This window comes from Eschrichtius robustus, chromosome 10 (assembly GCF_028021215.1).
Source record: "Eschrichtius robustus isolate mEscRob2 chromosome 10, mEscRob2.pri, whole genome shotgun sequence".
In the NCBI taxonomy this organism is placed as follows: domain Eukaryota; kingdom Metazoa; phylum Chordata; class Mammalia; order Artiodactyla; family Eschrichtiidae; genus Eschrichtius; species Eschrichtius robustus.
Window position 1 is genome coordinate 94,906,252 of NC_090833.1, and position 144,179 is coordinate 95,050,430.

Sequence of the window (144,179 nt, forward strand, 5' to 3'; positions counted from 1 at the left end):
AACCCCACCTCTGCCTAAGTTCCACACCCAGCTAAACTCTTTCCCCATAGCCAAGGCTTTTTTTTTTTTTCTTCTTCTTCTTTTTTCTCCTTTTAGATTGAGGTTCTGCTTTACTTGTTGGTTCACTGTTGTAGATTCTTTTATATTTTTATTTTTCCTAATAAAACTTCTATTTTTCTAATTTTATTTTATTCTTTATACTTTGTTATTGTTCTCTCCTTTTGGCTTGTTCCCACCCCCTCCCCCGTCCCTCCCCCCCCCACACACCCCCCGCCTTTTCCTTTTCTTTCTTTTTTCTGTTGTGGTTTTATTTTACCTTGTTGTACTTGTATCAATTATACTTTTATTTTTCTGAATATATTTTTTATCTTTCTAATATTATTTTGTTTTTTATTCTTTGATATTGCACTTCTCCATTTTTTCTTTCTTACTTTCTTTTATTTTTTATTATTATCACTTTTTAACCATGCCACAAAGCTTGTGGGATCTTGCTTCCCAGCCCGGAGGTCAGCCCCGAGCTCCTGTGGTGGGAGCTCCGAGTCCAAACTGCTGGACTAACAGAGAACCTCAGACCCAGGGGAATATCAATCGGAGTGAGAAGTCCCAGAGATCCTCATCTCAGCACCAAGACCTGGTTCTATCCAACTGTCTGCAAACTCCAGTGCTGGATGTCTCAGGCCAAACACCCAGTAAGACAGGAATATAGCACCACCCATCAAAAATTTAAAAATGAAATGATAAAAAAATATGTTACAAGTGAAGTATCAAGGTAAAAACCTACAAGACCAAATAAATGAAGACGAAGTAGGCAACCTACCTGAAAAAGAATTCAGAGTAATGAGAGTAAAGAAGATCCCAAATCTCCAAAACAGAATGGAGAAAATACAAGAAACATTGAACAAGGATCTAGAAGAACTAAAGAGCAAACAAACAGTGATGAACAACACAATTGCTGAAATTAAAAATACTCTAGAGAGGACAGACAGCAGAAGCAAGGAGAACTACAATCCTTCAGCCTGTGGAACAAAAACCACATTCACAGAAAGATAGACAAGATGAAAAGGCAGAGTGCAATGTACCAGGTGAAGGAACAAGATAAAACCCCAGAAAAACAACTAAATGAAGTGGAGATAGGCAACCTTCCAGAAAAAGAATTTAGAATAATGATAGTGAAGATGATCCAGGACCTCGGAAAAACAATGGAGGCAAAGATTGAGAAGATGCAAGAAATGTTTAACAAAGACCTAGAAGAATTAAAGAACAAACAAACAGAGATGAACAATAAAAAAACTGAAATGAAAACTACACTAGAAGGAATCAATAGCAGAATAACTGAGGCAGAAGAACGGATAAGTGACCTGAAAGACAGAATGGTGGAATTCACTGCTGCAGAACAGAATAAAGAAAAAAGAATGAAAAGAAATGAAGACAGCCTAAGAGACCTCTGAGACAACATTAAACACAACAACATTCGCATTATAGGGGTCCCAGAAGGAGAAGAGAGAGAGAAAGGACCCGAGAAAATATTTTAAGACATTATAGTCGAAAACTTCCCTAACATGGGAAAGGAAATAGCCACCCAAGTCCAGGAAGTACAGGGAGTCCCATACAGGATAAACCCAAGGAGAAACACACTGAGACACATAGTAATCAAATAGGCAAAAATTAAAGACAAAGAAAAATTATTGAAAGCAGCAAGGGAAAAACGACAAATAACATACAAGGGAACTCCCATAAGGTTAACAGCTGATTTCTCAGCAGAAACTCTACAAGCCACAAGGGAGTGGCATGATATATTTAAAGGGATGAAAGGGAAGAACCTACAACCAAGATTACTCTACCAGGCAAGGATCTCATTCAGATTCGACAGAAAAATCAAAAGATTTATAGACAAGCAAAAGCTAAGAGAATTCAGCACCACAAAACCAGCTCTACAACAAATGCTAAAGGAAATTCTCTAAGTGGGAAGCATAAGAGAAGGAAAGGACCTACAAAAACAAACCCACAACAATTAAGAAAATGGTCATAGGAACATACATATCGATAATTACCTTAAACGTGAAAGAATTAAATGCTCCAGCCAAAAGACACAGGCTCGCTGAATGGATACAAAAACAAGACCTATATATATGCTGCCTACAAGAGACCCACTTCAGACCTGGGGACACATACAGACTGAAAGTGGGGGGATGGAAAAAGATATTCCATGCAAATGGAAATCAAAAGAAAGCTGGAGTAACAATACTCATATCAGATAAAATAGACTTTAAAATAAAGAATGTTACAAGAGACAAGGAAGGACACTACATAATGATCAAGGGATCAATCCAAGAAGAAGATATAACAATTATAAATATATATGCACCCAACATAGGAGCACCTCAATACATAAGGCAACTGCTAACAGCTGTAAAAGAGGACATCAACAGTAACACAGTAATACTGGGGGACTTTAACACCTCACTTACACCAATGGACAGATCATCCAGACAGAAAATTAATAAGGAAAACTACTAGAGCTAATCAATGAATTTGGTAAAGTTGCAGGATACAAAATTAATGCACAGAAATCTCTTGCATTCCTATACACTAATGATGAAATATCTGAAAGAGAAATTAAGGAATCACTTCCATTTACCATTGCAACAAAAAGAATAAAATACTTAGGAATAAACCTACCTAGGGAGACAAAAGACCTGTATGCAGAAAACTATAAGACACTGATGAAAGAAATTAAAGATGATACCAAGATGGAGAGATATACCATGTTCTTGGATTGGAAGAATCAATATTGTGAAAATTACTCTAATACCCAAAGCAATCTACAGATTCAATGCAATCCCTATCAAATTACCAATAGCATTTTTTACAGAACTAGAACAAAAAATCTTAAAATTTGTATGGAGACAAAGGAGACCCCGAATAGCCAAAGCAGTCTTGAAGGAAAATAACGGAGCTGGAGGAATCAGACTCCCTGACTTCAGACTATAATACAAAGCTACAGTCATCAAGACAATATGGTACTTGCACAAAAACAGAAACATAGATCAATGGAAAAAGATAGAAAGCCCAGAGGTAAACCCACGCACCTATGGTCAACTAATCTATGACAAAGGAGGCAAAGATATAGAGTGGAGAAAAGACAGTCTCTTCAATAAGTGATGCTGGGAGAACTGGAGAGCTACATGTAAAAGAATGAAATTAGAATACTCCCTAACACCATACACAAAAATAAATTCAAAATGGATTAGAGACCTAAATGTAAGACCGGACACTATAAAACTCTTAGAAGAAAACATAGGAAGAACACTCTTTGACATAAATCACAGCAAGATCTTTTTTGATCCACCTCCTAGAGTAATGGAAATAAAAACAAAAATAAACAAATGGGACCTAATGAAACTTAAAAGCTTTTGCACAGCAAAGGAGACCGTAAACAAGACGAAAAGACAACCCTCAGAATGGGAGAAAATGTTTGCAAACGAATCAACAGACAAAGGATTAATCTCCAAAATATATAAACAGCTTATGCAGCTCGATATTAAAAAAACAAACAACCCAATCCAAAAATGGGCAGAAGACCTAAATAGACATTTCTCCCAAGAAGACATACAGCTGGACAAGAAGCACATGAAAAGCTACTCAACATCACTAATTATTAGAGAAATGCAAATCAAGACTACAATGAGGTATCATCTCACACCAGTTAGAATGGGCATCATCAGAAAATCTACAAAGAACAAATGCTGGAGAAGGTGTGGAGAAAAGGGCACCCTCTTGCACTGTTGGTGGAAATGTAAACTGATACAGCCACTGTGGAAAACAGTATGGAAGTTCCTTAGAAAACTAAAAATAGAATTACCATATGATCCAGCAATCCCACTATTGGGCATATGCCCAGAGAAAACCACAATTCAAAAAGACACATGCACCCCAATGTTCATTGCAGCACTATTTACAATAGCCAGGTCATGGAGGCAACCTAAATGCCCATAAACAGACGAATGGATAAAGAAGATATGGTACATATATACAATGGAATATTAGTCAGCCATAAAAAGGAACAAAATTGGGTCATTTGCTGAGATGTGGATGGATCTAGAGACTGTCATACAGAGTGAAGTAAGTCAGAAAGAGAAAAACAAATATCATATATTAATGCATATAAGTGGAACCTAGAAAAATGGTACAGAAGAACCGGTTTTCAGGGCAGAAATTGAGGCACAGATATAGAGGACAAACGTATGGACAGCAAGGGGGGAAAGCCACGGGGTGGTGGGGGTGGTGATGTGATGAACTGGACGATTGGGATTGACATGTATACAGTGATGTGTATAAAATTTGTGCCTAATAAGAACCTGCTGTATATATAAAAAATAAATACTCTAGAAGGAATCAATAGCTGAATAACTGAGGCAGAAGAACTGATAAGTGGCCTGAAAGATAAAATGGTGGAAATAACTGCCAGGGAGCAGAATAAAGAAAAAAGAATGAAAAGAATTGAGGACAGGCTCAGAAACTTCAGGGACAACATTAAATGCACCAACATTTGAATTATAGGGGTCCCAGAAGAAGAAGAGAAAAAGAAAGGGTCTGAGAAAATATTTGAAGAGATTATAGACAAAAACTTCCCTAACATGGGAAAGTAAACAGTCAATCAAGTCCAGGAAGCGCAGAGAGTCCCATACAGGATAAACCCAAAGAGAAACACACCAAGACACGTATTAATATAACTATCAAAAATTAAATACAAAGAAAAAATATTAAAAGCAGCAAGGGAAAAGCAAAAATAATGTACAGGGACTCCCCATAAGGTTAATAGCTGATTTTTCAGCATAAACTCTGCAAGCCAGAAGGGAGTGGCAGGACGTATTTAAAGTGATGAAAGGGAAAAACTTACAAGCAAGATTACTCTACCCAGCAAGGATCTCATTCAGATTCAATGGAGAAATTAAAAACTTTACAGATAAGCAAAAGTTAAAATAATTCAGCACCACCAAACCAGCTTTACAACAAATCCTACAGGAACTTCTTTAGGCAGGAAACACAAGAGAAGGAAAAGACCTACAATAACAAACCCAAAACAATTAAGAAAATGGTAATAGGAACATACATATTGATAATTACCTTAAATGTAAATAAATGGATTAAATGCTCCAACCAAAAGACATAGACTGGCTGAATGGATACAAAAACAAGACCCGTACATATACTGTCTAGAAGAGACCCACTTCAGACCTAGGGAAACATACAGACTGAAAGTGAGGGGATGGAAAAAGATATTCCATGCAGATGGAAATCAAAAGAAAGCTGGAGTAGCAATTCTCATATCAGACAAAATATACTTTAAAATAAAGACTATTACAAGAGACAAAGAAGGACACTACATATGATCAAGGGATCAATCCAAGAAGAAGATATAATAATTGTAAATATTTATATACCCAACAGAGGAACACCTCATTACATAAGGCAAATGCTAACAGCCATAAAAGGGGAAATCGACAGTAACACAATCATAGTAGGGGACTATATCAACGCCCCTCAACAATGGACAGATCATCCAAAATGAAAATAAATAAGGAAACACAAGCTTTAAATGACACAGTAAACAAGATGGACTTAATTGATATTTATAGGACATTCCATCCAAAAACAACAGAATACACTTTCTTCTCAAGTGCTCATGGAACATTCTCCAGGATAGACCATACCTTGGGTCGCAAATCAAGCCTTGGTAAATTTAAGAAAATTGAAATCGTATCAAGTATCTTTTCTGACCACAACGCTATAAGACTAGATGAAGAACCTAGGGGTAAGACGGGAATAAAGACATAGCCCTACTAGAGAATGGACTTGAGGATATGGGGAGGGGGAAGGGTAAGCTGTGACAAAGGGAGAGAGTGGCATGGACATATATACACTACCAAACGTAAAATAGATAGCTAGTGGGAAGCAGCCGCATAGCACAGGCAGATCAGCTCGGTGGTTTGTGACCACCTAGAGGGGTGGGATAGGGAGGGTGGGAGGGAGGGAGACGCAAGAGGGAAGAGATATGGGAACATATGTATATGTATAACTGATTTACTTTGTTATAAAGCAGAAACTAACACACCATTGTAAAGCAATTATACTCCAATAAAGATGTTAAAAAAAAAGAATAGATATCAATTACAGGAAAAAAACTGTAAAAAATACAAACACATGGAGGCTAAACAGTACGATACTAAATAACCAAGAGTTCTCTGAAGAAAACAAAGAGGAAATAAAAAAATACCTAGAAACAAATCACAATGAAAACATGAGGACTCAAAACCTATGGGATGCAGCAAAAGAGTTCTAAGAGGGAAGTTTATAGCAATACAATCTTACCTCAAGAAACAAGAAAAATCTCAAATAAATAGCCTAACATTACACCTAAACAAATTAGAGAAAGAAGAACAACAGAAAAACAAAAAAACAAACACTAAAAAAACCCAAACTTAGCAGAAGGAAAGAAATCATAAGGATCAGATCAGAAACAAATGAAAAAGAAGTGAAGGAAACAATAGCAAAGATCAATAAAACTAAAAGCTGGTTCTTTGAAAAGATAAACAAAATGGATAAACCATTAGCCAGACTCAGCAAGAAAAATAGGGAGAAGACTCAAATCAACAGAATTAGAAATGAAAAAGGAGAAGAAACAACTGACACTGCAGAAATACAAAGGATCATGAGAGACGACTACATGCAACTAAATGCCAGTAAAATGGACAACCTGGAAGAAATGGACAAATTCTTAGAAAAGCACAACCTTCTGAGACTGGACCAGGAAGAAATAGAAAATATAAACAGACCCGTCACAAGCAATGAAATTGAAACTGTGATTAAAAATCTTCCAACAAACAAAAGCCCAGGACCAGATGGCTTCCCAGGAGAATTCTATCAAACATTTAGAGAAGAGCTAACACCCATTCTTCTCCAACTCTTGCAAAATATAGCAGACGGAGGAACACCCCCAAACTCACTCTACGAGGCCACCATCACCCTGACACCAAAACCAGACAAAGATGTCAGAAAAAGAGAAAACTGCAGGCCAAGATCTCTGGTGAACATAGATGCAAAAATCCCCAACAGAATACTATCAAACAGAATCCAAAAGCACATTAAAAGGATCATCCACCCTGATCAAGTGGGGTTTATCCCAGGAATGCAAGGATTCTTCAATATAAGCAAATCAATCAATGTGACACACCATATTAACAAATTGAAAGATAAAAACCATATGACAATCTCAATAGATGCAGAAAAAGCTTTTGACAAAATTCAACACCCATTTATGATAAAACACTCCTCAGAAAGTAAGTATAGAGGGAACTTACCTCAACATAATAAAGGCCGTATATGGCAAACTTGCAGCCAATATCGTTCTCAATGGTGAAAAACTGAAAGCATTTCCTCTAGGATCAGGAAAAAGACAAGGTTGACCACTCTCACCACTATTATTCAATATAGTTTTGGAAGTTTTAGCCACAGCAATCAGAGAAGAAAAAGAATTAAAAGGAATCGAAATCAGAAAAGAAGAAGTGAAACTGTCACTGTTTGCAGATGACATGATACTATACATAGAGAATCCTAACGATGCTACCAGAAAACTACTAGAACCAATCAATGAATTAGGTAGAGTAGCAGTATACAAAATTAATGCACAGAAATCTTTTGCATTCCTATACACTAATGATGAAAAATCTAAAGAAAAATTAAGGAAACATTCCCCTTTACCATTGCAACAAAAAGAGTAAAATACCTAGGAATAAACTTACCTAAGGAGATAAAAGACCTGTATGCAGAAAACTATAAGACGCTGATGAAAGAAATTAAAGATGATACAAATAGATGGAGAGATATACCATGTTCTTGGATTGGAAGAATCAACATTGTAAAAATGACTATACTACCCAAAGCAAGCTACAGATTCAATGCAATCCCTATCAAACTACCAATGGCATTTCTCACAGAACTAGAACAAAAAATTTCACAATTTGTATGGAAACACAAAAGACCCCAAATAGCCAAAGCAATCTTGAGAAAGAAAAATGGAGGTGGAGGAATCAGGTTCCTGGACTTCAGACTATACTACAAAGCTACAGTAATCAAGACAGTATAGTACTGGCACAAAAACAGAAATATAGATGAATGGAACCGGATATAAAGCCCAGAGATTAATCCACACGCATCTGGTCACCTTATCTTTGATAAAGGAGGCAAGGGAATGGAGAAAAGACAGGCTCTTCAATAAGTGATGCTGGGAAAACTGGACAGCTACATGTAAAAGAATGAAATTAGAACATTCTCTAAAGCCATATACAAAAATAAACTCAGAATGGATTAAAGACCTAAATGTAAGACCAGACAGTATAAAACTCTTAGAGGAAAACATAGGCAGAACACTCTATGACATAAATCACAGCAAGATCCTTTTTGACCTACCTCTTAGAAAAATGGAAATAAAAACAAAAATAAACAAATGGGACCTAATGAAACTTAAAAGGTTTTGCACAGCAAAGGAAACCATAAACAAGACGAAAAGTCAACCATCAGAAAGGGAGAAAATATTTGCAAACAACGCAACAAAGGATTAATCTCCAAAATATACAAGCAGCTCATGCAGCTCAATATCAAAGAAACGAATTATCCAATCCAAAAATGGGCAGAAGACCTAAATAGACATTTCTCCAAAGAAGATATACAGATTACCAACAAACACCCGAAAAGATGCTCAACATCACTAATCGTTAGAGAAATGCAAATCAAAACCACAATGAGGTATCACCTCACACTGGTCAGAATGGCCATCATCAAAAAATCTACAAACAATGAATGCTGGAAAGGGTGTGGAGAAACGGAAACCCTCTTGCATTGTTGGTGGGAATGTAAATTGATACAGCCACTGTGGAGGACAGTATGGAGGTTCCTTTAAAAACTAAAAGTAGAACTACCATATGACCCAGCATTCCCACTACTGGGCATATACCCTGATAAAACCATAATTCTAAAGGACACATGTACCCCAATATTCATTGAAACACTATTTACAATAGCCAGGACATGGAAGCAATCTACTTGTCCATCGACAGATGAATGGATAAAGAAGATATGGCACATATATACAATGGAATATTACTCAGCCATAAAAATAAATGAAATTGAGGGGCTTCCCTGGTGGCACAGTGGTTAAGAATTCGCCTGCCAATGCAGGGGGCGTGGGTTCAAGCCCTGGTCTGGGAAGATCCGCTGAACAACTAAGCCTGTGCACCACAACTACTGAGCCTGCGCTCTAGAGCCTGTGCTCCACAACAAGAGAAGCCATCATCGCAACGAGAGAAGCCCACACACCACAACAAAGAGTAGCCCCCACTAGCCGCAACTAGAGAAAGCCCGCACGCAGCAATGAAGACCCAACACTGCCAAAAGTAAATGGATAGATAGATAGGTAGATAGATAGATGGATAGATAGATAGATAGATAGATAGATAGATAGATAGATAGATAGATAGATAGATAAAATCTATTAAAAAAATAGAAATGAAATTGAGTTATATGTAGTGAGGTGGATGGACCTAGAGTCTGTCATACAGAGTGAAGTAAGTCAGAAAGGGAAAAACAAATACTGTATGCTAACACATATACATGGAATCTAAAAAAGAAAAAAAAGGTTCTGATGAACCTAGGGGCAGGACAGGAATAAAAACACAGATGTTGAGAATGGACTTGAGGACATGGGGAGGGGGAAGGGTAAGCTGGGGCGAAGTGAGAGTAACACTGACATATATACACTACCAAATGTAAAACAGATAGCTAGTAGGAAGCAGCTGCATAGCACAGGGAGATCAGCTTGGTGCTTTGCGACCACCTAGAGGGATGAGATGAGGGTGGGAGGGAGATGCAAGAGGGAGGGGATATGGGGATATATGTATGCATATAGCTGATTCATTTTGTTATAAAGCAGAAACTAACACAACATTGTAAAGCAATTATACTCCAATAAAGATGTTTAAAAAAAATAAAGATAATGTAATACATTTTTGTCCATTAAGGTAATCTGTGGATATGACTAAACATGGATTCCCATCTTATACTAAGGGATAAAATGAAAAAACGCAATCAGATCCTTTGCATTGCTAAAAACAGCTCACATTAAATTGAGACAATTGCATTATAGCTTACTTCAAGCACAACTGCAAATGATTATAAGGAAACAAAATCACAACTTGAATAACTGCTATGCCAGAACATTCATTCTACCCAATAATGGAATATTTGAGCTAAACTAACAGGGCAAGTTCTTCAGTAAGAGCAGCAACTTACTGTTCAAGAATGATTGTCCATTTATCTCCCTTACAGTAGGTGGATTCAGAGACGGTCAAGGAGTGGCTAAGGTATATTATTGAGGAGAACATAATTGGAGATGGTGCCATGGAATAAACTGTTTTAATATTAACTAGAGAATGCATTTGATGAAAGTTTGGAAATATGGCTTAAAGATTTATGTTTATATCAGGATTTTCTTTTTAATGCTCTAATTCATAAAGCAATCTACTTAGTTAGGTCTAATCAATCATTAATTTTCAGAGATTCAAATCTGGGAAGCAAAAAAAAAAGAGCAAAAAAAAAAAGAGTAAGGATTAAAATACACAGAAATGCTTTTAAAACTACCATTTTAATGTAATCTAACTTGTAACCTTTTTATTCCTTAAGAAAAAACATTGTTTTGAAAGTGTCACCAGAAACATTATCACTTACCAAAAATAAGTTAGAAAGAGTTTGCTTGCAAGTGGCTCTAACTAGTGGTCCTTCAGGAACTTAAGAACAAAACTCTGGTTTTATTCCACACCCCCCACAAAGTTGTCTTTTCTCAACACTATTGTTCTTTATCATGAGGACAGTGAAACTTTTACTCTAGGGTGGCAGTGAAAGGGGAGAAATTATATGTTAGCTTATGAATTCTATTTGACTTTCACCATCAGAAAACCTTCTGCTTTAAAATTCACAACTTTATTCACTAAGAGAAAATGACTCAGACTCACAGGAATAAATTTAATTCTAATTCTCCAATCATTTTTTCTTCCTTCATCAGTATTTTGATGAAAGCCAGTATTATTTGGTGAGAGATGTAAAACTGCTTAAAATTAGGGTTTATATGTAGTAACTTATTCTTTCATTTTTTAAAAATCATGCACCTTTGATTTCAAGAGATCAAAAATGAAGTGCACCAACTCCAGTCTAGCTTCCTCATACACATCAGAGTATCCCTGGGGAGGATGGAGGACAAAAGTAAGATCTAATTATCCCTCTTTGAACAGGCAATGTAATGACATCTCTACATGGTGGATAATGTGAATTGGTAGTCACTATTTCCATTCCATATGCCTTTTGGCTGGAGATGTGACAACTATACTTCCCACATTCTCTTGAAGCTATGTTCTTGTGTAAATTAGGATTTTGAGATTTTGAGGTGGAAGTGAGACATAGGTTCTCTGCCTCCGCCTTCAGCTCTTTCTGCTAAGAAGCAAAGTCTTGGATATATTAAGGTTTTCCTGTCCAGTTCACCAGTATCCCTTCTCCATCCTAGGGGACTAGAGGTTATTACAGCAGCTGCAACAGCAGCACCTACTATTAATTCTGGCTTCCTATCTCTGGATCACAGCTACTGGCTGTGTCTTGAAATCATAATACTGGTAGAGGTCTTGAAAGTAGAAGTTTTCCTAGGCAGTCAGTTCTGTCTCGTTTCGGGCAAGAGGATGCAATGGTTTTAAGCTCTTAGAAATTTCGAAATCTAAAGAATTCATGTATAATGCCAGAGTAATCATTTTTCCACTGGGGAACCTTGTTATTATTGAGTTGAAACTCCAGGAAGGTTGTTAGGTGAACATGGAATGAGAGTAAAATTGGGTAGGGTTTTTGCACACATTACTGAAAAAAAATTTTGTGTGGAACACCCCACACAAGTTGCCATAGTAAAATGATTTCCACATAGTCCAGATTTTCCATAACAGTGCTGATTAAATATGAAGTATTTAATTTTTGGTTAGAAAGTATGATCACAATATACATATATTTATATATATATATATATAAAAGTATATCTTTTCAGTAACTAAAATACAGTATTTTTTTTTATTGGAGTATAACTGCTTTACATTGTTGTGTTGGTTTCTGCTGTACAATGAAGTGAATCAGTTATATGTATACTTATATTCCCCTCTCTCTTGGACCTCCCTCCCACCAGCCCCCCATCCCACGCATCTAGGTTGTCACAGAGCACCGAGCTGAGCTTCCTGCACTTTATAGCATGTTCCCGCTAGCTATCTATTTTACACATGGTAGTGTATATATGTCAATCCTTATCTCGCAATTCCTCCCACCCTCCCTTTCTCCCCCTGTGTGCACGTCCATTCTCTATGTCTATGTCTATATTCCTGCCCTGCAAATATGTTCATCTGTACCATTTTTCTAGGTTCCACATATATGCGTTAATATACGATATTTGTTTTTCTCTTTCTGGCTTACTTCACTCTGTATGACAGGCTCTAGGTCCAGCCACATCTCTACAAATGACCCAACTTTGTTCCTTTTTATGGCTGAGTAATATTCCATTGTATATATGTACCACAGCTTCTTTATTTATTCATCTGACGTTGGACATTTAGGTTGTTTCCATGTCCTGGCTGTTGTAAATAGTGCTGCAATGAACATTGGGGTACATGTGTCCTTTTGAATTATGGTTTTCTCAGGGTATATGCCCAGTAGTGGGATTGCTGGGTCATATGGTAGTTCTGTTTTTAGTTTTTTAAGGAACCTCCATACTGTTCTCCATAGTGGCTGTATCAATTTACATTCCCACCAACAATGCAAGGGGTTTCCTTTTTCTCCACACCCTCTCCAGCATTTATTGTTTGTAGATTTTTTGATGATGGCCATTCTGACCGGTGTGTGGTTATACCTCATTGTAGCTTTGATTTGCATTTCTCTAATAATTAGTGATGTTGAGCATCTTTTCATACGCCTCTTGCCCATCTGTATGTCTTCTTTGGTGAAATGTCTATTTAGGTCTTCTGCCCATTTTTTAATTGCGTTATTTGTTATTTTGATATTGAGCTCCATGAGCTGTTTGTATATTTTGGAGATTAATCTTTTGTCTGTTGATTCATTTGGAAATATAAAATACAGTATTTATATCCAGTTGTGAGATGTGAAAATGAAGTAATGAGACTCTAGGTTATTGGGTTTGCTAAAGAAAATATCATACATATAACCTCTATGATCAGTTGTGCTCTCCATCCAATCTTGGAATCTTTTCATGGATCCAAGAGCAACCTCCTCACCCCCTCTCTAGTGGGGATGTGTAAACACTCAACTCCCCATCCCACAACTTTCCCTCTCACTCTTGGTAGATGATCTGATTGGCTTTGCTTAAGTCAACTGCCCATCCATTGGCTGGGGAAGCAGAGGGTGTCTAAATTAAGAATGTAACTCCCCCCAAAGCAAGGAGGGAATGGATGCTAGTGGCCATAGGATACAAACTCCTTGGCATGCATACATGATCCATCATAATAAGGCACTGCCTAACTCTTCAGTATGCTCTCCTATCCCCTCTCTCTTCATACCCAGTAGTCACATATAACTCACACTCTTTGCCACCTGCATACTTTTGTACTACCATTCCCTACACTTAGCTGGTGGTCTCCAGTTCAATTTTCAAGACCCTGTTCAGTCATTAGCTCTTTATTTTGTATTTTTATTTTTTTAGGTATCCGTTCTTTAGAAATTCTTCTCTGACAACTCCCTTTTTCTCCCTCGCCTCCGCTCCAGGTTGGATGCCCTTCTCACGTGTTCCCATACCACCCATAGCATCATGATGTGTTCAAACTGTCTGTTCTCTTGTCTTTTTCCCGTTTGTCTGATGCACAGTGAGGCCAAACAATACCAAAACGTCACAGTTTGGAACAGAGAAAGGTTTATTGCAAGGCCATGCAAGGAAATGGGTGGCTCACGCCTTAAAAGCCCCAAACTCCCCGAAAGTTTTTAGCAAAGCCCTTTTACAGGAAAGGTGGGGGAGGGACATGATTAGTTGTTGCAAACTTCTTGGTGTCAGATCCTTTGTTCTTGAGGTCAGGTCATGGTCAGGTAACTACGTTTCTGTAAATCTCCACCAAACAAATGTTAGTCTCTCTTCTGACAAGAAAAGGGCAAGGTCCCTAGGCAAAACTTTCACCCTCCGAGGTCCAGGTCCTGGCTAGGAGGAGGGGGTGCCTGCAGGGGCCGGTTACCCTGCCCCAGAGCGTTTGTCCAGCGTCCAGTCTGGGTCCTCCCACCAGTGCCCAGGCCTGGCTGAAGAGGCAGCTCCCTCAGGGCCAGGTCCCCAGACCCTACCCAGCTGTCATCGCTGAGGGAGCCTGGCGCCCGGGACCCAACTGGCCCTTAGGTCGCTCAAATGGCGGGGGCCAGGTCCCGCAGACTGCGATCCAGACAGACTGCAGATGCAGAGGTTGCAGAAGGGGCCATAGAGGAGGGGATGGGGAAGAGGTTCACCGCTGCCTTAAGGCCTGGGTGCAGCCAGTGGGCGGCCTTGGAGAGGGCTCTAGAGTCCTGCAGGACACAGCCCCCAGCCTGTTCCCTGGGCCCCCCAGCTCACCCGAGGCCAAGTGAGCTGGAGGGCCCTGGGGAGAAGGCCAGTATCTGCCTCTTACCCCAGTCTCCGCCTGACTACCACCACTCGGCCGACCATTGGCTGAGCAGGACCTCTAGCTGCTGCTCTAACCTTCCCGAGTTAGTGGTCTTGCAGTAACCATTGCCTGGTAATGGGTTGCCCAATAACGGCGCCCAGCAACTGGCCGAGTGCTAATGGCTGCACGTTGCCCTGCTCTATTACAAGCTCACAACTCAAACAGTATTTGATTAGAACAAATGGCAATGTCATATCATTCAACCTAATAGACCAAATGCCTTTCCAGACAATCATCATTGAATGTTAAAGATATGTATATTTCAAGGGTCAAGTTTTAATATAGTTAATAATTGTTACTGTTTCATCTATGACTTTCTTAAATGAAACTGGCTTTTTTTTTTCTTTTTCTGCAAAGAGTAGTGGTGAAGAATACAATGACTACAGTTTAAAACAAAATAAAGTAAAATAAAATAAAAGACGTGATGTCTGGAGCTCCAACAACAATTTTGGCCCAAATTTGGGGATAGAAGCCAAGCAGTAAGTATAGAGCAGAGTTTGGATCCCTGGGGTACCTACTTAACACTTTCTGAGAGAGGGGAAAAAAGCCATATGTGTTTAAGATGTTGGAATTTGGGGATGCAGGTGAACCCATCAGTCCATCTGTTAACAGCTAGTGTGAGATTGACTGCTGGGCTTTGCTCTAATCCCAGTATTCCCATCCCTTGCAGTGTCCTTGGGAACATCCTGGGACTAGCTGGAGGCCAGGTGGCCAGTAAGAGTGGGGCTGGACCAGGATGATAATAGAGGGAGAAAAGGCGAGAAATAGACACCAGGTCCAGGGCGGAGAGGCTAGCCAAGCCCCATACTCTGTCAGCCCTCGTCCGTACTCCTTTTCCTTACCTTCTCCCACCGAACTCCGGTGTCCTCCGGGGAGAGCAGCGGGAGTCAGAGCCGGACTTCGGCTACCCGCAGCCGTGCAGAACCGAGCCCGAGTCCACCCACGTTATCAGGCCCCCTCTCGCGGCCCTGCAGCCAGCTAGAGCCACGCCGCCACCTCAGCCCGCCGCCGGCTTTGAAAGCGCCCGGAGCTTCCACTCGCGTCATGGGCTGTGTCGAGTTGCCATTCGCCAGCGCGCGTCACGTGCAGCAGCGCGCGGCGGCGATTGGTGCGGTACGAGGAGGCGGGGGCGGACCGGGGACCACAGAGCCAGAGTTGCCTCAGACCCGAACGCCCAGCGGTGGTGAGCGGTCTGCGAGGTGGGAGGCCTGGTAGAGCAAGGCCGTGAGGGGCGGTAGTGTTGCTTATCCTGCTGCGGTGGGCGGCGGGGCCTCTGGGACACCCCGGCGAAGCGCGGCCTGTTGGGTTCGGTTGAGGCTGGGGCCGGCGGGAGGGGAGCGAGTGGGGCGGGGCCGGCGGGGGAAGCTGCGAAGCTGACCCGCCCGCCGCTGCTAGGACTCTGGATGAGAAGCCGGGGAAGAGGTGCGCGACTTGCAGCTAACGTAGCTGCGCCTGCGACTCCAACACCGTCTTAAACGTCTGGATCAGCACGTGGTGAGTGCTGGAGGGCACCTCAGTGAGGGGGACTGGTCTGGGTCTCGGGGCTGCAGGGCCGGGGCGCGAGGGGCCGCCCTCAGCCCCCACCCAGGACCCGACCTGGATCTCGAGAAGCTGAATGTCGCCATTCTCCTGTAGAAGCTCCTGATTTTTAAATGTTAGTAACTAATTAAAAGTAAATAAGTAAACACGGGGGGAACCAAACAAGTTGACGGGCCGATTCCAGACCATCAGTTTGTGACCTATGTAGACCAGATTCTCTTCCTAATTTGTGGTGTGACCTTGACCAAGTCACGTCTCTCTGGGATGGGCATTCTCAACATGGGTAATAGTGCTCATATACCTGGGGGTCAGAAAGGTCTTAGAAAATACAATGGCTTGTGGCTTTGCAAAGGGCCACAGAATATAAGCAGATGTACATGTGGCGTTAAAATGTTAATAGGGGCTGGGGGATTAGAAGAGAAAATGCCTAGAAAGGCTCCTGGGGGAGAGAGTGGGGAAATGAGAAAAAGGTGAGAAACACTGCTTTAAGGGAAGAGGTAAACAGACGTTCCTGTGATAGTTGTATATATTAAAGGATTAAAACAAACTAGCATTTATAGACTGAGAGTTGGAAGAACCTGAGAGGTCATCTAACTATTAGAAAAGTTTTGTGACACCATACACGTACACACACATAATTTTACTTGGTCTCCAAAACAAACTGTCATTCCACTTTCTATAATGAGAAAATTGAGGGTCAAAGGGTTTGGGTGATGTGCTGCAGTCAGAGCTATTAAATGGAAGAACTGGGATTTAAACCCAAGTCTCTATGGCTCCAAACCCACCTACTCATCACGTTGCCTGTCAGCCTGTGGTCCAATTATGTCCCAACCAAGAATTCTACTTTGTGACTTTTTAAAAATGAAGATTCCCAGCACCCCCTACTCCAGAAATGTGAATTCAGTATCTGGGACCGGGACCGGGAATCTGCATTTTAACAGCTTTACTAGGTGATTCCATTTTGGTGATCCAGGGGCCATTTGGAGAACAACTACTCTAGTAGTTGTTCTGATTTCCGACCCAGTCCCCAGTCCCCATGTCCTCATGGGATTGTACCCTAGGGATTCAAAATTCTCCTTCCAGAGCAGAGATTCCATCTCCTCTTCCAGATAGGTGACCAGCCAAGCTTTAGGAGGAAGTCCTTTGTTGGGAGAAGCCAAAGTTTATGAGATAGCACCTTGCACAGCTCTGTTTGAGAAAGTGCTGACAATTTTGCTTTTCTTTCTTTCTCTCCCTTCCTCCCCCCCTTCTTTCCTTCCTTCCTTCCTTCCTTCCTTCCTTCCTTCCTTCCTTCCTTCTTTCCCTTCCTTTCTTTCTTCCTTCTTTCTTTCCTCCTCCCTCCCTTCCTTCCTTACCTCCCTCCCTCTCTCCCTTCCTTCCTTCCCTCCCACCCTCCCTCCCTTCCTTCTTTCCCTTCCTTCCTCCCTCCCTTCCTTCCTCCCTCCCTTGCTTCCTTCCTTTTTTTGTAGAGCTTCCTTCACTGCTATTCTGACCCTCCTGAAAAACCAGGCTCAGGCATTTCTTTTAAAGTTAATAAACTTTAAAACACCATGAAAAAAAGTTTAAAAGCCACAATTCACTCATAATGCTACCAGTCTAACAATGTTCATGTTCCGTTTTATTGTTCTACTGTTAATTAATGATCTCCCTCTTGTTAATCATTGAACAATCATAGATTGTGCAAGTTCACAAAATTTAGAAAATTCTTCCAAGAGATAGGCTTGAACTTCACAATTCCAATTGGAAATCAGAAAATTATGCTGAAGATAAACCTTAAATCACAGTTCTCTTGAAAGCATGTCTCATTCTTCTTCCAAATTCCTCAAAATCTGAAGGTTTTTCTTTAGTTCTAAAATAAATGGTATAGTGGGAATGAAAATGTATACACTGAAATATTTCTTCTCCAGTAACTTTATCTGTTCTTTGCCATATCACTTCAACCTCACCAAAATATATGTTTAATTACTTAATTTGCTTATATATTTCCTGTTCTAAAAAATGTAAGTTGAATAATCAAAACATTTCTTTGCAATTATTAACTATCATTTAATGCACTTTGTTGCTGAAAAGGTTTTAGTTTTCTGGCTCTTGTGGAGGCAATATGGGATAGAGAAAATAAAGTGGGTTTTGGTTTAAGGAAAACTTCATGTTCCAATCCCAATTCCAACACTTTAACCTTGGGCCATTGACTTCCTCTCTTTTTCTCACTTTGCTCATCTTTAAGATGGGGACAGTGCCACCAGGGTGTTATCTGAGACAGCATTTATAAAGCCACCAGAGTACTAAGCACAACTCTTTTTCTACTATTAGTTCTCTTTCTCCTTCACTCTTTTTAGAGCAAATTTGTGAGTTCCAATCCTGCTGTATAATATTTGAGGTCATTTTCATTTCCAAAAGAGATGCAGAGGTTTTTTCTGAGGATCTTCTACGTGTGAGGCGTAAACAAAATCCATAAAAATAATAGTGAACCACCTTTTAAATTTTTCTTTGGGAAATCTAAGGGCATAGACTATCTAGCTCTTTATCACATTTTGCTATGACTAAAATCATCCATTTGTTAATTCGGTAAACATTTATGAACACTTATTAGTGCCAGGCATCTAAATGTAGGGGATGTACCAGTGAAGAAGACAAACAATGTCCCTTATCTTACAAAAATTATATAAGAAAAGGACAATAAATGAATAAAACAAGGTAATTACAGATTGTGATAAATGCCAGGACAATAAGACTATAAAGTGTCTCAGTGTTAACATGATAAGGAACTGTGTTCCTCACTGAGTTTAATTTGTAACAGATATTGGTTAGAAAATTCTCTAAAAAGTCTCAGTTAAGATTGTGAAAGTAGATTGTGTGTCAGAAAATGGAGAACTTAAGGAAAATAAATGATCACAGTTAAAGATTACCGAGATCTGAAATACTGTACTTTTTACAATTGATGCAAGAGACGTGATTTACATTGGTTCCATAGAACTGTCAATGTTGATAGTTCTTCACCTTGACTTTAAAGAAGTTATAATGTTTTTCTTGGAAATTATTCCCTTTAATAGAAATTAACATGGGTACCTAGTTTGGTAGAAAATTGTGTCCAAAAAACATCTTCCTCTATGGTTTCTGTAAAATTTATTGATTCTTAAGCCCATGGGAATTTTAACACACACAGCGAGTATGGACTGACCATTATAAAACAGGTGTCTAAGAAACTTTAGATATAAGTCCAGTAATTTTAGATATAATTTAGAAGTTACATATCTTTATTTTTCTAGTTGATCAAACAGTGATCAATCTGATCACAGTAAATTGAGCAAATTGGATTTTTTAAAAAACTGTGAATTTTGCAAGTGGCTAGTTACAATGATGAAAATTTTAAACTCCCTATCTACATACACTTGCATGAAAAAAATAACTTAAAAATATTAATAGGGATTCTGCTTTAGCATTTTCTCAGTTTGTTATTGATCATGTTTTCTGGGCTATGTAGTTAAGTATTTGGACATGCTTTTTTTGTCTTGGTTTAAAACCTAACATTTGTTCTCTTGGGTAATAAAGCTTTATGATTTTAATCCATAACTTTTTGAGTAGCAGGTTCTACCACAAGACCATCACCCAGCCTCATTCTAGCTGCTATGAAAGAATACTTCCTCTCTTTGTTCTTTCTCTTGGGTGTGAATAAGTATCAGTCTTTGGATCATACTTTCCTGTCTGGATGCTGCTGTGTTTATAGCACAAGGAGTTGACCATTGCAGGTGGAGAATGGTTTGGAGAAAACCCACAAATAGTACTTGAGGGAAACAAAGGCATGCCTTTTTGATCTCTGAGTCATTTCTATTCACTACAGTTCAAGCAGCACCGTTTCTTCTGCACACTTGATCTAATAATTTGTGGCACTCTACCCTTCAAAAGGAAGGTTATCTGGCTATATAAATGAACTGAGGACTTTATTTCATCAAAAATTTTTGAATACTTGCTCTGTGCTAGACATTATAGTAGTTTAAATGGATCTGTTATTATGGATTCAGTGGCAAATTTCTGTATGTTTAAGAAGGGCCATGTGATCTTAGCTACTCATGGAAACATTTTCTCATTTAGAAACATGCCTTTGCAAAGTCAATCTTGATTATGTTACTTTTATAGCTTTATAAAGGCTAATTCAGCTCTAGGTGGAAAATGTTCTAGAGAATTTATATTTTCTCCATTTAAAAAAATCAGCTGTTCTAGGAATTAAATAGCCCAGTAGTTTAATTTAGTGTTGTGACTGTGGATTTTTTTTTTTACATTTTTATTGAGTATAATTGCTTTACAATGTTGTGTTTCTGCTGTACAACAGAGTGAATCAGGTATATGTATACATGTATCCCCATATACCCTCCCTCTTGAGCCTCCCTCCCACCCTCCCTATCTCACCCCTCAGGTGGTCACAAAGCATCAAGCTGATCTCCCTGTGCTATGCAGTAGCTTCCCACTAGCTATCTGTTTTACATTTGGTAATGTATATACGTCAATGCTTACTCTCTGTGACTGTGTTTTTATTTTATTCTATTCACAATACTGTTTCCCAAGAAGTTTTCATATAATATATATTGACTTTTAAAAATAATGTTTTCTAGGAAGAAAATAAAGGTATAAAGGTAATATATATTCGGTATCAAACTTAGAAAATATTAATAATCAGAAAATAAAATAAAATACACCCTGTTAATATTTTGATATATATTCTTCTGGTCTTTCTCTATGTACCTATTTTATTTATATATTTCTTTGATAAAAATGAGATCATACTCTGCATTCTATTCTACAGCTTGTATTTTTTAATCTAGTATTACATGGCAAATAAATATGCTTTTTTATTCACATGATTCCCATTCTTTGTAAGCAGATGTTTTATTGCTAGAATAGGGACTACTAGAATCTATTTGTTAAATTATTCTGCAGGATAAATCCAGAAACCCAATCTACCAACAAAATCCACTTCTCTGCTCCTTTCCGTCCTTAATTCTGTCCCCCTTACTCCCCACTGCCCATTCTCCCACCCCCAGGAGGGTTCTGTTGGGGGAGTCTCTGAAGGAAGGTTTATCTAGTCAGTTACATACTAACGCTTAAGATCTCATCTTTTCAAACCTTTTCAGCCAATCCTTCAGAATTTTTATTTTTTACTTTATTTGCTAGAGAACCTGTTTTGTGAATGGCTGGGCTTATTCCTATTCTAAGGTCGAAATCTTTTATCCACCCTTTTTATAAACCATAACAGATTTCAACTTCCCATCAAGAGTGGAGTTGGGAGGGTTTGGAGTAATGTGGGAAAATAAAAATCATATGCTGGAATTCTTGCTCAGAATTGTAGGGGAAGGGGAGATAACTGAATAAAAATATGTTTAGGGTTGAGTAATAGACATTTAAATTAAAAATTTTTGTGTTCCAAAGAAAATAGCCTAGTTTTTAAATTCCATTTTGCCTTTTGTGTATTACTTCAAACTTTCTAGCAGTTTTGTTATATTGTTTCTAATGTACAAATATATTTGACTATTAAATATCCCTGTTTTGAAATATACAATATTTTTGTCTTCATTCTCAATGTCTTTATACTCTATGAGAAATTATATATAAATGACTCAAGCCACAGATTAAGTTTATATTGGATATTACAAACAATGGTAGGACTGGGTTTTAAATTGTAGCATGAAAGTAAATACCCAAAAGTGTACATAATTGTAACCAGTGCAACTATAGAATCTTTTGAAGACAAGTTTATTTCTATAAAAGTAGAACATTTAAAAATTTAGAAAATACCAATAGGCCAAACAGAAAAAAACACTTAGCATCCCACCACTGTTAATATTCCATTAGTTTACTAATCTAATTTGCCTTTCTCTTTCCTAATCTATAGTGAATTCTATTCATAATGGTCATATCAAATGACAGCTCTCCTGTGAGTGCTTTAACTCTATTTGAATTGAATATGTATACATTATCTTTTTTGAACCTGTTTTGTGAATGGATGGGCTTATTCCTATTCTAAGGTCGAAATCTTTTATCCACCCTTTTTATAAACCATAACAGATTTCAACTTCCCTTGCGTATCTATAGATATCTGGCACATCTTGTGTCTTTAGGGAAAAGTGTGAGCATACTAACTTTTTAAGTTTGTTTTAATAATATGAGTGATAACAAAATAAATAATATAAGTAATAATGGAAAATACAGAAATGTGTAAAGGAAAAAAACAATCACACTCCCACTTTTGGTCAATTTCTTTCAAGTCCTTTTTCTCTGCCTATTTATTTTTACAAAGTATGTGTACAGTTTTTGTATTTGACTTCCTTAATAGAAGTGTTTTACCACTTTAAATCAATTTTTAATATTTTAATATGTCCCTGATATAATGTACTGCAGCTAATGCTAGCCCCTGTCTTTCCCAGCTCCTCCATCTGAATTCTCCTGCAGGCTAGGTTCTTCCCAGATGTTGATCATCCTGACATGGATGCTTTTTAATATTCACTGTCATCATTGCTGTCATTTCTTGAACACTTCTTATGTTTCTGTACTTTATATTGGTGGCTTATCTGAACAAGCTTACTTTATCATGTCCCGGTGAATGCTATTATTGGACTGCTATGTCTTCCTTTCTTCCCCATAGCTGAGTTCATTTTCTCAGCCCCTGTAATCTCCACATTTCCTCCATTCTATAAGTCTGTTTTGCACAGGTCCTACCATGCATCTAATTTAGCCTGCCTAGTTTTGTCAGTAAAAGGCTGTAAAGAATCAACTGACTCTAGTTCAGTGTTTTCTTTCCTTTGAGCAAAAGCTCATTGAAAACAAAGACGATAAGCAGGACCACAGGGGAGGTTTTCTTCTCTCTGTGACTATTTGTGTGTGGTTCCTGGTGCACATGGGAGAAGTATTCTCATTTAGATAATTTTCTTCTCTTCTATCTTATGCAAATGATTAGATATTTCAAAACAGGGAAAACACAGTTCTAATTATTTGTGGATTTTTAAAGTGTGAATGCCATTAATGGTCTAAATTGCTATAAAAAGATTGTAGAATAATTATGCTTTTAGCTTGTACCTTTCAAAGTCTTGTTGTCTAATTGATTATTACTTGGATCAGTGGTAGACCTCCTAGATAGATAGACAAATCAAACTTCAAAATTCCTCACATTGGTGAAGATGGAAATAAAATTGAACTATTTTTCTTTATATTAAATTTTGGACTTAAATTTTATACTTTTTTTAAACTAACTTTTCTAGGTGACTATGACAATATAGACTAGAAGTAATATCCTTTTGTCACATAAGCGGTGAAATTTATTGGTTTCAGCAGAGTGAATCTTGTCGTATGGGCATTTGGGGAAGAGATTTTAACATATCGGAATCATTCACTTAGTGCCAGACATTGAGACCAAGGGAGCCTGGTACAGTATCCACCCTTCATTCCTAAGCCTATCCCTCAGGTCATAGTGAACAACCCTGACTCCTTTTCCACACTTCATTACTCCCTGGGTATATGCTTTCATCCTTTCTACCAGGCAATTATGTTTTCAAAGGTCAGGGCCTATTTTATTTATCCTTATATTCCCCATGACTCTCATAGTTCTTGGCATCTAGTAGCAGCTCAAATATTTATTATCTTGAATTGGACTGTTGTTCATGTGAGTCCCTAACTATCCTGGCCTCTTCCCCTCTAAACATATTCCAGTTTATCTGTCTTTTTTCAGTTATGTTCCTTGTATGTTTCTGTCTTCCGACTTTGAAAAAAATATATTTGCACAAAGACACAATTTTACATGATTGAAAGTTGGAAAAATATCAAAGATGGCCTAATTTTATTATTATTGAGGATGTCAAAGTTTTCTCTTACCAGACGGTTATAACTGAAAACTGTATTATTTATTTTGTTGCTCAAATTGTTCCAGCATTTGCCATTGGGAGTTCTTTCAGTTGGCTGAAAGGACTTTGGCATAGTCCCAGCAGTTTGTGTTTTGAGCACTTTCCTACTTTCTGGCACTGTAGGATGCTCCAGGATCATCGTGTATATTCCTTGCTCCACCCCTAAAATCAGCCATTTCTTTTTGTTTGTTTTTGTTGTTGTTTATTTTTTCTTTTCCATTATGATTTATTACAAGATACTGAATATAGTTCCCTGTGCTGTACAGTAGGACCTTGCTGTTTATCCATTCTATATATAATAGTTTGCATCTGCTAGTCCCAAACTCCCAATCCATCCCTCCTGCACTCTCCTTCCCCTTGGCAACCACAAGTCTGTTGGCTATGTCTGTGAGTCTGTTTCTGTTTCATAAGTAAGTTCATTTGTGTCATATTTTAGATTGCACATGTAAGTGATATCATGGGGTATTTGTCTTTCTCTTTCTGACTTAACTTCACTTAATATGATAATCTCTGGGTCCATCCATGTTGCTGCAAATGGCATTATTTCATTCTTTTTTATATAAAATCAGCCATTTCAACAAGGATCCCCAGATCCTTTTATTGTAGAATGGTATTAGAAATGAGGAATTGGTCTAATCTGCTCATCATTGAAACTGGGGTGTCACTGTCTTTAGGCCCTGTCAGTGTTAGAAAGTAAATGTATGTATATTAACCTGTGTATGTATACACATCTGTGTTATTTCTACTATTACTCATCAGTTCCTAAGTTAAGCTAAACAGGAGTTCCCACTGATGTCTCAGACTCTAGTTCAGAACTACATGGTTCATTTTAGCCTCTTCCCCTTACTTATCTGTAAACTCCCATTCCAACAGTGAGAAATCTAGCTTCTACCATTCCCCATCTTTTTACTTATTTTATCAGTCGCAGTGTACAAGTACAGCAGTATCAGAATTGTTAACCAGTACCTCCTTGAGAAACAACATTACCAACTACAGTATAGTGTTTATATACAGTTCCTTTTGTTTTGTCCTACAGTCTCCAGTCATTTCCAAAGATACTTAGATCCGTTTCTCCCCATCCCCTCCAGTGGGGTTATGTCATACGTTTGTAATACAATTAAATTCTTTTGTCATAGTCTGCATTCCATGCTGATATTCCCCCCGTCCACCCTCTTAGTTGAGTTTTTTTAAATTTTCATTTTAAAATATTACATTAAAGTTGATTCCTTGTGCTATAAAGTTCCGTGGGTTTTGGCAAGTGGATAACATCATGTACCCATCACTGTAGTGCTAGACAAAATAGTTTAATGGCCCTAAAAAATTGTGCTTTACCTAGCCACTCCTCTGCCCTTTCCAGACCACTTACAAAAACTGATCTGTTTTCTATCTTTTCTAGAAAGTCATATAAATGAAGTCATACAAGATGTAGGCTTCTCAGACTGGATTCTTTCACTTGGCATAATGCATTTAGGATTTATCCATGATTTATCCATGTTGTTGTGTAGATTAATGGCTCTTTCTGTTTGATCACAGAATGGTGTTCGTAGCATGACTGTAACATCTTGGTTGTTTCCAGCTTTGGCAATTGGTAACTACAAATAGATCTTTTGCCCATTTTTTTTTTTTATTTCAGTAGAAACTAAAAAATAGAATATCAAGGTTTAATTTTTAATTTCAAAGCAAAGTTCAGACAATACAGAAGTGTATAAAGGAAATAAAATAGGATAAATGCTCCCTTTTTGCTCCAAACCTAAATCTTTTAAAATAACTGGTGTTAACAAATTGACACATATGCTGCAGGTTTTTCCCCTGTGCTTCTAGTAACACAAATGCATTTTTTCTATAATTTTGAAATTTTTTACATATAAACCTAACTAGACTAAAATTATTACTCTGCAACTTGCTTTTATTTTTTATCACTTATCACTGTATTATCACTGTATTATAGTCAGTGTTCCAGGTCAGTACATTTAAATCTAACTTGTTCCAGCTGGTTTTTATTCCATAAGAAATATATGCTATAATTTGCTCAACCATTTCTTACTCAGAAGTATTCAAATTAATACCAGTTTCTTGTCTACAAGAAAAATACTACAGTAACCACACTTTTATACACACTGATGGCCTTTTGGTTTTTTTCTTAAATAAAAATACACTATATGGATATCTATAATTTTATAATTTACCAATATATAAACAGAAAAAAAGCAGTAGGCTTCTTGGGACTGGTAATCATATTCTATCCTGAAACCTATCCTTCTTGTCAGTCTTGCTCTCACTCTCACTCCTGCCCTCTCTCCTCACCATTTCCCTCTCTCATTTTGCCCATTAAAAAAAATTGGGTTGTTTTCTTATTCAGCCTTAAAAGTTTCTTTGTATATGCTGGAAACATGTCCTTTGTCAGTATGCGATTTGCAGATATTTTCTCCCGGTATGTCTTTCCTCCCTTCCTTCCTCCCTCCCTTCCTTCCTTCCTTCCTTCCCTTTTTTCTTTTCTTCCTTCCTTCCTTCCTTTCTTCTTCTTTCTTTCTTTCTTATTTATTTATTATTTTTGGCTATGTTGGGTCTTTGTTTCTGCGCGCAGGCTTTCTCTAGTTGTGGCGAGTGTGGGCTACTCTTTGTTGTGGTGTGCGGGCTTCTTATTGTGGTGGCTTCTCGTTGCGGAGCATGGGCTCTAGGTGTGGCTCATGGACTCAGTAGTTGTGGCTCGTGGGCTCTAGAGCACAGGCTCAGTAGTTCTGGCACACGGGCTTAGTTGCTCCATGGCATGTGGGACCTTCCTGGACAAGGGCTTGAACCCGTGTCCCCTTCATTGGCAGGTGGATTCTTAACCACTGTGCCACCAGGGAAGCCCCCAGTATGTCTTTTCATTTTCCTAACAGTGTCTTTCACAAAGCAAAGGGTTTTGATTTTAATTAAGTCCAACTTAAAATTTTTTCTTTTATGAATTTTGCTTTTGGTATTGTACTTAAAAACTCATCGCCAAACCCAAAGTCATGCAGATGTTCCCCTACATTTTCTTCTAGAAATTTTATAGTTTCTGCATTTTACATTTAGGTCTGTGATCCGTTTCAAGTTAATTTTTGTGTAAGATGTGAGGTTCAGTTTGTTGCATATGGACTTCCAGTGTGTAGCATCATTTGTTGAAAAGACTGTTCTTTATCCATTGAATTGCTTTTGCACCTTTGTCAAAAAATTGAGAGTATTTTTGTAGGTCTGTTTCCATACTCTCTATTCTATTCCATTGATTGATGTGTCTATTCTTACCCTGTGTTTATTATTGTAACAGTGAGTCTTGAAATTGGGTAATGTAAATCCTTCAACTTTTGTTCTTCTTTCCCAGAATTGAATTAGTTATTCTAGTACCTTTACCTTTTTCATAAAATTTTAGAATATGCTTATGTATGTCTATAAAAAACCTGGCTGGAATTTCAGTAGGGATTTCATTAGGCCACAGAGAATTGACATCTTTACTGTGTTGAGTCTTCCAGGGCAAGAAGACAAAATATCTCCTCTATTTATTTAGATTTTCTTTCTTTCATCAGTGATTTCTAGTTTTCTATGCTCAAATCCTGTACATATTTTGTTAGATTTACACCTAAGGACCTCATTTTGGTGGATATTATTATAAATGTATTATTTTTAAAAATTCAAATTCTGAGTATTCGTTGCTGGTATATAGAAAAGCAGTTGACTTTTGTGTATTGACTATGTACCTTTTGACCTTGCTAAACTCATTCATTATGTACAGGAGTTATTTGGTAGATACTTTGGGGTTTTCTGCATAGATAGTTATGTTGTCTGTGATTAAAGCAGTTTTGCATATTTCTTCCTTTCTAGTCTGTATACCTTTCATTTCTTTATTTGAATACACTAGCTAGGACTTTTAGTATGAGGTTGAATTAGAAGTGGTGAGAAAGGACATCCTTGCCTTGTTCCTGATCTTAGGGGGAAAACTTAACATCTTGCTATTGAGGATGATGTTAGCCGTGATTTTTAAAAAATAATCTTTATTAGGTTAGTGAAGTTCCCTTCTATTCTTAGTTTTTTGAGAATTTTTATCATGAATGGATGTTGAACTGTTTCTGCTCATGTATTAATATGATCACATGATTTTTCTTGTTCAATGTATTAAAATGATGAATTACATTAATTTACATATGTTAAACCAACCTTGCAATTTTGGTATGAACACCCATGTGATCATGATGTATTACCCTTTTTATATATTGCTGGATTCAGTTGACTAATATATTTACATCTAAATTCATGAAAAATACTCTTTTATAGTTTTCTTTTTTGTAATACTGTTGACCCTTGAACAACCGGGGTTTGAACTGTGTGGATCCACTTATACACAGATTTTTTTCAATAAATACATACTACAGTACTGAACAAACCCTGGTTGGCTGACTCTGCAGATGTGGAACTGTGGATACCAAGGGCTGATTGTAAAGTTATACAAGCGGATTTTCAACTGCGTGGGGGGTCAAGATCCCTAACCCCAACACTGTTCATGGGTCAACTGTATATTTTAGTTTTGGAATAGGTTAATGCTGGCCTTATAAAATGAGTAGGGAAGTGCTCTCCCATGTTTTCTGGAAGAGACTGTAAATGTGTTATTATTTCTTCCTTAAATACGTAGTAAAATTCACCAGTGAAACAATCTAAGCCTTGTGTTCTTTTTGTGTGTGTGTGGGGGTGAAGGTTTTCTACTAACTTAATTTCTTTTTTAGATATAGGGCTATTTATATTATCTATATTTCCTTAAGTAAGTTTCAGTAGTTTGTGCCCTTCAAGGACTGGTTCATTTTATCCAGATTATAAAATTTATGGGCACAGACTTGTTTGTAGTATTCCGTTATTATCTTTTCATGTCTTTGATTTTAGTAGTGATGATACCTGTTTTATTCCTGATATTGTTAATTTGTAGTCTCCTCTTTTTTTTCTTGGTTACTTTGATTAGAGGTTTATCATCTCATTCCTTTTACTTTAGGTTTAATTCATTTTTCTTTATCTAGTTTCCTAAGTTGAAAGCTTAGGTTATTGATTTTAGAACTTTCTTCTTTTCTAAAATATATAATACTAAACATTTGTCTCTAAGCACTATGTTAGCTGCATCCCATAAATTTTGATGTATTTTTAAAAGTTATTTTTAATTGTAGTAAAATATACATAACATAAAATTTACCATCTTAACCATTTTAAGTGGTTAAATGATATTAAATATATTCATGCTGTGCAAGTTAAATTGTATTTTCATTTTTATTTTGTTTAAAATATTTTCAAATTTATCTTGAGACTTCTTAGCCCATATATAATTTAGAAGTATGTTGTTTAATTTCCAAATATTTGGGGCTTCCCTAGTGGCGCAGTCGTTAAGAATCCGCCTGCCAATGCGGGGGACATGGGTTCGAGCCCTGGTCCAGGAAGATCCCACATGCTGCGGAACAGCTAAGCCCATGTGCCACAACTACTGAGCCTGCGCTCTAGAGCCCAGTGCTCTGCAACAAGAGAAGCCACTGCAATGAGAAGCCCAGGCACCTCAATGAATAGTAGCCCCTGCTCGCCTGTTACTAGAGAAAGCCCGTGTGCAGCAACGAAGACCCAACACAGCCAAAAATATATAAAAAATTGATTTCCAAATATTTTGAATTGTCTAGCTATCTTCTATTACTGATTTTTAGTTTTATTTTGGTATGCTTTGAGAACGTACTTTGTAAGGTTTCTGTTCTATTTGTTAAATTATGTTTTATGTACCAGAATGTTGATGAATGTTGTGTGTGTGCTCCTTTTGTTAGATGGAATGTTCTATAAATATCAGTTGTATCAAGTTGATTGATAGTGCTGTTCAGGTCGTCTATATTCTTACTGATTTTCTGCCTACCTGTTCTATCAATTACTTGGAAAAGGGTGTTGAAGCCTCCATTTGTAAATACAGTCATCCCACTTATCCACAGTGGATTGGTTCCAGTATCCGCCCCCCCCCCGCCCCCAGATTCCAAAATCCATGGATGCTCAAGTCCCTTATATAAAGTGGTGTTGTGTCTGCATATAACCTATGCATATCCTCCCATATACTTTAAAACATCTTTAGATTACTTACAATACCTAATACATTGTAAATGCTAGGTAAATGGTTGTAAATACAAGCTGAAGTCTATGTAAGTAGTTACAGGTATGTAGCAAATTCAAGTTTTGCTTTTTGGAGCTTTCTGGAATTTTTTTTCCAAATATTTTCCATCCATGGTTGGTTGAATCCATGAATAGGGAACCTGTGGGTATAGAGGGCTAACTGTAGGCAATTTGTCTATTTCTCCTTTCAGTTTTATCAGTTTTTGCTTCATGTTTATAAAGTTTATGCTATCAGTTCTCAAATTTGGGCATATTATCAATTTTGAGTCAATTTTTGTTTGTGGTATGAGAGGTCATTAGAGGTTCCTGTTTTTTGCATAGGGATATTCAGTTGTTTCAGCACACTTTGTTGAAAAGAGCATACTTTTTTCTACTTCACTGCCTTTATATCTTTGTCAAAAATCGGTTGTCCAGTAGGTGTGGGTATATTTCTGGACTTTCTTTTTTCTTGCTGCATTGCTCCATTTATCTGGCTTTATGCTACTACCTCACTGTTTTTATTGCTGTTGGAAGTATTAGACTGAAAACTTTTCTTTTTCAAGTTGTTTTGGCTACTGTATTTCCATAAGTTGTGTAATTGGCTTGTCAATTTCTGCAAAAAAACCTCATGAAATTTTGGTTGAGATTGTGATGGATCTATAGGTCATTATGGGGAGAACTGATATCTTAGTCTTCTGAACTACTAACACAGTAGATCTTGCCCCTTTTTAAGGTCCTCTCTATTTTTTCTCAGTAGTGTTTTACAGTTTTCAGTATACAACCTTTTCACATCTTTTGTTAGATGTAGCCCTAAATATTTTATTCTTTTTGATGCTATTGTAAATGTGCTTTCTAATTTTAATTTTATTACTTATGATTTATATAAAAATATGATTAATTTTTGTATGTTAATCATGTAACCTTGTTAAGTTGGCTTATTTCTAGTAGGTTTTTTGTGGATTGCATCAGATTACATAGTTGATATGTCATCTCTGAATAAACATAATTTTGCCTCCATACTGTATTGTGTAAAAGTGGTAAGAGTGGACATGCTTTTCTCAGTGGGGGAAATACGTTGAACTGAATGAAATTTCAACATATCAAAAACTTGTGAGCTGCCTAAAGCACTGCTGAAAGAGGATGCAAGGCTGCTTCAGTATTTGAAAATCAGTATAACTGACCATATTAACAGGTTAAAGGGACAAAAGTCACACAATTATATCAGTCAGTGCAGAAAAAGCATTTGACACAATTCAACACTGACTTATTAAAAACTCTCAGAAAGTTAGGAATAGAGGGGAACTGCCTCAACTAGAAAAAGAGCATCTTTTTCTTACAGACCTTATAGAAGTAGAATTTATATTTAGTTTAAACTTACAGAAATACAGTTGTTTTTGTATATCAATCTTGTATCCTGACAACTTGCTGAACTTGTTTATTAGTTCTAATAGTTTTTTTTTTTTAGTGGATTCCTTAAACTCTTCTAAACATCACATCATCTGCAGATTGAAATTCTTTTATTTCTTCCTTTGCAATATGGAAGACTTTTATTTCTTTTTCTTGCATTATTGCTCTGACTGGAACCCCCATTACAGTGTTGAACAGAAGTGATAAGAGTGTATGTCTGTCTGGTTCTGGATCTTAGGGGAAAGCCGTTTGTATTCCACTGTTACTTATGATGTTAGTTGTGGGTATTTCATAGGTGCCCTTTGTCAGTATGAGGAAATTCCCTTGTAATGCTAGTTTATTGAGTGTTTTTATCTTGAGAGGATGTTGGTTTTTGTCAAATGCTTTTTGTGTCTGTTGAGATGATCATGTCGTTTTTGTCTTTTATTCCACTGATATGAGGTATTTTGTTGATTTTGAATGTTACACCAACCTCATGTTCCTGAGATAAATTCCATTTTATCATGGTGTATATACTTTTCTGTATGTTGTTGGATTTGGTTTGTTGCTAATATATTTTGAGGATTTTTTTCCTCCATATTCATAAGAGATACTGGTCTATAATTTTCTTGTGATGTTTTTCTCATTTTAGTATCAGTGTAATTCTGTACTCATAGAATGAATTGTGACATGTTCCTCCTCTTCTATTTTTTGAGGAGCTTGTAAAGGATTGGTGTTAATTCTTTAATGTTTGGTAGAACTCACCAGTAAAACCATCTAGACTTGGTGCTTTTTTTGTGGCAAGTTTTTGGAATAATAAGTTTCTTTACTTGATATAGGTCTATTCAGATTTTCTATTTTTTCTTTGTTTTAATTACTTTTTTATTGAGGTAACATTGGCTTATAGCATTATATAAGCTTCATGTGTGCAATAATATACTTCTGCTTCTCTATACATTACAGCTCACCAAAAATTTAGTTTCCATCTGTCACCACATAGTTGATCCCCTTTACCCATTTCACCCCCCTGCCACAACACACCTTCCTCTCTGGTAACCACTACGCTCACTATATCTATGTTTGGTTTAGTTTATTCAACTTCTTAAAATTTGTTTTTTATATTCCACATGAATGAAATTATATGATATTTGTCTTTATTCATCTGACATATTTCACTTAGGATAATACTCTCAAGGTCCATCCATGTTGAAAGAAATGGCAAGATTTCTTTCTTTTTTTATGGCTGAGTAGTGTGTATTCTAGTATATATACATCTATTTGTCTGTCTACACCTTCTTTCTCCATTCATCACAAGATGGGCAATTAGGTTGTATTCATATCATGGCTATTGTACATAATGCCACAATGATCACAGGGGTCCGTGTATCTTTTGGAGCAAGTGTTTTTGTATTCTTTGGATAAATACCCAAAAGAGGGATAGCTGGATCTTATCGTAGTTCTATTAATTTTTTGAGGAATCTCCATACTGTATTCCCTAGTGGCTACACCAATTTACATTCCCACCAATAGTGTATGAGCGTTCCCTTTTCTCCACATTCTTGCTAAAACTTGTTATTTCTTGCCTTTTTGATAATAGCTTGTTAATTTTAACAAGCATGAGTTAGTATCTCATTGTGGTTTTGATTTGCATTACTCTAATAAGTAGTGCTGTTAACATCTTTTCAAGTGCCTGTTGGCATTCTGTATGTCTTCTTTTGGAAGCTCCTTTGCCCACTTTTAAATAAGGTCATTTGGTTTTTTTGTTGTCAAGTTGTATGAATTCTTTATATATTTTGGATATCAATCCCTTATTGGATATATGATTTACAGATATCTTCTCCCATTCAGTAGGTTGTCTTTTTGTTCTGTTGACATTTTCCTTTGCTGTGCAGAAGCTTTTTAGTTTGATGGAGTCCTGTTAATTTTTGCTTTAGTTTCTCTTGCCTGAGGAGACATTATCTAGAAAGATAATAAGATCAGTGTCAAAGAGCATACAACCTATGTTTTCTTCCAGGAGTTTTATGGTTTCAAATCTTACATTCAAGTCTTTAATCTACTTTGAGTTGATTTTTGTGTATGATGTGAGATAGTGGTCTAGTTTCATTTTTCTTTTTTTGCATGTGATTGTCCAGTTTTCCCATCACCATTTATTGAAAAGACTAGGCTTTCTCCATTGTATTTTCTTTGCTCCTTTGTCATACATTAGTTGTCCATATATGTGTGGGTTTATTTCTTGCTCTCAGTTCTGTTCCATAGATCTATGTAACTTTTTCTGCCAATACCATGCTGTTTTGTTACCATGGCTTTGTAATATTTGAAATCGGGGTGTGTGATACCTCCAGCTTTGTTTGTTTTTTTTTCCATCAGGATTATTTTGGCTATTCAGGGGTCTTTTGTGGTTCCATATAAATCTTAGAAGTTTTTGTTATGTTTCTGTGAAAAATGTCCTTGGAATTTTTGATAGGGATTACTTCAAACCTGAGATTGCTTTAGGACATTTGAGCAATGTTAATTTTTCCAATCTGTGAGCACAGAGTATATTTCCATTTATTTATCTCTTCTTCAGTATCTTTCAACAGTGTGTTATAGTTTTCAATGTACAGATCTTTCACCTCCTTGGTTAAATTTATTCCTAGATATTTTATTCTTTTTGTTGTGATTGTAAGTGGGGTTATTTTCTTAATTTCTCTTTCTGTTAGCTCAATGTTAGTGTGTTAAAAACAGCACAAATTTGCGTATGTTGATTTTGTATTCTGCAACATTGCTGTGTTTATTACTTCTAATAGTTTTGTGGTGGTGTCTTTAGGGTTTTTAACATATATAATCATACCATCCACAAATAGTAACAGTTTTTTATTTCTTTTTCTTATCTAATTGCTCTACCTAGGACTTCCAATGCTATGCTGAATAAGAGTGGCAAGAGTGGGCATCTTTGTCTTATTCCTAATTTTATTTTTTTATTTTAATTTTTAAAATTTTTAAAATTTTTATTTGTTTTTGGCTGCATTAGATCTTCATTGCTGCGCATGGGCTTTCTCTATTTGTGGCGAGCAGAGGCTACTCTTTGTTGCAAGTGTGTAGGCTTCTCATTGCGGTGGCTTCTCTTGTTGCAGAGCACAGGCTCTAGGCACACGGGCTTCAGTAGTTGCAGCACACAGGCTCAGTAGTTGTGGCACACTGTCCCTAGAGTGCGTGGGCTTCAGTAGTTGGTGGCGCACAGGCTCAGTAGTTGTGGCGCGTGGGCTCAGTAGTTGCGGTGCGTGGGCTTTAGGGTGCGCAGTCTCAGTAGTTGTGGTGCGTGGGCTCAGTAGTTGTGGCTAACAGGCTCTAGAGCGCTGGCTCAGTAGTTGTGGCGCACGGGTGTAGTTGCTCTGTGGCATGTGGGATCTTCCCGGACCAGGGATCGAACCTGTGTCCTCTGCATTGGCAGGCGGATTCTTAACCACTGCGCCACTGGAGAAGTCCTTATTCCTAATTTTAATGAGATAGTTTTCAGTTTTTCACCAATGAGGGTGATGTTAGCTGTGCTTTTGTCATGTATGGCCTTTATTATGTTGAGGTATGTTCTATACTCACTTTATTGAGTTTTTATCACAAATGGGTGTTAGAATCTTGTCAAATGCTTTTTCCGGATGTATTCAGATGATCTTATGTTTTTATGCTTCATTTTGTTAATGTGATGTATCATTGTGATTGGTTTGAGGATGTTGAACCATCCTTGCCTCCCTGGAGTAAATCCCACTTGATCATGGTGTGTGATCCTTTGAATATATTGTTGTATTTAGTTTGCCAATATTTAGTTGAGGATTTTTGCATCTGTGTTTATCAGAGATATTGGCTGTAATTTTCTTTTTTGTGTGTTGTCTTCATTTGGTTTTGGTATCAGAGTGACATTGGCTTTATGAAATGAGTTAGAAAGCATTCCTTCTTCTTCATTTTTCTGAAGACTTTGATGAGGATAGATATTAAATCTTCTTTGAATGTTTGATAGAATTCACCTGTGAAGCTCTCTGGTCCTGGACTTTTGTTTTGGGGGAGGTTTTTATGTTACTGTTTCAATCTCTGTCTTTATGATTCAGTTTTGGAAGGTTATGTTATTCTAAGAATTTGTCTGTTTCTTCTAGGTTGTCCAATTTGTTGCTACATAGCTGTTCATAAGATTCTCTTATAATTCTTTGTATTTTTGTGGTATCTGGTTTGCTCTATTTCCAGTGCTTTCTAGTACATTCTTTATTTCATGTGTTGAGTTCTTCAGCTCCAGAGTTTGGTTCTTTTTTAGAGTTTCAGTCTCTTTGGTAAAGTGTTCTTTCTGTTCATTAATTTTATTCCTGAGCTAATTGAACTTGAGCCTTTCTGAGTCTTCTTGTAGCTTGTGGAATTTCTTCATGACAGCTATTTTGAATTCTCTATTAGATCATAATACTCCACAATTTTAAGGTTGGTTTTTGGGGAATTGTCATTTTCTTTTTGTGATACAGTGTTACTGTGGTTCTTTAGGATGCCTGATGAGTTGTTCCTCTGCTGGTGCATTTGAAGTAGCAAATACTTTTCCACTGGATTCTAATAACTCAACAAGTAAGAAATTAGAGGGTTTTTTTGTTTTCCAGTAGGTGGCACTATAGCACAAGTTTTTCTTTATCTTAGCTGAGCTGCCACTGGTTATATTTAAGAGTTGGCACTTTCCACTCTCTGCTTGTGTCAGAGGTATTGCCCCATACCCTCATTATCGCTTCTTGTGCCTTCAGGGTCAGTGGCATCGCCTCCTTGGGCACAGGGATGATGGGCTCTTCTGCTGCGTCCAGAATTCCCTGAATCACAGGCTTCACCACCAAGGGTGGGGATGGAGAGTTGGGGTCATGCAGGCACCTCTGCTTGTGTCTGGTATTGTAAGGTTCACAGGCTCCACCACTGTGGGCAGTAGGCCAGAGTTGTGGGCGCCTCAGTGACTTGGGGGATGGGGTCCTGGGCCCTAGTACTGCTGCTGCCCAGTTACCAGTGGCCATGGGCGCCACTCCTGCTGGGAGGTCAGAGTCACGTATACCACCTCCTCTGCTGCTACCTGGTTTTCTGGGGCTGTGGGCTTAGCTGTTGTGGCTGGAGCGCTAGGATTGCAGGCACTGTCTCTATTGTTCCCTCAGTTGTGCCTCTATGTGTTACAGTCCACCCACCTTTTGGTGTAGAGGTGCGTGGTATTCTTCAGCATCCTGTTGTGTTGAGTAGAGGGGCCCTAGTTGAGTTGTCTCATTTCACCGTGCTGCTGACATCACTCTCCCAAATTTTCTGTTTCTTCTCAAAGGTATTCTTGGTAGTTTGTGTCTTTCTAGGAACTTTTTAAATCTTTCTTACCTATTTGTTGGCATACTTTTCTTCATAGTATTCTCTTATAATCCTTTTTATTTCTGGTTATAATGTTCCCTCTTTATTATTATAATTTGAGTGTTCTCTTTTTTGCGGTTGCAAGGGGAAGTCCAGCTAAAAGTCTGTCAATTTTGTTGATTTTTTAAGAAACCAACTTTTGGGTTTGTTGATTTTTCTGCATGACTTTTCTCTATCTTTTTTTTCCATTCTAATCTTTTGCATTTCCTACCTTCTGCTTGCTTTGGGTTCATCTTGCTCTTCTTTTTTCCAGTTACTTAAGGTGGAAGGTTATTGAGTTGAATTCTTTCTCTTTGTAATATAGTGTTTGCAGCTATAAATTTCTCTTTAGCACTGCTATGTATCAGCATAGCTGTGTATCATAAGGCTTGATTTTTTTTTGTTTTTTTTCATTCATCCCAAAGTACTTTATGTTTTTCATTGTGTTTTCCTCTTTGACCCATTGGTTATTTAAGCATATGATGCTTAACTTTTATATAGTTGTCATTTTCCCACATTTTCTTTTGTTATTGATTTCAAATTTAATTTCATTGTGGTCAAAGAACATACTTTGCATGATTTAATTCTTTTTTAGTTTATTGAGGTTTGTTTTGTCACCTAGCACATGGTGTGTCATGGAGAATGTTTCATGTGCATTTGAGAAGAATGTGTATTCTGTTCTTTTCCGATCTAGAGTATTCTGTAGATATCTGCTACGACAAGGTAGTTTATGGTATTCTTCAATAAATTAGCTCTTTTTTGTTGATCTTCTGCCTTGCTTTCAACCCATTCTTATAAGAGAGGTATTGAAGTCTCCAGCTATTTTTGTTGAATTGTTTATTTCTCCCTTCAGGTTTTCAGTTTTACTTCATGTATTTTGGGGCTCTCTTTTTAAGTGCAAGCATACTTATAGTCACTATATCTTACTGATGAATCGATCCTCTTATCATTGTAAAATATCTTTCTTTTGTCTCTAGGAACAATTTTTGCCTTACAGAATTTTGTGTGATATTAGTATAGCCGTCTCAGTTCTATTTTGGTTATTGCTTGCATGGTCTATATTTTTCTATCTTTTATTTTTCAGCCTGTTTGTGTCATTGAATCTAACTTGTCTTTTGTAGATAACATATAGTTGGATTTATTTTTTTGAATGGAATCCAATTTATGCCTTTTTGTTTTATGTTTTTTGGGTCCATGTTTTTAAGACTAATTTTTTTAGATCAGTTTTAAGTTCACAACAAAATTGTGAAGGTACAGAGAGAGGAAGGTACAGAGATTTCCCATATATCCCCTGCCCCAACAGATGCATCTCTCATTATCAACATCACTCACCAGAATGGTACATTTATTATAATCAGTGAACCTACATTGATACATCATAGTCAGCCATAGTTTCCCTTAGGGTTCATTCTTGATGTACATTTTATGGATTTGGACAAATGTATAATGACATGGTCATCGTTAGAACATCATACAGAGTATTTTCACTGCCCTAAAAATCCTCTTGCTCTGTCTATTCATCCCTCCTTATCTCTTTGCCTCCCCCATCCCCAGCAACCACTGATCTTTTTGTCTTCATAGTTTTGCTTTTTCCAGAATGTCATATAGTTGGAATCATATATTATGTAGCGTTTTCAGATTGACTTCTTTCACTTACTGATAATACATTTAAGATTCCTCCATGTCTTTTCATAGTTTGACAGCTCATTTCTTTTTAGTGCTGAATAATATTCCATTGTCTGGATGTACTGCAACTTGTTTATTCATTCACTTATTGAAGGGCATCTTGATGCTTCCAAGTATTATAAATCTGTTATAAACATTTGTGTGCAGGTTTTTGTGTGGACATAGTTTTCAACTCCTTTGGGAAAATACCAAGGAGCATAATTGCTGGATTATATAGTAAGAGTATGTTTAGTTTTGTAAGAAACCACCAAACTCTTTCAAAGTGGCTGTACCATTTCACATTTCCACTAGTAATGTACAAGAGTTCCTATTGCTCCACATTCTCACCAGCATTTGGTGTTATCAGTGTTCCAGGTTTTAGCCATTCTAATAGGTGTGTAATGGTATCTCATTGTTGTATTAATTTGCATTTCTCTGATGACATATGATGTGGAGCTCCTTTTCATATGATTATTTGTCACGTATTTTCTTTGGTGAGGTCTCTGTTAAGGTCTTTGGCCCGGTTTTTACTCAGGTTGTTTGTTCTCTTATTGTTGAATTTTAAGAGTTGTTTGGGGCTTCCCTGGTGGTGCAGTGGTTGAGAATTCGCCTGCCAATGCAGGGGACACGGGTTCGAGCCCTGGTCTGGGAAGATCCCACATGCCGCCGAGCAACTGGGCCCGTGAGCCACAACTATTGAGCCTGCGCGTCTGGAGCCTGTGCTCCGCAACAAGAGAGGCCGTGACAGTGAGAGACCCGCGCACAGCGATGAAGAGTGGCCCCCGCTCGCCACAACTAGAGAAAGCCCTCACACAGAAACAAAGACCCAACACAGCCATAAATAAATAAATAAATAAATTTATTAAAAAAAAAAAAGAAATGCAAATTCTTAAAAAAAAAAGAAAAAAGAGTTGTTTGTATGTTTTGAATAACAGTCCATTACCAGATGTCTCTTGTGCAAATGTTTTTTCCCAGTCTGTGGTTTGTCTTCTCTTTCTCTTGACTTTGTCTTTCACAGAGCAGAAGTTTTTAATTTTAATTAAGTCCAACTTATTAGTCATTTCTTTTATGGATTTTGTCTTTGGTGTTGTATCTCAAAAGGCATCACTGTTCCCAAGGTTTTCTCCTATATTATCTTATAGAAGTTTTATAGTTTTGTGTTTTACATTTTGGCCTATCATTGATTTTGAGTTAATTTTTGTGATGAGTCTAAGGTCTATGTCTAGATTAATGTTTTTTTCTTATGGACGTCCTGTTGTTCCAGCACCATTTGTTGAAGAGACTGTATAGCTTTGCTCCTTTGTCAAAGATCAGTTGACTTTATTTATGTGGGTCTATTTCTGAGTTCTCTGTTTGGTCCATTGATCTGTTCTTTTGGTCAGTACCACATTGTCTTGATTACTGTAGCTTTATAGTAAGTCTTGAAGTCAGGTAGTGTCAGTACTCTAGCTTTGTTCTTCTCATTCAGTATTGTGTTGGCTATTCTACGTCTTTTGCCTTTCCATATAAACTTTAGAATCAGTTTGTTGATGTCCGTAAAATAACTTGTTGGGATTTTTTTGGCTGAGATTGCATTGAATCTATAGATCAAGTTGGGAAGAACTGACATCTTGAAATATTGCATCTTCCTGTCCATGAACATGGACTATTTTTCCACTTACTTAGATCTTCTTTGATTTTGTTCATTAGTGTTTTGTAGTTTTCCTCATGTAGGTCTTATATATATTTTTAGGTGGCTCATTTTCTAAATCCATTCTGCCAATCTCTGACTTTTGATTGGGGTATGTAATCCATTTACACTTAGTGTAATTACTGATAAATTAGAATTTACACCTGTCTTGTTCTTGTTTTTATATGTCTTGCAGCTTTTGCATTCCTTTATTCCTTGATTCTTGCCTTCTGTTGTGTTAGATATTTTTGATTATGCCTTTCCAATTTCCTTTTTGTTTTCTTTTCTGTTTATTTTCAGTTATTTTCTTAGCACTCACCTTAGGATTACAATTAGCTCTTAAAACAGTCTCGTTCAGATTAATACTAGTTTAATTGAAGTATACAAAACCTTTTCTCCAGTATATCTGCATTTCCTTCCTCTTTTGTACTATTACTGTCATCAAATTATACTTTTATATATACTATATGCTTATCAATCTATTTTTATAATTATTGCTTTATGCAAGTGTCTTAAAACTGGTCAAGAAAAGAGTTATGTTTGAAGAGTTATATTTATTCTCATAATACCCATTTAGTTAACTTTTTTTGGTGCTTTTTATTTCTTTGTGTGGATTCAACTTACCCTATAATGTCTTTCATTTCAGCCTGAAGGATTTCCTTTAGTATTTCTCATAGGGCAGGTCTGCTAGCAACAAATTCTCTCATATCTGTTTTATGGTTTTGGATTGTTGTTTTTAAATCTGAAGGTGTCTTAATTTCTCCTTCATTTTTCAGGGAAAATTTAGCTGGTTATAAAATTCTTGGTTGACCATGTATTTCTTTCAGCACTTTGAAGGTGGTCATCTCACTGTCTTCCATCTTTTCTGATGAGACATAACCATCCCTTGTTACCCTCTTCATGGTCGTATTTTAGGCTACAACTTCCTCCACTCAGTTTTAGTTGCCTCTTTACTTTCATCTGCTTTCTTTCTTCCAAAATCCATTGAAGACTCTTGCTCCTTGCTCTGTGAGCTTATTCTTTTTAAAATTTCTTCTCACCAGGGTCTTAGGAGGAAGGGAAAGCTAGTGTATGAGTTCAATCTACTACTTAAACCAGATATTCTCTGTATCTTGCTATAGAAGGTCTAATCTAAGCCTGTGGTGTCCCAGGAGCTACACACCTGCCTATGTTTTAAGTCATCCAAGCTTGTCACCCAAGTATTTGAAATATGTTTCACAAGATGGCTTTTTCTTTGAGAAGTAGTTCAGGAATTTAAGAGGTGTAAAATCTTGTTATCCTTCCCAATCTGTAAATAAATGGGGATAGTAAAGTGAATAGTAAACTCTGCTTCATCCAGTATTTTAAGCTTTTCATGTTGAACTAGCTGCAATTTATTTTAAAAATTCTAAACAGTATCACAATATGTGTATTTAAAGGTGAATGTAATTATATGTCCGCAATACTTATATACTTACTAAAAGGAATATTCAGATACTAAACATCTGTTGGTTAGGAATCCTAATTATGGTCTCCAAAATGATGCGGTGTGTGATGCTTGACTAAAAAGTGGTTGATGTGGAGAGTCTTACTTCTTGCTGATAACCACTTGCATAGCAGTGCCCTAATTCCAGGTGATGTGTTTGGTTTAAAATAGAATTTTGGTAGGAACATTAGTGCCCAGGTCTCACCCAGGAACATGAGGCTTTTTCTTGATCTGGTTGATGATGTAGGACTTCTTAATGTATTTCAAGACATTGCAAAGATTGGCTCAGAAAAAAAGAAGGTTTGCTTGTGTGACAGGTTTTAACAGAACCCAGGAGACACTCTTTGACAATAACCTATAGAATATGTGCTGTTAGGTAAATGCAGATTGCTTACCTAATGCAGTAGTTCTCAAAGCATCAGCATCCCTGGAAACTAGTTAAAAATGCAGATTCTCAGCCCCTCAGACCTACTAAGTGGAAATTCTGGGGGTGGAGCCTAGCAGTCTGGGTTTTTAAGAAGGCCCTCCAAGTGATTCTGATGAGTGTTGAATTAGGAATTGTTGACCTCCTTATGAGTTTAGAAGTATCTGTGGTGGTGATGTTCACGTGAGGTTGGTTCAACCCTGTAGGAATAGCCAGCCAAATGTGGTTGTTTGTGGGAAAAGGCTACGGAGTATGGAAACCTTGCTTGTGAAAACCAGCTTCACCTATCGTTAATATCTTACCTATCTGCTTTATCATCATGTGTTTTCTGAAGAATCTGAAACAAGCAGCATATTTCTTTAAATGATGAAATGGTGAGAATCCTACTGTAGTATTGTTTTTCCCTGATCTGTGATGAGTCTCCCGAGAGACAGGGACCCTGCCTAAGGTGTATTTAAGGTGTGAGATCACAGAAGCCAGTGAAGTTCATAGCAAACTGCCAGACATATCGTATATTCAAAGCAGTCCTAAGTTCTTTCCCTGAGGACTTACATAGTTAGAAAGGCTGGAGGGATTTGGAAAAAAAAGAAAAGGTGTTTTTTAAATGTTGCCTGCCTGCCCTCCGGAAGTGATTTGAGGAGAAAGGGGATTTTATATAGTTCTGGGGGTTTGGGGGGGGTTTTGTTGTTCTTTGGGTTTTTTGTTTTGTTTTTTTGAGGTTGCAGATTCGGAGGTGAGGACTTACAGTTTAAAAGTAACCTGGTTTTGTTTTGTTTTACTACATAAAGAGTCATAAGGAGTGCTTTAATTCTTTTAAGAACAAAATACTACTGTGGTATTAGGAAGCTATGTTTTATAGCATCCGAGCCACTAGATAAATCTTCAGTCAGCCCTTCATGATGAGGGGATGTGAATAAAATGTGTAATTGGTATTAGGGAAGGCATCCTAAAGGAGAGAAAATTTGGGCTGAGGGTTGAATTTATTGTCATCATGTGTATTTGGCTGAAGAAAAACAGCTACACCCCTCAGGGAATTAGAAGAAATACAAATTTGTCAGGTTGAAAATAGGTGAGAAGTTGGAGATATAACTGTGATCAGGAAAGCTAAGATAGGGAGAATGCCATTCCTTGCATTTGCTTAGTAGTACTGTCATGTAATTGATAGGCTCTTAGCGATAATCTTGAGATAAGTAAAGCACTATTATTGTGCCTCCTTTACAGATTAAAAAGCTGAGGTTCAAAGAGATTAAATGATGGTGGTGTGGTGGCAGCTACTTTTTATTGAATGTATATTCATGTATTTGTTCAACAAATCTTTGAGCACCTACTACGTGACAGGCCCTTTTCTGGGCTTCTGAGACACAACAGTTGACAAAGCAGACAAAAATCTATGTCTTCATTGGGTAGAGAAAGGCAGATGATAAACAGGATAAATAAGTAAATTATGTAATTTTCTAGATGTATTTTCTTCATAAGTCCTGAAGAGAAAAGTGGAACAGGGAAGAGGAGCTGGTTTAAATTGTAAATAGGGTAACTAGAAGGGTTTTGAAGAGAAGGGTGACGTGAAGTTAACAAGATCACTCTGGCTGCTGTCTTGAGAACAGACTGAATTATGGATCAGGCAAGGAATTAGATCTGTGTACTGGCTCTCAGGTAATCTTTATAACTACTGCAGAGCAGATAGTGAGTCTCAGAGATGTTAGTACGTGTGCTTAAGATCACAGAGCTAGTAAGTGCCAACAACTCTATTGAAAATATGTTTAGATTTTATAACGTTATGTTCAGACCAGCTGCATTTCTTTTTCTGTTGGGAGGGAGGAACCTAAAATGTGTTAAACCTAAAAGGGGCTGTGTTCTTGATATTTGTCTTTGGTACAGCAGTGAATGAAGATTTGGAATGAAGAATCAGCAGATTGCCTGCACAGAGCAAAATAAATATGAAAATTTTGCTGTGGAAAGGAGATCTGAAGAGTTTCTTGAAAGTGAAGAAATTATAAATGGTGCAGAATCCAGCGTAGCCAAGTTACAATGAATAGTGTAGCTGACTAACAGTGACGTTCCTTTTATTTAGTGTGAGGTCTTTCTTAATTGTTGAGAAGCTGTATGTGTAGTGGTTAAGAGCGCTAACTCTGGAGCTAAACTGTGTAAATTCAAATCCCAGCTCAAATCCCAATTCAAATAATAGATGTGACTTCAGGCAAATTATTATTTTTTTTTTTTTTTAAAAGAAATTCACATTCCTTTATTTATTTATTTATTTATTTATGACTGTGTTGAGTCTTCGTTTCTGTGCGAGGGCTTTCTCTAGTTGCGGCAAGTGGGGACCACTCTTCATCGCGGTGCGCGGGCCTCTCACCATCGCGGCCTCTCTTGTTGCGGAGCACAGGCTCCAGACGCGCAGGCTCAGTAACTGTGGCTCACGGGCCCAGTTGCTCCGTGGCATGTGGGATCCTCCCAGACCAGGGCTCGAACCCGTGTCCCCTGCATTGGCAGGCAGACTCTCAACCACTGCGCCACCAGGGAAGCCCCAGGCAAATTATTTGATTTCTCTTTGCCTTAGTTTCCTAATCTGTAAAATAGAAATAATGTACAAACTAAACATGTTCTTACCATATGATCCAGCAGTCATGCTCCTTGGTGTTTACCCAAAGGAGCTGTAAAACCTATGTTCACACAAAAACCTGTGCACAGATGTTTATAGCCACTGTATTCATAATTACCAAAACTTGGAAGCAACCAAGTTCTTCAGTAGGTTAGTGAATAAACTGTGTGACATCTAGAGAATGGAATATTATTCAGCACTAAAATGAAATGAGCTATCAAGCCATGAAAAGGCATGGAGAACCTTACTTGCATATTACTAAGTGAAAGTACCCAATCTGAAAAGGCTACATAATGTATGATTCCAACTGTATTATCAATACATTCTGGAAAAGCCAAAATACATTCTGGAAAAGCCAAAAAGATCAATGGTTGCTAGGGTGGGGTAGGGAGCATAACTAAGTGGAGCATAGAGGATTTTTAGGGTAGTGAAAATATTCTGTATGATACTATAATGGTGGATACATGTCATGCATTTGTCCAGTTCCACAGTGTCCAGTATACCAAGAGTGAACCCTAAGGTAAACTGTGGACTCTGGGTGATTATGATGTGTCAATGTAGGTTCATCTATTGTAACAGATGTACCACTTTGGTGGGGGTTGTTGATAATGGGAAAAAGGCTGTGCATGTGCGAGGTAGGGTGGGGGTTTATGGGAAATCTCCGTACCTTCTACTCAGTTTTGCTATAAAGCTATTTCTTTGTTATAAAGCAGAAACCAACACACCATTGTAAAGCAATTATACTCCAATAAAGATGTTTAAAAAATAAATAAATAAAGCTATTTTTTTAAATGGGAATAATGGTAGTATTCACCTAATAGTGTTGTCATGGGTATTATATGAATTAGGATATATAAAGCATTTGGAACAGTGCCTGACATCGAGTAAGCTTATGTGTTTTAGTTATTATTCATGAACATAAAAATATTTATATAGGTTTCATGGGTTCACTTATAGACTTGGGCTTCCATCTCTGTTTTTCCCCATACAAACTTAAGTTTTTCAGCCTCAAATTCTTCTGTCATGGTTGATGTGTAGACTTTAATCATATTGACTGTACTTCTTTAAGTGTGGGCAGAAGGCCTCTTACCAGAATGAGCTGGTGTGTAAGTTGATAATACAAATTGTTACACCAAACTTAGCAACTCAGACATTTTGAGGGTGGGCTAAGGAATTTGCATTTTCCACAAGCACCCAAGGTGATTCTGATGCAAGTTGGAGTGGTAGTGCTTTGAGAATCTAGGAAGGATTATACCACACTTCTAACTTCCCAGGCACTTCTTGATGTAATCCCCACAAATTCTCTCCCAAAAATACACGTGTAGATTTTGGCAGATCACTGTGTATCTGGAAGATGGAAGGGAAAGTAGTGACCTAAGAACTCCTCAGTCCACCTCAGAACCCAGTCTCTGGTGTGAAATGACTTTTTTATGAAGTAGAACATACTTTGTATTGAACTCTTACTTTGTGATGATTCTTAACAGTATGAGTCATAGTCCATGCTGTTCTAATTTTTAAGTATTAGGTACTAATTAGTGAGCGTGTGATTAATCCTAACAGTTGAGTCATTTTGAGGGACTTTCGTGATAAAAGCAAATTCTAGGATAGAGTGAGCAAAATATCTGTCATAAGGAGCAGAAAATGAAGTTAAGTAATATATGATGGTGCAGTGAAATGATAGGATTACTATTCAAACCCTTTTTCTCCTGAATCTACAACCAGGCACATGAAATAAATTCAGTTGTGAATGGAGATAATGTTTTTATAAATCTTCTTGAAAAGCTCAACCATTACTAACTACTGGCAGGACTGTTTTACAGATAATGAAGGGAATCCTTTACAGATTCTTATAAAAAATCACAGGAAAATGAAGTGACTATAGACAGAAGGGAAAGAAACAAAAAGATTACAGATATTGGTTTGCAAATGAAAATAAACACGCATTTATTGAATACTTATATACCAGACATTGTGCTAGAAACACACACACACACACAACCTCTCATCTTCACAGCATCCTAAGAAAGTAGATATAATAATCCTCATTTTACAGAAGATAAAATTGAAGCTCAAAATGGTTCATACAGCAGGCAATGAACTGAGTCAAGATTTAAACAGAGAACTTTTGACTGTACCATATAGTTTAACTAACCTAGTTGAGCTGTATATAATTGAACAGTAAATTAATGTTTTTATGCAGAGTCAATGCACAATGAGCACTCTTGCAGAATTCCCCTGAATTTGAGGTATATGAAGAGGGCCAACGGAGATTTCTGCTTCCAACCAAGATGAAATAACAGAGACCAGAATCACCCTCCTGCCTAAAATAACTATAAAACCAGGCAAAATATATAAAAAATGGGTTTTGGACATTGGAAAGCAGGCAGATTGGAATTGTGATATCTGAGAGAAGAGAAATGTGGTGAGCCTAAGGTTGCACCAGCTGCCTCCCTGGAAGCAATCTGTAGGCTGCAGTGCAGGGAGTACCTAAACAGAGCCTTCTCAGAGATGTGTAGAGAGCCAGGGTGGCTAGAATTTGCAGCGTAGCGTACTGGAGAGAAGGGAGCAGCATGAAGAGAGCCTTCAGAAACGTGCAGAGGGCCCTCAAGTCTTTGCTATCCTAAAGTATTTGGCTGAGTACTGATCTGTGCAAATTACCCAAGACTAGGGAAAGATACAGGAAGGAGTAGACAGAACAGTTTTCAGGGCACTCAGGGGGCTGGAAATAGTTCGTGTTCCCACCAGCCAGAGAAGAAAGGCCTCATAATACCCAGAGAAGCAGGTGGAAGCCTTAGAAAGATGTGGCCTTAAGCAATGGGCTGAATTAGCCTAAAATAAAGGCAGCTCTGGAGCTGCCATACTGATTTCAAATAACTAGTCTAATGAGAAAGGAAAAAGAGTCAGCACTTGAGACCTATTGAATAAGTAATGAGGATTATCTTGAGGAGAAAGAAGGATTAAGTAAAACAGGATGAAAGTTTGACGGGTTGTTCAGGAAAACAGGAAAGCTGTTTAATTTATAAAGCAGTGGAACTGAGGCTACTAGAGTTTAGATGAAGGCAAGTGATCAGCAACTGCAAGAAGAATGAAAAGGAATCTGCACTGGATGCTTTTGATGGCCCTACAGATACAAATAGAGCTGATTTTCTGTTTTAACTGTTAGATTTTGAATGGTCTTGAAATATTCTGTTTCTCAAACTAATGTTTATTATATATTTCAGATCTTTGAAAATTGGTAATTTAACTGTACGCATGTATAGTAACTCTTGGGTTACTAACACCTTTAAAGAAAATTTTCCATTCTTCCACTGTTTTTCCTAGGTTAGAAGAATTACTTTTTCATATAAAGCATGTCGTGTTGTTTGGTAAAATATAGTATTTAAGCTTTACAATTGTAGATAATTTACAAATAAGGAGAATTTTTTATTTTACTACTTCTAAAGATGACTTACAAAGTCATATTAGGATACCTATGATATTCTTTGAAGATGGACTGTCTTTAATTTTGTAGATTAACTTAACGTTTTAGCAATAGTACTGTTAACCTGCAAAAAAGGGACAGCATTTATCACCCCCAAATGGGAGACATTAAATTGGGATTTACATCTTATATTGGAGAAAGCTTTTTGTATTGTGTCACTGAGGCCAGAAAAATCAAAGGAAAAATCTTACAGGTTGGACTACAAGACAGAGTAAGACTGCTAGGCAAAACACACAACATATTTAAGACATGGTAAACTATTTTTAAAAAGATGTACAGGGACTTCCCTGGCGGTCCAGTGGTTAAGACTTGGCCTTCCAATGCAGGGGGTGCAGGTTCATTCCCTGGTCAGGGAGCTGAGATCCCACATGCCTTGGGGCCAAAAAACCAAAACATAAAGCAGAAGCTGTATTGTAACAAATTCAATGAAGACTTTAAAAATGGTCCACATCAAAAATAAATAAATAAAAAATAAAAAGGTGTGCAGCATATATGATGAAGAGTTGATATTAATATAGAAAGACATCTTGCAAGTCTGTAAGAAAGGGGCAAATGTCCCAGTAGGAAAAGGGCTAAATTCTGAAGCAGGCAGTTTATTTACAAGAAATTCACTTTTTTAAAAAAGCTTCTGAAAAAACTACTTTGCCTCACTTAAGAAATGCAAAGTAAAACAATAATGAGATGATTCGGTTAAAAAGGTTTAAAATGGCTGGCATTGATAAGGACGAGAGAAAAGACTTGTCTTTTAATAAATTGTGTAAATTGGTCAGAGCTTTCTGTAGGGCACAGTGGATTGGTATTAGAAGCGTGCAGGCTGTATTCATGTCCCAGCTCTACCAGTGAAAATGTGTAATCTCAGGCAAGGTTTCCCACCTGAGAAAATGGAGCTAATAATAGTATATACTGCATAGAGTGATTCTGTAAGAATGACATGGATTTTGTAAAGTAAAGCACTTAATATAAATCATGGTACTTGGTACACAGACGATTTTAGCTTCTGAAGGAGACTCAATCTGCATATTGAAAGGAACTAATAATCAAGGTTAATGAAAAGGGCCTGTTTCTAATACACTGCTTGACATCCAGACTTCTCATCAGCAATGTTGTTTGTTAAAACATAGTAGACATGACATAACATGGCTTTCAACCTAGAATTCTGTAAGTAGCCAAATTATCAGCTGAGTACGAGGATAAAATAAATATTTTCAGAATGAGAGGACTTAGAAAGTTCATCGTCCATTCACCTTTCATGAAAAAATTACTTGAGGATAGAGCAAAGCCAAAGCAGAATCTGAGGAACAGTGGCCTCAACTCAGGGATGCAATTAAAAGAAATCCTAGGTTGATAACTGTTTAGTGGGCCTAGGAAGCTTTTCATCCACATTAGAATTAGGAACCCAAAGGGCTTGGAAAAAATATTTTAAAAAGCAAGTAGATAATATGATTATGATAATATGATTAAGAATTTGAAAGATCTTAGGGATATGATAAATATTTGTTTCTTTTGTCAGCAAGAAAAAGGCGATTAAAAACCAGGGGGAAGTCTATATAAGAAATACATTGTCTAAATTTACAGCAGAACAAAATCTGCCCTTGTTTTAAGCAGCTAATGAAATAAAAGATAATCCACTTGACACTGATGCTTGGAATGTTTACTTTGAGCAGCACAGGTTTTGTGATACAAGATTGAACTTCTTTTTATATGAGTCCAAGCATAAAACTTGGTAAAAAATTTTTTTAAGGTAAATATGTATGGATTATACATATGTGTATACAGATATATATATATATAATATCTAATACACTCACAATTATATTGTATTTCATCTTACATATTGGAATAAGCCTATAGACAAAGCATGGGAAACTTAATTACAGATATAGCAAAAGCTTAAAAATTAAAAATCTTTTAAAAAAAGAAATGATATAGTTAGCAGAACTTGGAAGTGGAGGGGAAAGGTGAAATGGAATAATACAGATAAACTACTTTTCTTATTTTACAAGGTAAGGATTCAAGATACTGTTTAAACTTGATAGAAGAGATGGTTAAAGGATGTTATTTAAAATTACAAAGATAATCAGAAGAATTAAAAATATAATGATGTATTAAATGGGCAAAGGTTTGGCATGGTGGGAGGTTGGTAGAGTAAGTGAGCCAATTTCCTCATCTTTTATACCAGGAATTCAATAATCTGGTGACTCATTTTAAAGATGATAAAATAATAACCAGAGGTGTACATATAGTCACTACCCCCCAGAAGAACTAAAGCCTATGTTTACATTGTTTACCTCTGGGGAGTAAAGCTTGGGCTGGGAAATAGGAATGGAGACTTTACTTCTCCTTCTGTACCATTTATTTCACTTTAAATTTTATATATGTTTAATTGTCTGTACTGAATGTCCATTTTTTAACCTCGAAATGTATTACAGATCATTTTTTAGCCTTTTTTTTGTTTTAACCATTGTATCCTGATGTGTCTTGAGACTGCTGAAGACTGCTTGAGACTGCTGAAATATGATGGTAAGCCACATACACTGCAGACAGAGGAGCTGATTGTTTTTGCTCCAATTTTTGATGATCACACCCCACCTGAGGGATACATCTCAGCTCTGAGTACTAGGATATGAATAACTATAGAGTGTAAATAGAAAAGGGCATCCACGTCTGTGAGGTCTAGAACCATTACATATGAAAAACGGTGAGGGGAGGAACTGCTGGTGGTTAGTCTGGGAAGATGTAATTTGGGAGTAAGGGGAACATGATCACCAGCCAGCTTTTGATATGAGGAAGAAAGGGTTTATTTATTCTGTGTAGTCTCAAAGGGCAGAAATATTTCTGACCAATGGGCAGAAATTACAGAATGGCCACGTTATAAAGAGCTTTCTAACTACCAGAGCTGTGTGATAACATCAGTGTTACTGTTCAAAGACATTGTGGAGAGAATGCTCTTGTGGGTTAGGATTCTAATAGAGGACTTCTGAGGTTCCTTACAACTTTGAGTTTCTGAGGGGCTAGTTAAAAAGAAAGTTTTTTAAGACAGTCCACAATCATATTTGTACTCTTTACTACCCAAAAGAGTAAAATTAATTCAACACTCTTTAAAGCCATGGGGTTTTTCTGGGTTTTTTTTGTTTTTGTTTGTTATTTTGGCCGTGTGGCACAGCATGTGGGATCTTAATTCCCCGACCAGGGATCGAACCCGCGCCCCCTGCACTGGAAGCGTGGAGTCTTAACCACAACATGAAAAGCCACGTTTTCAATGAGCTCTAGGTCTTGGGGATACAGGCATAAATAAGACATGAACAGATCCATGAAACTCAGTCTAGTATGCCCATTTCAGCTCAACAGATGTGCAGTGAATGTGTTCCTTACACCAAACTCTCCCCTTTTCTAGAGACAGAGATGAGCAAATCATGGCTTCTCCTCTGGAGACCCCGTGGTGTGCAGGGGAGCCAGTCCAGTAGTCGCATTTCATTACATTACAGCTGAAGAGCTTAGGGTGGCATCAGGGAAGCCTTCACAGAAAAAGTGATGACTGGTTCTACCTTGTTACCACATGCTGGATCACCTGGGACATGCTTTATAACTCCTCATCTACAAAACAACCTGGGCTAGAACTCCCCTGACTGCTCTAAAATTCCATGGTTCTAAAATGGTGGTAAATTGTTTTTTGGTCAAAACATGTTTTAAAAATCCAAATTTTTGAAAGTAATATGGTAAAAATGTTTACTGTAAATCTAATCATAATGGATATTCTTTCAAATTAAGTTTTTGCTAATGAGTTTCCTGGAACAACTTGTTCCATTAGTCCATTGACTTCTTGTCTTTATGTAACATTCATTTGAAATGTTATGCCCATTATAAAATTTTGTATTAATTAGTATGATACCAGATTTGTATACAAATATTGCAGGAATTTCTTTTTTCTTTCATGTTAGAACACCTCTATGATGTTAATTCTTGTATTTCTTTTGAAGGGAGACAGTTTCATTGAGTAGGACTTTAGATTAAAAAGTTTATACCTATTGAGCATATAAAAGTTGATTTTAGAAATAAAATTTTAGTGAATTTGAAATTCTTGGAGGACCCCTGAAATTTGTGAAGTGATTTTTTTCACAAAAATAAATGCTCTAAGGAAAAATATTAAGGCTGTATTAATTACCACTGTTAATTTATTGGTGCAAAAAATTTCAACGGATTTTTAGAGCATTTTTTAAAAATACATAACCATATAAAAATTATAGTTTGACCCCCCCCAGTCATTGATGCCCAAACAATAAACGTGCTTTTTCAAAGAAAAATATTAAAATCATTATTTAGAAAAAAACTTTAATGTTGTGTGTGACTTTCTGTTGTGTCACAGTCAACTCTCCCCTTTTAGAACATTCCAAGCTTCTAATCATGGCTTGGTCTTTCTGGTGACTAGCACCATCCAGGAGCCATCCAGTAGCCCACCTAGAGTTAAAGTTGCCTTATTAGAACTGGAACAAAAGAGGCTCCTAGGGCTCCTATCACTTAGGAATTTACGACGGTCTAGTTGCCCTGTGTCAGGAACCAGGGAACAAAGATCAATAAGTGTTTTTCTTATTTCACAATCGAGCACATAATAGGGGCTTCAGAAAGGTGGCAGTTTTTGCTTTTTGACACATAAAAAGATTTACTTAACTTTCCTCAGTGGAGAAACCATAGCAACACAGTGATCACTTAGCCATATAACTTAGCATGAGCTAGATGAAGACTGTTAACTGTAAAGTCATAAACTCAGTAAACTCTCATTTAATTAGTAAAGAATGAGGGCTTCTGTTTAATTGCCTAGTATACCGTCATGTCCACAATAAATGTTACTCCTTGAGCCCAGTTCAAGTACAAATTCCTTCTTCAAGCCTTGCACCTGCCCTCAAATTGGACAGCCCTCTTGCTTGTCCAAGACTGCCTTGTGACACTTAGCACATATTAGCATTATTTGTGTCTACATCTTATCTTCCCAACAGTCTATAGATGTATAGGAAGAGTATGTCTTATTTTTCTCTGTAATGTCCTTACTGTCTAGCACAGCACTGTACAGTAGAATATCATGTGAGCCACATATTCAAATTTAGATTCTCCAGTAACAATAAAAAGAATCAGAAAAATAATTTTAATAATGTATTTAACCCAATGTATCAAAAATATTTAAATGCCAAATAAATGTAAAAAATTAGATATTTTACATTCTTTTTTTGTACAAGTCTCCAAAATCTTGTATTTTATATTTACAAATCTGTACTAGCCACATTTCAAGTGCTCAGTAACCCCTTAGCTAATGACTGCTGTATTAGACAGTAGAAGTCTAGCACATTATAGGTGATTAGCATATGAATCTTCTATAGGCAAACCTTCAAAAAGTAATCTTTTTCCCCCCCAACAGACTATCATGGCTGCGGCAGTCTTGCCTCAAAATGAACAACCATATTCTCCTTTGGTGAATAACAGTGGGTATGCTGCAAACATGAAAGGTAATAGTTCTTTAATATGCTTTTTGTCTTTGTGTAAACTAGAGTTTAATAAAGTTATATGAATACACATGAAAGAAAAGGCTGATTCTTCATATTGGAATCTCAAGTTGCAGGTACTACTTACAGCCTTTTGTTTATTTCTGTCTTACTGTTTTCACCTGTTAAAATTCCTTTTCAAAATCCTGAGTAATGACCTTAGCCTTTTTTATTCCTTAATTTTTTATACAATTTTTGAAGGTTACTTTGCATTTAGAGTTCTTACAAAATGTTGACTATATTCCCTGTGTTGTACAATATATCCTTGAGCTTATCTTACACCCAGTAGTTTGTACCTCCCAGTCCCCTACTCCTGTATTGCTCCCCCCACCACTGGTAACCATTAGTTTGTTCTCGATATCTGTGAATCTTTTATGTTATATTCACTAGTTTGTTGTATTTTTTATATTCCACATATAAGTGATATCATACAGTACTTGTGTTTCTCTGACTTATTCACTTAGCATAGTGCCCTCCAAGTCCATCCATATTACTGCAAATGGCAAGATTTTGTTCTTTTTTATGGCTGAATAAATTCCACTGTGTATATATACGCCACATCTTCCTTATCCGTTCATTTGTTGATGGACACTTAGGTTGCTTCCATATCTTGGCAATTGTAAATAACGCTGCTGTGAACATTGGGGTGCATGTATCCTTTCGAGTTAATGTTTTTCTTTCTTTTGGATATATGCCCAAGAGTGGAAGTTCTATATGGTAGTTCTATTTTTAGTTTTTTGAGAAAACTCTATACTGTTTTCCACAGTGGCCACACCAATTTATATTCCCACCAACAATGTACAAAGGTTCCCTTTTCTCCACATCCTTGCCAACGTTTGTCATTTGTGTTCTTTTTAATGATAGCCATTCTGACAGGTGTGAGGTGATATCTCATTGTGGTTCTAATTTGCATTTCCCTGTTGATTAGCTATGTTGAGCATCTTTTCATGTACCTGTTGGCGATCTGTATTTCCTCTTTGGAAAAATGTCTATTCAGTTCTGCCCATTTTTTAATCAGGTTTTTTTTTTTTGATGTTCAGTTGTATGACCTGTTTATATCAATATATGTTGGATATTAATCGCTTATTGGTCATATCATTTGCAACTATCTTCTCCCATTCAGTAGGTTGTCTTTTCATTTTGTCGATGGTTTCCTTTGCTGTGCAAAAGCTTTTAGATTTAATTAGGTCTCATTTGTTCATTTTTGCTTTTATTTCCTTTGCTTTAGGAGACAGATCCAAAAAAATGTTGCTACAATTTATGTCAAAGAGTGTTCTGCCTGTGTTTTCCTCTAGGAGTTGTATAGTACCGGTCTTACATTTAGGTCTTTAATTCATTTTGAGTTTATTTTTGTATATGATGTTACAGAATGTTCTAATTTCATTCTTTTACATGTAGCTGTCCAGTTTTCCCAGCACCACTTATTGAAGAGACTGTCTTTTCCCCATTGTATATTCTTGCCTCCTTTGTCATAGATTAAGTGACCATAACTGCTTGAGTTTATACTAGGCTCTCTATCCCTATTGATCTATGTGTGTTTTTGTGCCACTACCATACTGTTTTGATCACTGTAGCTTTGTAGTATAGTCTGAAGTCAGGGAGCATGATTCCTCCAGCTCTGTTCTTCTTTCTCAATTTTTTGAGATTGTTTTGGCTATTTGGGGTCTTTTGTGTTTCCATACAAATTTTTAAATTATTTATTCTAGTTCTGTGAAAAATGACATTGGTATTTTGATAAGGATTCCATTGAATTTGTAGATAGCCTTGGTCAGTATGGTCATTTTAACAATATTGATTCTTCCAATGCAAGAACATGATATATCTTTCCATCTGTTTATGTCATCTTCAATTTCTTTCATCAGTGTCTTACAGTTTTCTGAGTACAGGTCTTTTGTTTCCTTAGGTAAGTTTATTCCTACGTATGTTATTCTTTTTGATGCAATGGTAAATGGGATTGTTTCCTTATTTCTCCTTCTGATAGTTCATTGTTAGTGTATGGAAATGAACAGATGTCTGTGTATCAAGTTTGTATCCTTCAACTTTACCAAATTCATTAATCAGCTCTAGTAGTTTTCTGGTGACATCCTTAGGATTTTCTATGTGTAGTATCATGTCATCTGCAAACATTAACAGTTTTACTTCTTCCTTTCCAATTTAGATTCTTTTTATTTCTTTTTCTTGTCTGATTGCTGTGGCTAGGACTTCGAAAACTATGTTGAATTAAAGTGGCGAGAGTGGATATCCTTGTCTTATTCCTAATCTTAGAGGAAATGCTTTCAGCTTTCCACCATTGAGTATGATGTTAGCTGTGGGTTTGTCATATATGGCCTTTATTAAGATGAGGTGTGTTCCATCTACTCCCACTTTCTGGAGAGTTTTTATCATAACTGCATGTTTGATTTTATCAAAAGCTTTTTCTGCTTCTGTTGAGATGATTACATGGTTTTTATTCTTCAGTTTGTTAATGTGGTATATCATATTGATTGATTTGCAGATATTGAAAAATCCTTGCATTCCTGGAGTAAATCCCATTTGTTCATGGTATATGATCCTTCTAATATATTGTTGGATTTGGTTTGGATTTTGGTATTTTGTTGAGGATTTTTACATCTATGTTCGTCAGTGATACTGGCCTATAATTTTCTTTGTCTGATCTTGGTATTGGGGGATGCTGGCCTCATAGAATGAGTTGGAAGTATTCCTTCCTCTGCAAATTTTTGGAATAGTTTGAGGAGGATAGGTGTTAACTCTTCTCTAAATGTTTGATAGAATTCACCTGTGAAGCCATCTGGTCCTGGACTTTTACTTGTTGGGGAGTTTTTTTAAAATTACTGATTCAGTTTCATTACTGGTAATTGGTCTGTTCATAGTTTTTATTTCTTCCTGGTTCAGACTTGGGAGTTTGTACCTTTCTAAGAATTAGTCCCTTTCTTCCAGGTTGTCCATTTTATTGGCATAGAGTTGCTTGTAGTAGTCTCTTATGATCCTTTGTATTTCTGTGGTGTCAGTTATAACTTCTCATTTTTCATTTCTACTTTTATTGGTTTGAGTCCTGTCCCTCTTTTCTTGATGAGTCTGGCTAAAGGTTTATCAATTTTGTTTATCTTTTCAAAGAACAAGCTTTTAGTTTCACTGATCTTTGCTATTGTTTTTGTCATCTCTATTTTGTTTATTTCTGCTCTGATCTTTATGATTTCTTTCCTTCTACTAACGTCAGGTTTTGTTTGCTCTTCTTTCTCTAGTTCTTTGAGGTGTAAGGTTAGGTTGTTTATTTGAGATTTTCTTGTTTCTGGAGGTAAGCTTGTATTAGTGTAAACTTCCCTCTTAGAACTTTTTGCTGCATCCCATAGGTTTTGGATTGTCGTGTTTTGTTTTCATTTGTCTCCAGGTTTTCTTTTAATTTCCTCTTTGACTTCTTCTGTGATCCATTACTTGTTTAGTAGCGTATTGTTTAACCTCCATGTGTTTGTGTTTTTTGCAGTTTTTTTCTGGTTGATTTCAAGTCTCATAGTACTGTGGTCAAAAAAGATTCTTGAGGGCTTCCCTGGTGGCACAGTGGTTGGGAGTCTGCCTGCCAGTGCGTGAGATGCATGTTTGAGCCCTGGTCTGGGAGGATCTCACATGCCGCAGAGCGGCTGGGCCCGTGCGCTACAGCTGCTAAGCCTGTGCTCTTCAGCCCTTGAGCCACAGCTGCTGAGCCCATGTGCTGCAACTGCTGAGGACTGTGTGCCTGGAGCCTGTGCTCCACGGTGGGAGAGGCCACCACAGTGAGAGGCCCGTGCACCGTGGCGAGGGGTGGCCCCCTCTCGCTGCAACTAGATGGAGCCCACGCGCAGCAACGAGGACCCAGTGCAGCCAGGAATGAATGAATGAATAAATAAATAAATAAATAAATTTATTATTTTTTTAAAAGATGCTTGATATGATTTCAATTTTCTTAAATTTACTGAGGCTTGTTTTGTGGCCTAGCATGTGATCTATCCTGGAGAAATATTCCATGTGCACTTAAAAAGAATGTGTATTCTGCTGCTTTCAGGTGGAATGTTTTATATATATATATCAATAAAATCCATCTGGTCTAATGTGTCATTTAAGGGCAGTGTTTCCTTATTAATTTTCTGTATGTATAATCTCTCCATTGATGTAAGTGGGGTTTTAAAGTCCCGTTACTGCTACTGTGTTACTGTAAATTTCTTCCTTTATGTCTGTTCATATTTGCTTTATGTATTTAGGTGCCTCCTATATTGGGTGCATATATATTTACAGTCTGTATATCTTCTTCTTGGATTGATCCCTTGATCATTGTGTAGTGTTCTTCGTTGTCTGTTGTAACAGTCTTTATTTTAAAGTCTATTTTGTCTGGACTTCCCTGGTAGTCCAGTGGTTAAGACTCCGTTCTTCCAGTGCAGGGAGTGTGGGTTCGATCCCTGTCGGAGAACTAAGATCCCACATGCTGCATGGCTCGGCCAAGAAATATAAATCAATCAATCAATAAGAATAATAAAACAATTTTTAAAAAATAAAATAAAGTCTATTTTGTCTGATATAAGTATTGCTACTCCGGCTTTCTTTTGATTTACATTTTCCTGGAATACCTTTTTCTATCCCCTGACTTTCAGTCTGTATGTGTCTCTAGATCTGAAGCAAGGCTCTTGTAGGCACCATATACACGAGTCTTGCTTTTGTATCCATTCAGCCACTCTGTGTCTTTTGGTTGGAGCATTTAGTCAGTTTACATTTAAGGTAATTGTCGATGTGTATGTTCCTATTGCCATTTTGTTGATTATTTTGGATTTGCTTTTATGGGTCTTTTATTCCCTTTCTTCCTTTGTTTTCTTCTGTTGTGATTTGATGAATGTCTTTAGTGTTATGTTGTATTCCTTTTTCTCTTTTGAGTGTATACTTATTATAGATTTTTGGTTTGTGGTTACCATGAGGTTTTCATATAGCAGTCTATATATATATACATGATTGTTTTAAGTTTTTGATATCTTAATTTCAAATGCACTTTAAAAACCCTGCATTTGTACTCTTCTCACGATTACTGGTTTTTCCTTTTTTATTGAAGTATGGTTGATTTACAGTATTGTACAATTACTGTTTTTGATGTCATATTTTACATCTAATCGTTTTGTGTATCATTTAACTGCTTATTGTGGAATTAGATGATTTTACTACTTTTGTCTTTTAACCCCTCTACTAGCTTTGTGTGTGGATTATTTCCTACCTTTACTGTATGATTGCCTTTACCTATGAGCTTTTTCATTTTGTAATTTTCTTGTTTCTGGTTGTGGATTTTTCTTTTTTGCCCGGAGAAGTTCCTTTAACATTTGTTGTGAAGCTGGTTTGGTGGTGCTGAACTCCTTTTAGCTTTTGCTTGTCTGTAAAGCTTTTGATTTCTCCATCAAATCTGAACCAAGAGCTTTACTGGGTAGAGTATTCTTGGTTGTAGGTTTTTCCCTTTCATCCCATTAAATATATCTTGCCACTCCCTTTTGTTTTTTATCTTAGTTTTTTTAACTTTTTATTTTATATTGGAGTATAGTTGATTAACAATGTTGTTAGTTTCAGGTGTACAGCAAAGTGATTCATTTATACATATACATGTATCTATTCTTTTTCAAATTCTTTTCCCATTTAGGTTATTACAGAATATTGAGCAGCATTCCTGTGCTATACAGTAGGTCCTTGTTGGTTATCCATTTTAAATACAGCAGTGTGTACATGTCAATCCCAAACTGCCTAACTATCCCTTCGCCCCACCATTCCCCCGGTAACCATAAGTTTGTTCTTTAAGTCTGTGAGTCTCTTTCTGTTTTGTAAATAAGTTCATTTATATCATTTTTTTTTAGATTCTGCATATAAGTGGTATCATTCAATATTTCACTTTCTCTGGTTTACTTCACTCAGTATCTCTAGGACCTAGACAATCTCTAGGTCCATCCTTGTTGCTGCAAATGGCATTATTTCATTATTTTTAATGGCTGAGTAATATTCCATTGTATATATGTACCACATCTTCTTTATCCATTCCTCTGTCGATGGACATTTAGGTTGCTGCCATGTCTTGGCTATTGTAAACAGTGCTGCAATGAACATTGAGGTGCATGTATCCTTTTGGACCACGTTTTTCTCTGGATATATGCCCAGGAATGGGATTGCAGGATCATATGGTAACTCTATTTTTAGTTTTTAAAGGAACTTTCGTACTGTTCTCCATAGTGACTGTACCAATTTACATTCCCATCAACAGTGTAAGAGGGTTCCCTTCTCTCCACACCCTCTCCATATTGTTTGTGGATTTTTTGATAATAGCCATTCTGACTTGTGTAAGGTGATATCTCAATGTAGTTTTGATTTGTATTTCTCTAATAATTAGCAATGTTGAACATCTTTTCATGTGCCTCTTGGCTAGCTGTATGTCTTTGGAGAAATGTGTATATAGGTCTTCTGGGTTGTTCATTTTGATGATATTAAGCCACAGGAGCTGTTTGTAAATTTTGGAGACTAATCCCTCATCAGTCACATAATTTGCAAATATTTTCTGCCATTCTGTGGGTTGTCTTTTCGTTTTGTTTATGGTTTCCTTTGCTGTGCAAAAGCTTTTGATGAGTTTCATTAGGTCTCCTTTGTTTATTTTTGTTTTTATTTTCATTACTCTGGGAGACAGATCGAAAAAGATATTGCTGCAATTTATGTCCAAGAGTGTTCTGCCAATGTTTTCCACTAAGAGTTTTATAGTGTCTGGTCTCACATTTAGGTCTTTAATCCATTTTGAGCCTATTTTTTGTGTATGATATGAAAGAATGTTCTAATTCCATTTTTTTCCATGTAGCTATCTAGTTTTCCCAGCACCACTTACTGAAGGGACTGTCTTTTCTCCATTGTATATCCTTGTCTCCTTTGTCATAGATTAATTGACCATAGGTGTGTGGGTTTACTTCTGGGCTTTCTATCCTGTTCCATTGATCTATATTTCTATTTTTGTGCCAATACCATACTGTTTTGATGACTATCGCTTTGTAGTAGTCTGAAGTCAGGAAGTCTGATTCCTCCAGCTCCGTTTTTCTTTCTCAAGATTGCTTTGGCTATTCATTGTCTTTTGTGTCTCCATACAAATTTTAAGATTTTTTTTGTTCTAGTTCAGTGGAAAATGCCATTGGTAATTTGATAGGGATTGCATTGAATCTGTAGATTTCCTTGGGTAATGTAGTCATTTTGACAATACTCATTCTTCCAATCCAAGAACATGGTATATCTTTCCATCTGTTTGTGTCATCTTCGATTTCTTTCATCAGCGTTTCATAGTTTTCGGAGTACAGGTTTTTTGTCTCCTTAGATAAGTTTATTCCTAGGTATTTTGTTCTTTTTGATGAGATGGTAAATGGGATTGTTTCTTTTTTGGGAAGGGGATTGTTTCTTGAATTTCTCTTTCTGATTTTTCATTGCTAGTGTATAGAAATGCAACAGGTTTCTGTGTATTAATTTTGTATCCTGCAACTTTACCAAATTCATTAATCAGCTCTAGTAGTTGTCTGGTAGCATCTTTAGGATTTTCTATGTATAGTAACATGTAATCTGCAAACAGTGACAGTTTAACGTCTTCTTTTCCAATTTAGAGTCCTTTTATTTCTTTTTCTTCTCTGATTGCCACAGCTAGGACTTCCAAATCTATGTTGAATAAAAGTGGCGAGAGTGGACATCCTTGTCTTGTTCCTGATCTTAGATGAAATGCTTTCAGCTTTTCACCTTTGAGTAAAATGTTAACTGTAGGTTTGTCGTATATGGCCTTTATTATGTTGAGGTATGTTCCCTCTATGCCCACTTTCTGGAGAGTTTTTATCATAAATGGGTGTTGAATTTTGTCAAAAGCTTTTTCTGCATCTATTGAGATGATCATATAGTTTTTATTCTTCAATTTTTAAGAAAAATGAAATCATATCAAACATCTTTTCCATCTACAATGCTATGAGATTAGAAGTAAACGACATGAAAAAAAAACTAAAAAACACAAACATGTGGAGGCTAAACAACATGCTACTAAACAACCAATGGATCACTGAAGAAATCAAAGAGGAAATCAAAAAATACGCACCGACAAATGAACACAAAAGCACAACAATCCAAAACCTATGGGATGCAGCAAAAGAAGTTTTAAGAGGGAAGTTTAAAGCAATAGAGTCTTACCTCAGGAAACAAGAGAAATCTCAAGTAAACAACCTAACCTTACACCTAAAGCACCTAGGGAAAGAAGAACAAACAAATCCCAAAGTTAGTAGAAGGAAAGAAATCATAAAGATCAGAGCAGAAATAAATGAAATAGAGATGGAGAAAACAGTAGCAAAGAACAGTGAAACTAAAAGCTTGTTCTTTGAAAAGGTAAACAAAATTGATAAACCTTTAGTCAGAATCATCAAGAAATAAAGGGAGAGGACTCAAATCATTAAAAGTAGAAGTGGAAGAGGAGAAGTTACAACTGACTCCACAGAAATACAAAGGATCATAAGAGACTAGTATAAGCAACGATATGCCAATAAAATGGACAATCTGGAAGAAATGGACAAATTCTTAGAAAGGTACAATCTCCCAAGGCTGAACCAGGAATAAATAGAAAATATGAACAGACCAATCACAAGCACTGAAATCGAAAAAAAACTCCCAACAAGTAAAAGTCCAGGACCAGATGGCTTCACAGGTGAATTCTATCAAACATTTAGAGAAGAGCTAACACCTGTCCTTCTGAAACTGTTCCAAAAAATTGCAGAGGAAGGAAGACTCCCAAACTCTTTTTGTGAGGCCACCATCACGCTGATACCAAAACCAGACAAAGATACCACAAAAAAAAGAAAATTACAGGCCAATATCACTGATGAACATAGACACAAAAGTCCTCAACAAAATACTGGCAATCCGAATCCAACAGTACATTAAAAGGATAATACACCATGATCAAGTGGGATTTATCCCAGGGATGCAAGGATTTTTCAATATCCACAAAACAATCAGTGTGATACACCACATCAACAAGTTGTCACTCCCTTTTGGCCTGCAGAACTTCTGCTAAAAAACCAGCTGATAGCCTTGTGAGAGTTCTCTTGTATGTAATTTGTTGCTTTTTCCTTGCTTCTTTTAATATTCTCTCTTTAACTTTTGCCATTTTGATTACCATGTGTCTTGGTGTGTTTCTCTTTGGGTTAATCCTACATGGGACTCTATGCTTCCTGGACTTGGGTGACTGTTTCCTTTTCCAGGTTAGGGAAGTTTTCAGCTGTTGTGTCTACAGATATCTTCTCAGGCCTTTTCTCTCTCTCTTCTACTTCAGGGACCTCTATAATGCCAAAATGAGTGCACTTGATATTATCCCAGAGGTCTCTTAAACTGTCCTCATTTCTTTTCTTTTTTTCTGTTCAGAATCAGTGATTTCCACCACTCTGTCTTCTAGCTCACTGATCCATTTCTCTTTATCTTTTAGTTTGCTATTGAGTCCTTCTGGTGTACTTTTCATTTCAGTTATTGTATTCTTCATCTCTGATTGGTCGTTCTTTATATTTTTTAAGACTTTGTTTAAAAACTTCTAACTTCTCGCTGTGTGCATCCATTCTTCTCCCGAGTTCTTTCATCATCTTTAGGATTGTTACTCTGAACTCTTTCTTGGGTAGATTGCCTATCTCCACTTTAATTAGTTTTTTTCTGGGGTTTTATCTTATTCCTTCTTCTGGAATATGTTCCTTTGCTACTTCACTTTGTCTAAGTTGTTATTTTTTTTTTTTTATGTATGTGGTAGGTTAGTTATGTTTCTTGACCTTGGAGAAGTGGCCTTCTGTAGGAGATGTCCTATGTGTTCCAGCAGTGCACTCCTCTCTCATCATCCAAGCTATACGCTCTAGAGGTTCCCCCTAAGGGGAATGTGTGGGTTCTTCTGTTATGGGGGCTGACTATGTGGACGGTCATTTAGGCTTGGTTGACCCCTGGCCCATTTCGTTGCCAGGCCCTGCATTGTGCAGATGCTGCTGGCTGCTGTTTAGTGAGGCCTGGTCACAAGGTGGCTGGCTACAGAATCCTAGGGAGCCCCAGGGCTAGTGCTGGCTCATTGGTGGGCAGAGTCAGGTTCCTGAAGACTCCAGGGCTGTTTCCCACCCACTGGTTGGTGAAGCCAGGTCCTGGGGTTAGTGCTGACCTACTGGTGGGCAGAGCCAGTTGTTGGAGTCTGGCTGCAGGGTGCAGGAATCCCAGAGCTTGTTTCAGATAGTTGGTGGGAGGGGTGGGGAGTGGTTCCTGACACAGTTGAGTATGGGGTCTGGGGTGTCCCGAAGGTTGTGTTGGCCTGCTAGTGGACAGGGCCAGGACCCAGCTGGTCCCAGGGTAGGGTTTGGCCTGCTGTGGACAGCCTGGATCCACAGGCTGCAGGATCGTCATTTTCTTCCGTCTGATGTCTGCCCCCTCTGGTGGGTGAGGCTGTTCTAGAGGCTAGTGCAGGCTTCCTGGGGAGAAGGCCTGGTGCCTGCCCACTGGTGGGTGGAGCTGGGTCCTGGCCCTCTGGTGGGTAGGGCCATGTCTAGGGGCATGTCTTAGAGGTGGCTGTGGTCTCAGGAAGTCTTTGGGCAGCCTGTGTACTGATGGGTGGGGCTGTGTCCCTGCCTAGTTAGTTGCTTGGCTGGAGGCAGCCCAGCTCTAGTGCCTACAGGCTGTTGGGTGAGGCCAGGTCTTAGCGCTAGTCAGCCAAGATGACAGCTGCCAGCAGCAGTTTTCATCCAGCAGAATGTTCCCAAATGTGGCTGCCACCAGTGTTTATGTCCCCAGAGTGAGCCACAGCTGCCCCCACCTCTCTGAGAGACTCGCCATGACAAGCAGGTAGGTCTGGCCCAGACTCCTGTCAAATTACTGCTTTTGCCCTGGGTCCTGGTGTGTGTGATTTTGTGTGTGTCCTTTAGGAGTAAAGTCTCTGTTTCCCCAGTTCTATGGGGCTCCTGAAGTTAAGCCCCACTGGTGTTCAAAACCAAATGCTCTGGAGGCTCGTCTTCCAGGGCTAGGGAGCCTGATGTGGGACTCAGAACTGTCACTCACTCTGCAATATAATTATTCTCCAGTTTGTGGAGAGTATGGGATTTGATTATATCGTTGAGTCCACCTGTCCTACCCATCTCTTGTTTCCTTCTTGGTCCTTAGTTGTAGGAGATCTTTTCTGGTAGATTCCAATCTTTTTCATCCATGTTTTTTCTGCATATAGTTGTGATTTTGGTGTGTTCATGAGAGGAGGTGGCCTCAGAGTCTTTCTACTCCACCATCTTGGCCACTCTCTCCTTAGCCTTTTAAGAAGGAATATTGAAAACAATGTTTGTCTCCTTCATTATCCTCTTAGACTTAAGTTATCCGGTTGTTCCTCTCATCAAATGCCTACTTGCAATTCGACCTTTCATTTTTTTCTTCTTTTGTTATTCTCAAGTGTCACTTATAAAGCACATTCAGAAGCACGCTAGCCCTCCTCCTCTTTTTTTTTTCTCTCCTCTGTCATGGTCCTACAGTTCTGATTTTTACAAGGTGTCCCAGGAAAGGAAGGGTGCTGTGACTTGGACTCTTACTGCCATACTCACCCTCACTGTTTCTTACTGTTGAAAGTTCTAAGCTGGAAGTACACCCTGATTTCCTGCCACATTGGCACCACTAGTCTTGCTGCTACCACCAGCAGTTAGCCAAGAGACATGTTGAATAATTTTTCTTGGCAGTACCCTTTGCATGATTTCCTTATTGCCTACTCTGGATTTTGCCCAAGTTCACTTCAGTGCTCCTCTATAGGGTTTTTTCCCCTCTAAGTATGGATTAGATAATATAAGGAAAAGTAAAGGAGTAAAGGTCTAAAGGTATTGGAGTTAAATGCTTGCTGGGAATAATTGGTTCACAAAGTTGTTTATGCCTCTTATTGGAAACTAACCACTCCACCAGGGGGTGCTCTCTTTCATCAGGAAAACCAATGTTTTGTACTTGTGACCTTGTCTAAATTCCAGATCCTTGTGGATCCTCCTTCATCTGTCTGTGCTGTGTCTGACTCTAGAGGGACTCTAGAGGGACTAATACTTCTGATAATTACCATCTGTGGACAGCTTCTATGTGCCAGACTTACAATACATTTTCATTTACCTGGTTTTAGAAAGCAGTGCTGTCTAAAACAAATGCAATAATGGTGTCTATTTGCTGCTTCTCTTGTAGAATAATGGGGTTTTTTTCCCCCTAAGTACTGTTCCAGCCTAACGAATGTAAGAATCAGATGAGCCTGTTTCTCTATCCTTTCTTCTGTTAGAATGTTACCTCTTAGTTGGTGTTTCTCACCTGGGATTCTGTTGGCTTTTGAGGCGGAGCAACTGTTCACTGTACAGGAGAACCCTGAGCATTGAAGACATTTAATATCCCTGCCCCCCTCATCTAGTAATGTCCCTAGATTACAATGACAACGAAAAAACCATATACATTTCCAAATGCCCCCAGGAAGGTTGTAACCCCTATTGTAATCCACTAGGTAAGCTGATTTTCACCTTTCCAAAAACATTTTTTTAAATAAAATTTTCCTCATTGTATAAGTGTAGCTAATTTTTAATTAGGAAAAAAATTTGGAAAAATAAAAAAACTTACTTTATATTTAACTTTCTTAAAGTGCATCTTCATTTTAGTCAGGTTAACATTGGGATGAGGTTAGTATATGTTTTAAACGTTGACTAATGGGTCATGGAAAATTTTAATTAGGGGATATATAAATAAAATACTAAGGAAAATAGAAAACTCAGGAAGAATTAGCTTTGGAATTAGACCTCAATTTAAATCTTGGTTCTACTACTTTTGAGGGGGAAAAACTTATTTCGGGAAATTTCAAACATTCACAGAAGTATACAAAATACCATAAAGATTCCCATGTGGGTACCACCCCCTGCCATGGAAGTAACATCCCCTATATAGGTACCATCACCCAACTTTAACAATTTCAGCTCACTCACTTCCTCCACTCATTTTCTCTACTTCCATATTACTTCATTTCATTCGTTAATCATATATCATCATTGCAGTAACTTAAAAAAATTAACAATAATTGCTTAGGTATCTAAACATTGCTCAGATTTCTACTTGTCTCATAGATGGATGTATCTTTGTTTGAATTGAGATCCGACAATATATATGATTTCATATATCATACATGGTTGATATGTATCTTACATCTCTTTTAAATTTGGGTTTCCCCCTGTCTCTTTTTCCTTACACTTTATTTGTTGAAGAAACCAGAAATTTTACCTTGTAGATTTTGTCACAATCCGTATTTTACTGATTATACCCTCATAGTATTTCCTATGAGTTGGATTCATAGACGATGGTAGAGTCTAGTCAGGTTTTTTTATTGGCACAATATTTCATTGACTGTGCTTATTCTTCCATCAGGATTCCCATGTTGTCTGACTGTCCCTCTTTTTGTAATATTAGTTCTTTTATTTTTGAAATAATTTCCTAACTTTACAGAAAAGCAAAAAAAAATTTCTATGTATTTTTCAACCGGAGACCCCCATTCAAGTTTTATCAACTGTGTCAATAATATCTTTTAATAACAAAAGGATACTTGTCATGTTTTTTCAGTTTCTTTCAATGATCACAGTTAGTCCTTTCTTGACCTTTGTGAACATTACGGCCCACTTATTTTGCAGTATGTTTCTCAATATGGGTTTACCTACTGTTTCATCATAAGATTGAGGTTATGCATTTTTGGCAGAAACATCACAGAAGTGACTCTACTTCTTATACATCCTGTCAAGTGACGCAAGATATCATTTTGCCATAAAACTGGAAATGTTAAGTTTGATCATGTCAGTAAAGTGGTATCTGCCAAGATTTACCTATTATACATTATTCTTTCTCCCTTCATAATTAATATTTTATGGAGAGATGCTTTGAGACCTTATATATATATCCTGGTCCTCATCCAGCTTTTACCCAGTAGTTTCAGCTTTTAATTATTACTATGATAGATAACTAAATGGAGGTTTTCTAATTCCATCATTCCTTAGGCACTTTAGTTGGCATTCTACTGTGAGGAAAGAGCTTTCCCTTTCCATTTATTTGCTCAGTTATTTATTTCAGTGTAGATTCCTGTTTTGTTCAGTGGAATATCATCTTTTACCATCATTTGTTTGATCCTCAAATATGATACTTTAATCTTTGGCCCTTAGCTGTATCATTTTGACAGGTCCCCACCACTCCAGCATTCCTTGCTTTCTGGCACAGCAAGATCTTCCAGTCTCATGTTGCACTTTCCCTATCCTAGCTCTGAAATCAGCCTTTTCTCCAAGGAGCCCTTTTAGTGGGGAATGGTATTTAGAAACCAAGATGTACTCACTACTGGATGTGCTAACTACCACTGAAATGTTACAGTTCCCTAGCTCCATAGGGGACAAAGCTAGAAAATATATGTTAATATATACATATATATATCTGTCCACTTGTACATATATATTTATTTTTGTTTCTGTCTATACATATTGAAAACCATGACTTCATATTGGTACTTTCTATTATAATCCAACACTTTGCCGTCATTCTAGCTTTTCCCATTTTTTTGTTTATAATTTCCTTCTCTAAGAATGAGAAACCTGGCTCTTATTATCCCCAATATGTTTCCTTATTTATTCAGCCCTGCCCTCCCAGCCCTGCCCAGCCATCATCCATTTTAGCTCTTTTTTCCACACGGAGCCCACACCCTGCCAGGTCACATACCATACACTGTTAGTTGTCTTCCCTGTGTTGGCCCTGACCTCTGCTAAATGACCCTCACTTAGGCCTGCCTTGTGACTGTTTTTTCTTTGATTATATATACATTTTTAATTAAAATATTGAGATAATTGTATCCTAGTGTGCAATTGTAAGAAATAGTGCAAAAATATCTCATTTACCTTTTACTCAGTTTCCACCAATAGTTACATCTTTGAAAACTACAAAACATTGCTGAAAGAAATTAAAGATCTAAATAAATGGAAAGACATCTTGTGTTCATGGATTGGAAGAATTGTTAAGATGTCAGTACAACGCAACAGGATCTACAGATTCAATGCGATCCCTGTCAAAATCCCAATGATGTTTTTTGCAGAAATAGAAAAACTCACCCTAAAATTCACATGGAATCTTAAAGGACCCCCAAATAGCCAAAATAATCTTGAAAAAGAACAAAGTTTGAGGACTTGCTTCCTGATTTCAAAACTTACTACAAAGATACAGTAATCAAAACAGTGTGGTACTGGCATAAACAAAGACATATAAATGAATGGAACAGAAAAGAGATCCCAGGAGGAAAAAACCTTGCAAATGTGGTCAATGATTTTTGACAAGGGTGCCAAGACTATTCAGTGGGGAAAAGATAATCTTTTCATCAGTTGGTGTTGGGAAAACTGTATGCACATGGAAAAGAATGGTGTTGAACCCTTACCTTATGCCATATACCAAAATTAACTCAAAATCAAGAACCTGAGAGAGATCAAGATGGTGGAGTAGAGGGACGTGGAGCTTACCTCTTCCCACAAATATATCAAAAATACATCCATATTTGGAATAATTCTCACTGAATACCTACTGAATGCTGGCAGAAGATCCCATACAACCAAAACTGCAGGAAAGATCACCATGTAACCTAGGAATAAACCTGACTAAGGAGGTGAAAGACTTATATGCTGAGAACTATAAAACATTGATAAAGGAGATTGAAGATGATTCAACAAAATGGAAAGATATCCCATGCTCTTGGATTGGAAGAATTAATATTGTGAAAATGTCCATACTACCCAAAACATCTACTGATTTACTGCAATCCCTAACAGATTACCCATGACATTTTTTCAGAACTAAAACAAATAAGCCTAAAATTTATATGGAATCATAAAAGGCTTAGAATTGCCAAAGCAATCCTGAGGAAAAGGAACAAAGCTGGAGGCATAACCCTCCCAGACTTCAGACAATATTACAAAGCTACAGTAATCAAAACAGCAGGGTATTGGCACGAAATCAGACATATGGATCAATGGAACAGAAGAGAGAGCCCAGAAATAAACCCACACACCTACAGTCAATTAATCTTTGACAAAGGAGGCAAAAATATACAACGGAGAAAAGACAGTCTGTTCAGCAAGTGGTGTCAGGAAAGCTGGGCAGCCGCATGTAAATCAATGAAATTAGAACACTCCTTCACACCATGCACAAAAATAAATTTGAAATGGTTTAAGGACTTAAATACAGCTCAATATGAAAAAAACAAACAACCCAATCAAAAAAAATGAGCAGAAGACCTAAATAGACATTTCTGCAAAGAAGATATACAGATGGCCAATGGGCACGTGAAAAGATGCTCAACATCGCTAATTATTAGAGAGATGCAAATCAAAACTACAATGAGGTACCACCTCATACCTGTCAGAATGGCCACCATCAAAAAATCCACAAATAATAAATTGCTGGAGAGGGTGTGGAGAAAAGGAGACCCTCCTACACTGTTGGTGGGATTGTAAATTGGTGCAGCCACTGTGGAAAACAGTATGGAGATTCCTTAAAAAACTAAAAATAGAGTTCCCACATGATCCAGCAATCCCACTCCTGGGCATATATCAGGAAAAGATGAAGCTCTAATTCAAAAAATACATGCACCCCAGTGTTCATTACAGCACTCTGTACAATAGCCAAAACATGGAAGCAACCTAAGTGTCCATTCACAGATGAATAGGTAAAGAAGATGTGGTGTGTGTGTATACATACACACACAGTGGAATACTACTCAACCATACAAACGAATGAAATATTGCCATTTGCAGCAATGAATGGACCTAGAGATTATCATGCTAAGTGAAGTCAGACAGTGAAAGACAAATATCACATGATACCACTTATATGTGGAATCTAAAAAAATGATACAAATAAACAATTACAATTTACAAAACAGAAACAGAATCACATAGAAAATCAACTTGTTTGTGTACCAAAGAGGAAAGTGGGAAGTTATGAATTAGGAGTTTGGGCTTAACAAATACATACTACTATATATAAAATAGATAAACAACAAGGACCTACTGTATAGCACAGGGAACTCTAATATCTTGTAATAACCTATTACAAATATCTTGTAATAACCTAATCTGAAAAAGAAAATATATATATATGTTAACATACAAATTTGAATATATAGTTATATATTAACATATATAAGTATATATAAAATTGAATCAATTTGCTATACATCTGAAATTAACACAAAATTGTAAATCAGCTGTACTTCAATTTTTAAAAAATCAAAGACCTAAACGTAAGAACTCAAGGTATAAAACTCTTAGAACAAAATAAGGGGAAAATCTTCATAACATTGGATTTCATGATGATTTCTTGATTATGACACCAAAGCACAGGTGACAGAAGAAAAACATAGATAAATTGGACTTCATCAAAACTTAAAACTTTTGTTCATCAAAAGACACTATCAACAGAATGAAGAGTCATCCTACAGAATGGGTGAACTATTTGCAAATCATGTATCTAATAAGGGACTAATATCCAGAATTATACAGAACTCCTAAAACTCAACAACCACAAACAAACAACCCTATTCAAAAACAGACAAAGGACTTGAATAGACTGTTCTCACGAAAAGATACACAGATGTCCAATAACCATGAAAAGATGCTCAACATTATTAGCTATTAGAAAATGCAAATCAAAACCACAGTGAGGGGCTTCCCTGGTAGCACAGTTGTTGAGAATCTGCCTGCCAATGCAGGGGACACGGGTTCGAGCCCTGGTCTGGGAAGATCCCACATGCCGCAGAGCAACTAGGCCCGTGAGCCACAACTACTGAGCCTGCACGTCTGGAGCCTGTGCTCCGCAACAAGAGAGACCGTGACAGTGAGAGGCCCGCACACTGCGATGAAGAGTTGCCCCCGCTCGCTGCAACTAGAGAAAGCCCTCGCACAAAAACGAAGACCCAACACAGCCATAAATTAAAAAAAAAAAAAAAAACAACCCACAGTGAGATACAGCTGCATATCCATTAGGATGGTTATTATCAAAAACACAGAAATGATTGTTGTCAAGGATGTTGAGAAATTGGAACTCTAGTATATTACTGTATTACTGGTAGTGTAAATGGTACAGCCACTATTGAAAACAGTATGGTAGTTCCTCAAAAACTTAAAAATAGAATTACCATATGATCCAGCAATTTCACTTCTGGGTATGTACCAAAAGAATTGAAATCAGGGACTTGAGCAGATATTTGTATACCCATATTTATAGCAGCATTCACACTAACCAAAAGTGGGAAACAACCTGAACGTCTATGAATAGATTAATGGATAAAATATAGCATGTACATACAAAGGGATATTATTCAGCCTTAGAAAGGAAGGAAATTCTGCACATGCTACAACATGGATGAACTTTGAAGACATTAAGCTATGTGAAATAAGCCAGTCACAAAAAGACAAAAGTAATTATTTGGTTCCACTTACATGAGGTACCTAGAATGTGAAGTTCTTAGAGACAGAAAGCACAATGGTGGTTGCCAGGAACTAGGGCAAGAGAGAAATGGGGACTTAGTGTTTAAGGGGTATACAGTTTCAGTTTGGGAAAATGAAAAAATTCTGGAGGTGGTTGGTGGTGATGGTTGCACAACAATCTGAATGTACATAATGCTACTGCACTGTACACTTAAAAATGGTTAAAATGGTAAATTTTATGTTATGTGTATTTTGCCACCTGTAACAAGGGAAAAAAGGAAGGAGCTTTCTCTTCCTCTTCTTTTTCCTTCCCTTCCTGAATTGAACAGTCCAAAAGCCACTGGGCGGGACCATAAAAAGTAGGCATCCACACCAGAGGGTGAGTAAGGCTGCAGCACTGGAAGCCAAGTAGGGTGAGGCGGATCCGTATAGGGGGGCAGCCTGGCAGTCATGATTCCTGAGCAGGATGGTATCATGTGGGAGGCTGACCTGATTCCTGGGTGTTAGAATACTCTAGGTGTCAGAGTTCAAATGAGGTTAGGAGGGCTCCACATGGCAGAGTGACCCCTCATAGTGTATCAGAACACAAGCAGAGTGAGGAGACATCCACACATGTGGGTGGCAACAGCAGCCTAGCTCAGGATCTTAGAGTTCAGTTGGAGGAAGGGAGGCATCCACTTAGGTAAGGGGGGCCAGCAGCAGTGAGGGGAGATTGGTCACATAGAGGGGGACTAGTCAGATAAGTAAAGGATAATAGCAGGGTTCTCACCATCAGAGAAGAGAGTTATAATTATGGAAAGGGGGATATTAGGAGGAAACCTGTGCTGTTGGATTGGAACTGGTAATGTCAGGGTGAACTTGAATAAGTTTTCAACATATATGCGTGCATATGTAAATATTAATTTAAATGTGTGATGTGTGTGTGTATGCATGTATATAGTGCACATATTCTTTAGTTCTGTCCCCTGAGAGGGCCTGCTAGCAACAACACTGTTAACAGTAATGAGCACACCTAGCATCTGGACTTGGTTTCTAAATATTATTCTTTACCAATAAACACCAGGACTTATTGGATCTAATTATGAGGAAGCGGACACACCCAAATTGAGAGATGTTGTACAAAATAACTGGCCTATACTCTTCAAAAGTCAAAGGCATCAATATCAAGGAAAGACTGAGGAACTTGTTCTAAAGCGAAATAAATGAGGGGACAACTAAAATACAGTGTGTGATTCTGAACATTGTGTAGTATGATTTTACCATAAGGAACATTGAGATAATCAGTGAAGCTTGAGAGAGGTCTGAGGAATAGTGGGCAACTAATAATGTATCAATCATAATTTTCTGATTTGGGGGAATTTTAGAGAATGTCTTTGTTTATGGGAAATATATACTAAGTTATTTAGAGTAATGGGGCAGTATGTCTGCAGCTTATTCTCAAATGGTTCAAGAAACAATAGTCTTGGTGTTATAACTTTTCTGTAAGTTTGATATTGCTCCAAAAAAATAAAATCCTCTCCAAAATTTTTTAAAAATTAAAACTAAATTTTTGGTGGAGGGAGCTTCAAGATGGCGGAAGAGTAAGACGTGGAGATCATCTTCCCCGCCCACAGATACATCAGAAATACATCTACATGTGGAACAACCCTTAGAGAACACCTACTGAACGCTGGCAGAAGACCTCAGACCTCCCAAAAGGCAAGAAACTCCCCATGTACCTGGGTAGGGCAAAAGATAAAAAAGAGACAAAAGAATAGGGATGGGACCTGCGCCAGTGGGAGGGAGCTGTGAAGGAGGAAAGATTTCCACATACTAGGAAGCCCCTCCATGGGCGGAGACTGCGGGTGGCCGAGAGGGGAAGCTTCGGAGCCACGGAGGAGAGCGCAGCAACAGGGGTGCAGAGGGCAAAGTGGAGAGATTCCCACACAGAGGATCGGTGCTAGCCAGTACTCACCAGCCCGAGAGGCTTGTCTGCTCACCCGCCAGGACAGGTGGAGGCTGGGAGCTGAGGCTCGTTCTTCGGAGGTCAGATCCCAGGGAGAGGACTGGGGTTGGCTGCGTGAACACAGCCTGAAGGGTGCTAGTGCGCCACAGCTAGTCGGGAGGGAGTCCAGGAAAAAGTTTGGAGCTACTGAAGAGGCAAGAGACTTTTTCTTCCCTCTTTGTTTCCTGGTGTGCGAGGAGAGGGGATTAAGCACCACTTAAAGGAGCTCCAGAGGTGGGCGTGAGCCACGACTATCAGCACGGACCCCAGAGATGGGCATGAGATGCTAAGGCTGCTGCTGCAGCCACCAAGAAGCCTGTGTGCAAGCACAGGTCACTCTCCACACCTGCCCTCCCAGGAGCCTGTGCAGCCCGCCACTGCCAGTGTCCCGTGATCCAGGGACAACTTCCCCGGGAGAACACACGGTGTACCTCACGCTGGTGCAACGTCATTGTGACCTCTGCTGCCGCAGGCTCGCCCCAAACTCTGTAAGCCTCCCTCCCCGTGGCCTGAGTGAGCCACAGCCCCCGAATCAGCTGCTCCTTTAACCCCGTCCTGTCTGAGCGAAGAACAGACGCCCTCAGGCAACCTACACGCAGAGGCGGGACCAAATCCAAAGCTGACCCCCAGGAGCTGTGCAAACAAAGAAGAGAAAGGGAAATCTCTCCCAGCAGCCTCAGGAGCAGTGGATTAAATCTCCACGATCAACTTGATGTACCCTGCATCTGTGTAATACCTGAATAGACAATGAATCATCCCAAATTGAGGAGGTGGACTTTGGGAGCAACGACATATATATATATTTTCCCTTTTTCTCTTTTTGTGAGTGTGTATGTGTATGCTTCCGTGTGTGATATTGTCTGTATAGCTTTGCTGTTACCATTTGTCCTAGGGTTCTGTCTGTCCTTTTTTTTTTTTTTTTTTTTGTATACTTTTTAGCACTTGTTATCATTGGTGGATTTGTTTTTTGGTTTGGTTGCTCTCTTCTTTGTTTCTTTTTTTTTTTATTAAAAATTTTTTTTAAATTATTTTTTCTTTTAATAACTTTTTATTGTATTTTATTTTATCTTCTTCTTTCTTTCTTTCTTTTTTTTCTCCCTCTTATTCTGAGCTGTGTGGATGACAGGCTCTTGGTGATCCAGCCAGGTGTCAGGGCTGTGCCTCAGAGGTGGGAGAGCCAAGTTCAGTACATTGCTCCACAGGAGACCTCCCAGCTCCACGTAATATCAAACAGTGAAAATCTCCCAGAGATCTCCATCTCAACGCGAAGACCCAGCTCCACTCAATGACCAGGAAGCTCCAGTGCTGGACACCCTATGCCAAACAACTAGCAAGACAGAAACACAACCCCACCCATTAACAGAGAGGCTGCCTAAAATCATAATAAGGCCACAGACACCCCAAAACACACCACCAGGCATGGACCTGCCCACCAGAAAGAAAATATCTAGCCTCATCCACCAGAGCATAGGCACTAGTCCCCTCCAGCAGGAAGCCTACACAACCCACTGAAGGAACCTTAGCCACTGGGGGCAGACACCAAAAACAATGGGAACTACGAACCTGCAGCCTGCGAAAAGGAGACCCCCAAGCACAGTAAGTTAAGCAAAATGAGAAGACAGAGAAACACACAGCAGATGAAGGACCAAGGTAAAAACCCACCAGACCGAACAAATGAAGACAAAATAGGCAGTCTACCTGAAAACGAATTCAGAATAATGATAGTAAAGATAATCCAAAATCTTGGAAATAGAATAGTGAAAATACAAGAAACGTTTAACAAGGACCTAGAAGAACTAAAGAGCAAACAAACAGTGATGAACAACACAATAAATTAAAAATTCTCTAGAAGGGATCAACAGCAGAATAACTGAGGCAGAAGAATGGACAACTGACCTGGAAGATAAAATAGTGGAAATAACTACTGCAGAGCAGAATAAAGAAAAAAAAACAGAAAGCAATTGAGTACAGTCTCAGAGACCTCTGGGACAACATTAAACCCCTATAATTCCCACCAACATGCGAATTATAGGGGTCCCAGAAGAAGAAGAGAAAAAGAAAGGGACTGAGAAAATATTTGAAGAGATTATAGTTGAAAACTTTCCTAATACGGGAAAGGAAGTACTTAATCAAGTCCAGGAAGCACAGAGAGTCCCATACAGGATAAATCCAAGGAGAAACATGCAAAGACACATATTAATCAAACTATCAAAAATTAAATACAAAGAAAAAATATTAAAAGCAGCAAGGGAAAAACAACAAATAACATACAAGGGAATCCCCATAAGGTTAACAGCTGATCTTTCAGCAGAAACTCTGCAAGCCAGAAGACAGTGGCAGGACATACTTAAAGTGATGAAGGGGAAAAGACTACAACCAAGATTCCTCTACACAGCATGGATCTCATTCAGATTTGACAGAGAAATTAAAACCTTTACAAACAAGCAAAAGCTAAAAGAATTCAGCACCACCAAACCAGCTTTACAACAAATGCTAAAGGAACTTCTCTAGGCAGGAAACATAAGAGAAGGAAAAGACCTACAATAACCCAAAACAATTAAGAAAATGGTAATAGGAACATACATATTGACAATTACCTTATATGTAAATGGATTAAATGCTCTAACTAAAAGACATAGACTGGCTGAATGGATACAACAACAAAACCCATATATATACTGTCTACAAGAGACCCACTTCAGACCTAGGGACACATACAGACTGAAAGTGAGGGGATGGAAAAAGATATTTCATGCAAATGGAAATCAAAAGGAAGCTGGAGTAGCAATTCTCATATCAGACAAAATAGACTTTAAAATAAAGACTATTACAAGAGACAAAGAAGGAAACTACATAGTGATCAAGGGATCAATCCAAGAAGGAAGATATAACAATTGTAAATATTTATGCACCCAACATAGGAGCACCTCAATACATAAGGCAAATACTAACAGCCATAAAAGGGGAAATCGACAGAAACACAATCATAGTAGGGGACTTTAACACCCCACTTTCACCAGTGGACAGATCATCCAAAATGAAAATAAATAAGGAAACACAAGCTTTAAATGATACATTAAACAAGATGGACTTAGTTGATATTTATAGGACATTCCATCCAAAAACAACAGAATACACTTTCTTCTCAAGTGCTCATGGAACATTCTCCAGGATAGATCATATCTTGGGTCACAAATCAAGCCTTGGTAAATTTAAGAAAATTGAAATCATATCAAGTATCTTTTCTGACCACAACACTATGAGACTAGATATGAATTACAGGAAAAAATTTGTAAAAAATACAAACACATGGAGGCTAAGCAATACACTACTTAATAACCAAGAGATCACTGAGGAAATCAAAGAGGAAATCAAAAAATACCCAGAAACAAATGACAATGAAAACATGACGACCCAAAACCTATGGGATGCAGCAAAAGCAGTTCTAAGAGGGAAGTTTATAGCAATACAATCCTACCTTAAGAAAGAAGAAACATCTCAAACAACCTAACCTTACACGTAAAGCAATTAGAGAAAGAAGAACAAAAAAACCCCAAAGTTAGCATAAGGAAGGAAATCATAAAGATCAGATCAGAAATAAATGAAAAAGAAATGAAGGAAACGATAGCAAAGACCAATAAAACTAAAAGCTGGTTCTTTGAGAAGATAAACAAAATTGATAAACCAGGGCTTCCCTGGTGGCGCAGTGGCAGAGAATCTACCTGCCAATGCAGGGGACACGGGTTCGAGCCCTGGTCTGGGAAGATCCCACATGCCGCGGAGCAACTGGGCCCGTGAGCCACAACTACTGAGCCTGAGCGTCTGGAGCCTCTGCTCCGCAACAAGAGAGGCCGCGATAGTGAGAGGCCCGCGCACCGCGATGAAGAGTGGCCCCCACTCGCCGCAACTGGAGAAAGCCCTCACACAGAAACGAAGACCCAACACAGCCAAAAATAAATAAATAAATAAATAATTTAAAAAATTGATAAACCATTAGCCAGACTCATCAGGAAAAAAAGGGAGAAGACTCAAATCAATAGAATTAGAAGTGAAAAAGGAGAAGTAACAACTGACACTGCAGAAATACAAAGGATCATGAGAGATTACTACAAGCAACTCTATGCCAACAAAATGGACAACCTGGAAGAAATGGACAAATTCTTAGAAATGCACAACCTTCTGAGACTGAACCAGGAAGAAATAGAAATTATGAACAGACCAGTCACAAGCACTGAAATTGAAACTGTGATTAAAAATCTTCCAACAAACAAAAGCCCAGGACCAGATGGCTTCACAGGCGAATTCTATCAAACATTTAGAGAAGAGCTAACACCTATCCTTCTCAAATGCTTCCAAAATATAGCAGAGGGAGGAACACTCCCAGACTCATTCTATGAGGCCACCATCACCTTGATACCAAAACCAGACAAAGATGTCACAAAGAAAGAAAACTACAGGCCAATATCACTGATGAACATAGATGCAAAAATCCTCAACAAAATACTAGCAAACAGAATCCAACAGCACATTAAAAGGATCATCCACCATGATCAAGTGGGGTTTATCCCAGGAATGCAAGGATTCTTCAATATACATAAATCAATCAGTGTGATACACCATATTAACAAATTGAAGGAGAAAAACCATATGATCGTCTCAAGAGATGCAGAGGAAGCTTTTGACAAAATCCAACACCCATTTATGATAAAAACCCTCCATAAAGTAGGCATAGAGGGAACTTACCTCAACATAATAAAGGCCATATATGACAAACCCACAGCCAACATCATCCTCAATGGTGAAAAACTGAAACCATTTCCACTGAGATCAGGAACAAGACAAGGTTGCCCACTCTCACCACTATTATTCCACATAGTTTTGGAAGTTTTAGCCACAGCAATCAGAGAAGAAAAAGAAATAAAAGGAATCCAAATTGGAAAAGAAGAAATAAAGCTGTCACTGTTTGCAGATGACATGATACTCTACGTAGAGAATCCTAAAGATGCTACCAGAAAACTACTAGGGCTAATCAATGAACTTGGTAAAGTAGCAGGATACAAAATTAATGCACAGAAATCTCTTGGATTCCTGTACACTAATGATGAAAAATCTGAAAGTGAAATTAAGAAAACACTCCCATTTACCTTTGCAACAAAAAGAATATAATATCTAGGAATAAACCTACCTAAGGAGACAAAAGACCTGTATGCAGAAAATTATAAGACACTGATGAAAGAAATTAAAGATGATACAAATAGATGGAGAGATATACCATGTTCTTGGATTGGAAGAATCAACATTGTGAAAATGACTCTACTACCCAAAGCAATCTACAGATTCAATGCAATCCCTATCAAACTACCACTGGCATTTTTCAGAGAACTAGAACAAAAAATTTCACAATTTGTATGGAAACTCAAAAGACCTCGAATAGCCAAAACAATCTTGAGAAAGAAAAACAGAGCTGGAGGAATCAGGCTCCCTGACTTCAAATTTTACTACAAAGCTACAGTAATCAAGACAGTATGGTATTGGCACAAAAACAGAAATATAGATCAATGGAACAGGATAGAAAGCCCAGAGATAAACCCACGCACATATGGTCACCTTTTCTTTGATAAAGGAGGCAAGAATATACAGTGGAGAAAAGACAGCCTCTTCAATAAGTGGTGCTGGGAAAACTGGACAGGTACATGTAAAAGAATGAAATTAGAACACTCCCTAACACCATACACAAAAATAAACTCAAAATGTATTCAAGACCTAAATGTAAGGCCAGACACTATTAAACTCTTAGAGAAAAATATAGCCAGAACACTCCATGACGTAAATCACAGCAAGAACCTTTTTGATCCACCTCCTAGAGAAATGGAAATAAAAACAAAAATAAACAAATGGGACCTAAGAAACTTAAAAGCTTTTGCACAGCAAAGGAAACCATAAACAACTAAAAGACAGCCCTCAGAATGGGAGAAAATATTTGCAAATGAAGCACCTGGCAAAGGATTAATCTCCAAAATTTACAAGCAGCTCATGCAGCTCAATATCAAAATAACAAACAACCCAATCCAAAAATGGGCAGAAGACCTAAATAGACATTTCTGCAAAAAAGATACACCGATTGCCAACAAACACATGAAAGAATGCTCAACATCATTAATCATTAGAGAAATGCAAATCAAAACTACAGTGAGATATTATCTCACACCAGTCAGAATGGCCATCATCAAAAAATCTACAAACAATAAATGCTGGAGAGGGTGTGGAGAAAAGGGAACCCTCTTGCACTGTTGGTGGGAATATAAATTGATACAACCACTATGGATAACAGTATGGAGGTTCCTTAAAAAACTAAAAATAGAGCTACCATACGACCCAGCAATCCCACTACTAGGCATATACCCTGAGAAATCCATAATTCAAAAAGATACATGTACCACAATGTTCATTGCAGCTCTATTTACAATAGCCAGGACATGGAAGCCATCTAAGTGTCCATCAACAGATGAATGGATAAAGAAGATGTGGCACATATATACAATGGAATATTACTCCGCCATAAAAAGAAACGAAATGGAGTTATTTGTAGTGAGGTGGATGGACCTAGAGTCTGTCATACAGAGTGAAGTAAGAGTGAGAAAAACAAATACCTTATGCTAACACATATATATGGAATCTAAAAAAAAAAAAAAATCGTCATGAAGAACCTAGGGGCAAGATGGGAATAAGGACACAGACCTACTAGAGAATGGGCTTGAGGATATGGGGAGGGGGAAGGGTAAGCTGGGACAAATTGAGAAAGTGGCATGGACATATATACACTACCAAACGTAAAATAGCTAGTGGAAAGCAGCCACATAGCACAGGGAGATCAGCTCGGTGCTTTGTGACCACCTAGAGGGGTGGGATAGCGAGGGTGTGAGAGAGGGAGACTCAAGAGGGAGGAGATATGGGGATATATGTATATGTATAACTGATTCACTTTGTTATAAAGCAGAAGCTAACACACCATCGTAAAGCAATTATACTCCACTAAAGATGTTAATTAAAAAGAAAAGAAACTAAATTGTTCAACTGTGTTAAATGTGCTAAGCAGTCAAAATAAGACAAAAACTATAAAAAGGCATCAGAGACCTTAGCAAGATCAGTTTTCAGTGGATGCTGGAGACAGAGACCAGAGTTGAATAGATTGAGGATGAGAAGGTGACAAATGGAAATGGCAAATGAAGTCACCTTTTTTTAGAAGTTTAGCTGTAAATGGGAGAGGGAGGGTTCTCTGAAGAAGGGGAATTATAGTGAAGGATCTGGAAACAATGACATATACTAGGAATGTTTGAAAAATTAAGAAGATTTGACCCCAGTAGGGGAAGACTTAGAGAAGTTTTGTCTTCAGATATTTGAAAACCTTGCAAGTCAAAGAGATGCTTTGTTTTTAATTTTTAGAGGGAAGAACCAGGACCAATGTTTACAGAGAAATGGATTTTGACTCAACATTAGAAAACATCTTGAGCTGTCAAACAGTTGAATAGTTAGTTGCCTTGTGAGAAGTGAGCCTCCTGTCACAAAAAGTGGAAAACAAGAAGCTGTAAAGTCAGCATTCTAGTCCATTTCCAGTTCCTGGAAATGACTCCTGTATTGACTTAGGACTGAGCCTAGATGGACCTCCATCTCCCACTGCATTCTTGGGCCTATTGTTGCATGAGTTTGTTTAAATAGGAAGTTATTAGTCCTTTCTTGAGTATAAAACGGAATTACCAGTTCTTGAGGCTCCACATCTCTTTAGACTCTTTGGTGCTTTAACCACCCACATGTAGAAATTAAAGAGGAAAAGACCAAGGGCTCATAAGTAACTTTAGGTAGGTTTCTTTGTTGTTTACTGTGCTTAATTTCACATTTGCAGTGACCAGGATCTCATTTGGTTCCTTAAATATTATTCTGAATTTGGGAAGGTCTGATTGCCTACCTACAAACAGGCCATTGGCCACAAAGGTATTGTTGTGTTTAGAGTGCAGCACCCATATTCTTTATGCTTTGAGAGGGGTCTTTTATGCATTGATGATTACAGCATCTTAGGGGGGAGTATAGGATTGGTCATGGGGATTATCTTTTGTATTGTTTTCCTACTTTTTCTTGGAGCCTGATTTTTTTTTTTTTTTTTTAGAGACAGCATATTTGGAAGAAAAAGGGTAAAAATAGTAATGAGGTAGGGTCCCCTATGATTTTATATTCATGGAATATAGAAAACTGATATTTTTTTTCTTATGTATTTAGAAAAACACTTTGTCAGAGAAGGAAAATATAGATCCTGTTAGCAGGTAAGTGGAGAAACAACACTAGTGTTGTTTCTTGTGGCCTCAAGTTATAACTATGGAGGAAGGAGGGAAGGAGAGCAGAGAGGTGAATGTAGCTTATAATAATGAGGTTCTATAGACTTTCTTTGTGGTTGCCAGAAAAAAAGTGTCTTTACCTTTTTTTTTTTTTAACATCTTTATTGGAGTATAATTGCTTTACAATGTTGTGTTAGTTTCTGCTTTATAAGAAAGTGAATCAGCTATACGTATACATATATCCCCATATCTCCTCCCTCTTGCGTCTCCCTCCCACCCTCCCTATCCCACACCCCTCTAGGTGGTCACAAAGCACGGAGCTGATCTCCCAGTGCTATGTGGCTGCTTCCCACTAGCTATCTATTTTACATTTGGGTAGTATTTATAAGTCCATGCCACTCTTTCACTTCATCCCAGCTTACCTTTCCCCCTCCCCATGTCCTCAAGTCCATTCTCTATGTCTGCGTCTTTGTTCCTGTCCTGCCCCTAGGTTCTTCAGAACCATTTTTTTTTTTTTTTTAGATTCCATATATATGTGTTAGCATGCGGTATTTGTTTTTCTCCTTCTGACTTACTTCACTCTGTATGGCAGACTCTAGGTCCATCCACCTCATTACAAATAACTCAGTTCTTTACCTTTCAGTTTCTGTTGAAAGTATGGCCCTTCATAAAATTATTCTTACTCTAAAATACTTCCATCTTATATAAAACATGAAATAGAAATTAAAATAGTCTTGTTCCTCCTTCTATCTAAAGATAAGGCTTCGCTTTTTTCCCTATTGGTAATTTAAATAAATTTTAAAATGTTATTTCTAAAAGCCTGAACAATTCATCATTAGAAATCTATAACTCATCCCAATTTAAATTCTTTAATTGATTTTTAGGCTATTGTGCCAACCTCAGAAATCCACATCTCCACATAACCACACTTTTGTTCACAGAATGTTGCCGAAAAACAATCATGCCATGACTTTATAGAGATTATCTTCTAATTCATGGAATAAAAGATATCAGAACTTGTACCAAATTGGTCTCTTTTTGTATTCTTTTTGAAAATAGTTATTTTATTCATTTTGTGGGTCAGTTTAGTTACATATACTCACATTTCTTGTTTCACACATCTGTAAGACATTGTATTTTAATACATAAACCTTTCGTTCCTTAGCTTGGTCCAGACAAGTCCTATCCTCATCAAATTCATTCTCATTTTCAGAACTGTTGAGAACAGAGTTACTTAGACTCTCCTCTGTGGATGTCCTTAGAGCTGCACAGATCAGGCATTTCCTACTCACTGGTTGAGACCTCCTAGTTGCTGCCTCACATGCCTTTCATCTCAGATGGAACTTGCCTACCGGATTTTCTCTCACACCTTCTTCTCATGGACTCCCATATTTACCTGCTTCAGTATCTTGCTGCTGCTCACTTGGGCTTGAAGTCTCAGCACCCAGCGCAGTGTCTGCCCCTGTACTGTCTTGTTGCCATGCTTAGCTCCGTTCACACAGTCACAGTCCCAGCAGGCCCCCAGTCCTTGGCTCCCGGCCCTATCTTTGCAGGGAATGTTAACTCTAAGAAACTTGAGTCAGACTCCCTGTTCCCCAGATAGCAGACTCAGACCCCTTAGTTTGAGCATTTAGGGTCTCTTGCCATCAGGTTCCAACTTGCCTTCCACACCGCATCCTCTACTCTTTCCTTCCCTGTAAAACTGTGTGGAAGCTGTGCCTTCTGGATTAGGTATGTTAAAAGGAATTCTTTTCCATTGCTGTATGCAAAATAACAGGGGCAGGATGCTATACTCTTAGGAATTTGGGCACCAAATTGAGCTACTCTGTCTTATTTGACAAAGCACATCCAGTTGGGGAGATGGGGGGTGTGTTTTAAAAGGAGCATGCTTTAAAGCATTATTGTTAAAATAAAACAGAACAAAACAAAGAAGAACCCTATCTATGACAGTAGACTGTTTCCACCTGCACATGGCTGAAATACCATTTGGAGAGACAGAGGGAGAGAGACACGGGGGTGGGGTTAGGGTGTGCAGCTTGACATTAACAAGAGAGGAGGCAGACAGTTGGTGGTTGTTATAGTTTCTGTGTTCTTTATATCTTGATCCTCAAGTTGCAACCTCCCCCTCATCCAGTTCCTTTAAAAAATGTGATACTTAGTGAATTTTCTTCCTATGCCTCTGCCAAGACATTACTGAAGCTTTTCCTTTCCCCATAGTCGGCAACAAAAGGCACAGAATTGTGTCTTTGAGTTTTTGAGGGCTATAGTTATGACTACTATTACTATCCAATAACCAAGAATTGGGTTTTCACATTCTGAAAATAAGAATATGAATATAAATGTCTTTTGATTAATATATCAGCCCTACAGATATCTTTATTTGTTCTATCCAAGCATTTCTTTAATAGTTCTATAAAAAAAAATAGGGTTTTTTTATTTTGAAAAATTAAATGGTGTTTTAATAGTGTTAGAGGTATCTAGTATATCCCACTTTATTACAATTAACTTTTTTTTTTAACATCTTTATTGGAGTATAATTGCTTTACAACGTTGTTAGTTTCTGCTGTTTAACAAAGTGGATCAGCTATACATACACATATATCCCCATATCCCCTCCCTCTTGCGTCTCCCTCCCACCCTCTTTATCCCACCCCTCTAGGTGGTCACAAAGCACCGAGCTGATCTCCCTGTGCTGCGTCCCACTAGCTATCTGTTTTACATCTGGTAGTGTATATATGTCCATGCCACTCTCTCACTTCGTTACAATTAACTTTTTATCTGCCCTGTTCCAGAGAGCCATAGAAAGAGAATATTTTTCAAAATGTTCAAAGAATAGATATGAAAGGAATAACAAAATTTAAATATTTTAATATGTGTGTGTTTACATCAGAAAGACGTTTTTCTAAATTCATTACAGTATTTTAGATGTAATTCTTTGAGCAGTCAGATCTTTTAAATGTGTTTGAGAAACATAGAAAAGTCACATTTTAGGTATAATCTATTTAAAATACATGTTATTCTTCCTTATATTTGAACAATCTGTTCAAAACAATCCATTCATATGGGATTTTGCTTGTACAGATCTGAGTGGGAATCAGTAGTTTCTTTGTTTGTCACTATGGAAACAAGTCAGCCTATCCTGAATGGCGGTTAGATCACGCAGAGTGATGCTCATGTCTCCGTGTAACTTCATCATGGAGCAGGCTGGCGCTGACATCTCGCCTCCAGCTCTTCCCTCCTGGAAGCCCAGCGCCATGCAGGATCCACCCCGGAGGCTCTCTGCTGTGCCATTCCTCAGCTCCTTTTTCCAGGGCCGACGACACTCTGCCTCCGACCCCATCCTGCGACTGCAGCAGGGGCGGCGCAGCTCCACTGCCAAGATGCTCTCCTCATCCTCTCTCCAGGTGATGGTGGCCATGTCCTCTGTCAGCTGTGCTGAGAGAAACCCAACTTGCCCCGAGAGAAAAAGTAAAGCTCCTTTTCTTCTTATTGATTGCCACAGCTTTGAGTTTAAATATAAGAACTGTGAAGAGGTTATGCTGTGTTGATACTTTTTAAAATTTTGACAATTAATTCTGCATTTTACTTTTTATTGTCTGTTATGCTAAGAGATTCAGTAGACATGTAATAGGAGATAAAAATGATTGAATGTTTTATGTTTTCTCATTAAAAATGTAGTTTTTGCACAAAACTCATTCCCTTGTAGAAGATCTGCTTTTACAGTTTCTTCCTTTTCATTACCAATATGACATGTGGAGATTATTGTGTGCAAAAGCCTTTTCTGTAGTAAAGGATAGTGTACTTATACAAAAGGGAAACAGTTTTATTCCTGACAAAATGAAGGGGATTTAGCACCAGCTTGTCATTTAGAATCCTGAGAGAAAATGGAAGCTGTTTCTCAAGTTACTATTCTGTTCAGAGAGTAGGATTTTGAATCGTCCCTTTGACTGTTCTAGGAAATTCAGGACGTCCAACACCAAAGTATACAAAAGTTGGAGAGCGTTTACGGCATGTCATTCCTGGACATATGGCCTGTTCCATGGCATGTGGTGGCAAAGCTTGCAAGTATGAAAATGCAGCCCGCTGGAGTGAACAGGAGCAAGCTATTAAGGGGGTCTACTCATCCTGGTAAGTGATTCTGTCTGTCTTTGGTAGCTCCCACCTACTGCTAAGTGGGAAAAGGGAATGGACGTGTAGGAGATGGCCAGGAGGCAGTGGGCTGTAGAAGAAGGAATGTGGGGTTTTGAAGTCAGAGGACCTCACCTCCATCCCTGGCTTTGCCACTTGACGAGCTGTGTGATCTTGGTCTACTCACACAGGCAGTCGGAAGCACAGTTTCATCATCTGTAGAATGGAAATAATGAAACCAACCCTATAGGGTTTTTTTTTTAATTGGATGGAATGCTGTATGTAAAGTATCTTAAAGAAATGGTAACTAGATAGCTCCTAAACTTCAGAAATTGCTAAAAATAATTAAAATGTTCAACGATAAATTTGAGAAATTATGAGGTACATAGGTAGTTTTTCAGTTTCATACAGGTAAGCTTTAGCCTCGTTTTTATTTTGTTCCTGTATTCTGTGTAAAAGAATACATTTTCATACAAATACATACACTTCCAGTCTGCCTCAGTAGAAGGTGGTACGAGTTGTCAGTTCAGTAGACAATATAAGATGCTTACTTTGTTTATGGTATGTAAGTGTAATTCATTCATTATTGAATCATACTGCTTTTATTATTAATAGTAAACTGTCGAGTATACCTTTTTTGTTGTAGTGATATCTCTAAAAAATTCTGATACTCAAAACCAAATCACATTTGGAATGCACTAAGAGGAATTCACTATTCAAAGAACTGTGCTTGTGAATCATTTTATAGAGCAAGAATTCATTTACAAATTAGATATTTGTCAACCAGCTTACTAACTTGCAACCCTGTACTTTTTCATATTGGGTTTGCTGAGTACGTGTGTAGTACTATAGTCTGGGGTCCAGTGTCACTGTTGTTCTCCACAAATCATGTTCTAGTTTATCACTATATTTCTTGAAGAATGTTGTGAAAAAGCAAACACTATTTCTGAGGTGTGGTCAGACAAGTAAATTTCTAATAATGCAGCTTAAGGTCACATTCATATTTTTGGTTTATTGTTGACTAAACTATCTGAACTTTTTTCGCCTCTGCTGCTTTCATGTTACATCTCTCTCAATCCTACACTAAGTGCTATTAAATTTGGGGGGGGTCCCAAACCTTTGGGGGTCCCTGTTAAGTTTTAAACATTGCCCCAGGCATGAGGGATAGTATCTTTCTGAATCCTGACCTGCTCATCTAATGTCTCTGTTACTCCTCTCAGGTTCTTGTGACCCACAACTTGCAATAGTCTACCTTATGTATCTTTCACCAGGTCACTGGTGAGAAATGCAATCAGAACAGTGTGAAGCCAGAGCCCTAGTGAGAGCGATAGCCATTTACTGGGTCTCTGTCCATTTGTACACTCAGTAAACATCCATTTGGTTACAAGCCAGGCATGGTGCTGAACACTCTCAAATTATTATCTTCATAAAACTCTTTAGTAGGCATCATTAATGTCATTTTATTGGTGAAGGAATTGAAGTCCAGAGAGACTAATTAATTTGCTACACAGCTAGAAAGTAGAAAAGCCAGCATTTGAAACCAGGTCCAACTGACTCGAAAGCCATATTTTTTGCAAAATTACAGTAACTCAGCACTTATTCATAACCACATGCTAGGATTTGTGCTAAAGTCTTTACATTCACATCATATTGAATTCTCATACCAACCTTGTGAGGCAGGCATTATCCCCACTCAATACATTAGGTAACTGAGGTACAGATAGCTATGTAACTAAAAATGCCTCCCAGCTGGCCCTCCTCATTTAGTCAGTAACCTTTGGATAACTAATCCAGGATGTCCTTTGCTGCCAGCAGAGGTTTCTCCATCATTCCATCATGTCCACTAGAATCTCATGAAAGTCCTTGAAAGTACTTTGCTGGAGTCCATAAATACTTTATGTCCTGGAATTTTTTCCAGGGATTTAAGAAGCTAGGGTTTCTTAGAGCCCTAATCATAATACAGAATTGAAGCCGGATTTGTATAAGGAGATTCTTACCTTATAGCATTGTTGAAATCATAGAAAAAGTAAGGGCTTGAAATCTTTCTTTCTCAGTTTTATGCATATCACCAGTCCCTCCTCCCATCTGTAGGGTCACTGATAATATCCTGGCCATGGCACGCCCGTCCACTGAGCTCCTCGAGAAGTACTGCATCATCGAGCAGTTCCGAAGGTAAACGTTGCGTGTTTACACACTTTAATAAGCCAGCTTGTGTTTTCTCTTCTATTGCTTTTGACCTCAAATGGAGAGGTGCTTTCATTTTACCAACAGGAGTGTGAAGAACTTATTTCAAATAAGACAATTAAGGTCTTGAAAGTAGTTAATAATGTTTATTGATGCCAAAAATGGTTAACTTTTTTAACACTACCTCCCAATATGACTAATTTTTTTTTCTTTTTCCTTTAAGCCATGGCATAAAAAGTATCATCAACCTGCAGCGTCCTGGTGAGCATGCCAGCTGTGGGAACCCGCTGGAACAAGAAAGTGGCTTCACATACCTTCCTGAAGCTTTCATGGAGGCTGGCAGTAAGTCCTTCCATCCTCCTCTCCATGAGTTACCAAGGGCAGCACTCAGAGACTTTTTGTCTATTCAGCTCTTAGGTTAAAAAGGTGATGGAAATAAACAGTTACTGCATAGTAGTGTAGTAGGGCTTCTAAAAAGTGAAGGTGAGCTAACTTTGACTTTAAATAATGTGATCATTCTTCTGTGGTATTGCTGTTGAAAGTATAAGATTTCTTTTTTCCTGTGAGAGGGATCTTGAGAGGAGACCTTGTAGAAATAACGCCTGTATAATTAATATAAACAGTATCCAGACCTGTCATCTCATTTAATCCTTAAAGCAGTCACATAATATAGTTGTTCTGCTTCACACATGAGGTCACACAGGCTGAGGAAGTTCTGACTTGCCCAAGATCACACGGCTTAAACATGGCAGCAGGATTGGAACCCAGGACTCACTCATGCTTTTACCTACTGCATAGCTCTGCCCCTGGGTAGGATGCAGGGATTCTGTATGTGACGATCTACGACTTGTTTTTAAGAAGTGTATGTTAGGTTTTTTATCCCACTAGTTAGAAAATCTATATGTACTACCTTATGCCATTTATCAGTTAGACATGTTTCCATGCTTAAACAAGGTTGCATGCTTTCCCTCCATGGTTGAGTAATTTTGGCATAGATCATTGACTTTAATTTGCAATCCTGCTTTTCCTTAATTCTTTCTGACCGAGTTTCAGCAGGAAGTGTGTTAAGTAATATAGAATGTGCTTTTTAAGAAACGTTAACAGTAAGTGTACTGGAAATGTAAAACGCCTGTTATTTTAGGTCTACTCATCCAGTGAGATCTGCATGCCTTACAGCTTTATACTTTTCATGAATTCACTGACTTTTTTCAAATGTCTTTACACGTATTTTTCCTGTATGTTGATTTTCTCCCTGTTCTCTTTCTCATTGTCCAGTTTATTTCTACAATTTTGGATGGAAGGATTATGGTGTAGCATCCCTGACCACCATCTTAGATATGGCGAAGGTGATGACATTTGCCTTACGAGAAGGGAAAGTAGCTATCCATTGTCATGCGGGGCTTGGTCGAACAGGTAAATTCTAGGAGGCGGTTTTATCGTCCTTCTACATATTTAAACGTCTAAGGAATACTTCCTAATTCTAGAGGATAGTTTTCAGATTCCTATCGAAGTTTTGGAGTCAAATGGAACAAGTCAGTAAAAGATCCCTGAAATATCTTGGATAGCTTCAGTGACCATGTATTCATGAGAGTAGTTTTGAATGATTTAGCGCTAAAACCTCATCATTACTGAGTAATAAATAAGTGGACTTCCATAGCTAGCTGAATGACCTTTCTGATTTTCTTCTTGAAAGGAAAACAGTCAATACTTTGTTTTTAACATGCAGTGTCTTTTTAAACTGTATTTTCCTTAACCGAAATAACCATGAAAATAGCAAGCATTGTTTCGCCTACTATCTTTTTAAGCCTTTAGCAACAATGTAAGTTTTGAAGGAGGTTAATTTGCTACATCAAGTAAGTGGCAGGGCCATGATTTAAAATCCATGGCTGTAAGGATTTTGTTTGTAAAGGAGAGTCTTACCTGTACCTAGAATTCTACATAAAAATCAATGATTTTACTTGAAAATGCTGCAGAATATCAGTGCAACACTGATATTGGGGCACAAAAAGGGTTGGAATCTTCATTGTCATGTAATCTAGCCAGACACCTGAGCTCGACTCTGTCCACAGTGTACCCATATACCTGCCACTGGGTCTTCCACCTGCTGGGGGAGCATCTTTAGGGTAGAGACTCATTTCTGTCCCAGATTGTCAGCTCTCATGGTTGAGCCAAAATCTCACTCTTCTAGGGATTCCACATGGCAAGCTCTGCAGATATTTCGTACTTACCCCAAAGACCTGACATGTCCTAGTGAGAAAGATAGGTTGGACCTTGCCGTATACTAGGAAAACATGCATTTTTTTCAGAGGTTCTGAGTTTCATGTGTAACGAGAGTCACAAACTTAGTGATTAACACAGATGTCTTTTGATTTGCCTTTTACTTGATGTTAATTAACTATTATATTTGAGTTAATTGATTATCGCCTTTTTATTACTCATTTTAATTGAGTATCAATTAACAAGAATGCATCATGTTTATACTGTTAAGGCTATTTCCCTTAATATTAAGTGCTTATAGAAAAATAGTTATGGTCTACAGGAAAATATATATTAGTTTAGGCATTAGTTTAGTCTTAAATAAGAGTTATCAGGAGAAAAAAATAGATTGTGAATGTGAATAATTGCCAAAGATAAAAATACCCAAGTAGGAAAAATGCCAGTCTGGAATGTGCCACCAGTTGATGTCAAAGACGGCAGGGGTGGGAAGTTCCAAGCAGAGTGTACAGACTGATTGGATAGAAGTTTTTAAGAGCTGTTCAGAGTGGAAAGCAGGATTGGCTTTCTTCCATGTTGGAGTTGGGCATTAATGACGGTAAATGGGCCAGGTCATCAGTTTATTCAGTCATCACCCTCCACACTCAGTCATCCCCCCTCACTCCACACCTACTCACCTTCACTGTGGCAGTTCTTGGTGCTTGCCCTGGAGTACAGAGGTGACCAAGGGTTCTCAGTCGAGGGGAGGGTTGCCATATAGACTTAGTAAATAGATGAACACCTGTACAAAAAGTTATCATTGTCCTTAAAATGTTTCTGTATTTATGTGGTTTCCTGACAAGTATTCAAATTTTAAATCACCAAAGAGTATAAATAAAGATATAAGCTTTTCTCATATCAATATTCTCTTCTTCACTGTTCAGGTGTTTTAATAGCATGTTACTTAGTTTTTGCAACAAGGATGACTGCTGACCAAGCAATTATATTTGTTCGGGCAAAGCGACCTAATTCCATACAAACCCGAGGACAGCTACTATGTGTAAGGGAATTTACTCAGTTTCTGATTCCTCTTCGCAATATATTCTCTTGCTGTGACCCCAAGGCACATGCTGTCACCTTAGCACAGTATCTCATTCGTCAGCGGCATCTGCTTCATGGCTATGAGGCACGACTTCTGAAACATGTACCCAAAATTATCCATCTCGTGTGCAAATTGTTGCTGGACTTAGCTGAGAACAGGCCAGTAGTGACGGAAGAAGTGGCAGAAGTACCTGGCCTCTCTGCTGAAATTGAAAAGACTGTTTCTGAGATGGTCACAATGCAGCTGGATAAAGAGTTACTGAGACATGACAGTGATACATCGGACTCTTTCACCCCCAGTGCAGTGGTGGCAGATTTTGAGAATCAGGATGTGATTCTTTCCAGTGAGCAAGAGTTTGACCCTCTTTGGAAGAGGCGGAATGTTGAGTGCCTTCAGCCCCTGACTCGTCTGAAAAGGCAGCTCAGCTACAGTGACTCGGACTTAAAGAGAGCCGAGTCACTTCTGGAGCAAGGGAGGACTCCGTGGACAGTGCCTGCCCAGGCCGTGCTTTGCCATAACCCCAGGCAGCAGAAGCACATAAGCCATTGTTACTCCCCACGGTCTCCACAGCTAGATTTAAATAAGGAAACGCTGGTCCGCAATACATTTTCTTTCTGGAATCATGCTAAATTTGGAGGCCTGGAAGGACTCAAAGATGACAGGTCATCAATTTTCCATAGGACGAACATTCCAAAGGAAGTACAGCGAAGTAGAACCTTCTCTTCAGGTATTTCAGGTTCATACAACCCTGGGGAACCAGTTACACCAAACTTTGCAAATATCCCTAAGGAACTAAACTGTTCTCACCAGCAAGTGTCCCACTGTGAGTGTGAAACTCATGGTGGTTGTGGCCCAAGCTCCGTTGCGGAGGACAGTGAGACTTGCCGCCGCCCTGTGGACTGTGCGTCCAGTCCCAAAGCACAGTTCTTGGTTGGACCTGAAACCCGGGATAGCAAATATCTGTCTGAAGTTGCTCCGTACACGGCTTTACAGTCTGACTTGAGTGTTGAAGCAAGGAGAATACTGGCAGCCAAAGCCCTGGCAAATTTAAGTGAGATTGCAGAAGAGGAGGAAGTGAAAAAGAAGGTAGAAATGTGGCAGGTACTTGTATGTCATTTAATTATGTATGAGTGGGAAATATTCGTGTCAGAGAAAAAAACAATACATTTTCCCAAATTCATTTGTTACAGGAATTTGAAGACATGTTTGTATAATACGTAACTTTTGAACTTCAAGTTACTCAGCTGTGATACCAGCTTGCTGTCATAGAAACAACAGACACAGGGCTGTTTTGTAGGTTCATTTCAATCTCTGTGAAAGAAAGCACTTAGTGCTTAGCACTCAGCAGGGTGCCTGACTGAGCAAGGCAATGATACTGATTGATGTCGATAGTTTCCATCTTTCTCACTGGGCTTGCAGGACTGATGGACAGATGAACAGACCACAGCAGACAGCTGTAGGAACTGACCCGAAGTATCTCTAACCTGAGACCTAGCAGAGAACCACACTTTGAGAACCAGTGACAGAGATATAAATGAAATAGAGACAATTCTTTTCCAAAGCTCATTAACCCAAGTATCAAGTAAAGCCAGAAGGACGAGTGATGGATGCTGTCTGCTCAGCATTCCCTCCTGCAGACTTCCCAATCCACCCCAGTAAGGCAGGTGCTGGATTCCGGAAGGCAAATGGGAGTGGCCACAGCGTACCTTTGTGCCACTGGTTTTATCTGAGATTGGGTTCTTGGGGTCTATTTCTTAGCCTTTACTTAAATTAGAATGTGAAATTTTAAATTTTAACGCCTTTTTGTGTCGTACTTTCACTAGGAAGACAGTCTTAAATTAACCTTGCTCTCTGCCCAAAATAAGCAGCTAGTCTAGAGGAAAGGCAGGCCTTATAAACCTAGTCATCAGAAACAGGTAAACTGCCCAAATGTGGGGCTGACCTGGGGAGGCCTGGCTCAGTGAAATTTTGGCTCGCTAGCCCATAACCTACCATGAATTATTTGTGTAGCTACTTTTCCATATGCTACCGTTAATCAGACAAGGTGTGTACACTTTTCAGGAGGCCAGACCTTCCAGATGCAGAGGCGGGTAGAGGAGGCGTGGAGCCTCGCCCTCACTTGCAACTGTGTGACAGGAGGAGAGCTCTTCCACACACGATTTCTTCATCAGAATTGTAGTGTTTTGCTTAATGAATAGTTAGATGTATTGCTTTCTTCCAACATGAAGTATTTTCTTTATTTCCTACTCCAAACTGAGCAAGCCTTCCACTCAGTGAGCAGGTCTCCTCTGCGTCGCTGCGAGCCACAGTAGCTAGTGGCAGGACCTCCGGGTTCAGGCTTGACAGCTCACCACCCCCTCGTGGGTCAGCCCCACATGGGCCAGACTGTTTGAACACATAATATAAACGAAAGCATTTCCTAGAGGTGGATACTACCCTATCATTTGGACAGGTTTGCCTTTTTTTTCCTTTCTAGATTTTATTGTGGGTCTTTCAGTAATAAAACAAATCAGTTGAATTCTGGAAAAAGTAAAATGAACGTGATTTGAGTAGCATAATGCTGCCTGTGCCCTTATTAGGCCCTTTCACATCTATTATTTCATGTGATTTTCACAGTAACCCTGTGAGACAGATGATATTTTTTACAGATTCTTTGTTAATCTTTCAGTCCTTATGAATTAAGTATCACAGGTCAGGAAACTAAGGGTCACAGAGGTCAAGTGATGTGCTTGCGGTGATGTGGTCCAAAGGCAGCAGGGCCAGGATACAGTTCATGTGTTTAATACTTTCCATCATCCCTGATGTTTTTCCTAACCCTGCTGGAAGATTTCAGAAAACAACAATGATGTAATGGTTGTTTTACTAAGAGGGTCTTTGAGTCATGTTGTTTCTGCCCAACATAAAAATTGAGTAAAAGCTACTCTGCTATATGCATGACCTATGGGATATGAAGGACTATCCACAACTAAAAGTTTTGGCTTATTTATGACATAATAAAGAGAAACCCAGTGCTGGCGGACCCTGGTAGCATGAGAAAAACATCACAGACTGGGATAGAGCAGATCTGGGTTGGGAATGCGCTCTCGCACTTTGGGCTCCTGGGCAAGTTACTTCATCTTTCCTGAGCCCCCCAGTACATTTATCTGTAAAGGGGACCTCCTTGCTGGGTTGCTGTAAGAATCAGAGATAAGTCTTGTGTCATCGTTCCTGTCATACTATAAGTATTCTATGAATATTGGATGGGTGAATGAATGAATGGTGGCAATTATTCTGCTTATTACTATTGCAAACACGTATTTTATTTATTAAAAGCAAATCTGAACCCTATCAGAAATTAAGATTCTTATCTCACTTTTCCCCTGATCTCTGTGAGGTAAAGTTTTAAAATCTTAAATTATCTCCAGACATTTGGAGTATTGGCAAGACTTCCTAGTTATTTTACCCTATCAAATTTCAGAATACAGGGCTTGTTTGTTAAATTCTACATGGGATTCTAAAAAGGAATTTGAAAGAAATACGTATACCACATTTACTAACTTTTTGGCACTTTTACACTTTACACTTTTTCATTTACACTTTTTCATCTACCATTCTACTTCCTTGCAGTAAATATTTGTTTTGTTCCAAGGAGCCTGAAAAGGAAGGTTCCCTCTTCTTGAACTGTTTCTGTGGTCTCTAAACAAAGTGGAGAACTCAGGTTAATTAAGCCTTTCTTTGTACCAAGAGCTCTAACAGCCCTCTCAGTTAGTCAGTCCACCTGTGGGGTGGAGATGAACTTTACAAAGGGAAACTGAGACTTAGAGAAATTGCATGTCTTAGCCCAAGGTACTGCCTGGAAGTGGGGTCACTGGGAGGGGTCCCGATCTGCACCCCAGAGCCTAAGAGTTTACTCTCCTGGACAGCCTAAGGATCATCAGATGTCAAACCGTGCCTGCCTCCCTCTCCTCCTCTCTCCCTCACTTTGTCTCTCTCTTTCTCTTCCTCTCCCTCCTTTCCTGTCTGTCCTCTCCTCTCCTCTCTCCTTTCTTTTTCTCTTTCTTTCTTCCTTCCTTTTTAGAAAGAACTAAATTCCCGAGATGGAGCTTGGGAAAGAATATGTGGCGAAAGGGATCCTTTCATCCTGTGCAGTTTGATGTGGTCTTGGGTGGAGCAGCTGAAGGAGCCTGTGATAACCAAAGAGGACGTGGACATGTTGGTTGACAGATCTGCGGATGCCGCAGAAGCACTGTTTTTATTAGAGAAGGTAAAGTAGCTGTTGAACAGTTGGTGAAGTTAACTAAGGCCCTCAATACAAGTTTTACAGACTGAAAAAACCCATTATAAAAAAGAGAATTCACACAGAATCCCTTATCGGGGTCTAATTTAAATTTTTCCAAGGTAAGAGAAGAAATGCATCCCCAGTATAAACATTTAGAAGATACAAAAATAAAAAAGGAAAATACCCATAACCCCAGGAGAACTACTTTAAACATTTTCAAGTCTTTTCTTTCAATCTTACTGATGCATATGCTAACTTGGTAAAAATTATTTCACATACAACTTTATACTTCATTTTTGCTCAAAATTATAACATAGGTATTTTTCCATGTTTAAGTTTTTCATTAATGTTAACTTTAATGGGTAGGTAATGCTCTAACATGGGGATATGTTATAACTAACCACTTTTTCATTTTCAAGTATTTGTTTCTGCTTATTTACTGTGAGCATATAATGTGAATAACTGAGGTAGGTTGGAATATGCACTCATTTGTATTTCTTTAAAAAGGGTGTGTGTCACATATATACATTTATGTATATATTTTGTGTATGTATAAAATATAGAAGGAAAAATAAGAAACTGATAATGGTGGTTGCCTTTAGAACAGCAGTCCCCAACCTTTTTGGCACCAGGGAGTGGTTTCATGGAAGACAGTTTTTCCATGGAGTGGGTTGGGGGGAGGATGGTTTCAGGATAATTCAAGCACGTTACATTTATTGTGCACTTTATTTCCACTATTTTTATATTGTAATATATAATGAAATAATTATACAACTCACCATAATGCTGACAGGAGGCAGAGCTCAGGCAGTAATGCCAGTGATGGGGAACAGCTGTAAATACAGATGAAGCTTCGCTCACTCGCCCGCTGCTCACCTCCTGCTCTGCGGCCTGGTTCATAACAGGCCATGGACTGTTACCGGTCTGTGGCCTGGGGGTTGGGGACCCCTGCTTTAGAGAATAGTGGTAGGAGACAGTGGATCTAGGAAGCAAGGGAGACTTTTCATTGTAGATTCTTTTATACAATTTAATATTTTTAACCCTGAAGAGATATTAAATTTTCATTTATAAATAGGCTTTGTTTTGTTTTAGGAAACAATGTTATAATCAGCCTTGAGTAACCTACTACGCTGTGGTGTAAACACCTCATTGCTTCCAAATCTTCTACTACTACTATTACTACTTCATATAGACACACAGAGATACACACAGGCACTTGCTCACAGTTGTGTGATGCACATCTTTAAAGATAAGGTTTTTCCTGTATCTGCAGTCCTTTTCTTAGGCTATTTTCTGAGCATTTAAATTTTAGAGATGAAACAGGAGGGCGGATAAGGAAGGCAGTTAACTTTCATTGGGTGGCAATGGGCCAGGCCCTTGCTAGGTCATAATTTCTATTTTCACCTTTGTTCATCTCCATAACTCAGAGAGGTAGAGGCCCCACTTTTCAGAAAAGGGAATGTGAAGCAGTCTGCCCACAGTGTGCAGCATGTGTCAGAGCAGGATACAAACTCCGGCACAAAGGTCATGTACTTTCTGTCACATTGTGCTGTTTCCTCATCATTCACTCCAACCCTCACATGCAGGGCATTTACATTATTTAGAGTTTTTTTACTTTTATAGGCATCACTGTAATGATAATTTGTGCTTACAGGTTTTTCTGCATTTCAGATCATGTCCTTAGAGTAGATTTCCAGAAGTGAAATTAGTGGCTCTCAGGGGGCAACGTGTATTGAATGCGAACTGCTCCAGTGATGGAGTTTCTCCTTTGTTTCTCCAAAGTAAGCAACCCTCAGGAGTCAAGTTGGGGACACATTCCTCAGGGACCTTCCCCCTTATGTTATGGCATGCTCCTGGAGGGCTGTGGCTGTCTTTCTTCTTCTGTCCCTCCCCACTCAGTATTGTCTGCAACTGGCAAGACATGATGAAGGTACTGCGCGCTGAGTACCCAGCCATCTAGTCCACGTATTGCTGTGACGTGTCAGCATCTACTAGCCATACTGAAACGATTATGTCTAGAAACAACAAGAATGGATTGTCCTCAGTTCACTGCATGGAAGGCATTTGATTTTAAATTGCACTTACCTTCAGATTCAACTCTACTTTGTGTAATAACTAACCAGCTTTGATATTACCTACTGAAAGCTTTTCAAGTTAACACATAACCATAAACACTGGTAGAGCCCTTGGTAGATAGTTTAGTATTTGAGATCATGATTACTTGGTCACAGACCAGTTCTTGGCTAAGCAGTTGTTTTGAGTTTATTTCATGAGGCATTTTTTTTTTTAACATCTTCATTGGAGTATAATTGCTTTACAATGTTGTGTTAGTTTCTGCTATATAACAAAGTGAATCAGCTATATGTATACATATATCCCCTCCCTCTTGCGTCTCCCTCCCACCCTCCCTATCCCACCCCTAACTTGTTTGGTTTTGATTTCTGCAAAAACAGGGCCAGCAACAGACTATTCTTTGCGTGTTGCATTGCATAGTGAGCCTGCAGGTGATTCCTGCCAACGTGGAGGAAGCCGTTCTTGCACGTGCCATTAAAGCCTTCACTAAGGTGGGTGGCGCTCCTCTTTCCCCCTACAGACCACAGTCAGTATAATCTTTGTAAATCAGAATCCGAGGGTCACCAGCCTTCTCTAAAATAAACCTTTTGGCCATGTTTCCCTTTAATGGAAATGTGTTTGACATTTCTTGAAAATAGTTGCAAACTTTTGGCTAAAAAATATCAGTTTCCTAACGATATAAAAGGCTGAACTGTGGGGTTTTTGAAGGAAAACTTTGGAACAAAGAAGTTTTGTGTAGAGAGAAACAATTGAGTGTTGAGAAAATATTTTTAAATCATGTGCCTAGTAGAACTCAGAGAATCTTTTCTTGTTGAGCCAGTTCTACCTTGGGTCTGAACAAGAAACCATCTACTGAGAATTTAACATCCAACGTTAGCAGTTCGGTACCGTGTCTGGTTGGCAAATCCTAAGCAAAAAGTAAAAAAATGTTTCCTTTCCAGGCACATCCTTTTGGCCTGCAGCAGTCTTTCCTGGCTGAAAAAACACACCAGATTTCATACCAAGAGGAAAGGTGCCCTTGGGACCTCCCTGGTGGTCCAGTGGTTAAGAACCTGCCTTCCAATGCAGGGGACGCAGGCTCGATCCCTGGTCAGGGAACTAAGATCCCACACGCCACAGGGCAACTAAGCCCACGCGCCGCAACTGCTGACCCCTCACGCTCTGGAGCCCGCTTGCCACAACAAAAGACCCCGCATGCCACAACTAAGACCCGGTGCAGCCAAATAAATAAATAAATATTGATAGAAAGAAAATGTTCCCCTCACTTCTTAAACCAATTTGTTTGGTATCTCTCATATGTGATACAAAAATGTCATTAAACAAAGAACCCAGTTTTTCGATGACAGCATCTGTGGCAAACATTAATGATAATAGCACTTATTATTTGTACTCATTCACCAATCTCTTTCCCCATCCACTCTTTCTAAAGTGATGTCCTTCTTGCAGGTTTCTTTTTTCCTCATCTGATGCTTTACAGCACTAACCACTTTGCATCCTCTCAGTCTCTTCATGACTGTTTCCAGAGTCAGCGCCTCAAAACCAAAGTCATGTGATCCTTTACATCTCTGTTTATGTTTTCATAGACCCAGAGGCCACTGCTGTGTGGGGATGGTTGTGATTTGGTGTTTAACAAAGTATACAGTTCAAACTGTTGTTAATGTTAATACGTTTTTGCAGATAGGACAGACAAAATAATGATTAAGATAAAGTTAAATTTCTGAATTTAACTGAAAAAAATCCTGAATACTGGTCTCTCTGAAAGTGGTAGGAATTCTTTACAACTTCTGTTGACCTTTTAGGGGGATACTAATGAAAAGTTAAATATACCAGTTGTTCCAAATCTGTCTGTAAAAATGTTAGAATACCGTTCTTGGGTCTCTCCCCTTGTGCACAATCTTAGGAGCAAAGGCCCTGATAGCTTCTATTCCAGGCTAGCTCTTCAAGGAAATCTGTGTAGCATCTGCTTCCTGTGTAACAAAGATCATGTTTCCTTCAGGCCCAAGCTTAGCAGGCTTGCCACAGCTCCCTCATCAAACATGGGGGATTGCCTAAGCATGGAGTTCCTCAGCTGTGATGCAGACTCAACCTGTGCCCCTCTGCATCATCCCCAGGGGGCCTGGAGGGCAAGGGAACCCATGTGATTACGGAGCGTGTGCTGCCTTCAGTCATAAAGTTGTTTGTCTCTGACCCAGCAATCTCATGTCTTCTGCTAGCATCTATAAGGTGTGTTATCAGGGTGAAATCTCGGACCCTTCCCAGCCCTTCGTAAGGGAACAGGCTGCGCTCTCTCTCTCCAGGAGGGAAGGGATCACTGGCCAAGTGATCCTGATCCTTTCCTAAGGAGTCACACATTTCTTTGGCGATGGGAGTGGGGTGGAGGTGTGGTGATTGCTCTGGTTCTCCGTCCTGACATCACTCCTAACCCTGCAATACGGTGAACTTGGGTAAACAATCCAAATATGTATATGTGGTGCCTTCCCACCAATGGGAAAGGAAATTAACTTTATGGAGGTATTTATATGTGCCAAGCATGTGTTAGAGCCTCATATTTAGTACTAAGGAGATGGATGTTGTGGTCTTTATTTTACAGGAAGGTTAAGTATGACCTGAGGCTACAATTGCTGACAGGTGGAAAGCTAGGCGCCCCATTCAGGTCACCTCAGTCCAACAGTTAAGCTGGTGTGCATTGTTTTAATAAGGAGACCTTTCCCTTATACCATCCATGATTAGTCTCTGCATTCAAAACCCCCATCACACTCACTATTGACTGGCTTCATGAGTACAGTACATATCCAGGCACTAGATTTAATTTTTTTAGTTTTCATTCATAAATTTGGTATTGACATGATTGGTAGTTCTAATATAGTATTTTAATTAAAACTAGTGTGTGAAATGCATTGTGTGTGCTTTTTAATTGTGTATAATTTTGTTTATAAGTCTTTGTTTTTTTCTCCACGCCCTTTCTTTTCTCCCAAAATAAAGACTGGTTAAAATTCTTGTTATAGTATCCTGAATATAAATTTTCTTTGTTACCAGGTTAATTTTGATTCTGAAAATGGACCAATAGTTTACAACACCCTGAAGAAAATATTTAAGAACACACTGGAAGAAAAAAGAAAAATGACAAAAGATGGCCCTAAGCCTGGCGTTTAGTGAGGCTGACTTTCCCCTCGTGAATATTTCAGACCTGAAGATCTAGATGGCATTTCTGCTCATAGCTGAACAAGCTGAAATGTGGAACTGCTTCGTCTCATAGCACTTTATTTCAGATGCTCTTGGTTTGTGCTAAGAATGCTTGTTCCTGTTTGGAGCAATTATTTATTTTAAAATATCCTTGAGTTACATTTTTGTGTTGAAAAATTGCCATAAAGTTGGTGCCACTTCTTTTATTTATTTAACTGGATTAATATTGTTGTATTAATTTTTTAAGAATGCGGTGTTTACATCCTTATTCTTTTTGACATTTTGGAAAAAGTTGTAGCTCTTCTTTCCAAAACAATTATCTTATTGATGGAACTCTTCCTAGAGTTTTTACCAAATAGATAATTTTAGTAGTAAAACTTCACTGTGTGTCTATTCCCCAATACATGACCTAAGGAAGTCACCAGGTGTCTTAAACTGTTTTATATTTGTTAATAAGAAGGCAATTGACACAACATTTTTAAAGGATTTTTTAATATTTGTTTGAATTTGTTTTTTCTTTTTATAAATGTGGCAAAGGGTCTCAAATGTATTATTTTTCAGAGTGATTTAGTTTTACGTTAAAAGATTGACAGTGCAGTGTTTGGGACTTATTACTGTAGGAAATAGACTTGCTCTTTGTCAGGCTTCCAGACAACCTCACTGACCTCTGCTGTCACAGGCGGAAGGAGCAGTTCTCAACACATCAAACCTTATTCCCACTCCCCTGGGCTGTTGCTGAGCTGAGCAGCATCTTTACAGAGAGAGTGAGATCAGTGACAGGCAGTATGGGAAGCTGCAGGACTCCAGCAGAAAGAACTGTCTTACAGGGGCGGGCACCCTAGCCATAGCCTCTCCCCAGAGGCAGTTCTGTTCATGCCGATGTTGTGATAGCACGAGCACCAGCCCACACCTCCTAAATCTATCGTTCCATAAACCCAGTTGCCTCAGGGCCCTATCTTTGGCTGCTTTACTTCTATGAGAATTAAGACTTTTAAACTGAATTTGACTCAATGTAGGTTGCATTCATTTGGATAAGAGGAAGTAATTGCTCAAACTATTTTAGTTCCTTATAAACCAAACTATCAGCAATGGAAGCCATTAAATATTATTTAAATGAATATGTGGGGCACGAGAGGCCAAGCCACAGAACAGATAGTAGTTTTTCCCAATAAAAGTGATATTAAACCAATTTCTAACTAAAGCTACTACTTAATCTTAAAGACAGAATTTCAGGGGAAGTAAGGCTAATTTACAACAAGTGAAATTTCTCCAACTTGTGCATTTCTGAATCAAGCTCTAGCACATCAAAAATATTTTAGTCATTATTGGTCTTACTAACTCTAGTGGCAAATGCCAAATGCCACACTGTTTGAATTTTTTAGGAAATCAAATCCAGTGAATTTTAATGAACTGGGTTGCCCATTCCTGAAATTTCTTATTTTCAAGTGCCTGATCTGGGAAAGAAGGGGAGAGAACAATTACATTTATCCAAAGGTACATTATAAAAATATGTTTTTTACCTAAAAAGATGTTTATCCTCATCTCAGTCAGTCTCACGTGGGCAGGCACCACCATGGCTTATTTGGCAAGTGGCTTTTGGCTTGTGTGTCTGAAATGATCGTTTCAAATTAGAGGATGGATCCTGCACAGCCATGATGTGACTGCAGCAGTGCATGTCTAAAATCTAAGTGCACCAGCCTGAAAAAGAGAGATGGTGGGAGAAATTAATCAGACTGTATACAGTTTTTGTATTAATTTGAATAAAAGTGGGGAAAAAAACCCATAACCTTCGTCTTGTAGTTCTTTAGCTTGGTGCTCTTGAGATCCTGATGATAAAGATGTGGCTTTGTGATTAGAGTATCTTGATGGGCAGCCTGAGTTGCAGGCTGAATAGTCAGCTAGCCAGGCTCTAGTCAGTCCCCATCCTGTCGGTGCAGAATGACCAAGGGGTGGAGACCGCAGATAGGAGGGTTCTAAGAGGAATGTGTGAGGAAAATCTCAAGGTCGGCAAGATTCCTGCCTTCCTGTGTTTGAACTGGTGGGGAGTTCTTTGTAGCCCGGAGGATAGAAATCTACCTTCTGGAAGAAGTTACAGGGCTGCAAAATTTAGGTCAGCAGAGTGGAAAGGGCCAAAAGCGTACACATTCAGAACTTAACTACCATGGCTGAGCACATGCATTGTCTTGCTTACTTCTCTTACAAGACCAAGAGAGAAGTATTTTTCATACTTGGCTGACGAAAGAATTCCCCTCTGACTGACTTTGAACCATGCTCACCTCCCTCTTGAGGCCCTTTCAGCACTCGACTCCACGATGGCATTATAGAACATCATATTATCCATAACTTCAGTGAAAATATCCAACATTTTATTTCAGAGAATTTGCTGATGCTCTTTGAGATGAAGTGCTGCTGTTTTAGAGATTGCTTCATCTGTTTGCATAACTCAGAAATGCTATGCCGATCTACTTTCTCATAGCTTCAGCCGGCTTCCCAGTTCTATCTGAGAAAGAGTGTGTGCTTTCGTCGCTCTGGATTCCATGAAAATAACCATATATCATACTTCAATAGAGAGAAAGTTTCTCTATTTTCTCCTAAGTGGAGGACACTTACTCATATGCTTGGGTGCTATTTCTGGCTGTTCTCTAGAGGTCTAAACAAATTTCCAGAGATGCTATGTTGTAGACAATGCATGCCCCAAATTCTTGATATCTGAAGGCCCCCAAATAATTTGGGTGATTGTTTAAAAGTGATAGCTTACTCATAGGATCTTTGTTGTTGTTCAAAATTAATAAGCATTGATATACTTTCAGTGCAAGTGAACCAAGAACCACATTCCCTTTGGTGCTTTTTATTTTTATGAATGTGGCCCAAGATTAGCACCTTACCAAAGGAGCCCTTTTCATTGTTAGGTGTTGAAAATTATTTACAGATAAAATGGCAGGAGAAAAATTCAACAAATCCTGTTACACAGTGGTGCATTATTTTTTAGTTATGCTTTTAAGCATGAGCTGATCTCTGATTAGCCCAACGCTGACAATAAAACTGATTTATAAGTAATCACAATGGAGCCATTCAATAGTGGAGCTGTGGCAAACCTTCGTTCTAAGCCATCAACTAAAATATCCAGTCACTAAAAATAATGTCCCAATAAGACTTTAATATCATAAAACCTTTTGCACTCAAAATAAGTTTCATACATCCACTGCAATTTATATCACAATAGAAGGCTGTTACGCTCCTGCCTCCTGGCTTTTTTGATGAAAAGATGTCTTAAGAATGAAAAGAAGTTTTAAGATTGCCTCTGGGAGGCAAATGAAAACATGTTTTAAGATTGCCTCTTTGGGAGAGAAGTTATGTTTTTAGAATACTTTCCTACTTACATGACCATTTGATTACAGTCTTCAAATACTCCTTGGTTTTGATTTAGTGAATTGCTTTATCATTTTCTTTCTCCTCTTAAAGATAGAACAAGACTACTCAGACGTTGAATCAGGTTGAACCATATTGAATGGCCATTTCTGCAAGTCAAAAATTATCAAATATGGGCCATTTCATATGGTTCAACCTAATACTAAATTTAACGTACCTGGGACTGGTAGGTGACATTTTCTGAATTATTTTAGCAAAGTTTAGATGATCAATTATTTTCTAAGAATATCCTGTATGCTCACATTAGAGTTCCAATACAATTGGAAGAGACTAATATGAAACTCCTATTCGTTCAGCAGTTGATTTGTGCTACTCTGTGCTTGCACTCTGCTGATGCTGGGGACGCCCAGGAATCATTCCGTCATTCATCCCGCCATCAGGAGCCAAGTCTAGTGCATGTCTATATCTGCCACGTCACTTGTCCATGCTATCTTCTCCTTCCATCAGCACCCTGAGTTCTGCATTGTATGCCACCTCGCTACCCCCTTCAGTCCACACTTGCACTCTTTCTATACAATGCTGGAAGACTAATTCTCAACACTTATTATTCAGTTAACTCTGAATGTCCTTCAAAACTCGGTTCTGATCCCTTCAAACAGAATATGTTCTAACTCTTTGTTAAGTGTAATTAAGTTCAACTACCTGACGACCAAGGAGGTGGGGAGGTGTTATAGGTTGGATTATGTCCTAAAATTCATATGTTGAAGTCCTAATCCCCAGTACCTCAGAATGTGACTGTGTTTGGAGATAGGGCCTTTTAAGGGGTGATTAAGTTAAAAGGAGGCCCCGTATGTGTGGGCCCTAATCCAATCTGACTGCTGTCCTTCGAAGAAAAGATCAGGACACAGACATGCACAAAGGGAAGATATGAGGACACAGAGTATATGGCCATCTGCAAGCCAAGGAGAGGTCACCGGGGAACCCACGCTGCTGATACTTTCATCTTGGACTTGCAGCCTCCAGAATTGTGGGAAAATAAATGTCTGTTGTTTAATCCACCCATCTGTAGTATTTTGTTACAGCAGCCTGAGCTGACTGATACAGGAGGAAGCAAAATCTCTGCTCCTCCTCAGTGCTTACAGTGTACCTTGTGTGTGTTTATAGTTTTACTTCAAATAACACATTGCTTGGTTTATAAACTTCATGTAAACTGAAGGATGCAGTATGCATTCTCCTGTGACTTGCTTTTTTTTGCTCAACATGCTCCTCATATTTATGCGTGTTGATGTGTGATCTATGTGTTATCTGCTGAGTGGTATTTCATTATGTGGATATACCACCATTTATCCCTTTGACTTGTGATAGACACTTGGTGGTTTGTACTTGTACATTAGTATAAACACATGAGTGCACACATGCAAGTTTCTCTAACCTGTGTAGCTCAGAGTGGAATTTATGGGTTTTAAGGTATGCACATGTCCAGTTTCCTATGCAATAAGAAAGCATTTCTAAAAATGTTTGTACCTGTTTACACTCCCAGCGGCCATGAATGAGAGTTCCCATTGCTCTGCATCCTTGTCAACACTTAGTACTGTCTGATGAGTGCTTGATTTTTGCCAGATCTAGTTGATGGAGATAGTGTTCCAATATGTTATTACATGTTTGGGGACATTTGTGTTTCCTCTTCTCTCAAGTGTGTGTTCACATGCATCTCTGTCTCTCACAGGACTTAAACATAGGATGCTGGATTTGTTGATATTCTTTCTTTTCATCCATGGAACTGCTACTCCTAGTGTAATACTGGGTGCATAGAAGGGATTCAACAAATGTGGGTAAAAGAAAGGGAAGGGGGTAGAGGAAAGGAGGGGCGATCCCTGATGTCAGTGTATACAGAAAAAATACCTAGGGCAATTATATTTAAAAACAAGAGAGTGGAGTGTATAGGGGCATAATGGAAGTAATATTTCTCCACTTCATTCAAAGTAGTAAAATATCCGTGCCAGTAGACGGTGCCAAGTTACGTATGTAATACCTACAGTAAGCACTAGGAAAACTATGCAAAGTGATACTCTCACAAACGATAATCAAGATGGACTTTCTTTTAACGTTCAAATAACTACAACAGGAAAGAAAAGAAACAAGAATGAGGAACACAAAGCAAGCAAACAATAAAATGACTGACTTAAGTTCTAACAATTACCTAAATTCAGATGGTCTAAATGCACCAATTAAAAGACAGATTGGCCAAGTGGATAAAAAATTATTTAAAAGTCCTGTCTGCCAGAAACATTAAAATACAATGTTATAGATAGGTTATAGCATACATTATTTTTTAAAAAGCAGAATGGTTATATTAGTATCTGATAAAGTAGACTTTAGAGCAAAGAAAATTACAGAAACATTACACAATGATAAAAGGATCAACCCACCAGGGACACACAATCCTGAACACGTACACATCAACCATCAGAGCGTCCAGTTACATGAAGCAAAACCTGATAGAGCTGAAAGGAGAAATAGACAAAGCCACAATTAGGGTTGGGACTTAAGCATCCCACTCTCAGCAACTGAGAGACTACGTGACAGAAAGCAAAACTGTAGAGTCACTGATACACACATACATGCATATGACAGTGGATTCTGCATACACAAATGCACACAACAAACACTGGCTCCTCTGCAGCAGTTCTGACTGGTTTATCTCAGGACCCCTTTGCTCTCCTAAGAATCATTAAGTTCCTCAAAGAGGTTTTGCTTATTTGTATTGTATTTATTGATATTTATATATATTAGTAATTGACAAATTTCTAAAATAATTCATTTAAAAGAACAAAAACCTGTTCTGTACTTCTTAACATAAATGTCTTTGTGAAAAATAACTATATTTTTAAATGAGTGGCATTGTTTTTAATTTTTGAAAATCTCTTTAGGGTCTAACAAGAGAAGACAACTGGACTCTCATATCTGCCTCTGCATTCATTTTGTTATACTATCACACATCTTGTAATCACTGGAAAACTCCACTCTACATTCATGAAAGTGAGAAATGCATGTAACATCTTTTTTTTTTTTATTTTTTTATTTATGGCTGTGTTGGGTCTTCGTTTCTGTGTGGGAGCTTTCTCTAGTTGCGGCAAGTGGGGGCCACTCTTCATCGCGGTGCGCGGGCCTCTCACTATCGCGGCCTCTCTTGTTGCGGAGCACAGGCTCCAGACGCGCAGGCTCAGTAGTTGTGGCTCACGGGCCCAGTTGCTCCGCGGCATGTGGGATCTTCCCAGACCAGGGCTCGAACCCGTGTCCCCTGCATTGGCAGGCAGACTCTCAACCACTGCGCCACCAGGGAAGCCCTAACATCTTAATGCTATAATGAAAAAGTTTGAAGCTTGAAGACACCCTGAAAGAGTCTCAAGTCCCTCACAGGTAGCCCTGACAGTGTATGACCTCTATCAACTCAAAATTAACAACCCAAATCTCCTTTCCAAGAAAGCCTCCCACTAAGGAGATGCTGCTGGAAGTAGAATTCAATTTGACAAGGAGGGAGAACTTGAGGGCAAAGGAAAAGAAGATCTTTTTAAAAGTTGGGAGAGGAACAGAAAGTATGAGTTGTTGTTGTTTTTTCTCATCACTTTTCAAAAACCACAGAGAAAGAAGCCCTGAAACCATGAAGGTAGGGAAGCCGTTCTGCCCCATCTCACATAGCATGAGCAACAATCCCATATAAAATTATTAAAAGAACAAAAAAGATTAACGGATTAGGTGCAGAATAACATCCCTGAGTAAAGAAAGGATGCCAGAAAAATACGCTTGCAAGTACTTACCTAATATTTAAATGAGCTTTAAAAATTAAGATTATAGAAGCTATGATAGAATAGCAAAAAATTAGAATATGAAAAACTCAGAAATGAGATGACTGGATAAAAAGAAGTCCGGAAAAAACAGATGAACTCAAGAAAGAATTAGAAATAAAAAGGAAAACTTTGAGAAACTGAAAATTAAACTAGATGGAACACAAGAGCAAGTAAATCCAAGAGAAACAAAGGTGGGAAGGAGGAAAACAAATTTACAAAGTAAGATTAAAAAGATTTGAGAGGGGCTTCCCTGGTGGCGCAGTGGTTGATAATCTGCCTGCCAATGCAGGGGACACAGGTTCGAGCCCTGGTCTGGGAAGATCCCACATGCCGCGGAGCAACTGGGCCCGTGAGCCACAACTACTGAGCCTGCGCGTCTGGAGCCTCTGCTCCGCAACAAGAGAGGCCGCGATAGTGAGAGGCCCGCGCACCGCGATGAAGAGTGGCCCCCACTCGCCGCAACTGGAGAAAGCCCTCACACAGAAACGAAGACCCAACACAGCCAAAAATAAACATAATAAATAAATAATAAATAAAAATTAAAAAAAAAAAAAAAGATTTGAGAAAAGTGATAGATACAGAAGACAGTCAAAGAAGATTCAACATAAGTATAATAGGAATTTCAAAAAAAGAAAGCCAAAATAATGGAAAAAACAAATTATAAACTGTAATACCAAAAAAATTGTTCAGTAAAAGAAGACTTAAAAGGATATACTAAAAGTTCACTCCATTTATCATTACATGGGAAAATCGACCCAGACTGGCCAACAATGACACATATTCTAGTAAAATTATTGGATTTTAAAGGAAAAAGAAAAGCCTCTTTGGACAATCAGACAAAAAGACCAAGTCATTTAAAAGGGAAGTAAAATCAGACTGACATCAGACTTTTCAAAAGCAACACCATGCCAGAAGGTAAATGATACATGAGTATCTTGTTAAAATGTCAAGCTATTACCTGAGCTATTTACAGATTCAATGCAATTCCAACAGCCCCCCCTTTTTTTTTTTTTTGAAGAAATGGAAAAAAGGATTTTGTTTCCAAGCAATGCAACCGTTATATATAAAGGCCACACATTTGTATGAACATAAAATAACTCAGAGAATATTATTCACATGAGTCCTTCCTAAGGAGTCTCCTAGACTTGGGATCAGGCCGAATCCAACCCACCACTTGTTTTTGTACAATGCATGAGCCATACAAAAAGTATAAAATATCTGTGAGTCCATAATTATATAAGTAAGTGAGCAATAGATAAGTGGAGGAGATGAGACAAATCTCCTCTGAAGAATTCCAGATTAATTTAGGTAGATACTCTTCTCTTCCCCACTAAAATGTGGGATGCACTTAGTAAGTTGCTTCCAGAAAGTATAATATGGAAGAGGACAGGAAGGTGTATCAGTTTACAGTGGAGAAAACTGGGAAACAGGTCCTGGCCTGGGAATCAAGGTCAATATCATCAGTAGTAAGTCATGTTGATAGCATTTTTCCATGGCATGACATGGGGAGAAAGGCACTTTACCTCTGTGGTCATCCTCCCCAAAACCCATAAGTCCAGTCTAACCATGAGGAAAACATCAGGCAAATCCAAACTGTGGGACATTCATCAAAAAACCTGGGAAGTCCTCCTCAAAACTATCAAGTTAATCAAGGACCAGGAAAAGCTGAGAAACTCTCACAGCCCAGGGGAGGCTAAGGAGACATGATGACTAACTGTGATATCCAAGATTGAATTCTGGAACAGAAAAAGAACATTGGGAGAAAATTGGTGAAATCCAAGTGAAGTGTCGAGTTTAGTTAAGAGCAATGTACCAATGTTGGTTTCTTACTTGTGACAAACATACCATGGTGATATAGAATGTTAACAGTAGGGAAATTGAGTCAGGAATATATAAGAATTCTACTCTTTCTTTGAAATTTTTGTGTTAAGCTAAAACTATCTTTAAAAGTTTATTGTTTTAGGGGCTTCCCTGGTGGCGCAGTGGTTAAGAATCCACCTGCCAATGCAGGAGACACGCGTTCGAGCCCTGGTCTGGGGAGATCCCACATGCCGCAGAGCAACTAAGCCCGTGCGTCACAACTACTGAGGCCGGGTGCCACAACTACTGAAGCCTGTGCGCCTAGAGCCCATGCTCCGCAACAAGAGAAGCCACCACAATGAGAAGCCCATGCACCACAACGAAGAGTAGCCCCTGCTCGCTGCAACTAGAGAAAGCCCACGCGCAGCAACAAAGACCCAATGCAGCCAAAAATAAATAAATTTATGAAAAAAAAAGTTTATTGTTTTAAAAAGACAATCTTAAGGTGTATTATGGACTAAATCTTTGTGTCTCCCCAAAACTCATATATTGAAACCCTAATTCCCACTGTGTCTATTTGGACATAGGGCCTGTGAGGAGATGATACAGGTTAAATGAGGCCATAAAGGTGGGACCCTAATATGAGAGGGCTGGTGCCCTTATAAGAAGAGGAAGAGACACCAGAGTTTTCTCTCTGCCCTGTGGGGACACAGGGAGAAGTTGGCTGTCTACAAACCAGGAAGTGAGTCCTCACCAGGAACCAACCTGCCAGACCTTAATCTCAGATTTACAGCCTCTAGAACTGTGAGAAAATAAATTTCTGTTGTTTAACTCACCCAGTCTATGGAATTTTGTCGTGGCAGCCTCAGCAGACTAATATGAGGTGTATGATTATACTATGGTAGTATATTTGGCAATATATTGTATATATTGTATATATTGTATTTGGCAATATATTGTATATATTGTATTTCATTGTATATATGCACAGGAGGCTAGTAATATTTCATTGTATATATGCACAGGAGGCTAGTAGAACACTACAAAGAGGGACAATCAGATTATGAATTCATGATGCTACTATACACAACAACTTGTGAAATATTTGCCAAAAACTAGAAATGGAATCACATATAAGTTTATCAGTTGTTAAAGACAACTTGGGGATGCAACCAGAATCTCCATTCTCTGGGAAACTATATAGGACAAATGACCAGATTTCTTCAGTAAATAAATCACAAGGGAGGGAATCTGTAGATTTAAAAAGACCTGTCTGCCAAATGCAACGTATAGACCTGGGCAGGATCCTGATATGAACAAACTATTATAAAACAGCAATGACAACAACATCTATATAGTTGATGATATCATGGAATTGTCATTTCCTTTTTTAAAAAGTCATATTTTAAAGATATAAGCTGAAGTACTTACAAATAAAATGATGCAATGTCTGTAATTTGTTTCAAAATTACCTAATGGGAGAAAGGGTCTCCTAAGATCAGGGCAGAGTTACAGATGAAACAAGATTGGTCATAAATTAATCATTGTTAAAGCTGGTTGTTGGGTATATAGGGATTCATTTTCTCTGTTTTTGTATACCTTTGAAATTTTCCATGATGCAAAGTTTAAAAAAGAAAAGCAATATGTACAATGTATTATTTTTCAACTTACATAAATTTCTGTATATGACCTCCCCTGCTAGCCAAGACGGAAAAACAGAGACCGTATTTACCTCACTCCTGAAACAAGAATACACACACACACACACACCAGCACCACCACCCCCAACAACAACAATTACAATATTTAAGAAACTGGACCTCAGACAACAAAAGACAGTGATCTTTGGGAGATGGGAAACAAATGTTGTGAGCCGCAATATTGCCACAACTTACTGTCCTGAGAAAGTTTCCAGACTGTGGCAGAGAAAAGGAGACTGAGAACAGCCTGACGGTTTCCTACTGGAGGAAATGGAGATGAGAGTCAGGAGAGACCAGGTGGCTAGAGCTGCTGGACAGAGTGCCACCCAGGAGAGAGCTGCACAGGCAGGAGCCCAGAGATCTGCAGAGGGCCCCCTTGGGTGCTCAGCTGAGTACTGATCATTTCATACATGAGGAAATTACCATATAAACAAACAGAAAAGAAAAAAACAGATCATCATCTTCAAGAGACACAGAAAAAGCATTTGACAAAATCCAACATCCATTTCTGATAAAAATTCTCATCAAATAATAGAAAGGAACTTCCTCAACCTGCTGAAGGGCATCTACAAAAAGCCTACAGCATGTATAAGGATGAAAGTCTCAGTGCTGTCCCCATAAGATTAGGAACAAATCAGGGAGGGCTGCTCTTACCAGTCCTATTCAACATTGTACTGGAGGTTCTAGTTAGTACAGTCAGACAAGAAAAGAAATAAAAGGCATCGAGAGTAAAAAGTAAAAACAAATTTTTTATTAATTTTTATGGGAGTATAGTTGCTTTACAATGTTGTGTTAGTTTCTGCTGTACAGCAAAGTGAGTCAGCTATACATATACATATGTCCCCTCTTTTTTGGATTTCCTTCCCATTTAGTTCACCACAGAGCACTGAGTAGAGTTCCCTGTGCTATACAGTAGGTTCTCCTTAGTTATCTATTTTATACATAGTAGTGTATATATGTCAATCCCAATCTCGCAATTCATCCCCTCTCCCTTCCTTCCCTGGTATCCATATGTCCGTTCTCTACGTCTGTGTCTCTATTTCTGCTTTGCAAATAAGTTCATCTGTATCATTTTTCTAGATTCCACATGTAAGTGAATATTACACAATATTTGTTTTTCTCTTTCTGACTTACCTCACTCTGTATGACAGTCTCTAGGTCCATCCAAATCTCTGCAAATTGCACAATTTTGTTCCATTTTATGGCTGAGTAATATTCCATTGTATATATGTACCATATCCTCTGGGTTTTTCTTGAATTTTATTTTATTTTTTTATACAGCAGGTTCTTATTAGTTATCCATTTTATACATGTTAGTGTATATATGGCAATCCCAATCTCCCAATTCATCACACCACCACCACCACCCCTGGCCACTTTCCCCCCTTGGTGTCCATACATTGGTTCTCTACATCTGTGTCTCTATTTCTGCCCTGCAAACCAGTTCATCTGTACCATTTTTCTAGGTTCCACATATATGCGTTAATATAGGATATTTGTTTTTCTCTTTCTGACTTACTTCACTCTGTATGACAGTCTCTAGATCCATCCACGTCTCAACAAATGACCCAATTTTGTTCCTTTTTATGGCTGAGTAATATTTCATTGTATATATGTACCATATTTTCTTTATCCATTCATCTGTCAGTGGGCATTTAGGTTGCTTCCATGACCTGGTTATTGTAAATAGTGCTTCAATGAACATTGGGGTGCATGTGTCTTTTTAAATTATGGTTTTCTCTGGGTATATGTCCAGTAGTGGGATTGCTGGGTCATATGGTAATTCTATTTTTAGTTTTTTAAGACACCTCCATACTGTTCTCCGTAGTGGCTGTATCAATTTACACTCCCACCAACAGTGCAAGAGGGTTCCCTTTTCTCCACACCCTCTCCAGCATTTGTTATTTGTAGGTTTTCTGATGATGCCCATTCTAACTGGTGTAAGGTGATATCTCATTGTAGTTTTGATTTGCGTTTCTCTAATGATTAGTGATGTTGAGCAGCTTTTCATGTGCCTCTTGGCCATCTGTATGTCTTCTTTGGAGAAATGTCTATTTAGGTTTTCTGCCCATTTTTGGATTGGATTGTTTGTTTCTTTAATATTGAGCTGCATGAGCTGTTTATATATTTTGGAGATTAATGCTTTGTCCGTCGATTTGTTTGTAAATATTTTCTTTCATTCTGAGGGTTGTCTTTTCATCTTGTTTGTAGTTTCCTTTGCTTGGCAAAAGCTTCTAAGTTTCATTAGGTCCCATTTGTTTCTTTTTGTTTTTATTTTGATTACTCTAGGAGGTGGATCAAAAAAGACCTTCCTATGACTTATGTCAGAGTGTTCTTCCTATGTTTTCCTCTAAGAGTTTTATAGTGTCCAGTCTTACATTTAGGTCTCTAATCCATTTTGAGTTTATTTTTGTGTATGGTGTTAGGGAGTGTTCTAATTTCATTCTTTTACATGTGGCTGTCCAGTTTTCCCAGCACCACTTCTTGAAGAGACTGTCTTTTCTCCATTGTATATCCTTGCCTCCTTTGTCATAGATTAGTTGACCATAGGTGTGTGGGTTTATCTCTCTGGGCCTTCTATCCTGTTGCATTGATCTATGTTTCTGTTTTTGTGCCAGTACGATATTGTCTTGATTACTGTAGCTTTGTAGTATATTCTGAAGTCAGGCAGTCTGACTCCTCCAGCTCTGTTTTTTTCCCTCAAAACTGCTTTGGCTATTCAGGGTCTTTTGTGTGGCCACACAAATTGTGAAATTTTTTGTTCTAGTTCTGTAAAAAATGCCATTGGTAATTTGATAGGGATTGCATTGAATCTGTAGATTGCTTTGGGTAGTATAGTCATTTTCACAATAATGATTCTTCCAATGCAAGAACGTGGTATATCTCTCCATCTGTTTGTATCATCTTTAATTTATTTCATCAGTGTCTTATAGTTTTCTGCATACAGGTCTTTTGTCTCCCTTGGTAGTTTTATTCCTAGGTATTTTATTCTTTTTGTTGCAATGGTAAATGGGAGCGATTCCTTAATTTCTCTTTCAGATTTTTCATCATTAGTGTATAGGAATGCAAGAGATTTCTGTGCATTAATTTTGTATCCTGCTACTTTACCAAATTCATTGATTAGCTCTAGTAGTTTTCTGGTAGCATCTTTAGGATTCTCTATGTAGAGTATCATGTCATCTGCAAACAGTGATAGTTTTACTTCTTCTTTTCCAATTTGTATTCCTTTTATTTCTTTTTCTTCTCTGATTGACATGGCTAGGACTTCCAAAACTATGTTGAATAATAGTGGACATCCTTGTCTTGTTCCTGATCTTAGAGGAAATGCTTTCAGTTTTTCACCATTGAGAATGATGTTTGATGTGGGTTTGTTGTATATGGCCTTTATTATGTTGAGGTAGGTTCCCTCCCTGCCCACTTTTTGGAGAGTTTTTATCATAAATGGGTGTTGAATTTTGTCAAAGCTTTTTCTGCATCTATTGAGATGATCATATGGTTTTTATTCTTCAATTTATTAATATGGTGTATCACATTGATTGATTTGCATATATTGAAGAATCCTTGCATCCCTGGGATAAATCCCACTTGATCAATGAGTATGATCCTTTTAATGTGCTGTTGGATTCTGTTTTCTAGCATTTTGGGGGGGATTTTTGCATCTATATTCATCAGTGATATCGGTCTGTACTTGTCTTTTTTTGTGGTATCTTTGTCTGGTTTTGGTATCAGGGTGATGGTGGCCTCATAGAATGAGTTTGGGAGTGTTCCTTCCTCAGCAAATTTTTGGAAGAGTTTGAGAAGGTTGGGTGTTAGCTCTTCTCTAAATGTTTGATAGAATTCACTTGTGAAGCCATGTGGTCCTGGACTTTTGTTTGTTGGAAGATTTTTAATCACAGCTTCAATTTCATTACTTGTGATTGGTCTGTTCATATTTTCTCTTTCTTCCTGGTTCAGTCTTGGAAGGTTATACCTTTCTAAGAATTTGTCCATTTCTTCCAGGTTGTCCATTTTATTGGCATAGAGTTGCTTGTAGTCGTCTCTTAGGATGCTTTGTATTTCTGCGGTGTCTGTTGTAACTTCTCCTTTTTCATTTCTAATTTTATTGATTTGAGTCCTCTCCTTTTTCTTGATGAATCTGGCTAATGGTTTATCAATTTTGTTTATCTTCTCAAAGAACCAGCTTTAAGTTTTATTGACCTTCGCTATTGTTTTCTTTGTTTCTTTTTCATTTATTTCTGCTCTGATCTTTATGATTTCTTTCCTTCTGCTAACTTTGGGTTTTGTTTGTTCTTCTTTCTCTGGTTCCTTTAGTTGTAAGGTTAGATTGTTTATTTGAGATTTTTTTTGTTTCTTGAGGTAGGCTTGTATTGCTATAAACTTCCCTCTTAGAACAGCTTTTGCTGCATCCCACAGGTTTTGGATCATCGTGTTTTCATTGTCATTTGTCTGTAGGTACTTTGTGATTTCCTCTTTGATTTCTTCAGTGATCTCTTGATTATTTAGTAACGTATTGTTTAGCCTCCATGTGTTTGTGTTTTTTACGTTTTTTTCCCTGTAATTGATTTCTAATCTCATAGTGTTGTGGTCAGAAAAGATGCTTGATATGATTTCAATTTTCTTAAATTTAGTGAGGCTTGATTTGTGACCCAAGATGTGATCTATCCTGGAGAATGTTCCATGAGCACTTGAGAAGAATGTGTATTCTGCTGTTTTTGGATGGAATGTCCTATAAATATCAATTAAATCATCTGGTGTATTGTGTCATTTAAAGCTTGTGTTTCCTTACTAATTTTCTTTTTGGATGATCTGTCCGTTGGTGTAAGTGAGGTGTTAAAGTCCCCCACTATTATTGTGTTACTGCCAGTTTCCTCTTTTATAGCTGTTAGTAGTTGCCTTATGTGTTGAAGTGCTCCTATGTTGGGTGCATATATCTTTATAATTGTTATATCTTCTCTTGGATTGACCCCTTGATCATTATGGAGAGTCCTTCCTTGTCTCTTGTAACATGCTTTATTTTAAAGTCTACTTTATCTGATATGAGTATTGCTACTCCAGCTTTCTTTTGATTTCCATTTGCATGGAATATCTTTTTCCATCCCCTCACTTTTAGTCTGTATGTGTCCCTAGGTCTGAAGTGGGTCTCTTGTAGACAGCATATATATGGGTCTTGTTTTTGTATCCATTTAGCAAGCCTGTGTCTTTTGGTTGGAGCATTTAATCTATTCACGTTTAAGGTAATTATCAATATGTATGTTCCTATGACCATTTTCTTAATTGTTGTGGGGTTTTTTTTGTAGGTCCTTTTCTTCTCTTGTGTTTCCCACTTAAAGAAGTTCCTTTAGCATTTGTTGTAGAGCTGGTTTGGTGGTGCTGAATTCTCTTAGCTTTTGCTTGTCTGTAAAACTTTCACTGTCTCCATCGAATCTGAATGAGATCCTTGCCTGGTAGAGTAATCTTGGTTGTAGGTTCTTCCCTTTCATCCCTTTAAATATGTCATGCCACTCCCTTGTGGCTTGTAGAGTTTCTGCTGAGAAATCAGCTGTTAACCTTATGGGAGTTCCCTTGTATGTTATTTGTCATTTTTCCCTTGCTGCTTTCAGTAGTTTTTCTTTGACTTTAATTTTTGCCAATTTGATTACTATGTGTCTCGACGTGTTTTTCCTTGGGTTTATCCTTTATGGGACTCTCTGCACTTCCTGGATTTGGGTGGCTATTTCCTTTCCCATGTTAGGGAAGTTTTAAATTATAATCTCTTCAAATATCTACTCGGGTCCTTTCTCTCTTTCTTCTCCTTCTGGGACCCCTATAATGTGAATTTTGTTGCATTTAATGTTGTCCCAGAGGTCTCTTAGGCTGTTTTCATTTCTTTTCATTCTTTTTTCTTTATTCTGTTCTGCAGCAGTGAATTCCACCATTCTGTCTTCCAGGTCACTTATTCGTTCTTCTGCCTCAGTTATTCTGCTATTGATTCCTTCTAGTGTATTTTTCATTTCAGTTATTGTACTGTTCCTCTCTGTTTGTTCTTTAGTTCTTCTAGGTTTTTGTTAAACATTTCTTGCATCTTCTTGATCTTTGCCTCCATTCTTTTTCCGAGGTCCTTGATCATCTTCACTATCGTTATTCTGAATTCTTTTTCTGGAAGGTTGCTTATCTCCACTTCATTTAGTTGTTTTTCTGGGGTTTTTTCTTGTTCCTTCATCTGGTACATAGCCCTCTGTCTTTTCATCTTGTCTATCTTTCTGTGAATGTGGTTTTTGTTCCACAGGCTGCAGCATTGTAGTTCTTGCTTCTGCTTTCTGCCCTCTGGTGGATGAGGCTATCTAAGAGGCTTGTGCAAGTCTCCTGATGGAAGGGACTGGTGGTGGGTAGAGCTGGCTGTTGCTCTGGTGGGCAGAGCTCAGTAAAACTTTAATCTGCTTGTCTGCTGATGGGTGGGGCTGGATTCCCTCCCTGTTGGTTGTTTGGCCTGAGGTGACCCAATACTGGAGCCTACCTGGGCTCTTTGGTGGGGCTAATGGCAGACTCTGGGAGGGCTCTCGCCAAGGAGTACTTCCCAGAACTTCTGCTGTAAGTGTCCTTGTCCTCACGGTGAGACACAGCCACCCCCTGCCTCTGCAGGAGACCCTCCAACACCAGCAGGTAGGTCTGGTTCAGTCTTCTGTGGGGTCACTGCTGCTTCCCCTGTGTCCTGATGCTCACACTATTTTGTGTGTGCCCTCCAAGAGTGGAGTCTCTGTTTCCCCCAGTCCTGTCGAAGTCCTGCAATCAAATCCCACTAGGCTTCAAAGTCTGATTCTCTAGGAATTCCTCCTCCCATTGCCAGACCCCAGGTTGGGAAGTCTGACGTGGGGCTCAGAACCTTCACTTCAGTGGGTGGACTTCTGTGGTATAAGTGTTCCCCAGTTTGTGAGTCACCCACCCAGCAGTTATGGGATTTGATATTCTTGTGATTGCGCCCCTTCTACCATCTCACTGTGGCTTCTCCTTTGTCTTTGGATGTGGGGTATCTTTTTTGGTGAGTTCCAGTGTCTTCCTGTCGATGATTGTTTAGCAGTTAGTTGTGATTCTGGTGCTCTCACAAGAGGGAGTGAGAGCACGTCCTTCTATTCCACCATCTTGAACCAATCTGTATCACATCTTCTTTATCCATTCTTCTGTTGATGGACATTTAGGTTGCTTCCATGTCCTGGCTATTGTAAATAGTGCTACAATGAACATTGAGGTGCATGTATAAAAGTAAAATGGTTTTTATCCTTAGACATGATCATCTATATAGAAAATCTGATGGAATCTGCAGAAAAAAGTTGTGAGAACTAATAAGTGAGAGGGTACAATATCAATATATAAAAATCAATTCCATTTCTATGTATTAGCAATGAACAACCTGAAACTGAAATTGGAAAACAATGCCATAGCATCAAAAAAGAAGAAATACTAAGGTATAAATCTGACAGAAGATGTGAACAACCTGTTGTATTAGTTTCTTAAGGCTGCCAAAATGAATTATTACAAACTTGGTGGCTTACAACAACAGAAATTTGTTCTCTCCCTGTTCTGGAGGCCAGGAGCCTGAAATCAAGGTGTCAGCAGGGCTGTGCTCCTTCCAAAAGCACTAGGGGAGGATCCTTCCTGCCTCTTTCAGCTTCTGCTGGCTTCAGGCATCCCTTGGTGTGTCTTGGCTTGTAGCCATATCACTCCATCTTCACGTTGCCTTCTCCTCCTCTCTCTCTGTCTTCTACCTGTCTCTTATAAGGACACTTGTCATTAAACTTAGGGCCCATCTAGATAAGCCAGGATGACCTCCTCATCTCAAGACCCTTAACTACATCTACAAAGAACTTTTTTCTAAATAAAGTCACACTCTCAGGTTCTGGAGATTAGGATGTGGACATATCTTGGGGAATGGGATGGAAGGGCAATGATTCAGCTCACTACACCTATACACTGAAAACTACAAAATATTGCCAAGAGAAACTTACACCCAATTAAGACAAGTTACACCTGTCCATGAGTCAAAGGACTCAATATTGTTAAAATGTCATTTCCCTCCAGATTCTACACAATCCTACCCAAAATCCAAGTAGGCTTTTCTTGTAGAAATTGACAAATGATTCTAAAATTTAGGGGAACTCCCTGGCACTCCAGTGGTTAGGACTAGGTGCTTCTACTGCAGGGGGCATGGGTTCAATGCCTGGTCAGGGAACTAAGATCCCGCATGCCATGCAGCACGGCCAAAACCAAAATTTGTACGGAAAGGCAAAGGACCTCCAACAGACAAAACAACTTTGAAAAAGAACTAAATTGGCAGGCTAACGCTATCTGATTTCAAGATTATTATAAAGCTACGCTAATCAAAACAGTGGTATTTTTTACAAATAGATCAATGGAACAGAAAAAGAGTACAGAAATAGACCCACACGTACATGAACACCTGCTTTTTTACAAAGGTGGAAAGGCAATGCAATGGAGAAAGGATAGTCTGCCCACAAATTGTGCTGGGACAATTTGGATATTTGTATGAAAAAAAAAAGTACTTGGATCCATACCTTGCATCATCTACAAAAATCAACTTTTAAATGTAAAATCTAAAACTATAAAATTTTTAGGAGAAAGTACATGTGACCTTAGGTTAACCAGAGATTTGTTAGATATGACACAAAAAGTGTTACCGAGCAAGGGCTGACTGCCCGACCTGCATAGAAACCAGTACAATGGTACAGGCTTTTGAGAAAAAGAAAGAGCTTTATTGCAAGGTCAGCAGGTAAGGAGACAGGAGGCAGGGCTCAAATCTGTCTGCCCCTCCAGAGTTCAAGGTGAAATTTAAGGGGTGAGGGGAATAAGCTGATTGGCGAGTCTTAGATCAGTCCACATATGGTAATCAGCTGCTGGAAGCTGGATTTTCCTTACTGAAGGACTTCTCACTTTATAAAGGGCTCCAGTGGCAACATTTCTATTATTTGAGTTTTGTAGACTGAAGATTCTTGGTCCTGGGGTCATTCAGGAGACATGGGTTCCCGTCTTGCATATGCGCAGTGCTGTCTCTGTAAAATAGCTCCAGGTTTGATTAATCAACTTGTTTTAAGGAAGCAAAACCAGTTTAAACTGGTCAGTGTTTCACGTGCTGTTTCCAAAGTACAATCCATAAAAGAACATGTTGATAAAAAAGGATTACATCAAAATTTAAAACTTCTGCTCTTGGACTTCCCTGGTGGTGCTGTGGTTAAGAATCCACCTGTCAATGCAGGGGACATGGGTTCGAGCCCTGGTCGGGGAAGATCCCACATGCTGCGGAAGCAACTAAGCCTGTGCGCCACAACTACTGAGCCTGCGCCCTAGAGCCTGCACGCCACAACTACTGAGCCCGCATGCTGCAACTACTGAAGCCCGCGTGCCTAGAGCCCGTGCTCCGCAACAAGAGAAGCCACCACAATGAGAAGTCCACGCACCGCTACAAAGAGTAGCCCCTGCTCACTGCAACTAGAGAACGCCCGCGCGCAGCAACGAAGACCCAATGCAGCCAAAAATAAATAAAATACATAAATTTTTTAAAAAACCAAAAAACTTCTGCTCTTCAAAAGACACTGTTAAGAAAATGAGAAGACAAGCCATAGACTAGGAGGGAATTTTGCAAAGCATATACCTGATAAAGGGCTTGAATCCAGACTATATAAAACCTCTCAAAACTCAACAATATGACAAAAGAAAAATCAGCCCAAACTTTTAAAAGTGCAAAAGATTTGAATACACCACCAAAGATATAGAGTTGGCAAATAAGCACAAGAAAAGATGCTAAGCATTATTAGTCAGAGAAATGCAAATGAAAACCACAACGAGATATCATTTCACACCTTTCAAAATGGTTAAAATGAAAAAGACCCACCATACCAAGTGTTGGTGAGGATGCAAAGAAACGGGAACTCTCGTGCACTGCTAGTGGGGATATAAAACGGTACACACTTTCGAAAACACAGTTAAACATGCACCTAGTTTGTGATCCACCCATTCCACTTCCCGGCATTTACCCAAGAGTAAATGCCCCTACATGTGCATGTCCCTACAAAGACTTGTACACAAGTACTCATATCAGCTGTATTTGGAATAGCCCAAAACTGGAAAGAGCACAAATGTCCATGAGTGGGTAAATGGATAACTACATTGTGGTATATGCACACATGGAATGCCATGCAGCAATAAAAAGGAATGAACTATTGATACATACAACAACAGGAATGACTCTCAGCCTAATTGTGCTGAGTGGAAGAAGTCAGCCCCCCCCCCCAAAGTGCACATTGTACAATTCCCTTTGTATAAAACTCTGTAAAAATGCAAAGTAATCTGTAGTGACAGGAAGCAAATCTGTGGTTGCCTTGGGGTGGGGGATGGAGAGAAGGGAGGAATCACAAAGGAGCACAAGGCAACTTTGGGGGAGATGGTTATGGTCACTGTATTGATTGTGGTATTGGTTTCATGTCAGAACATATCAAATTGTACTCTTTAAATATTGTATGTCAATTGTACCTCAATAAACTTGTTAAAATAAAAAAATAAAAATTTGTAAATGAGGAAAGAAAACATTTTGGAAGGAGGAATGTTAAATGGTCACAGTGGTTTTCTCAGGAAGGGGATTGAAATGGGTGGTTACTTTCGAGGGGGACTGGAGCTTTAACTGCATTATTTGAATTTTTATAACACAAACAGGCCCACATACTAACTGTGTTATTTTTTAAAGTTAAAAAGAAATGGCTGGCACCAAGTGGGTTCTGATGTTTGTTGACTCTGAATCTTCAGAGAACCTCTATGAGTTGTAATATTTTTACAGTGGGAACTTTGTTTTTACAATCTAAAATATCTTTAAATGAATTGAAATTTATTTCTTATTTTAAATGTTTTTTCCTGAGAATTTCTGAAGAACTGAGTTTGGAAAAATCTGCTTTTTAACAGATGTCTTACGTTCCTTCCTCAATATTTTTCTAGACTCTGACTAATGCATGAATTTTTTTGGCCACCACCCTCGGAACACAACCTCTGTTACCAGATGTTTGTCTTCCTGCTTTTTGTATTTAAAGGATTCAGAGGAGATTTCGCCGTTATAGCCACATAGTTATTTTTTTCAACAATTAAAAATTTTGACCACCACCGTGTCCACAGACTAATTAAATTGAGGCATAGAAAGCTCAATTTAATTAAAGAGCTTCAGAAAAGGTTCAGCCTGTTGCCTCCCATGATGGTGCTGATGGTGTGGCCAGAAATCATTACCCCAGGAATTCTGATAGACACAGCCTCCTGGCTGCAGCCCAGGGACTGTGAGCCATGAAGAAACCCCATGTGTAAAATAAACCTTCAGGCAAATGAGAAATGGTCCTTCAGAAAGTACTGTGTCTGAGCCATGGAGTAGAAAGTTGAATTAAATATGGGACCATCTAAGTTCTTTCTCTCTGGCGTCATTCATTCAGTCCTCACTCAAGCACCTTCAGGTCCCCCATCCCTCCTTAGGAACACAGGATGCACAGCTGGCTCCCCTCTAAGGAGGCAGGTGGCCCTGGGAGCACAGGGAGCCCAGGCAGGACAGGCCCTGGAGCCCAGTTCCTTTGGGAAGAAGGAGAGGCTCCCAGGCCCGGGGGACACTTGCACGTGGCCTATGGAAAATAGGGGGATGAGAATTCTGGACAAAGACACAGTACATGGAAGTGCTTCTTGTCTTTCATTCTGAGACCAAATCATTCTGTCCCTGGACTGTAGGAGAGGGTTGGGGGAGAAATAAAGCTGGGGATTGTTTTGGTGATACATTTCAAAGAGCTCCCTCCTCTTCCACTCTTTTAAATCCACATTTCTTTACTTTCTTTAGATCAACTCAGTGTTGACTACTAACCCCCATTTTCCCCCAGGGCTGGTGAAATATCTGATCTAGGTCTTTCTGGTCCCCAAGATTGTGCCGAGGTTCAGGGGTCATTTGGAGCTGAGATGTTGAATATTGCCCTCAGGCCTGGGTCCTCTACTCCCCCTCCCAGCTGCTACAGTGGGCTTGCAGCCTAGGTGCCTTCAGCAAGGCTGGAACACATACATATTTTCTCCTTAAAATATAGAACTGTGTCCTGGAGGCTGGCCCCTCCCAAGCAGCCAGAGGGTGAGCACCCCCTCCGAGGTGAGTGGGTAGAGGGCTGTGTATGCTGTCTGCTCCCATAAACATCCTGATAAACAGGGCTCCAGGAGTTCAGAGACCTGTCTTCTAATTTGGGATCCACTCTTGACCCAAGGAAATCACTTTTCTCTGTCCCTTTGTCTGAGTCTGGCTGAGGAGATGGCTTGTGTAGGAGCTCTCGTAACTCTTAGGAGAAAGTGAAAAAAGAACTATGATCCTCTCCAGTGCACCCATGGGGGGCTGTCTGATGGGGGGGGGGTCATTCATCTTTGCTGAGGCTGTCTCTGTCACAGAACACTGATGGGATGACGAGGAAGAAACAGGGACCTCCAGGATCTGTCCTTCCCCCAGCTCCAAGGACCAGGCTTGTCTGGAGAAGCCCCTTCCCAAATCCTCCCCCAGTGCCTGAACCCACGTCCCAGCCCCTCCTCAGCCCTTCACAGCAGCATCAGCCACCCTGTCTCAGCCACCTCCCTCAAGAAGCCTGTCACCCCAGTGGCTGCTTATTTTAAATTCAGGTACATTAGATAGAATTAATATACAGTCAAATCCTCTGTTTTTCATGTGGTGAGTTTTGACAAACACACAGTTACATAATCACCACTGCAGTACAGATATAGGACTGCTCCATCCACGCAGAAAGCCCCCTGGTATCCCTTGGCAGCCCTCATCCCCGGCCCTGCACCCACTCATCTGCTTTCTGTCCCTCTGGTTTTACATTTCCAGAATGTCATACAATATGCAGCCTTTGGGGTCTGGCTTTTCTCACTTCACAAAATGCATTTGCCATTTGCCAATGCTGGCTCTATCCGTCGTTTGCTCATTTTCGAGTTGAGGAAGTTTCCATTGTATGGATGGACCATGGCATGTTTATCCATTCACCCAAGGACACTTGGGCTGGTTCTAGCTTTTGCCAACTGTGAGTAAAGGATGGGACGATACACGTGCGTGGGTAAGTTCTCCCCCCAAAACTCGGTTTTGGTTTCTCTTGGTGAAAAGCCTAGGAGAGGGATGGCTGGGCCAGGTGGTGAGCAACTTTATAAGAAGCAGCTCTTTTTTATTGTTTCCTCCAGAGAACCCGGCTCCCCTCTCTCCTCGACTCTGCCTCTGCCTCTGCCTGCTCCCTCCTACATGCCCGAGCTTTCACTTTGTCCACAGATTCATGGGTAATTGTCTTTCAGATCCATTCCCTGGTTTCCATCCCCCCTCCAGTCTCTGGGTCTCCCTCCACACTTCCCATGCCTTTCTAAAGACGCATCTCATCACATCTGTCCCCCTCAGTCTCTCTGGGGTCTGCCTGATGGGCACCAAACTGGCATCTGCACCACGCAGGTCTCAGGACCCGCACATCCCTGAGCCCTCCTGCTCTGTTTTTACCCCTTCCGCAGTGACATCCGTCCTCCTGGGCCCCACTGGAGGGGAGCCTTTCTCTGCGCAGCTTGCCAGGGCCCAGGCCATGTGAGAGTGCTCTCTTCTGCCTGACTGCCGGGTCCTGGAAGGTGGGGGTGGTTTCTCATTGAAGTCTGGCCCCCCCAACCCAGCAGACACCTGGCACAGAGTTGGTGTCCGAGGGGGACACAGGCAGGGAAGACTCTGCCCCAGAAAGGGGGCAAGTAGAAAAAACAGAAAAGCGGGAAAACCCCACTCTCAGCAGGAGCACAGTGGGGACAGGGAGGGAAGACAAAGAGGCAGAAAGATGTCCACCCTCATTCAGTCTGGAGTTCGCTGGGAGGAGCTCAGGGTGCCTGGCAGACGCACAGGGTGTGCGTGGGTTTGCTGCTCCCACTCCTCTCTCCCGGGTTCCCAGTTCCTGAATCCAACCATCTGGCCTCCACGCTGGTTCCACTCCCTGCTCTCCTGAAGCCACAGGTGAGGACTGAGGCTCCGGGTCCTCCTCCACCTGCTCAGAGACAACATGGACACACCCTCTCTCCTTGGCGCTCTGTCTCCCCTGGCCCCTCTGGCTGCTCCAAACCCTTTCTGGGTTCTTCCCACCCCAGTCCTGCCTGGGTGGGAGGAGGGTTCACTCCGCTATGCCCACCCCCTCCAGCTCCTGTGGCACCACCAGAGAGAACTTGGCCCTGGAGGCTGTCCTGCCCGGGTCCAGCCACCCTCCTGTGACCTCCACACCTCCTCTCTGTCAGTTTGAGTGGCGAAGGAGGGTGCCAAGGGCTTGGGGAAGAGAGAAGGGGGTAGTTATTTAACAGGGACAGTTTTCATTTTGCAAGATGAAAAAGGTCTGGAGATGGATGGTAGTGATGGTCGCTCAACAATTTGTTTGTTTGTTTTTTTTAAATGGTGGCTCAACAATTTGAATGTACTTAATGCCACTGAATTGTGCACTTAAAAATGGTTAAAAAAGTAAATTTTATGTTACGTATATTTTAACACAATAAAAAAATGAAAAAAAAAAAAAAGCAATGGCTTAATGAACAAAAGCCTGCTTGGTGCTGGAAGTCCCCAAAACAGGGAGGGGCTGGGGGAGTGGCCAGAGGCCAGCGCTTACCTGCCCGGCCTGCTGCTCGCAGTCTTGACTGACCATGCGGCCTTAGGGAGGCTTGGACATGCAGACCCAAATGCCCAGTCCTCCAGAGAGCCTGTGCACAAGCCAAGAAAGATCTATAGCATGCCCAGCTGACAGGGCTTAAGCAACAAGGATGTCTACTCTTTACTTACAAGAAGTCTGGAGCCAGGTGGTCCCAGGGTTCTTTCAGCAGCTCACTGATGTCGGTATCAATAGTCTGGGTCAGCGTCTCTGCTGATCTTCAGGGATTTCCCTCTTGATCATAGATGGCTGCTGTAGCCATCACGTCTTCACACAACTGTACTCAAGGCCAGAAAAAAAGGAGTGGGAGATTTCCCCTTTTATTATGGTAGAAAAATTTCCCAGTAACCTTCTAGCAAAATCCCCCTAATTTCTCATTGGAGAGAAGTGGGCCATGTAGCCAAGCTAGCTCTAAATGTCTGGGTGACTGGCCAGGGGTTGACATTGCTGTTAGGGTCTCGTTTCAGTCAGGGCACATCTCAGGATGAAGCACTTTGGAGTCTTGAGTGTAGCTGGGAGCTGTTAGGAAGACAGAAGGCGATGGCTCTATAGAGTAAGCAATAGCGCTGCTACATTGTCTACAATCCTTTCTGCTGTGAATAATTCTCAAAATGCTTCCAGCTTATCTCCATGTCTCTTAATACTTCCTGCCTTGTTTTATCAGTTAGGATTGCAAACCCAGTTCATGGTGGCTTTGTTTACTCACATACAGTGAACCGGAGGAAGGTGAGTACTGGCATCATTGCAGCTGTTCACTGATGTTGGGCTCCATATCTGTGATCCTCATGGTTGCAAAGTAGCTGCTACAACTCCAAGTTTTACATCTTCATACAAGACAGGAAGATGAAGGGAAGTGTGCTGAAATCCGCATCAATCTCTTTCATCAGGGAAGCAAGAAATTTTCCCCCAAATCCTCTCGGCAGACTTCAATACAAGTCACATTGGCCAAAAGCCTCTGACACGACCGCCGCCCAATGTCAGACCTTTTGATGGGACAGAGTTGGTATTTCTGGCCACTGTCCTGAAGACAGCCAGAGAAGGAATGGCTGGTGGGCCAGCCAGGGCATCCACACCTCTCCTTCTGTACCTTCCGTCTCCTTTGGACTGACAGCTCTCTGAGAGCAGGGATTTGCCTTGTCTGTTTAGAGCCGCTTACACAGGAGTGACGTGGTAAGTAGACAGGATGGTATATGCTGAGCACCAGTCCTAATGAGCCTGCAGAGTGGCTGTCACTGTCATGAATAATGAGCATCTTAAGCCCCCACATGACCCATCATGTGTCTTAAACATGTTCAATGCTCAATCTGTGTTTGTCTAATGGACGCTGAGAGCACATGAGGTGGGTTTTCACTCCTTTCTCCCTGCTCTCCACAGTCTCATAAGCACATCTAGGAGTGTAAGGAAACTGTACATTTCACCGGGAACCTTCACATCTGCAGGAGGACCTCATTTGTGAGGCAACAGCCCATCAGAAGCAAAGGAAGAGTACGGGTGCATTACCAGCTCTGCAACCCTCATGAACTGAAGGCTTGGGCAGGTTATTCTATTTCTCCAGGCTTCAGATTCCCTGATGCAGGTGAAAGCTAATGACTTGAGCCTCTTCCAGTTGTGGAGATTAAATGACAGATAATGTGACAACTGCCTGGCCCAGCCTGGTGCCAAATCAATGCTTCTTTTTAAGACTAGTTCATCTTCTGAAGTACCCATGGGCCAGGTAAGACCTGTACAATTGTCCCCTTTGTGAGAGGGGGTGGAGGTTAGGAAAGCCAGAGACTAGATGCGCAGAGTTACAGAGCTGGTAGGGATTAGAGATGACCCAGTTCAACATATTGTGGAAGAAGGAATAGGAGAGAGGATAGCAGTCACTGGCCTATGATCACCCAGCTCGTAGACTGTGGGCTGGAGGCAGGCCTCCTGCTCCTCACTCAATCCCACCGACTCCTGAGGTTGAGTGTGCATATTAGGTAGACTGGATTCCAGTTATATTTATCCTCTAAATTAGACAGGGTCAGCCAACCCTTTCAGTAAGGAAAGAAAGTAAATGTTTTAGATGTTGTAGGTCTAATGTGGCCTCTATTATATATTCTTGCTTTTTTTTTGATTTGTTTGTTCTTTGTTTTTTGCAACACCTTAAAATGTGAGAAAACATTTGTGGCTTGTAAGTTGTACAAAAAAAAGCTGTGGGCTGGATTTGGCCGGCAGGCATGGTTTGCCACCTCCACACAAACACGTCCTGGTGCCCCAGGTGTCTGTGGAGCTTCCCTTGCTTCTTCCATCCTCTGAGGAAAGCCTGGCAGTGTCTATTGTGACTTGTCTCACATGGCTGTATTCCGCACCTGTTCTAGAAGCCTGGTGGGGGCGGGCGGCCTGGGAGAGGCAGGCGGCTGCAGATGCCATGGAGGCGCTGGGCGCAGTGCTGTCCTGTCCCGTGTGCATGGAGCTGTTTTCACCCCCGGTGCTGCTCCTCTCCTGCTCCCACAACTTCTGCAAACAGTGCCTGGAGCTGATCTTGGTGTGCCAGAACTGTACCCACGGCAACGGACAGTTCTGCTGCCCAGTGTGTAGGAAAGTAAGAGAGGTTTGGGGCCCTTCTGCTACTGAGATAGCAGATTTCTTTCTGGTCATCACTTCTTGGATCCATTCCATAACAGAACTAGGGATATTTGGCCTGCAAAATGAAGACTGGCTGGCCAGAACTCACATCTCTGGTGGGTTATCAGGGGGTGGGTGGGGAGCAGGCTTAGAAGACATGGTGGGACCCAGGGCAGGAGCTACAGGAAGACATGCATTGTGGTTTAATGTTAGAGAGAAGGTTCTAACAGAACCACCAAGAGATAAAATATGCCAGTTTTCACTTACTCAGTATGTGCTGGGGTAGGGGGACATTTATCAGCACCTGCCAGAGGCCTTGTCGCTGTGCCAGGACCCCAGGGACGCAGAGATGAGTGAGGAGCATCCTTGCAGGAGCCAGCGGCCCTGTGTACAGTGAGAGGCCCCACAGTGGAGACACAAAAGGCTGCAGAGGAGGTGACAGCTGGGGAGAGTCTACAGAGCAGGGCAGACAAAGAGAGGAGAGCAGATGCCAAGGGCCAAGAAAGGGGCCTGCAGCCGAGATGCTTAGAGCTGGTTAGTAGATAAGAAGGCTTCAGTGTGGGATTGTGGGAGATGTCAGGGCACTTAGGGCATCCACCAGGAGGGCAGGTTGGGACATATTGAGGCCATTACAAGTCATGCAAAAGGCTTTGCATTCTGTCCTGTAAGCAATGGGGGCCAGGAGAAATGTCTAACCTGGAAAGGGTCATACAGCATTGGCGTTGAAAGTGCACCATTGTCTACATTAGGTACTCTCATGAAAACTTTTTGTACAATGACTTGTGTAGAGTCTCTCTCCCCACCTGGGGCATAAGAACTGTGATTGGTGTTTCTCCAGGTCCTTTGGGTATTTGTGGAAGGAAGGAAGCAAGAAAGGAAGAAAGGAAGGAAGGAAGGAAGGAAGGGAAGAAGGGAGGGAGGGAGGGAGCGAGGAAGAAAATATAAAACAAATAGATTTCAGGAAGAGGGAACTTATGTAGGAATCTCTGTCAGTAGGGACAGAGGGTGGGCCGATTGGAGAGACAGGTGCTGGCTCTCCAGTGGTAACCAACTGAATATGGAGGCAGGGGTGCCAATGAGGAGGCAGTGTGTGTGTGTGTGTGTGTGTGTGTGTGTGTGTGTGTGTGTGTAGGGTTGGGGGACAGCAGTTCAAAAGCAGCAGATGCTTAGATTTATTTATGCTTTTCATTTTTCAACCTGGAATTTTCACTTATTTGTGCATTTATTTAAAAATCATATCAAAATAACACACAGACAAGGTTAAGAGGGCAAACCTTAGAAAAGAGTTTATAATGAAAAGCCACACTCTCTGCCCACCCCAGTCCCACTCCCCAGAAGCAGCCTCTTCTAACTTTTTCTAGATAGTTCTTCCCATGGTTACCTTCATACCTCAAAATACTGTGCTAATTCAGCTTGTTTCTTTACCATCAGTTGTGGCCACTACTGGCATTCATTTACTCTGATGGCTGAGTATTTAGACCACAGCTCCTCCCCCACCCCCAGGGGGCTTCATCACTACCTTTAGTGTCTAGAGTGTGATTTTTTTTTTTTAATTTATTTTTATTTATTTATTTATTTTTAGCTGTGTTGGGTCTTTGTTTCGTGCGAGGGCTTTCTCTAGTTGCGGCAAGCGGGGGCCACTCTTCATCGCGGCGCGCGGGCCTCTCACTATCGCGGCCCCTCCCGTTGCAGGGCACAGGCTCCAGAGGCGCAGGCTCAGTAGTTGTGGCTCACGGGCCCAGTTGCTCCGCAGCATGTGGGATCTTCCCAGACCAGGGCTCGAACCCGTGTATCCTGCATTAGCAGGCGGATTCTCAACCACTGCGCCACCAGGGAAGCCCTAGAGTGTGATTTTTAAGTAACACACTTAAACGTCTGCTTCTTGTCCCAGCGACTAGAGACAGCAGAACCCTCTGACCACCCACTCTGTGGGTGAGGCTGCTCTCCAGCTTCCCCCCTTCCAGGTGCAGACACGAGACCCTCACACTCTGAGAGAATTGCAAAGAGCACAGGAAGTGTGCTGGCAGCTTTTGTTGAGCTTGGATTTTGCAGAAAAGACAAGTGGGTCCCAGAAGGATTTAAATTGCCTGGTTGGAAATCAGCGGACGGAGCTAGTATATTGGTTGTTTGGCATCTATTCCCCTCTCTAGCATATGAACCCCTGAGGGTAGGGCCAGGTGTGTCTGTCCTGTTCACTATCACATTCCCAGCATGGTAGGTGCTTAGTAAAAGTTTATTAAGCAAATGGAATTTAAGGTTGTTGCCAGATGGGTGGACTGCTATGTTAACTCAGGGTAGCATATGGCCTTGTCTTTTTTCCTTGTGTTTTTAAATGTAGGTTTTATAATTATTCAGGTATGATGAGACCAACAGATCAGGGGATGACTGCCATTGAAAAATAGTTTGTAACTCATAGATCCCAAGAGGGGCCATGCCACATCACAGGTGGCCACATGTGGAAATCAGGGTGGGTCAGGAAACAGAGAGATGGGGGAAATGTGGACAAGAAAGACCTTTGTTGTGGTTTCTGCAGGAAGGAATGGGTGAAGTAGGGTGAGAAGGCTTAGGATTGGACAGTTTGAATAATTTCAGTGGCCTCTGGGATAGGTAGGGCTGCCCCTAGATGTCTAGTACCCAGCCCTGGATGATTAGGGCAGGTGGATAGGGGAATAGCAAATATAAAGGAGGTGGTTGGGTGTGGACCCCAGATTTATTGGTTTGCATGTGAAAGGTATGCTCCCGGGTGAATCCTTTACTGTCTCTAAGAATTGGCTAGCCAATGGGAGGGGCCATCCCAGGCCCCAGGTGCCAGAACATCAGAACACAGTAAATAAAATACATGTTTAATACACTTTGGTCTTCAATGTCTAATTTAGGCATCTTCTTGAGACTCCAGTCCTGCTCTCCTCCATCACCCCAGGGAGACTTAGTCCTTCCTTTTTTGTGCTCCCCTGCACACCTAACCACACAGTCCTCTGTGAGGGTCTGTCTTCCCACTGGGCTGGGCTTCTCCAGGAGACAGAGCAGGTACTAACCAAGACTCACGGGGTGAAAGAAGGCAGGTTCCTCTTTCATCTGATGGAGTTTGTGGCGACTGTCTCTGCAGATGGTGCACATACTAGCCCAGGTGAGAGGGCTTTGGAGCAGGAAGAGTTATTCTGCAGGGGCGAGGAGTCTTCACAGTCATTTCCTTCTGAAAGACTGGTCAGCGCTCACTCAGGCCAGTGGCCTGTTCTCTCTTGCCGCTCACTGCTGTTTATGTGCAGGAAGGGAGGTGTCTCATCCTTCCCCATGATGATGTCACAGTTGATGATGGGAATTTGCCACAAGCTCATGCCAGCTCTGTGCTTTAGGTCATTTATTTGAGGGGAAGGGGAACAAATGGATTGCAGAGGAACATCCTGGCTGAAAACATACTGGAGAAGTTTAAGGAAGAACTTGAGATGCTTCACACCAAGGATCAAAATCAGCTTGCTCAGACGTGTGAAAAGCATGGAGAAAGCGTGAATCTGGTATTCAATTACACTTTTAGTTTTATTTTATTCTTGCTTAGCTACCCAATCTGCCAGATTACTCGGTAACCTTATGGTTGAAATTGAATATTTGCTCAGGAGTATAGTAGAGGATTACTTTCCAAATAAATGCACATACCAACGCTGACTTCATTCTTCATTCTTAGTTCTGGAGTGCAGGTTTTGGGGGGGTGTGTGGTGTTCAGCCATGCAAACCATGGCAAGATTTAAGGGACCACAGATAGGCTCAAATAGTTACAAATAAGTTGCATTATATTCAGATTTATGAGAATTTAGCTACCTTTGATTACCCCAGAGAGAGAGGGTGGGGTAAGATGGGACCAGTGATTCTGCCATTCCTCCTGTTGGTTACACATGTCTATTTGGAGAGCTGAGTATGATTCCGATGTTTAATCTTCAGCATGAGTTTTTCATACAATACATCATATGAACTCTTTATTGTACTCTGCATTATGCTGTACACATTGTACATTTATACACACATCTACAGTGTGATTTATACAAAACCATGTGTACTGTACTCTAATTCCATATTCCCTAGCTAAGGGATTTTCACGGGTAATTTGACACATGTAATCTTCCCCTTTGGTACTGACTTTAGGATGATCCCCATGTCAGATATAACTCAGTTATGAATCAGAGATAACACCACTTCAGCTTTCATTCTTCACTGTTGACAAAGCCCTTTCACAACCTTGAGCCCATTTGATTCTCCCAACAAACCTGGAGGGGCAGGATGAGGCAGAGTTTCCATGTTTCACAGACTGTGTAGCACCAGCCACCAGGTTTAGGTTACTTTGGTAATGGTCAGGGATGAACTAAATCGGTGATTTCCTTGGAGAAGTTCAAAAGTATCCCCAAGTCTTCATAAACTGGCTCTAGCTTGAAGATCTGCAGCCAAATCCTAAAGCATAGGTGTGGCTCCAAAAGAGGGCTTCGTAGCTCCAGGGGCCCCCAGCACTTCAGTGCAGAATATCAATGGTCTGTCCTCACAGGGTAGGGTTTCTCTGCAAGTCTTCACCCTCAGCCAGTCTACTGGGCTGCTCCGAGCTCCACCAGACTCTGCTCTGTTCCTTCTACCCGCCCCTCCTCCTGCAAGGACATAAGTGGCATGCTTGGGGCAGGCTAGCTCAAGCCACTAAGAGGACTCAAGAGAATAAGATGTGATTTGGTATTCCTGTTGGACTCTGGCTTTAAAAATCTGTTCCACTTATCACAAATTCTCAATGGTTCTGTCTCATCCTCAGTAGTTACCTCCCCTTCCAAAATTCCAAGAAAGAGTTTTCATTCCAAGGCTCCCTTTAGCTGAGTGAAGAGGCAGAGGGGTCAGCAGGGCAGTGAGGGTCCTCCTCAATCCCTTTCATCTAAAATAGGCCCAGTTTGGGGAATTCACTGGCGGTCCAGTGGTTAGGACTCCACGCTTCGACTGCAGGGGGCACGGGTTCTATCCCCGGTCGTGGAACTAAGATCCCGCATGCTGGGCAGCATGTTACATGCGTCATGGTATTTAATCCTCACAAGGCAGTGGCTTGGCCAGGTGGAAAAGGCTTTGCTCCTGGAGTCAGAAAGCCCTCATCTTTTTGGGGGGGTGTGCCGCGTGGCTTGCAAGATCTTAGTTCCCTGACCAGGGATCAAGTCCGGGGTCCAGCAGTGAAAGTGCTGAGTCCTAACCACTAGACTGCCAGGGAATTCCCAGAAAGCCCTCGTCTTCTAATCCCAGTGCTATCCCTTCCTAGTAGTGCGTCCTTGGACAAGTCACTTAACAACTTGGAGCCTTCTCAGCTTTCTCGGGTATAAAATGTACGCAATACTATCCAAGTCAAAAGGTCATTGTGAGGAGTCCATGTAATACCAGATGCGGTATGTCCTTACTAAATTACAATTCAAGCATCCTAGTACTACCCTCATCTCTCTCCTCCAGGTGCCAGGGCCTCCTGTGTAACTGACTCTTGATACCTGCTTAAGAATACATTCAGAATGTCACCAGCCTGAAGTATGGCAGGTCCTGAGTGTGTAGGGCTGGAACAAGAAGGGAAATAAGTATCATTGACTTTTCTTTTGTCAATCAGATGTGCCTAAGTGATGAAGAACCAATATGTGGAATATGCAAGCTCTTTGGGGACCACAAGTCTCACCCAGTAGCCAAGATTTCTGATGCCTATGCAGAGAGGAAAGTGAGCTTTGCTAAGGATATTCAGCTGGTACTGCAGAAATCTGAGAGCGCAGCACAGGCAGTGCAGGTATGGCTCATATGGCTCGTGCCCTTTCTCCAAGTAAACAGCAGGGCAATGTTTGGTTTCAGGTCAAACAGTTGCTGTTCTCTTGAGGGCACTAGGCTGACAAAGGGGGTGTTTAAATATGAAGGGGAAATTCTCTAGAGACTGACTCTCCTTAAGTGTGTTCTGAAAAGTGTGTCAAGTTTTGAAATGCGCACCTTGAGGAATGGTTGAATTCTGATTGCTTTAAGGGCCTCCAAGATGATAATTTAATGGCTATTTTACCCTCTTTTAAGATGACTAAGTAAGATGTATACTAGCTTCTATGGCTTATTTTCCTTATTTCATGACTTTTTCCCCCCAAAATATAGGTTTTAGGAATTAATCTCTGGATACATTTTTCAAGAGAACAAAATGTTTTAAGTCACCAACACACACACACACACACACACACACACACACACACAAGACTAGACAGTCTTTCAGAAACAAATTCTAGTTCTAGTGGTAAGATTTCAGCTCTTGTAGAGAAGGAACATCTGCAGACTGGCCAGGGCAGAGGCCCGTAGGGACTGATCCCTGGGCCACACTAGCCGCCTAACAGTTGGTATCACAGGTTGTGTTCTCTGGAAGCAGAAGCTGAGACAGAGTTTGGGGTAAAAGATATCCAAGATTGACATCTGTAAGAGGAAGGAGGAAGAAATAGATGAAACAGAAGGGAAGGCAAACTACACCACAGGCCTGACAAGCAGCTCCTGATCCAGTGAGGAATCTGGAGCCAGATTTGCCCATCAGTGTACCCCATGTTGGGCTGAAATGGCCAGGCTATTATAGGTCCTCTTGCTCAGCCACCAAATGTGGACTGCTGTGGGAAGGGCACAGCAACCCAGAAGGAACTGACAGCTGGTGGCTGGTCATACCTTGGCAGGCAGCAAGTCCTCTCTGGAAAGGGGGATCTGGGCAGAATATCTGTGTCTACCACAATTGACGTTTGTAGATCTTCTTCTAAATACCAAATATTTGTTAAAATTTCATTTATTATTTCCTTATTTGTCCAAGGTAGAGTAACAAAGTCTGAATTTACCCTCCCTTCTGGGAAAATAAAACAAAAATATATGAAACAACAGTTTTCAAGACACTGGACCTCAGGCAATAAAAGATACTAATCTCTGAGAGACAAGATATAAACAAGGTTAGCTCTACAATTGCCCCAGCTTATTGCCTTGAGAGAGTTTCAAGTCTGAGGGGCAGAAAGAGGGAACCCAAGCAAAGCCTGGCGGATTTCTTGTGTTTGGGAGATGGAGCTGAGATTCTGGGGAGGTCAAGGCATTTCAAGTGCACATGACAGAGTCTAGAGAAGACAGGACTGCACAGAGAGAGAATCCAGAGATCTGGGTTAAGAGTCCCCTGTGAGTATTCAACAGACTTGAATAGGTCAGCACTTGTCTGTGAGGACGTTACCTCAGGCCAGGGAAGGAGCCATAGGAAAGGACTGAGGGAACAGTGCCTGGAGCTCATCCAGGATCAGAACAATGCCTGTTCCCACGAATGAAACTGGAAAATCTCATAAATCATGAGACACTGGGATGAGAACTCAAGAAGTCTTAGTCCCAGACTGGGCACTGCTCCAGAATCACCCAACAAATAATGAAAGCAAGCACTAAAAGATCATTCTTTCCAAGTAACTTAACAGTACTTCAAAACAAATATTAAGATTCACAGGAATAAAAAAAATCCAACATCAAACAAGGTAAGATTCGCAATGTCTGGCATCCAAAGATTACCAGCCAGGCAAAGACGCAGGAAAATATGACCCATAATGAAAACAATAATAAATCAATCAAAATCAAACCAGAACTGAGACAGATGTTAGAATTAGCAGACAAATATATATTAAAAATTAACACAATTGTATTCCATATTTCAAAAAGTTAGAGACATGGAAGATATAAAAAAAGATTCAAATTGAATTTCTAGAGATGAAAACTACAATGTCATAAAAAATATACTGGAGGGATTAACAGCAGGTTAGACACTGAGAAGAAAAGCTTTGTGAACTTGAAGACATAGCAATAGAAACTACTCAAGGGTTTCCCTGGTGGTGCAGTGGTTGAGAATCCACCTGCCAATGCAGGGGACACAGGTTCGAGCCCTGGTCAGGGAAGATCCCACATGCCGCAGAGCAACTAAGCCCGTGCACCACAACTACCGAAGCCCGCGTGCCTAGAGCCTGTGCTCCACAACAAGAGAAGCCACCACAATGAGAAGCCTGCACACCACAACGAAGAGTAGCCCCTGTTCGCCGCAACTAGAGAAAGCCCATGCACAGCAATGAAGACCCAGTGCAGCCTAAAAGAAATAAATTTATTTAAAAAAAGGAAAAGAAACTACTGAAAATGAAACACAGAGAGGAATGAGAATTTTTTAAAAACAGAATTAGTTAGCTGTGGGGAATTCCCTGGCAGTCCAGTGGTTAGGACTCAGTGTTTTCACTGCCAAGGCCAGGTTCAATCCCTGGTCAGGGAACTAAGATTGTGCAAGCCATGTGGCATGGCCAAAAAAAAAAAAAACAAACAAAAAGAATTAGTTAGCTGTGGAACAACTTCAAGTGTCCCAATATATGGGTAATTGGAGTCCCTGAAGGAAATGACAGAGTGAGGAAGGGGCAGGAAAAGTATTTTAAAAAATAATGGCCAAAAATTATCCAAACTTGATGAATATTATAAACCCACATCCAAGAAATTTGACAAACACCAAGCACAATAAATATGACTAAAACTATACCAAAGCACATAATAGTCAAGTTGCTGAAACCAGTGATAAAGAGGATATATTAAGCAGCCAGAGGGGAAAAAAAGGCATGTTACATACAGAAGAACAAAAATAAAGATGACATCTGACTTCTTGCTGGAAACAAAACATGCAGGGAGACAGCGGAGAAAAATCTTTAAAATATGAATTTAAGGGCTTCCCTGGTGGCGCAGTGGTTGAGAATATGCCTGCCAATGCAGGGGACACGGGTTTGAGCCCTGGTCTGGGAAGATCCCACATGCCGTGGAGCAACTGGGCCCGTGAGCCCCAACTACTGAGCCTGCGCGTCTGGAGCCTGTGCTCCGCAACAAGAGAGGCCGCGATAGTGAGAGGTCCGTGCACTGCGATGAAAAGTGGCCCCCGCTCACCGCAACTAGAGAAAGCCCTCGCACAGAAACGAAGACCCAACACAGCCAAAAATAAATAAATAAATTTATTTTTAAAAAAATGAATTTAAAAGCAGTCAACCTAGAATTCTATATCTAGTGAAAATATCTTCAAAAATGAAGGCAAAATAAAAACTGTTTCAGACATACAAAGCTGAAAGAATTCATAACCAGCAGACTCGCACTATAAGAAATGTTAAAGGAAGTCCTTCAGGCAGAAGGAAAATCTGGATCTACACAAAAGAATAAAGAGCACCAGAAATGGCAATGAAAAACGTAACTATGTAAGATTGTTTTCATATTACTTAAATCTTTCAAAAGATAACTCACTGTTTTTAAAATAATAATATATTGTGAGGTTTGCAACATATAAAAGTAAAATACATGACAAGAATACCATGAAGCCTATGAGAGGCAAAATAGAAGTACACTATTATAAGGGTTTTTTAAAAAAATTTATTTATTTTATTTATTTATTTTTGGCTGCATTGGGTCTTTGTTGCTGTGTGTGGGCTTTCTCTAGTTGCGGCAAGCGGGGGCCACTCTTCAGTGTGGTGCGCGGGCTTCTCATTGCGGTGGCTTCTCATGTTGTAGAGCACGGGCTCTAGGCGCTCAGGCTTCAGTAGTTGTGGTTTGTGGGCTCTAGAGCACAGGCTCAGTAGTTGTGGCGCACGGGATTGGTTGCTCCGCAGCATGTGGGATCTATCTGGAGCAGGGCTCGAACCCGTGTCCCCTGCACTGGCAGGTGGATTCTTAACCACTGTGCCACCAGGGAAGCCCCTATTATAAGGGTTTTATACTATATGTGAAGTGGCATAACATTACTTGAAGTTAGACTGTGATAAGTTAAAGATGTGTGCTATAAGCCCTCAAACAACCACTAAAATAATAAAGAATTGTAGTTAATAAGCTAGCAACAGAGATAAAATGTGATTATAAAAGATACACAATCTTAAAGAAGGCAGAAAAAGAGGAGGAAGGGAACAAAAAACAGATTGGGCAAATATAAATAAATAGCAAGATGATAAAACTCAAATCCAGTCATATCAATAATCAATCACATTAAATGAAAATGGTCTAAACACTCCAATTAAGAAGGCTTTTGTCAGAATGAAACAAAATCAAGACCCAACTCTATGCTGCCTATGATAAATGCACTTTAAGTATAAAGACACAAATAAGTTAAAAGTAAAAGAATGGAAAGAGACATGTCATGCTTACATGAATCAAAAGAAGCTAGAGTGGCTCTATTAACATCAGGCAAAGAAGATTTCACTCCAATAGTATTACCAAGGGGAAAGAAGTTCATTTCATTTTGATAAAGGGATCAGTTAATCAAGAGAATAATAACAGTCTGAAATGTTTATGCATCTAATAAGGAGGCTTCAAAACATATAAAGCAAAAACTGATAGAACTACCAGGAGAAATAGACAAATCTGTAATTTTCAATACCATTCTCTGAATAATTGATAGAACAAGTAGGCAGGAATTCAGCAATAAATAGTAGTCTTGAACATTATTAATCAGACCTGACTGACATTTATGGAGCATTCCACCCAACGACAGCAGAACACATTCTCAAGTGCACACAGCTCACCAAGCTAGACCATAAAACAAGTCTCAATAAATTTAAAAGGATTCAGGGACTTCCCTGGCTGTCCAGTGGTTAGGACTCCGTGCTTCCATTGCAGGGCACATGGGTTCAAGCCCTGGTTGAGGAAGTAAGATCCTTCAAGCCATACAGCGTGGCCAGAAAAATAAATAAGTTTTAAAAATAAGGATTCAAATCATACAAAGTATGGGTTCTGACCACAGTGGAATTAAATTAGAAATCAATAACATAAATATTTTTGGAAACTCTCCAATTATTTGGAAACTAAAAAGCATATTCTAAATACCTCATAGATCAAAAAGGGAAATTAGAAGGTATTTTGCACTGGATGAAAATGAAAACAAAACATACCAGAATTACGGGGTGCCACTAAAGCAGCATTCAGTGGGAAATTTTAATTAGAAAAGAATAAAGATTTGAAATTACTGACCTCACCTTCCACCTTAAGAAAGTGCAAAAAATAAGAGCAAAGTAACCCAAGTAAGCAGAATAAAGGAAATAATAAAGACAAAAGCAGAAAATATTGAGATAGAAAACAAAAAACAATAGAGAAAAATCAATAAAACTAAAAACTTGTTCTTTGAGAAGATCATTTGAATTAAACTTCTAGCCAGACTTCTCAAGGACAGAAAGAGAGAGGGAGAGAGATAGGGAGAGAGGGAAAAAGGGAGAAAGGGGAGTGGTGAGAGGAGAGAGAGAGAGAGAGAACACAATTTACCAAAACCAGGAATGACAGAGGTAACATCACTACAAATGCTATAGATATTTAAAAGATAATATAATAAAGAGTCAGACTCCATGTTTGATGTTTGACTGCTCACAGCTTTTAAGTCTCCATTTTCCCTCCTTGCCTTCTGTTCCACATCCGGAAAAGCCGATAAGCAAGCCTAGGTGCTCCCTTCTTTGGCACCTGCAGGAGTTTAAACCACGTTAAGCCCAGCCTGGCTGTGGGAACATTCAACACCTCATAACCCACCATAAAAACTCCAAACCTATCTAATCTGCGTTCCTTGCCCTCTCAAGCTATTTTCAGACCTTGTTGGAAGCTGCCCTGCTCTCCTCCGGAAAGCCTCATTATGTGAGTAATAGCCCCTTTTCATCACCTCTTGGTTTGTGCGGTGTCATCATCAGTCTTTCTGTGTCTGAGGAGTGGCTCCAACAGATAATAAGGGACTATTGTGAAAAAGTGTATGCCATTAAATTTGACAACTTAGATTAAATTGTGAATGACACAAACTATCAAAGTTCTCCCAGAAGAAATAAGTTACAAGAATAGCCATTTTCTATTAAAGAAGTTAAATTTCTAGTTAAAAACTTTTCTACAGTAAAAACTCTAAGCCTGAATAGGTTCATTGATGAATTTTACCAAACATTTAAGGAAGCAATACCAAATATACACAAACTTCCAGAAAATTGAAGAAATGGGAATTTGTCCCAACTCATTCTATAGGACCAGGATTACCCTGAAACCAAAACCAGGCAAAGAAAATTACAATATCCCTTATGAACATTGATACAAGAATCTTTTTAAAATTTTGCAAATCAAATCCAAAAATATATGAAAAGACTAATACATCATAACAAAAAGGGGCTTATTCCCAGAATACACAGTTGGTTTAACATTCAAAAAACAATCAATATAATTCACTATAATAACAGAAGAAAAATGAAAAATCATATGATCTCAATAGACAGAGAAAATAATTTTGAAAAAAATTTAACATCAATTTTATAAAACTCACCAGTCTAGTAATATCTTAGATTCTCTGGTTCTCAGACACTCACTGGGTGTCCAAAAACTTAATTCAATTCTGACACTATCTCTAGTTAGTGCAGACCCTGCAGGTTAAGGGCTGTCCCACTTCAGACACCAGTCACAAGTCTGAAGTTGCCACGTGTACTTCTGACTCACTGGCTATAAACTGGGGGGTTCCTAAAACCCCCTCCTCAGGTTTGATAATTCACTAGAATGACCCAAAGACCTCAGGAAAACACTTTATTATGTCCACCTCTTTATTATAAGGATACAACTCAGGAATAGTCAAATGGAAAAGATGCACAGGACAAGGTAAGGGCTGGGGGGTGGTTAGAGGGGTAGCTCCCATGACATCACTGGGTGCCCCATCTTCCCAGCATATCAATGTGTTTACCAATCTGGAAGTTCCCTGAAGCTTTTTTAAAGGTTTTTTGTTTGTTTGTTTGGTTAGCTGGTTGGGTTTTTTTTTTAAATTGAGGTTCCATTATTTAGGGCATGATTGATCAAATCATTAGCCATTGGCGATTGAACTCAATCTCCAGTCCCTCTCCTCTCCCCAGAGGTTGAGGATGGGGCTGAAATTTCTAATCCTCTAATCAAGGTTTAGTCTTTCTGGCCACTAGGCCCCATCCTGAAACTATCTAGGGACCCACCAAGAGTCACCTAACTAGCATAATCTCAGATATGTTTGAAAGGGGTTTATTGTGAATTATAAGAGCTGTTCCTATCACTCAGGAAATTCCAAGAGTTTTAGGAGCTCTGTACCAGGAACCAGGGACAAAGACCATATATTTCCCATTATACCACAGAATAGAACATAATAAAAGGCATCTATGAAAACCTACAACCAACATCATGCTTAATCCTGAAACACTGAATGTTTTCCCTCCAAGATCAGAAACACCGAGAAATGTCGTTCTCATCACTGCTATTTAACAGAGCGGATTATGGAGGTTCTAACCAGTGCAATTAGGCAAGAGAAACTAATATAAAAGCATCCAGATAGGAAAGGAAGAACAAAACTGTGTTTATTCATAGATGACATCACTGTCTCTATAAAAATTCTGATGAGCTTTACAAGCTACCAGAACTAATATATGAGTTTAGCATTGTTGAAAGATATGAGATCAATATACAAAAATCAATTGTTTTTCCTAAATATTAGCAACAAACCATTGACAATTTTTAAAATTTAAATATCACTTACAATTGCATCAGAGATATAAAATGCTTTGTGGATATCTAAATCTTACCAGAGATGTGCGATATCTGTACCTGGACAACTATTAAATGTTGCTGAGAGAAATTAAGAGGATCTAAATAAATGGAGAAATATATACTATTCATGCATGGGAAGACTCATCGTGGTTGAGATGTCAGTTCTCCCCAAGTATTTCTATAGATTTATTGCAATCACAATTAACATCCCAGCAGGCTTTTTTTTTTTTTTTTTAATTGACTAGGTGATCCTAAAGCTCATGTGGAAAGGGAAGGGTTAAGGTTAGGATTTGAAAACAAAGTTAACACTACCTGAATTCAAGAATTGTTCTAAATCTTTGTTAATCAAGGGAGCATGGCATTGGCATAAAGACAGACAAATAAAACAATGGAACAGAAATAAACCCATACACATAGATACCTGACTTTTGACAAAGCTGCAAAGGCAATGCAGTGGAGAAAGAATAGCCTCTTCAACAAATGGTGCTGGAACAATTGAAAATCCATATGCAGCAACAACAACAACAAAAGGCAGAAAGGAAGGAAGGAAAAGAAAAGGAAAGAAAACTGCATCCATCCCTCACAACATGTGCAAAAATTAACCCTATATAGATAGTAGACCTATATATAACACCTAAAACTATACAATCTGTAGAAGAAAACATAGGAGAAAAAGAATCTTTGTAAATACATATCTGATAAAAGATAAAGAATAAAGAATTCTCAAAACTCAACAATAAGAAAACAACTCAATAAAAATAGGCAAAGTATTTGCACAGACTCTTCACAGATGAGCTATACAGATGGCAAACAGCACATGAAAGGATTCTCCGCACCACTAG

At 39.2% G+C, this 144,179-nt stretch overlaps 1 protein-coding gene across 16 annotated transcripts; it reads left to right on the forward strand.

Moving 5' to 3' along the window:
• The first annotated feature begins 15,913 nt into the window (after positions 1-15,913).
• Positions 15,914-102,003, forward strand: PTPDC1 (protein tyrosine phosphatase domain containing 1). Of its 16 annotated transcripts, XM_068552383.1 has the most exons (12): positions 15,914-15,964; positions 16,161-16,259; positions 50,781-50,871; positions 53,759-53,846; positions 86,647-86,818; positions 88,910-88,990; positions 89,226-89,344; positions 90,278-90,415; positions 92,140-93,398; positions 96,355-96,540; positions 99,009-99,119; positions 99,570-100,095. In XM_068552383.1, exons 3-12 carry the CDS (start codon positions 50,866-50,868, stop codon positions 99,861-99,863), a joined length of 2,454 nt encoding a protein of 817 aa, XP_068408484.1. In that variant the 5' UTR covers positions 15,914-15,964; positions 16,161-16,259; positions 50,781-50,865; the 3' UTR covers positions 99,864-100,095. The 16 variants fall into 16 exon arrangements, with proteins under 16 accessions (XP_068408484.1, XP_068408491.1, XP_068408493.1 ...); XM_068552390.1 differs by lacking the exon at positions 99,570-100,095 and adding an exon at positions 101,665-102,003 and having other exon boundaries at positions 15,925-16,259; XM_068552392.1 differs by lacking the exon at positions 99,570-100,095 and adding an exon at positions 101,665-102,003 and having other exon boundaries at positions 15,925-16,259; positions 92,140-93,383.
• The last annotated feature ends 42,176 nt before the right edge of the window (positions 102,004-144,179 follow it).

Coding starts and splice junctions, on each gene's coding strand:
- PTPDC1 (XM_068552379.1), top strand. CDS start 85,858: ATGCTCATGTCTCCGTGTAACTTCATCATGGAGCAGGCTGGCGCTGAC. Junction 86,819..88,909: donor AAGGGGGTCTACTCATCCTG/GTAAGTGATTCT, acceptor TCCCATCTGTAG/GGTCACTGATAATATCCTGG. Junction 88,991..89,225: donor ATCATCGAGCAGTTCCGAAG/GTAAACGTTGCG, acceptor TTTTCCTTTAAG/CCATGGCATAAAAAGTATCA.